The 144,179-nt window shown below is 42.2% G+C and overlaps 1 protein-coding gene across 1 annotated transcript; it reads right to left on the reverse strand.

Moving 5' to 3' along the window:
• Positions 1-24,568: 24,568 nt before the first annotated feature.
• Positions 24,569-82,852, reverse strand: CTDSP2 (CTD small phosphatase 2). Its single transcript, XM_082244646.1, has 8 exons — positions 82,332-82,852; positions 40,309-40,457; positions 38,826-38,864; positions 37,005-37,106; positions 34,142-34,198; positions 32,465-32,557; positions 29,441-29,626; positions 24,569-25,615 (listed from the first exon to the last, which is right to left on the reverse strand). Exons 1-8 carry the CDS (start codon positions 82,393-82,395, stop codon positions 25,490-25,492), a joined length of 816 nt encoding a protein of 271 aa, XP_082100772.1. The 5' UTR covers positions 82,396-82,852; the 3' UTR covers positions 24,569-25,489.
• Positions 82,853-144,179: the final 61,327 nt, after the last annotated feature.

Consider the following 144,179-nt stretch of genomic DNA (forward strand, 5'->3'; position numbering starts at 1 on the left):
TCCAGCCCTATGCGAGTGTTTTTAACCTTTTTTTTAATAAATGTCTTTAGTTACTGCACTTGGAGGCGCTTTTTTGGCATATGCTTTAGGGCAGATGTGTCAAACACAAGGCCCGCGGGCTGAATCTGGCCCTCCAGGCCATTTCGTACCTCTCCTGCTGCACCTTCCTCATCTCCGCCCCCACATGTCTCAGCAGTCGGAAGCATTGAGGAGGACAGAACTCATTCTACAGATCATGTATCTCTCTGCAGCCTGGGCATCCACTCATCTCCACCCCCTCTGGTCTCAGCATTCAGCACACTCCTGCAGCTGACTCCAGCCCTCCTTTGGTCCTCCTCCAGACCCTGCACTTACTACTTCCAAGCTACTTTAGGGAGGTTGGGGGACTCTTGAATTTTAATAGTGGGGGATTACAGATAGAACCGGCCCTTTGAGGGCAACCATAATGCCGATGCGGCCCGAGATGAAATTGAGTTGGACAACCCTACTTTAGAGCCTCATGCACACTGGAAGTTATAAAAACATGAGTTTTTTTAACGTTTGCATTTTTTAGCAAAACTATACTCCCACAAAAGCTTATGGCTCAAAAAAACTCAACAATGCAGAAAAGCCACGTTATCCAGCTTTTTTCAGCGTTTTTACAGCTTAAAAACTCCTCTTCAAACCCACTAGCTCTGGGTTCTTTTTAATCCAGAAAACGTCCCTGACAAAAAATACTGATAACAGCCTGTGTGTGCATGGATAACATGCTGGGGAGTTTACTGGCTTCAGAAAAAAACGTCTGACGCTAAAAACAGTCGCTGTAAAAACGTCCAGTGTGCATGAGGCCTAAAGAACAAGTACACTTGCAAATGATAAAGCTCCATATTTCCCCCTATGAAGCCCTCTTTAACAAAAATGGTAGCATTTCAGATTCTACCCCCGATCTACCCCCTTTGTGAACACTTTCGCTGTCCCATAGCTGAGCAGAACTCCTATCTATAATACCGCGCTTCCTAACATGCAGTATAAGAAAATGCCCATCTTCCTACAGGCAGACATTCTATTCCCAGTGCCTTTCTCCTTGTACAGATTTGCAAATCTCTACAGTCCATTAACAAAAAAATATGCCTGAAGGCTTTTAAAAAAGGTAACGCTGTACTAAAAATGTAATTACAGTTTTTTTTTCAAATAGAGAAAAAATTGTACCATTACCTGGAGATGTACAGACATTGGATAAAAGCTTGAGCAACAGTGCCATCTAGTGGCTGTGATGTTACTAAATCCTCTTTTATGTCTGGTTTCCAAGCATTTGGTACTTGTAACAGCATAAGGTCCAAAGTTGATAGGCTTTTTTTTGTTCACACTAAAACTTCTTTCTTTATACAAGTGTAGCATCCTCCTAGGTAGGTGCTAGTGAGAGAGTATAGTTTTGAGCTCTGTCTGCTTACCAGAGGGGCTGCAGGTAAATCTATATTGCTTTCTGCCTACCAGAGAGCGGGAACTGTTATTGAGGTCTGCTCGTTGTGCTCAGTATGCGATTCATTCAGTCTAGAGAGTGTTTCACATTAGTCCAATAGGGAGGCATGTTGGACAGTGAGAGGAAACCTGATGAATGGGTGTAGGCTTTTGATACAGTCCTGGTGATTGGCAGAAGGCAAGTCGCCTTGGTGCATTCTGGGATACTGTATAAAAGCCAGGAGTACATGTGCTGTGGGGTCTTTGGCTGGAGAGCAGAGTCCCGGAGGGCGGCTGCCTCATCCTCTGAAGAGGTGCCATGCGGCCGCAAGAGGTCGTCCTGAGGGCCTGAGGAATGGATGAGAGGAGCTGAACCCAGAGGTCCAAGAGAGCTGACTGAGAGGGGAAACATTGGAGACCCTGGGACCACAGTATCATGAGTACAGGGACTCGTGTCAAAGGGCCTGACCTGAAGGGGGCCACCCCTAAGTGTAGAATAGTCAGTGGACGGGTGTCAGCAGTGGAGGAGAAAGAAGATGCTGGTGAGAGCATCCTGAAGATAATTATCAGTTCACCAAGTCGTCTTAAGGAAAGAGACTTAATCCAAGTTCAACCATAGTGGCAGGGTGAATCAACAGCCTGGCTGTATCCAAAGATAGGAGTCCTCAAACATTGTCTATAGTTCAAATTGGAGTATCCCACTAAACCTTTCTCCTAGCCCCCTATTTAAAATAAAACAAAAACAACAACCAAATACCCCACAGACTGATTATTGGAGCGAGCCAAGAAAGGAGAAAGTAAGAACTTGAAACTGTCATTTTTGTATGCTGGTAACTCGGGAGGACCCGTGGAGTGAAATTTAGCAGTCCTTACGGGGCAGTGCTGCACAAGATAATGGAAACACATAGGTAACTGAACTGAATGACCTCAGAAGCATCTCAAACTAATGTCAAACGCAAACGGAATGCATTTGAAAACAATCTGCCCACTGACAATGGCCCTAAATGGTGTACTGCTTTATTTCACAAAGCAGGTCTGTAAAAATATATAGCTTAGCTAAACCAGTAACAGATTATTAGATTATTAGGATCTGTGTCAATAGTATTTTGGCTGTTTGCTTACAGTTGCATTCAATTTGCATTTCAGATTAGTTTGAGACACTACTGGGATCATCTAGAATTAAAGTCTAACTTTATGTTTACTTTCAAGCTGGCCCAAACAAACTATTTCCTTAACGAATTGATGCGGCTGCTGTCAGTGCTGTATATACTAGGGATAGACTGATATGTTTTTTTCAGGGCCGATACCGATACCAATATTTTGGTCACAACGTATCGGCCGATATTTTGTACATTTAAAGTTTTGAAAGATAAAGACAATTTTTGACACAAATCTGGTACTGAACATGTTAATCTTTGTTTAATTTGTAATGGCTGGCTTGCTGGCACTCTGTGGTAGGTGGGTGGCTGGCTGGCTGGCTGTCTGGCACCCTGTGGTGGGTAGCTGGCCTGCTGGCACCCTGTGGTGGATGGCTGGCACCCTGTGGTGGGTGGGTGGCTGGCTGGCACCCTGTGGTAGGTGGGTGGCTGGCTGTCTGGCATCCTGTGGTGGGTGGCTGGCACCCTGTGGTAGGTGGGTGGCTGGCACAGGGGCTGTGGGTGGCTGGTTGGTACAGGGCCTGTGGGCGGCTGGCTGGTAAGGTGCCTGTGGCTGGCTGGTACAGGGCCTGTGGGTGGCTGGCTGTCTGGCACCCTGTCTGTTGGTGGCTGGCTGTCTGGCACCCTTTGTTGGGTTGGTGTGTGGTTTGGCTGGCACCCTGTGGTGTGTGGGTGGCCGGCTGGCTGTCTGGCACCCTGTCTGTGGGTGACTGGCTGTCTGGCACCCTGTAGAGGGTGGGTGGCTGGCACAGGGGCTGTGGGTGGCTGGCAGGTACAGGGCCTGTGGGCGGCTGGCTGGCTGGCTGCTACAGGGCCTGTGGGTGGGTGGCTGGCTCGCTGGTACAGTGCCTGTGGCTGGCTGGCTGGTACAGGGCCTGTGGATGTGGGTGGCTGGCTGGCACCGGGCTGCTGTGGGTGGGTGTATGGCTGTTTTACATTCCCACGAGACTGGTCCCAACTCCAGATGAGGCTGTCCAAGGCGAGGGAGGAGGCCTAAGAAGGCAGAATGATGTCACAAAAATTTCGGCAATATCAGCCAGTATCAGGGCCGATACCGCTATATCGGGGAAAGTGCATATCGGCCCCTGATATATCAGCCTTGCCGATAATCGGTCTATCCCTAGAATATACATGTACATACAGTGCTGTGTCATGGCAGCAGGATTTTCCTTCGCAAGAAGATGTTTAGTTTTATCAATAAATACAAGGCTTCCTCTGATTGGATGAGGTGGCAATCGTGATGTATCTGCTCACCTCTCCATCTAAGCCAATCAAAGAAAGCCTTGTATTCACTGATAAAACTACAAGACTTCCTGCAAATGGCTGAGAAGCACTCAACCCAACTCGATTGTGTATCGGCAGGAGATGGGAATTCCCGAACTGCTGCCGATACACATCACTCTATACTGTATGTAACTAATACTAACTATACAACACTGACAGCAGGTGCATCAATTGGTAAAGGAAATAGTACACTATGTAAATGTTTTTTTTTAAAACGATGCCTGTAAATACTTTTTCTTCAATCTTTTATGGGCAGTCACATGACCTCCGGCTGCTCTATTCCTCCGATCTACGGGCTACAGCAGGAGAGGCCAAGATTCCCTCTGGCGTCAGTCAGGGAGGTCATGTGACCACAGTCCTGGCCACTCAGCCCTTCCCGCTGTAGCCCTTAGAAAGGGGAAGAGATTGAAGATAAGGTATTTACAGGCATCTTTTAAAAAAAAACATTGGTGAGATGTAGGTGAGATTAATAGAACAGAGGCGCTGGCTGTAATTGCTTTTTACTTTTAAAAACATTGGCAGGAGGGGGGGGGGGTGACGAGGGGGGAGAGACAAACACAGTAGCTGGCAGGCAGGGGGAACACAGGAGAGCGGCGGGTTGATGGAGATAGGTAAACTGACCACGGTAATCAGGGATCAGCAGCCATGATTAACGTGGTCATCTCACAGAGGGGACACAGGAACTGGCAGGATCAGCCAGATTTTTTTACAGCTTAGAGAGGTGAAGATTAGATAGCACAAGCACTGTTTTTGTACTTTTTTTAGGGTTACTACTACTTAAAAGTGATTATGAAGGTAAATTAAAAAAATAAATAACGACCATGTCTATACTCACCTCCTCTGTGCAATGGAACTGCACAGAGCAGCTGCGAACCTCCTCTTCTTGGGTCCCCCGCTGGCGCCCCTGGCACCTCCCCTCTGTTCAGTGCCCCTAGAGGAAGCCACTTCCCATGGGTGCATTTGTATTTGTATTTAAAAAAAAAACATTAGCCTTTACAACCACTTTATTAGACACAAACATCAATTATTCAGAGAACATTGGGTTATACTGCCACCTTCAGGAGGAATTGGATACTGCCAAAAAAATAAAGATGTTATCTAGCCAAAGTATAACTCCTCCCACTGCCATTATGCTTTAGGTTTTTGGTAGTGTCCTAGAGTAAATTGATGTATTTTCTCTATTAAATAGAAAGTTCAGTCTGTAAAAAAAAGAAATGAAGTCAGCATCTACAAAATCTGGAGCTGCAGACTTTTAATAAATTGGACACTTGCCTGTCTAGGGATCCAGCACTCTCCTTACCTGGGATAGTTCTTCACTAGCCTAAGGGGTTCCGGCATCCTAACTGTGGGCAGCTGACTGTGTGGCTTACCGCTTTACAGCCTTCAAACCTTTTGCTGCTGAGGCTCTATATGATGAAGAAGCTCACAAACCCTTAATTGATGACCTTATTGCTGATGAGCTGCCGCAAACTGCTGTAGCCCCCAGGCTTAGAAATGCTATTTTGTTTTTATTAATGCAGTGCACACCACTAAAAAATAAACAACACCCTGTAGATTCTACTTGTGCTGTTACTAATCTGGGATTCTTGGAAAGCTCTGTGGCTATCAAAACTTTTCCGTTACACACTACTTTATTTTTTCTGACTAGAAATCTTTTCACTGCTCCTAAATGCTTAATAGACCAATACCCTTTAGATATTTATCAAAAAGTGTGTTGCCCTAACTTTGGATCTGGTCATTTCCTGTCTAAACAAAACAATGATCATGCTGTACCTGTTAAGGATACTCAGGTATCACAAAATCTCATTACCAAACCTTTGGGAAATTTTTATAACGTATTGTTTTTGCTAGCGGGTTCCGCAATACAACCTGCCTACCAAAACCTAGAGAAATGGACTAAAAAAGATGTAAAGGGATACAGCTACTATCCTTACTGATCTACATTGTTTGCCTTATTGGAAAGACCCCTTTACCCTCTGAAGCCGAGAGTTCCATTAATTGCTCTCAGGGTTTAACCTTCAAGGCCAGGCCAAAGCCAGGTGTTCAGTTTAATCACAATACGTGGGCCTTCAAACAAGTTCTCATCAGCACAAAGGGAAACCCTCACTTTCCAGAGTTTAGAGGACACCTATTGGCTTTTGAAGACACCTGGTCAGAAATCATCTCAGATGTCTGGGTAAGAGAAGTGGTTTCCACTTCCAGATGTCATGGCCAAGAAGTTATTGTCATTGGGCAGAAAGATTTCAGGATTGCTACTCCAACCTTTTCACAGATTCAAAACCAAGAGGGGGCCTCTGCCTCTCTTTGATCTGGGGTCTTTAAATGTCTTCATTTGAGTCTAAAAATTTCATATGGAATTCACTGGGTCTGTCACAGCCTCCTTCCCTCGGGGAGTTTTTCTAGCCTCAAGGATGCTTACTTGCATGTCTGCGTACTTCCAAAGCATTACTGCTACCCCTGCTTTGCTGTAGGAAAACAACACTAGTTTGTAGCCCTTGCATTTTGTATTTCTTCCACACCTTATGTGTGTACTAAGATATTTGCACCCATGCTGGCATTATTACTCTCAGAGGGTATTTCTATGTTGGGATACATGGATGACCTCCTGTTGCGTAAACTATGCAAATACTGACCAACAATGTGATGCGGACAGTCTAGAACTTAAAAAGGTTTGGTTAGATCCTGAACCTTCAGAAGTCAGCTGTGGAACCAACTCATCGCGTAAGGTATCTGGGTCTCATCCTAGACACATCTCAAGCCAGTTTTTCCTCCCCAAGAAAAACTGCTAACTCTCCACTCCCAGACACAAACATTGTCCAGGAGCTGTCCCACTCGGCGGTTCTGCATGAGAGTTCTGGGCCTGATTGTAGTCCCCTTTGAGGCAATACCATTTTCTCAAATTTCACTCAAGACTCCAACATCACAACATTCTGCTGTGTGACAAATCAGTCACTATACAAACTGACTCTCCTGATCCTAAAGATTAGATTATCTTTGGCCTAGTGGCTTAGGAATTCAGCTCTGGATTGGGAGTAATCTGTCCTCCCACTGTCATGGAAAAACCTGAAAAGGGGATGCCAGCCTAAAATAGTAGGAAGGAGTTCTACACACCTTCGTGGTAGACAGAGGGCTCATCTACTGAGCAACATTCTGGAGCTCTGGTCACATTGGCTGTCCCTGCGTCACTTGACACCTACTGAAAGGATATTTGATCAGGTTCATACATGTATGTAATTTTGTGCAGGGGGTTTTGGGAACACATATGCGCATGCGGAGCTCCGCTTCAGCTGTGATTGGACACAGCGGGAGCCAATCAGCTAGTCCGGCAGCCCCAATGGCCACGGGGACCCACCGATCATTTGGCGGAATGACAGAACGGCAAGCTGCCTAAGTAAACAAGGCAGATGGCTGTTCTGTCACAGAGGAAGAAAAAGATTTTGTGTTTCAGCTAAACTGAAACACAGATCTCGATTTTCTTCTAGTAAATCCAGCCCCCCCTACAGTTAGAAAGCACTCCCCCTAGGAGCACACTTAACCCCTTGATCACCCCTAGCATTAACCGCTTCCCTGTTAGTGTCATTTATATAGTAACACTGCATATTTTTAGCACTGATCACTGTATTGGTGTCACTGGTCCCCAAAATGTGTCACTTAGTGTCAGATTTGTCCGTCGCAATGTTGTCGCAGTCCCGCTAAAAAACGCTGATCATCACCAATACTAGGAAAAAAAATTAAAAAAAGTCCATAAGTGTACCCATAGTTTGTAGATGCTATAACTTTTGCGCAAACCAATCAATATACACTTATTACTATTTTTTTAACCAGAAATATGTAGCAGAATACATATTGGCCTAAATTGATGAAAAAATTAGATTTTTTTAATTGGGAATGTTTTATAGCAGAAAGAAAAATATTGTTTTTTTTTTTTTTAAATTGTGGTTTATTTTTTTGTTTGTAGCGCATAAAAATAAGATTTTTGTAAGATCTTACCATAAAAACTTTTTCTCTGAAGTCCATTGACAGATGCAGCCTCATCTTTGACAGACGCAGCCTCATCTTTATCAGCTGAATGGGTTATGTTGCCCCCTGCAGGAGTAGTCTAGGCAGGAAAAATGTACATGTACACAGGCATAACCCACACACACTCAGCTCAGCAAACCAGTTTAGTTGCAAGCAGTGAAGAAAAAAAACATCCCCCAAATCAGAGGGGCCGTTGCTGCGTCTGTCGATGGACTTCAGAGAAAAAGATTTTATGGTAAGATCTTACAAAAATCTTATTTTCTCTATCGACCATTGACAGATGCTGCCTCATCTTCATCAGCTGAATGGGACATCCCAAAGCAGTGTAGGCATGAGGGGCGGGAAGAACGCAACCAGAAGTAATGTAAACTCTAAAGGCTAAACTTAGCCAACTAGGTAACATGAAGCTCAAACAACAGGAGCTCACCCAATAAAAGACCCCTAAGAGAAACAAAAGACATTCTCTTCCGTAACAACAGCCTGCAAAACCTTGCCGCCAAAAGAGACATCCGAAGATGCCAACAAATCCACCTTGTAGAACTTGGTAAAAGTGTGCACAGACGACCAAGTCGCTGCCTTACAAACTTGTACAACAGAGGCCTGATGGCAAAAAAGCCCAAGAGGCACTTAGCGCTCTAGTAGAATGCGCCTTCACAGGGAAAGGAAGAACCTGACCCTTGATCGAATAAGCCTGAACAACAATCTGCCTGATCCATCTAGATATGGTCGCAGCAGACGCAGCCAAACCTTTTCGAGGACTGTCCGTATGGACAAAGAGAAAACTTACCGTTAGTTCACCGGTAACGGTCTTTTCTTCCGAGCCTTTCCAGGACGGCCCAACAGTGAGAGTTGAGAGACTCCCCCCTACCGGAAACACAATCAATTAAGATTAGTTAAAAGGCCCCACCTTTCCCTCTAGCCCTCAGTTGTAATAGAGTATTTTCCACAACCAATTTTTCGAGGGAAGAGTTGTAATAATTTTAATAGGTATATATCACCTACATTTATCCATATTTTTCACCCTTTTAACAAGGGCGGGTAGGCGGGCCGTCCTGGAAAGGCTTGGAAGAAAAGACCGTTACCGGTGAATTAACAGTAAGTTTTCTCTCCTCACCTTTCCAGGACGGCCCAACAGTGAGAGGGTAATAGAGATCCTTTTTGCCTACCTTAGGGTGGGACCACTGCCTGCAAGACCTTTTGGCCAAAGGCTAGGTCTTGTTGAGACAGTATGTCAATACGGTAATGCTTCAGGAAGGTGTTATGACTAGACCAGGTGGCTGCAGTGTGAATTTGTTCCCATGAAGCTCCGGCCTTCTCAGCCCAGGATGTGGCAATGGCTCTTGTTGAGTGCGCTTTTACCTTAGTTGGAGCAGGAAGTCCTAATGTCTCATAAGAGGTGGTAATTGCTTGTCTAATCCACCTGGCCAATGAAGGCTTAGAAGCCTGCAATCCCTTCCTAGGCCCAAAATGAAGGACTATAAGGTGGTTTGCTCTCCTGAAGGTTTCTGTTCTCTCTAAATAGGTGAGAAGAGCTCTTCTCACATCAATACAGTGGAATTCCCCTTCTTTCTTATTTTTTGGTTTGTCACAAAAAGAATGTAGATTTATCTCCTGAGTTCTATGGAACGAGGATGCTACCTTGGGTAGATACAGAGGATCTGGTTTTAGAGCAATCCTATCTGGGAATACCACCATAAAAGGTTCTTTAATAGAAAGATCACCGATTCTTCTTGCTGTAGTGATGGCTAACAGGAAAGCTACTTTTAAAGACAAAAATGTAAATGATATTTCCTTTATAGGTTCAAAGGGATCCTTAGATAACGCCTCTAAGACCCTGTTCAGGTCCCAAGGAGGGAACCTGACTTTAGTAATAGGGGAAATCCTATTCCTAGCCAACAAAAATCTTAACTAACGGCTCTTTTGCCAGACTAGTGTCCAAAAATACCGAAAGAGCCGCTATCTGTACCCTAAGGGTGTTAACCACCACACCCTTATCTACTCCATCTTGTTCCAGAATAATGGGAGTAGAGGTAGAAGCAAAACCCTTTTGCCTCTGCCAGGCATAGAATGTTTTCCATATTTTCAAATAAATTTTCCTAGTGACTGGTTTTCTGCTCAGTAAGAGGGTATCTACCACTCTATCCGAGCATCCCTTTTCTTTAAGCAATTGGCGTTCAGTAACCAGGCTGTCAATTGGAAGAAGCCTGGATCCTGACACTGAACAGGTCCCTGAGACAGAAGGTCTGGGGAAACTGGGAGATACCAAGGACAAGCCACAGACATGGCTTTTAGGAATGGGAATCATGGTCTTTTGGGCCACCATGGAGCAATTAGTTTTAGACCCTGAGACCTGCTCAACTTCTGGAGGACTCTGGGAATTAGCATCAGAGGGGAGAAAGGCATAGGCCAGATCGAACTGCCATGGCTGGGCTAGAGCATCCAGTCCAGCCATCTCTTGTGCCCTGGTTATGGAGAAGAATTTCTTCACCTTTTTGTTCTTGGCTGAGGCAAATAGATCTATCTCTGATTGTCCAAACCTTTCTACTACTGACTGGAAGATTCTGGGATTCAGTTCCCACTCTCCCTCTTTTATGCAATGGCGGCTGAGGAAATCTGCCTGCAGATTGTCCTTCCCCTTGATGTGTACCGCTACTAGGGAAATTACCCTCCCTTCGGTCCACCCCAAGATGTCTTGGGTCAGGGTAAGAAGTGACCTTGATCTGGTTCCTCCTTGTCGATTCAAGTAGGCCACAGTTGTGGTGTTGTCTGAGAATACCAAAACTTCTCTGTTTGATATGAATTTCCTGAATGCTTTCAACGCTTTCCCGACCGCCTTCAGTTCTCTGAAGTTGGACGAGGCCTGAGCGGTCTTCTTGCCCCAAATCCCCTGGGCCTGTACCCCTTCTAGGTGTGCTCCCCAGCCTCTGGTACTGGCGTCTGTGGTAACCTTTACTGGGTCCCATTGACCCCAAGGTCTGCCCTCTGCTAGGTTGTCCTGATTGGTCCACCACTCTGGACCTGAGGAGAGAGGGTGACCATTTCGTCTAGGGATTCTATTCTTTTGTCCCAGGAGGACAGATGGAAGAACAGTAGTTCTTTTGCGTGGAGTTGAGCCCACACAATGGCTGGGATGCTGGCTGACATGATGCCTAAGACCTTTAGAATTTTTCTCCTGGTACAGGATTGAGCATTCTTTAGGTCTAAGACTGTTGAAACTATTTGTTCCCTCCTGTCTTTGGGAAGAAAACATTTCTGTGACACAGAGTCCACTTGAAATCCTAGGAAGGTTTGTACTTGAGTCGGCACCAGGGAGGATTTTTCCCAATTTATAAGCCAACCTAGCTTCTGTAGGTAGGTTATTACTTGCTGGGTGTCTATCTTTGTTTGCGCCTCTGATCTTGCAAAGATCAGCAAGTCGTTCAGGTAAGGGATCAGGGCTATTCCCTGGTTGTGCAAGTGAGCAACTGGCTCTGCTAGGATCTTGGTAAAGATTCTTGGACTGGACGATAGGCCAAACGGTAGTGCTCTGAACTGCCAATGAGAAGTCCCTGCCTTCGTCACTATTGCAAACCTCAGAAATGGTTGATGGTCCTGGTGAATAGGGACATGCAGGTATGCATCCTTGAGGTCCAAAGTGGTCATGAACACATCTTTCAGTAGATTCTTTCTTACTGAGTAGATGGTTTCCATAGTGAATTTTTTGTAGAGAAGGAACTTGTTGAGATTTCTCAGGTTGTTTATCAGGCGATGTTTTCCTGAGGGTTTTGGTACCACGAAGACGTGAGAATAAAACCCCTGGAAAACCTGACCCTTTGGCACTGGGATGATTACTTGCTGTTCTGCCAGCTCCTGAATCCCTAATAATAAGGCTTGCTCTTTTGCAGTTTTCTCGGGGACGTGTGTAAGGATCATTGTTGGAGGGGGTATTGATACAAATTCTAGTTTGTAGCCCTCCTTCAAGGTACTGAGGATGTATGGGGAGACGGTCATTTCATCCCAACTTGGAAAAAATTGACTTAGTCTGGCCCCCACTTTGAGTCATTTCTTATTCCTTGTAGTTGAGGCGGAAGGGAAGGAGAAATTGTTCCTTGATCTTTCCTTCCTAAAGTTCCAGTTTTTTGTGGGTTCCTTTTTCTTCTTTGCTGCTTGTTATCCCGGGGGCCACGAAAAAATGTCCTACTAGTCTCCTTAGGCTTAGTGGGAAATTGAATTCCTTTTTCTGACGATCTGGAAAGGACTTTGTCTAACCCTGCACCAAACAAGAGGGTCCCCTCAAATGGAAGACCACAAAGTTTGGTTTTGAAAGTGAGGTCTCCGTCCCACTCCTTAAGCCAAATGGCTCTTCTGGAAGCCCCTGTTTTAGCAGAGGCTTCCACTGACTCTAGTGCAGCATCCGCTAGATATGCCACTGTCTTGGATATCACCAATAGGGAATCTTGGCTATACTGGGTTTTTGTCTGCAAAAGGTTTTTACTTAGTTTATCTATCCAGGAAAAAGCATTTCTTGCCACACTAGAGGCAGTTAGGCCTGCAGCCATAGTAACTGCATTGGCATCCCAGGCTTTCCCCAATAATGTCTCAGCTTTTCGGTTCATAGCATCCTTGATGCTACCTGCATCCAAAAAGGAAAGATCTGACTTTTTAGAGACCTGTGCGAGGGGGCATCTAGTTTTGGCCTTTTCAGGAATTTTTCTGAATCCTCTTCCTTAAAGGGGAATCTCCTTTTCCAAGAATTTCCTTTATTTAACCTGTTTTCAGGTAATTGCCATTGTTGAAGAATCAAGGTCTTCAGTGAATGGTGAATATGAAAAACTCTAGAAGGGTTTTTTCCTATCCCTTTAGAGTTTATCTTGTGCCGTGGTTTCCTTAGGCAAATCAGGTATCTCTTCCGAGGTATAGATGGCCTGAAGAAGAGTCTGCAAATTTTCCAATCTAAAAAGGTTTCTGCCTGACTCTACCTCTCCTGAGGAATCTGAGTCCCTATCCCCTTCAGCTTCTGAACCAGATGGGGAATCTGAGCGGCTATCTTCTATTCTATTTTCTTTTAAGACTTGGCTTGGCGGAAGACTTTGTGTAGCTGTTGCTGAAGGTTCAGTTCTAGACAGAGAGCTTTCTTGGGACGAGGTCCCCTCCATTGAAGAAAGACCTATAGGTTCCCTACTACCAGATATTCCTAGGGTAGACCGAACTGACATCATAGTAGAAAGCATTTCCTCTCTGAAGTTTCTTTTCCCGATAACTTATAAATGCATTTATAACAAAAGGGCTTGGTGTTGGAACTGGACCACGTATCTGAGCAATTACCACACTTCTTATGGACAACTTTCCCTTGTAATGCCGGGATAGATGTAGCTTCTTGTAAACCGCTCAGGGACTCTGGAAGACAGGACACAGGATAGTATAAGTATCACTCTTCCTTAAATAACATATAGCATGGAGACCATAGAAAGAACATAATTTCGACTAGGGGAAATGTTACAACCACCAGGCATATTTAAAGTCAGTAACCAGCAGACTTTAAGGATGCATAGTCCCCATAAAGGATACTTTGTTCAGCACTTACCCTGCTCCGACCTGGGTTTGGGTGCCGACACCTGGCCTTGTCTCTCCTCCTCCTTCCCCGGAGGATGAGTCGTGGAGGACTTCATTTCCCCAGCAGGAATCCAAGCTCCGATAGCCTTGGATCCTGCTTTACAGCTATGCAGCGGTTCCGGCGTCTCCTCCACGTTCTTCTTCCCCTTCATGTCGCGCGCGTCTGACGTTGCGCCGGAAGTTCCGGTTTTGAAGATGAGGCTTGGAACTCCCATCTGGCGGGAAATTCAAATTTCCGTGGAGGAGAGCTGCTGGCGCCGGAGACAAGACCTGGACACACCAACACGGGTGACCGAGGGCTTGTTGTGTGGGCGACCTGTGAGTTCCCCAGCGGGGAGGGCAGGGACTGCTCCGCTTGTAGGGTCCACCAAGGGGAACCCGTGGCCTTCTGCTGAACCTGGCTCACAGGGTACCTTTCGACTCTAGGAGTCTGCAGGTGAGTAACACGAACTAACGTTTCTTGTAGGAAGAAACACAATCTAAACTGAGGGCTAGAGGGAAAGGTGGGGCCTTTTAACTAATCTTAATTGATTGTGTTTCCGGTAGAGAGGAGCCTCTCATCTCTCACTTTTGGGCCGTCCTGGAAAGGTGAGGAGAGAAAGTCCACTTTTGTAAAGGACTCAGTAACCATCAGATAAACTCTTATCGCCTGAACCACATCCAAAGAATGCAAATCAATTTTCTTGGGATGCTTAGGCTTAGGACATAAAGGAAGGCAATACGATGTCTTCATTAAGATGAAAATCCGACACCACCTTAGGAAAAAAGAAGGATTAGGTCGAAGGACCACTTTATCTCTGTGGACCACCATATAAGGCGAACGACAGGACAGCGCCGCCAACTCAGATGCTCTGTGAGCAGAAGTAATAGCCACTAGAAAGGCAACTTTCTGCGACAAGGAAGTCAGAGAAATCTCCCTAATATTCTCAAAAGGAGGCTTTTGAAGAACAGACAAAACCAGATTGAGATCCCACGGAGGCAACGGGGATCTCCTCAGAGGAGCCAGATGACACACCCCTTGAATAGAATTGTGAATAAAGCTATTAGTAGCCAGCGGACTTGGAAGTAAATAGCCAAGGCCGACACCTGGCCCTTGATACTGCCCAAAGCCAATCGCTGCTCAACTCCTTTTTGTAAAAAGGCCAAAACCCTAGCCATTGAAAACAAGTGAGGGTGCAGCTGCAGCGATTCACCCAGGAAATGTACGATTTCCACGTACAATGATAGATCTTCCTTGACGTCGATTTCCTAGCCTTCAAAAGAGTTCTAGGAATCACTGAGTCATAAAGGCCTCTATCCCTCAATACCTTGCTTTCAACAGCCAAGCTGTTAAAGCCAGTGACCATAAAGCAAGATGGAGGATCAGTCCTTGAGACAGCAGATCTTCCCGCAGAGGAAGTCTCCATGGAGGATCTACAACCTTTTTTACCAGGTCTGCATACCAAAGACCGCCGGGGCCAGTCTAGTGCCACCAGAATGCCTTTCACCGCCCCCCGGGCAGAAACCTCGGCAGGAGTACGAGCGGAGGGAAGGCATACATCAGCCAATACTGGCTCCAAGGAGCCACCAGGGTGTCTGTGGCGTCAGCCAGAGGATCCCGAGACCTGGCCACAAAACGCTGGACTTTCCTGTTGAGGCGAGATTCAAACAGATCCACATCCGGAGTACCCCAATGGACACACAGGAGATGAAACACCTCCAGGTGAAGGGACCATTCCCCTTGATCCAGCACTTGACTACTCAGGTAATCCGCTTGCCAATTTTCCACACTCAGAACATTGTATTCCACCCAAACAAGAATCTCGGCCACCTCCTTGGCCACCAGGACACTCTTGGTGCCCCCTTGATGATTGATGTAAGCCACAGCCGTGGAATTGACCGACTTCATCAGAACCGGGGACCCGCGTAACTGACTCGTCCTGTGGAACAAGCAAAGCTCCAGAATATTGATCGGCAAGGACAACTCTTCTGTCGCACAAGTCCCTTGGGCACAGAGCTTCCCCAACACGCCACTCCAGCCTGACAGGCTGGCGTCCGTGGTGACCACCGTCCAGAACAGCGGCAGGAAGGACTTGCCCTGACACGAAGCCGGTGACCGGATCCACCAGAATAGAGCCGACTTTGTGAGATAGCTCAAAAGAATCTTCTGGTCCAATGACCGAGGATCCCTGTTCAGTTTGCCAGAATCTCTTTCTGCAGAGGCCTTGAGTGAGCCTGAGTAAACGGGACAGCTTGGTAGGTAAACACCATCAGGCCCAGGGCCCTCATGCAAGCCCGCAAGGAGGACTGATCGATTTCCATCAGCAACCTGTTTGCCCATTGCAACTTCTGAAGCTTTTCCAAGGGAAGAAAGACCCTCGCCAGAACAGAGTCGAGAGTCAGCCCCAGATAAGTGACCCGCACGGATGGCGTCGTCAGATTTCTTGAAATTGATCATCCACCCAAATTCCTGAAGGGTCTGAACTGTAATAGAAATGTTGGTCAACAGATCCAAATGAGAGTCTGCTCGCAACAGGAGATCGTCCAGATATCCCAAAATTGAGATGCCTCTCTGACGTAATAAGGCCTGCACAGAGGCCAGGACCTTGGTAAAAACTCTGGGAGCGGAGGGGAGACAAAAGGGTAACGCCACAAATTGAAAGTGCTCCTCTGCCAACGCAAAGCAGAGGGATCGCTGATGTCCCTCGAATATGGGGACGTGGAGAAACGCATCTTTGATATCGATGGGAGGCCAAAAAATCCCACCGATTCAGGGATGCCACCACCGACCGAATGGACTCCTCATTGGCAACTGCTGCACCCGCACAAAGCGGTTCAGAGCCTTGAGGTCCAGGATTGGGACGCACCTTGCCCTCTTTTCTGGGCACTGTGAACAGGTTTGAATAGAAACCTTGAGAGCATTCCTGCGGGGGAACCAGCACAATCACGCCTTGAGCCTGGAGATCCTGCACAGCTTCCCGAAGATCTTTCAAAAGCTCTGGAGACAGGTGAAGATTCGACTGAAAAAAAACCTGTCCCCTGGCCAGGACCAAAATTAGATTTTGTACCCTGAACAAATCAGTGCGCGAACCCATTTGTCTTGAACGAAGGAAGTCCAAGGTTTCTGAAACGCAGACGCCCCCCAGTGAGTCGTCAAATTAACGCTCTCCCAGAAAAGGGAGATCAGTCAGGCATTTCTTGGAAGCTTGGTCACTTGATCAGCTATTCAGCCAAACCATGCGCCGCAGGGCAATCCCCACCGCCGAAACTCTGGCTACCAGGAGAGCCGCACCCAAGGAAGCATCACACAGGAACATCAGGGCCTGGGCCATCTGGTCCAAAAGATCCATCAGTTCTGGGGGAACCACATCAGGGTCCAAGTTCCCTTTCAGAACCTTAATCCATTCTTTAACCATCTGTGATACCAAAACAGACACAAAAACGGTTTTAGAGTAGAACACGTGAAGATGGTAGGAAAGGGATTCCACCCGCCTGTCCCCTGGATCCGCGAAAACCAGGGAATCTTCCACGGGCACAATAGATTTGTTCAACCTGGAAACAGGGTGATCCACCTTTGGTGGCACCGTCCAACGGTTGGAGACTGTATCAGCTAAAGGATACCGGCGTTTAAAGCATTTCGGCACTACTACTATGTGCTTAACCCGCCGCCATCGGTCATTCACAATATCATGAAAAGTCTCAGGACAGGGGAAATCCTTGCCAGACTTTTGGGTCTTGTGGGAGCCTAAAGGCCACCCAAGTCCCTGCTGGAGTGGGCTCATCAGTCATTTTTAAAGTTTCCCTCACTGAGACAATCAGCACTTCCACTAAACACGTTCCCGCGCTGCAGCGGAAGAAGACAGGCCCTCTTCACCATCTGACTGCGAGTTAATGAGGAAAACCTGCGCATTGCCCACACTTAAGATGGCGGCGCCCACAGCGAGCTATGCGGCCAAGGACCCCCCCATAATGAAGGCCTCAAGGATCAACAACCAGACCCAGCAAGAGACAAGGTACTACTGCTACCCCCTCAGGACACCAGGCGCCCCAGTTACATAGCCCTCTGTGGGGACGGGAGAGGGAGACCGGGCACAAGGGCTGTGTACCTGACAGGCCAGGAGGATCTTTTAGGAGGTACAGGTCCTATTATCCCCAGGAGAGGGCCCACATCCCCCCAAGGCCACCAGGGGCAAGGAAAATAAAAAGATGGGAAAGCGCCTCTTGAGTGCGGTAAAAGTGATTTTTATTACAGCAATAATATAGTAACTTACATATGAGTAAGGACTTTTGCGAGTCTGACGTAGCGTCCGAAGAGCGGCTGGTGGTGTTCAGCAGATTCCAAGCATTCAGGCAATCCCTGGGTTCCGGAGGGCTGGGGAGACCTGCTCTTTTCCTCCGGATCTCCACGAGCAGCCATGAAGAGGCTGGTGCTGCGGCCGGCGGCTTGCGGCGGCGTCTGACGTCACAGGAGTGTGGGCAGGAAGTGTGGGCTACATTACATTATTGCTACATTATTGCTGTAATAAAAATCACTTTTACCACACTCAAGAGGCGCTTTCCCATCTTTTTACTTTCCTGCACAGAGTTGACTTCACTCCCTCGGTCAGCAGCCCTGAGTGCCCTTCGATCCATCCATCCACTCCTGGATCCATCACGGACTTATTTATCCCTCATTGGATTCCAGGTTGATTAATTCCCCTTGTTTCATTCAGGGACTTGCACATGGACTGCAAATTTTTGCTAATTTTCTCTTCCTTGTGCATACCCACCCAATATCAAGCCACCCAGGATACACGTCCCAACCCTGTATTGCAGCCAACCCCATACAGCACCACCTAGGAGCGCCATACTGCCTATCCTTTTGTACCAGGGGCAAGGGGGTTCACATTTACTCACCATACCATGGAGCAGGTGGGTTCTGCTTTGGGCAGACCTCCTCATACCCAAAGTGGGGGTGCTGCCAGCCGAGGGGTACGCTGCGACTCAGGGCGTTCCAGGGCGTCGCGTCCCAGCAAGGCATCCGCTCGCAGGCTCGTCCCCATCTGGAAAAGGGCAACGTTGTGGCGAGGCCTAGTGCAGGACTATAACCTGCTCACGCACGTAGGCCAGGCTGGGGGGACCATAAGGGGCAACATAACCCAGTCAGCTGATGAAGATGAAGCTGCGTCTGTCAAAGGACGATAGAGAAATAAAAACCGCAAAGGTGATAAAAAAAAAGACTTTAACCTATTTGGGTACAGCATCGCATGACCGTGCAATTGTCGGGTAAAGCAACGCAGTGCCGTATCGCAAAAAAATGGCTTGGACGTTAAGAGGGTAAAACCTTCCGGATCTGAAGTGGTTTAAAAAACTGAAGCATGATGAGTGTGGGAGGGGTATTTCTGGTTGGCTAACGGCTTTTTTGTTTGCCAGCGTCCAATTCCTGCTAAAGGCAGCAGTATAACTCAGTTGTTTTCTGAATAACTGATTCCTGTATTCTAATGTCTCCAAGAAACAGTTTTTTTTTTAATCCTGTTATTCATACATGCATACTGTACATACATAGGTCTGCCTGTTTTCAGTTACCACGAGTCTCCAGTGCTTTTGGGTTTTAATCATGTTAATTAGAATGAGAACTGTTTTGTTATTGGGAAAATAATGTAATCTGTGTTGTTGATGTATATTTAGAATACCTTCTTTATTTCTTTCACTTTCCTTGTACTTTTTTAATTCGTGCTTCTGTGGTTAGCAGGTCAGGTACCAATTGTGGTGCAGGTCTAAGCTTTAAACTGCTCTTGCAACTGTATTCTCAAGACCTTTAGCCAGCATTAAAAAGAAAAAACAAGAAGTTTGATGCTAAGGGACTGGAAATTACAAGAGTTGCACTTCTGTTCATTTGTATGGTAAGCAATGTAATAAACAAAAAAGAGGGAACTCTGCGCTTCAGTATAAAAATAGCTGTTAGCACTGAAGGTCTTGATAACCCAAATAGCAATCGGTATAGTAAAATGTGATGTAAGCAATGGACTGTCAGCTTTGTTAGATTTACATCACCATTACACCTTACGGTGGGCTACTGGATGTTCTTCCAGTCTACTTGCATATCTGTTGTCAGAAAAGGAAGAAGCGAGGAGCTGACACTAAAGCACCATGCAGTACTATACTGTCTAGCTGCCCACACAGTTGTGCAGACAGTAAATTTGTATGTTCAGCCTAAATGACATTATGGCTGGCTACACACCAGTTAGATTACCAACAACTCTAGGTGTGTGTAAGGAGAAAAAGCCGCACTCCGAGTTGAAGATGAAGATGAATAAAAATCTGTTTATTTGTATCAAAAAAATTACAAAAAACATCTCAAAGTACATCCATAATAGCCAGAGACACAGGGGGGGAGGTGCACAGCGGTTGACGCGTTTCACAGAAAACGTCCGCTTAGTCGTAACCATGCACATACATGAACAGACATTGCTTAAATAGTGACTAGCACTTCCCGGGCCCATCCAGGATCAACGCTGATTGAACACACAGCTGCAAGTTGTCCACACTTAATTCACAAATGGAGACCGCCCAGCAAGAATTTCATGTATGAAAACCTCACCCAAGGCAAAATAATTGGGTGAGGTTACCAACAACTCTAAACTGCAGGGACTTGCCTGATTGGATATAAATTGATTGGACTGCTTACATAGGCTCTCACATTACTTTCCTTTTGGTATGCTTGAAGGTTATTGTGCAAACATGCAATTAGTAGTTGTATGCATTTGCATATCCAAAGCCTTTTCTGCAAAATCAGCATTATTGCTAATATACATGATGGTGTGAGACTTGAAATTACTATGCATCTCGATTGTGTAAGATATCTCACAGCTATCCTCAGCTCTGTCTGTCTCGGAAGTCAACACACATTGAAATACTGGTTTTATGTGAAAATTACCTTTAAATTTGGTTAAATAAATTTAGTGACAAAATGTAACTTTAATGACTGTAATGATGACCAAAACATTTAAAAAATGAAAATAAAAAATTGGAGGACACCACCACAAATTATGCTTATTTGCAGATGACATTCTCCTATTCCACAAGTCCCCACTCACCTCTACTCCCAACCTTCTTGCTGTCCTAAACCAATTCGCCAAGATTTCCGGACTAGTTGTTAACCCCCAAAAATCCTCTCGCAATTACAATCGGTACTTCCCTTCTCTTGGGCTACCCACCATATTCCCTACTTGGGAATTAAACTCACAGCAGACCCGCTAGAACTCTTTGCAGCCAACTACCCTCCTATGCTACAACATCTTACTAAACTTATGGACACTTGGGCTCCTTTACTCCATGCCTGGTTAGCTCGCATCACAGTAACCAAAATGGCTATATTGCCTATAATTCTATACTTGTTTAGAGTCCTACCTGTCTGTGTTCCCTCATATTACTTGCGCCAACTTCAGTGCCTCACCTTCTCGTATGTATGGGGTAGATCACTTCCTCCCACCAAATTTTGATAATTCTCGCCTGTTACCCTGAAACACTTCCTTGTGCCATCCCAAACTAATCACTGAGAACCTGTGCCCCCTCCCCCCCACCCAGTGACACACCTACCCCCCCTCTTTAATCCTTTTTTTTTTCCTTCTTTTCTCCCTTCTTTCATGTGTATACATGCTATAATACATACAACGTCCCCGACCTGATAGACCCTTGTTGCTTTGGTTACAACATTAAATTCACTGAGATATGTGATCCTTCTCTCTACCGCCACCGTAACCCCTGGTTTCCACTGACATGGTCCTTGACCTTACCATTTTTTCTTATGCATTTCTTGAAGAGTTTTACTAACCTTGGGTGATACTCTTTCCCATGAAACGGTTGGCCGATGGCTGCGCCTCCTCACACAGTCACAGTGAGTTCCCTTTTTGGGGTACCTGGGTGTTGGCTGCAACCGACCTGTCTCCTTTCGTGATCACCTATTTTGTTATCCCTCATGTTTATCAGCTTGTATGGTCTATCTGATGTTACAGTTGTCTGTTACACACTGTTATTGTTGTAATGACTATTGCTTTCATTGTTCATTATACATTGGACGTTGGATTTCAATTATATTCCCCAATAATATTGTTTGAACAAGAAGAAAAGAAAAAACAAAGAAAATGGACAAATAGGGCATAAAAATAGATTTTATTACATGCTCTTTTAAAGGGTTTACATAGTTTGATGATCAGTCCATCCAGTCCGGTAGAAACGTAAATACAGCAATGTGCTGAAAGTCACTCCAACAGCTGATTGTTCTAAAAAGAATAAAACCTAATACTTGTCACAGACCCTCAAAGAAGAAGGTCAGAACCCAAGCACACATCCAGCCACAACAGAAAGCCACACACACAGAGGAATGTACATGCTCTGCCTGATTTATGTGCAGCATTGACATCTCTAAAATGTACAAGAAATGGTGGACACATCATTGGTCATGCCATTCTCTTCATTATCTGTGTGTGAGATTCCCCTGAGGTCCAATTAGTAACAGTCCTACTCAACCCTGTTAAATGGAGAAACAGTAGAAGACAGGCCATGAAATGAGGGCTACCCTTTATGATACAAAATGGAGGAGAAGTAACATAGCCTGCCCTCTACAAGTTTTACTTTTTAAGCTTTTTCATGTTGTTTCTAAGAAGCCAAAAAGGCACTACATGGTCAAAGCTGTTCACATTTAAAAGCAATCATATGGTACCAGATAATACCATTAGTTTTACATGTCCCTCTCAATAAAACCATACACGGGAACGCTAATAGGTTGTTCAGGCAATGGACTTTGGGGGAGAAGATGGAGTGTCTATGCATCCACAACCAGAAAACTGGTATTTCATTAGGCATTTTAGCATAATCTCTTGGCATCCTGTGTGGGTCATCATGTAAAACTAAAAGTATGATCTGGAACCTTGTGGTGTCTCTACCTCCACTGAAAAATCATTTAGTTAAATAAAATTTAACACGGGTTTAGGGGGTTTTGCAGGCTAAACTAAAAATTGACCACCCCTCACTTGTGAAGAGCTTCTTTACCCTGCAACTTCTTGTTCATGAAGATTAAAAGGCTCTCTTAGTGCCACTATATTTAAAGGTCTGTTTGACATATGCAAGTGTGATGCAGTGTCACTGAAGCTTGCAATGTTACTGCTTTGGTTGAGCTGAGGGTTTTATCTTATAGGAAATCTCATAAAAAGAAGATAGCTTGGCTACCATGCTGTCCTCTTCTGTAAATGCTGACCGGGTGGCAGGGTAATCTCTAGGATTGTAATACTTTCTGAATCAATGACCTAAACCTGAATCAATGACCTAAACCTGCTAATTAGATAAGTCCAACGTCACTTGCTAGTGCTACATACTTGTTCTGGGTTAATCACTCAAAAATTCTGATGCCAGACAGCCAAGCAACTAAGCCTTTCACAAGTAGGTCAGTAACAGTAGCCCACAAAGTTTTTGTGACAGGTGTGTTTAACACAGGGTATATGGTATACTTAAATCAAACACCATGGTCAAAATGTAATTTAGTCTGGAAAACCTTTAGAAATAAACCAGCTCAGAACATTGTTAAGTCTGCCTGTCTATCCAAACCAACCCCAACTACCATGCCCAAGTACAATAACTATAAAAACATACCATACCCTTTCCAGTTCAGAAGCGCTAAAGACTTGAGGAAATTGGGCCAGCTGAGATGTGTGCATGGTTTATCATGTAGCATGATCTCCACTGCTCAGTGATACCGGCACAAACCAGTAAGCCAATATGCCAACTTTAAAATGATACCAAACATTGCTAGTATAAGGCACTGCCTATGTAGTGTATGCCAACGACTGGCTTCATCTGGTAAGCACCAACCACTCTCCACAGTTTTTAAAATACAAAAATTCAATACTGACCTCAGTGTAAAGCTATTTGGATTCTCATAGAAGTCAGTGGACAATTATCTTTGCTTCAAGTCTACTATCAAAACAGCATAGTGAACTTTATATATCCATATATATAAAAAATCTCAAAGCAGCTTAACATTATAAATCCCTTTGGTTTTTACATGTTTGGACTAATTAAATCATTCTATTTTGGAGTATAAATAAAGGTAATAAAAAGGGATACTGCTACACAAGGGTGTATGACTTTACCAGTGATAAGTAAGCCCTTTTCCCGCTCTCATTTTTATCAGCAACACAACTGTTTACTGCTATATCTGTATGACATCAGGGTAACAGCAACGTGTATAAGTGCCTTTATCAACTAGGCACTTTCTACCAGTGATGCATCCAGTGTAAAAAATCCAAACCAAAATAAAACAACGCTGCCGTCTGTTCCTGGCACAATAATTTCAGATGTGTACCTCGGCTGGGTTTCTCTGAAACACTAGCTAGTCTTTGTGCTTGGGATGACCCAAACCTAAAAGGGCCTATCATCTCGTCATGAAAAATAAAATATTGCAGAATCGGTTACTTTAACAAGGGACCAATTTTGCTGGCAGTTGCAATATTTAAGGGTAGGTAAGTAAACGGATTGCTAAAGGTTAATGAAATTTAGCAGAATGGTATTGGTGGACGAGTGTTAATTGTGTTACTACAGTCACCCATGCAGTTACTGTACTCATTTTCGATCATTCCTGCGGTCACCAGACATGATGCACAATTGACATGAGAAGGAAAACTTTGTACAGTAAGCACCTAAAGGGTACTGGCTGGCCAATGAACACTCATTAGTATATAAATGACAGCAATGTTTTTCCCTGTATTGCTTTCAGATATTGCTCATTTTTCTGCTGTCCTGAAAGAATTATGGTGACTGGTAAAAAAAAAAAAAAATAAAAACAAAAGTTGGATACAAAAGTAAAAATGGCTTTCAGAACAGCATTATCAGTGCAGCTATAATACAGATACTGCCAGTTAATATACAATGTTAAAGTCAAAACCTCTGATTTTACTAGTAAACAGACAGGCTGCATCCTCATCACTCTTGTTCAGGCTACAGAATGACGGTCTATAAAAGCAACAGGTACTCACGAACTTTTAACATGTCTGTAACAAAACACAAGTGTTTTAACATTACAGAATGTTGAGATAATGTTTATTTCCACCCATCTTAATGCCAAACCTACTTGGACTTCTACTTCCCCTTTAGGTCCCTGAACACCTGTATGTATCAAGTTATTGAAGCTGAACTCTAGCCAAAGTCTATGTGGACAAATCTGAAAAATAAAATAAAGAGACACTTAATGCAGTCTTTACCATATCCGGGTGCTGCTTCATTGTTTAACTTTACTTATATTACCTCCCCCCCCACAGAACTGTAAGCTTACAGTCCCACTGGGAGTACAGAGGTTATTGTGGGTTGCTCCCTCTACATCCCTGTCATTCAAAATCTCCCCTCCTCCAATCACAGAGCACCTTGCATTCACTGAAAAGAATGCAAGATGTTTTGCGAATGTCGGGAATGCCGAGAGACTCGTAGTGATTTCAGTACTCCCAGCGGCACTGAAGATTTGTGCAGCATTAATAAAAGTAAACATTTTAAGCAATGAAACATTGGACAGGCTGCACTAAGGATCTTTCTTTTTTTTTCTTTTTTTAATGTGTAAATACAGGTTTTGGCTGGGGTTTAGCTTTAGGCTGTTTAAGTACCGGCATGTATCCTGTAACTTCTCAGTATTGTAGCCTTCCTTTGTACAGTTTGATTAAAGATATGAAAACGAAACAGCAGTACATAACTAGAAAAGGGAGGTACATGGTACCATTATTAAAAAAGGACACTTTCTCCTACTAGTGCACCAAAGTAATGGCATGTATAGATCCCTGCATTCACCACCAACGTGCCACTAAGCACGCAGGCCATAAGGAGTGTGAACTGTACGCAGCTTGCTTGGAAAAGGCCCCATTATCAATATCCACTTTTGTTCCTTGTCTTCTAAGGCCAAAGGCACTGCGTGTGTGAGAGATTAAACAGAAACAAATAAAAGAATATTAAAAAGATATAAAAATGTCCCCTGAAAAAAACTCAAGGCAACAGGAGAAAACTCAAGGGGCCCTCAGTTGGCCAAGACTGGTATAAATGTCCTCGGAGTCACTGAGCTCCTCGAAGATTGGGATGAGGCTTAAAAGCTCTGTGTCCTCCATATCATCGAACCAAGACTGCACAGGCACCTGAAAAACAAAACAGAGGAGAATCAGTTGGAATGTTAGAAATTGTTTATTTTCATTATAAAAAAAATAAAAAAATTATGAGACACAATTGTAATCCGCCATCTTGATATGAATACTGTATTTCCACACCACTTACAGGGGTGTGAAAAGTTAGGGAAATGTGCAGTTAGGAAGTATGGAGGCTGCCATTGCTGTCCTCTCTTAATACATGAACTTCATTACTTTCCAAGTCTCTAACTCTACACATATAGTAGGACTGTACAAAATTGAAATGTGTTTGGGTCAATGTCTATTAATTGTTATACACTGTATTAGGCAGGGGAATTTGCAAAAATACATAAGAGACCCTTCCTAATTTATGGGTTGAAGCTTGCACAAAACACCCATGAAAATGTAACACTTTTATCATTACAGCGGCTAAACACACACTGGAAAAAGCTTGGTGGTCCACTCAACCTACCATAGTCCAAGTCAAGAATAAAATAACTTGGTATCTGAGGGAAAAAAAAAAATGGTAGCCATACTAGACTCAATAAATAAAAGTGTCTAAAAAGTTTGTGACTCCATGACTTAAAAAATGACTCAATTTCCCCATCCACACCCACGATTTGGATCAGAGAAACCTCTCTGCTAAACTATTGTATTCTGACAGCGGTGAGACTGTGCCTGCCATCAGAATACACTTATCAAAGCTGATGGCTATAGCCTACAGTGATGATTAAGGGGAGAAAAACTGACAGGGAGGTTGTACAGACATCAACTGGTAGATCAACTCGAGTACAACCTCACTGAACATACATGGATTGAAATTCATCTGGTCCCTGCTGAAGCGGCTGAATTGAGATCCATGCCGGCTTAAAAAGGTTGTAAACTCGTTTGAGTTTTTTTTTTTTTTTTTTACACCCTGCAAAAGAAAGACATAATGAGCTAGTATGCATCGCATATTAGCTCATTATGCAATACTTACCTCAGAACGAGCCCCCGCCGTGCCGCTCACTCACCTCTATGACGGGCGACATGTCTAGTCGCCCGTCTTCCGGGATCGCGGCATCCAGCCATCTGATTGGCCGGAGCCGCGGTGACGTCACTCCCGCGCACGCGCGCGGGAGCCGACAGTCACGGCACGGGGCTCTGAAGGAACGGCACGATCGGCCGTTCCTTCAGAGCGCATGCGCCAGTGACGTCACTGGCGACATGTAAGGTAAATATCTCCTAAACGGTACATGTTTAGGAGATATTTACAGTACCTATAGGTAAGCCTTATCATAGGCTTGCCTATAGGTACAAGTTGTAGAGGAGGGTTTACTTCCTCTTTAACTCACCATCTCCTTTACGAGTTACTTTGATTTTTAGTTTATTTGACACTATACAGCTGAGTTAACCCCTGGACGTTACAGAACGGGGGGGGGGGTGGGGTTCTTTTGGACATGAGGTTCTCCCTTCCCCTCTGTACCCTTTCTCACCCTGGTATTTATAGCTGCTTTTTTTTTTTTTTCAGACCGAAGAACCTCTTTAGGCTCTTCGTGAGCTCATTTATAAGTACATTCTGGTTCCAAAATGCACCTGCAGTTAGCTGCATTGTTCGTTTAGACACATCTCAGGACCACTTTAATGTTCTGTGACTTGCTGCCGCTGCTACTTGTTTACAATCTCACTCATCAATTAGGAATGCACAAACAATAAAAAGGAGAGGCAATTTGTAAGTTGCCCTACAATGACAATTATCCAGAGGGAACCTGAAACGGTTTAAAGTGACAAATTCGCAAAATGAAGTAGAAGTCTTTTGTGACATGCACTTGGCCCATAAATTTTGGTGTCTTTTATGATTGTTTTTCAGCTGTCAGATTATTGCATAATAGCAATGTAATGGCTTGTATCATGGGCACCCTTAGAAGAGTAATTTAACAAGCTCAGCAGCTGTGTTAAAAGAAACCTCTCTTCTTCCACTAGAGAGAACATGAAATGCACCAATATTTATGAAGCTGAAAGAACCTTTAATCAATGCTCCTTACAGCTCTCGACATCTGGTATTGTTAATGGTTTCCAAGCAACCAGCCCTTCGATACAATCTGTCAGCAATACTATTGCAATAATTAAAAAGGCAATGCTTGGAAAATCAGAAGGGATGTTGCTCTTCTAAATGACCTGTTCTTTGAAAGTGGAAAACCTCTGCATCTGCAATGCTGACAATTATGCTGTATGCTAGTACATTCAAGATTAAAAGGAGAGAATGAAACAGATATAAAGTAGGAAAATCAATAGTCTGGATACAGACTGAGTGTTCCATTTTATAATAGCAGCAATTTAGCAGAGATCTAATGTACGGCTTTTATAGGATCCAACAAGGGTTCCTCTTCCAAGAAGCAGCATAAATACTTGTCTATGCAAACTGTCTGCTAACTGTAGAGCTAGAGATGCAGGAAAGTTCATTCTGTGAAAGGTTTGATGCTGTGGCACACCCAAGAGATTAATAAAAAGATACAACTGACACCAGTTAGGTGGCTTTCCCAACTTATGACAGGAGGAATCAAAATGTTGATACTTCTCCTTCAAGTCATGGAAGGACAAGTCTTTGCATGCACCTCCATAAAAAGGGTTAAAACATCACTCAACTCAAACGTATAACGTAAGGTTTGGATTCACAACAATGAGTGGTCTTTGTAAAAATTCTATTACCCTCACTTTAAATTTGGTACAGACTCGCCATGTGTGTGTATGTAGCCATATCAGTTAAAAATGCAGATGGCCAACTATTGCATTCAGTTAGAACACAGGTGTCAAACTCAAGGCTCGCGGGCCAAATGCGGCCCCCCAGGCCATCTCATGTGGCGCTCGCACCTCTCATGCAGCTGCGGCACCCCCTTGTCTCTGCCCCCACCTTGTCTCTGTAGTTGGCAGCAGAGAGGACAGAACTCCTTTGCCAGATCCTGCACTGTGCAGCAGCAGAAAGGCTTGTCTTTGCCCAACCCCCCATTCTCAGTAGTCCGCAGCAGAGAGGAGGGCAGATCTCTTCCTACAGATCCTGCACCCCTCTACGCAGCCGCAACACCACCTTGCCTTTGCCTCCTCTGGTCTCAGCATTCAGCAGACTCTGGAAGCTGACGCCAGCCCTCCTCTGGTTCTCCTCCAGACCTTGCACTTTTTCCCAGATCCACCCGCATCTTCTTCCTGGCAGCAGCACAAGTTAAGGGGGGTGGATTGTGATGTAAGGAAAGGTGGGTGACTTTTGACTTCATGGTCGGGGGGCTCTTGATTGACATCTCATGTAAGGGTGTAAGGGGGCGTGGGGTGCTCTGGACATCTAATCCTACAGATATAACCGGCCCTTTGAGGGCAACCATAATGCTGATGCGGCCCCGCAATGAAATTGAGTTTGACACCCCTGAGTTAGAAGATGTCAAGAAATGTATGCTCCTTTAGAACTCTATCCTGGAGAACACGGTGACACCTTTAAATGATAGGCTAAAATACTGTGTCCTTTTAAGCTGCATAATTCTAATGTGGATGCAAAGGAAACCGTAAAAATGTTATTCACTGAGCTGTACATTTTGCTTCTTTCTAAACAAATCTGTTAAAACAGGTGCAAGATCCCCCTGGATACTCATTCTCTACTCTTTCCACAATAGAAAGCATCTCCTCCTCATTGTTTTTGATTAGTTTGCTCAGCTGACAGGTAACTGGGACAATCAGCAAGATACATTAACTGCATTATTAATGAAGTGAAAAGAAAATCGACATGTACCTGCTCCAATGTGCAATTAAATGGAGAATGAGTTTCTTCATGGAAAGGTAAATGAGTAAGCATACACTGGTATTGGTACTTACTGCATTTTCTGGATGAAAGATGTACGATGCTGGAGAATTGTCCAAGATAATGGTTTTCTTCAGGTCTCTACCTAGACGACTCAAGTCTTTGACATAGCAACCCTGGTGGAAGACACAAGCTTCTCTGAAGAGCCGGGAACAGAAGACCCCTTCTTTGTCCAAAAGGTCTGTCACTGGATCAGCATACTATGGAGGAGAGTTGGAGATTCAGACATTACCTCCTATTTATGACATCAATAGTATACCAGGCTGATACAAGAAATCTGAGTAGGTAATGGTGTGCAGTAGCCCACAACAACCATGGATTATATGATCAGACCTGTTATTTACCCCATCATATATGGTGTAGACAACATAAAGGGAATAGTTAAAAGGATAACCTTTACAAAATAAATAAATGCACACTTTTTTTGCAGATAAAAAAAAAAATGCATTTATTATTTTTTTTAGTTAGGAGCCTGTAAAGCAATGCACCCACAATCAGCAGATCACAGGTGTAATGCCACGCTCTTGCAGACTGTCTGTGTAGCTGTTTGCCCGGATCTCTGATACGGCCAGGCAATTACACCCTGACAGGAAGCTCAATGAACTACCCAGCGGCCTGGTAGTATTGAGAACTACTAGCTAACAGCTGCACAGGCCATCGGAACTTGTAGTTTATCGATTCACAGGGATCTGCATGGCCGCACTCTCTTTGAATTGTGACAGCGAGTGCGGGATAAGATCCCATTCGTGCTGTCGCAACGGGGAAGGGGTGGTCAGCTGCCAAACATGCTACACCCAAATGTAGGTGTAACATGTTCAAAAAGGTGAACTTATCCTTGAATACCTAGATGTTTTATACATGTCACATTTCAGTCTTCCTTTACACTGGTAGAGTCCCATTAACTTGCATTTACAAAAACTAGATACTTATCCACCTGGCAGTTGTCACAATCAGAGTTTTTAGAGATTCATGAACAACTTGAACCTATGTAGCCCTTAGCCTACATTAATAGTGAGAGCACATTTTTAATGTGAACCAGCTTTAATACCATCATGATGTTCATGTGCCCCTTGTCCAATCACAGGAAAGAATACAATACGTTTTATGAATGGAGGAGGCCACAGAGCAAGCAACTCACTGTGATCGTTGTGTTCCAGCCTGGAAGTTTAAGCAATGGAAAATCAGCACCTCCATCACTGTCAGGGGGTGCATAAATCTAACAGTTTTCAGGAATGAAGCAGGACCCACAAGTGGGACACATCATTAGAGGTACATTACTGGTACCTAGATAATGCCCCAATATTGTTTTCGCCCTGAGTTCAACTTTAAGCATCTGACAAGGGCAGACAAAAAAGTACAACGTGCAAATTAGAATATTCTAGGAGTTATATAAGGCTTGCTTAAACTTGAACTCCAAGCAGATCTAACGAATACATCAATGAATGCTTTTTTCTCTTAAAAAAACAGGTATATTGCATTTATTATTGCAGCTAGTGTAAGTACTTATATTTGTAATACCCCTGTACAGTTCAATTCAAACTGAAATAGGGGTACCAACAGGCTAATCAATGATATTCATGTGCTCAGGTGAGAAAAGAGAGAGGAGCTTGTCAGTCTGCTGCAGTCCATCATTTAATCACAATATGGGTGCATGGAGGTGACCGAATTGTATTCATTTATTTTTCAGCAGCAAAAAAGCCTGTTAAAAAAAACAGCTCAACTGTCTGTGTAAATATCAGGACTGGATAAACAAAAATGGCTTAGCTTCACACAAATCCTTCAACAAGTAAAACACTTCCATATATACATATTTAAAGTGGTTGTAAAGCCTGGATGGATAGTGTTCTATGCATGTGTGCTGCTCCCCCCACAGCACCCCTAATACTCCCCTGAGCCCCCTCTCAATCCAGTAATAAGCATGAGAGCCTTGGCTGTGCCGGGACTTCCTCTCCTCATTGGCTGCGACAGCAGCGGGAGCCATTGGTGTCAATCACAGCCAATGAGGAGAGAGCAGGGGGCCACAGGTGTGTGGAACCGAGCCACGACCGTGTGTGTCTTATAGACGCATAGAGCAGAGCTCGGGAGCGAGTATGCACCAGTGTCCCCATAGCAAGCGGCATGCTACTAGAGACACTGGTCACAGGGGTGGAGCCTAAATCACTGGCGAGGGACCCGAGAAGAGGCTGCTCTGTGCAAAAGCATTACACAGAGCAGGTAAGTAGAACATGTTTGTTATTTTTTTTATAAAAGCCGAAGCTTTAATACCACTTTAACTAGATGTATGATATTATAATATTTTTATCCTGAAATTCATCTTTATTTCCTTGTGCTGTAGGGGAATTTTTCTCTGAAGAATATTTGACATACACTACACAAGTACATAGCAGCATTACTGATCAGTATGACTATTTCATACAAGTGGATTTAGATTTCCCCTCCGTCTGGCTAGTGTATGCCATGTATCCCATGTATATAAGTTCAACTTTGGAACATGTTACATGGTCGCCCATTTTTAAGGTTGGAACATGTAACATATTTCAGCACCTGACACCCCCTCACATGCTTATTATAATAGCTGTCACAATTTGAAAACAACGTGGCCGTACGGGGCTCTGTCCACACAGCCACATCATTCATTTAGTTTCCCGTGAATGAATAAACAGCAAGTACCGTCACAGCCTATGTGGCTGGCTGCTTATTTGTCTCAATTAATTACCAGGGCGCTGGAGATCTTCCTACTCTCAGGTAGCTGACTAACCGTATCGGAGGTACAGGCAGACAGCTATCCTGAGAGTCTGCAGGAGCTGGACATTGCACCCACAATTTGCTGATCATCAGTGTAATCCTCTGCAGGATCATTAGAAGAAAAATATAAATGCACTTTTTTTAACCTGCAAAAAAGGTTATTCTTTTTTTATTGTAGTAAATTTAACATTTACCCCAATATAAAGCAGAAGATGCCTCTAAGAATGGCCAACAAAATGTATAAAAGTGAAGAAAGGAGCTAGAACATAGGACACAGCTTGCTTGTTCCTTACCTTGGCAAGACTAGCAGTAAATAGCACACACTCATAGAGTTGACCCATTCTTTCCAGAAACTCGTCAACATAAGGCCTTTTCAGAACATATACCTGAAGTGGGTAAAAGATACAGAGGGGGCTCTTAGGTAGCTTCAAAACAGTGTATCATAACAAATAGACGAGAGATCACACATCACAAAATATAAGGCTACTGTATCCTGTTAGTCTGTTGTCCCCTGGGATACGATTTAGGATAACTTACCTTAGCATACTGCTGCTCATATCTGTGAAATGTATTACAGATGAAAGGTATCCGCTACTAGGAGCTAGTGTCCGTAGATGGCATTCCTATCTCAATAATTAGGGAATTGGAGAGGGCCCATCAAGAAACAGTAGAAACATGGAAATTTGGTTGTAAAGGTTTTGAGGAAAGAAATGTAACGCTGACTTGTTTTGTGCCAGATCCTCATCCTGACTTAACTACTTGGGTGAGTAACTGACCCAAAGCATGCATGAGCATATTAGGAATCAGGACACCTAAAAAACACATGCTTACTTGGGATCAGTAACTCCCTACATAGGAAAGCTAGGACAATGACAGCCCCAGAACTTGCACTCCCAAAGGGCTTCTGTAGACAGGACTTGGAGGTGCACATCACACGTGTCAGCATTCCCAGTTGCTTTACTGGTGCAATCTAAATGACAATTCTCAAGGTATATATATTGACCTGCTTTATTACATTGTTTCTTTGGATGCAGCAGGCCCTGTTACATTGCAGGCAAACCAGATTAAAATCATTGTGTGTTCCGTGTTTGAGCAGTGCTGTATTTTGAATGTAAAAGGCAGATTGTGACAACAACTCACATTTACAAAAGCCCAAATACAAGTCAGCATTAGATACTCCCATGTCTCTGTGCTGGTGAATTCCTTTTTAAAATGCATTTCCTTATAGAGGTTGTAAACCCTCGAAACTTTTTTTTTTTTTTGCTGTAATCAGAAAGAGAAACCCATAATGAGCTAGTATGCATCGCATACTAGCGCATTATGAAATACTTACCTAAGAACGAGCCCCCGCCATGCCGCCCGCTCACCTGTATGACAGGCGACATGTCCAGTCGCCCGTCTTCCCGGATCGCGGCATCCGGCCATCTGAATGGCCGGAGCCGCGGTGACATCACTCACGCGCACGGGAGCCGACGGTCATGGCACTGGGCTCTGAAGAAACGGCACCAGCGGCTGTTCCTTCAGAGCGCATGCGCCAGTGATGTCACTGGCTGCATGTAAGGTAAATATCTCCTAAACGGTACATGTTTAGGAGATATTTACAGTACCTATAGGTAAGCCTAAGGCTTACCTATAGGTAAAAGTGTCAGAGGAGGGTTTACTTCCTCTTTATGCGCAAAACAGCAAACACATCCATTACAACATAGCATCTTACAACACATCTTCAGGTATTCCATTCTTCTCCCTTGAGCGATGCCTCAATTATTCCAACCAGCTGGGAAGATGGAGCTCAGATGAAATAGGAGCGGCTTCCTGAAACAAGTAATCAAGAGTAGGCCGCGCGTGAGGAAACAGCCTATCCTGGATTACTTGAACCAGGTAGCAGCCATGTCTTTCCACTCAATCTGTTCCTGAAACAAAAGCATTCATTTTTTGATTTTATTTTTTTTAAGAAAACCGTGTCCTCTTACCTGATGAGTGGTCCCCTCAATCTCTACTGGTACTATGAAATCTGCATTGTTGATGGGCTAAAATAAAATAAATGTAAGGAATCATTACATTCAATTTAAATTAAGAAATAGGAACATTTTTCCCTCGATGATAACCTAACAAATAAATAATTCAGCTAATTGTTTCTACAATGGGGACCACAAACTACTATATGCATTGACCGGACTGTCATTGAGCTCCAGAAGATAACAGATGCTTGTACGGGACTGCTCTGTAGTACATAATGCAGTATGATCATACATTCTATAAATTATAAATTCATTTAGAACAAATTATTTGCAGATTATGCTAGCATACTTCTAAAAAATAACTCAAATATTCAATTGTACTAAATTTATCAGTAAAAACATTTTAAGTAAAACTGAACACAGCAACACAAATGTATTCGAAAAATTAACAGTTTAAAGTGGTAGTAAACAACTTAAAAAAAAAATAGGCACTGGACAGTTTAGGTCAAAATGTGCCAGTATGCATTGTATACTAACACATTATGACTGACTTACCTGAAAATGAAGCCCTCCAGCAGCGCACTGTCACCACTGACAGGGCTTCCATCTTCAACAGGCCTTCATTCCAGGTTTGCGGGCGTTAGCGATATGAATGGCCAAGCCGGCGATGATGTCACTTTTGCACAGTTCACAGCATGGCTCCGAAGGAATGGCACAGGTATGCTGTTTCTTTAGAGGGTATGCGCCGGTGACGTCACTGGCTGCATTCAATGTAAATCTCTCCTAAACGGTGCATGTTTAGGGGATATTTACTGTATCTATAGGTAACTAACGCACAGCTGTACAGTGTGACATCACCATCAGGGCATTAAAGCAGCATTAAACGCAAAACTTTTCTTTAATTTTTGGATAGAGTATGAAAGGGTTTTTGTTTTTTTTGCCATCTATGTCCCATTGGGGAGATTTCCCCTCACTTCCTTTCCCATAGCCAAACACTAAGTGAGAGGAAATCCCTCCAAAGTGAGGGAATCCTTGATTGTCACCAAAACGAGTGTCCTTATTGGAAGATTTCCACTCTATTATAATTCAGAGGACAACCCAAAATCTGGGATTTTTTTTTTGATGAGAATTGTAAACATGATAAATAGAAAGGGAGAATCTTCCAAATGTATGCACACACAGCAATTAAAACTTTACAGGTGTTCTAATCCCTCTCCACTCTGTCAAAACCCCTCCAAAAACATTTGCCTTTAGTTATACTTTAAATTCAGATGTGAAAAAGAAAGCTGGCCTAATAATTCTACCAACTGGTGGTCTGATGACTGCAGCTGGCATGGAAGGTATTTTGGGCAGGTAACTAGCTTTGCGCAGTAGGTGGCCAGTGCTAGAGACTAGCTTTGGCATCCCTGATCTCATCTCTAACCCCAAACCTGCTCTTTTTTTACTCCAATGAACCATTGTCATTCCCCATCAGCTGCACTGCTCTCTGGAGTACAAAAAAGTGTGAATTTCGGAAGATGCCCAAACTCATCTCTAGGCAGCTTTGTTGGTATTAGAATTATGTCACCAATGTCAAATTTACGCCAGATTAGTTTGTGTTACTAAACTGGTGCAAATAAGAAAAGGACGCCTGTAACAATCATCTGCCACTACAAGAGTATGACATTCTGGGGTTAATCTACTAAAATTGGAGAGTGCGAAATCTGGTGAAGCTCTGCGAATAAACCAATCAGCTTTTTATGTCAAAGCTTAAAGTGTAACTCCAGTTTTTTGAGAAAAAAAAAAAAAAACATTCCCCTCTGGGTGATCTCTGTACATTGCAAGGATTTTAACAACATTTGCTGCAGATTCCTACCTTTTGTTATTCTGAAGAAATCACTTGCTTGTGCCCCTGTGCTAAGTGAGTCTAATGGGAGCAGTTTCATAATTATCAAATCAGCTGCAGGGCAATAGTGAGGGAAATTGCAGGGTCTGCATCCTTTTAGACTTATTGGGAGTATCTCACCAAAAATGACATTTTTGTTACAGGGGATGCCTGAAATCTGACCTGTATCTTAGTGCAGACATCTGAGAAAACCAGTAAGCCAATCACAGAAGCAGGAAATTTTTCTGGAGTTGTCTGTGTACAGAACACCTCCAGGTTGCCATATTGCATTGCATTTTCAGAAAATGACAGAGGATGCAGATTGAAAGGGAAAGGTATTTTTTAATAACATTCAATTATAATAGGACTTGTGTCGCAATTGTATACGCTATATTATTTTTTCTTTATTTGCTATTTTTTCCCCCCACGAAAGTATACCGCTTTTTGACACTTTTACCTACAAGTAAGCCTATAATAAGGCTTACCTGTAGGTACAATTAATATCTCCTAAACTGGCACGGTTTAGGAGATATTTGCAGTGCATGCAGCCGCTCACGCGAGCGGCGCATGCGCTCTGAAGGTCCGGGGGGACCTTCAGTTTTCGTTGCCGGGAGCTTGCCGGAAAATCACTCCCGCGCGCATGTGCAGGAGTGACGTCATCGCGGCTCCGGCCAATCACAGCGCCGGAGCCGCCGAACCCGGAAGAGACGCCGAGGGATCATGTCAGCGCCTGCAGCAATGTCCGGGGGTCCGTGTTGGGACTTCGTTCTAAGGTAAGTAAAACATAATGAGCTAGTATGCGATGCATACTAGCTCATTATGCCTTTGTCTTGCAGGTTTTTTTTTTTTTTTTTTACATTTTCGGGTGTACAACCGCTTTAATTGAACAAGCTGAAGTTAGAAGCTGATGGGATACCATACACAGCTGCACCAGATTTTGCACTCCTCAGTTTTAGTAAATAAACCCCTCTATGTTCACATGTTGCCATTTTAGCCTGAAAGACTCCTTACCTTAAAAGAACTATGAACTAGTGTTTCGTCCAAATCAATCACCATACATATCTTCCCCTTATCCTTAGGCGCTACCTCAGGGAGCAAGGAGGTACCTGGAATCTGAAATAAAAGACACAAGGTATAAATATTCTATTTCAGTTGGCAGTATTTCATGGAAAAAAACACACTAAACGACTTGGCACAACCAGACACCAGACTAAAGTAAATGACAAGAAAGGGAGGATGGACAACACTGGCACTAGCTGTACTAAGAAGACCTAATACTTCTTGGGAACCTGGCCCACTTGCATGAAACATACATCAAACTGGGTTCATACGAGTGTTGCGTTCATCTTTTTTTTAAAAAAACGCACGCAATTCAGGGAACTATAGCAACAGAATCATCACTTTATGTTTTTTTTTTTTAACATTATAGAGGGCTGTACCAGATTCTAATAAAATAAAATGCAATTTATTTTTACGCACAGTGATTTCATCTGACGATATGGCCCATTTTGTGCATGTTTCAGTGAAGAGGTATTTTAGTACTAAGAAAACTAAAGACATCTTCAGAAATCTGAAGGAGATTCAGTAGGAAGGGATTTCTTTATATAAAGTATGCTCACTCTATGTCACACAAGGGGAAATCTATTAGACATTCCTAATTTTTCCTGAAGGATAAAAAAAAAAAAAAAATGGTATTTACAAATACAGAAAAGACAGCACTTCAATGATCATTGCTCTTCATGTTATCTACCTGGAAAAGATGAAAGAGTGAGCAGAGCTAGCCGGGATTAGAACCTGCGACCTGCAGGTCACACAGATGCTTCCAGGCAGCAGTCTCAGCTGGCTGAGCCACCTCTTCGGTCCCGCTGGCTGAAGCATTAAAAGTGCAGGTGGAAGAAGCTTATTGGTGAAGGAGCATTTCACAAATTAGTTTCTTGAGATTTACAAACTATGCACAGAACATGAAATATGAGAAGAGAGAAAAACACTCGGGGACAGGATTGGAGGGATAAGAAAATAAAAGTGGAATATGCTTTAAATAAAAGCCACTTTTATGAGCGTCAGTGTTATAACGTGGAAATGCATGATAACAAAACATTAATATTTAACAACACAGAATAAATGGGACTATTACAAGTCTTGTGAACCATCAGCAACTGTCCTAGGAGAGCCTGTCTAAGTCTAAAGATTTACTGCAAAATGGACTCAATATATCAGACCTATAGACACTCAAAACGAAGAATCTGACTCCGGAATCTTCCTAAGGGCTTGAATACACTAGCGGCTGTCATAACCAACCCGCTCGTTTTTCAGAGGGCATCTGACAGGAGGCGATCTGTCATCCCCTCACCACTTGCTTCGACCCTTGGAAGCCTGCATCACCATGCCGCAGCCATGGACTTTACACACGGTTGAAGAGGAGTTGGGACACTGCCAAAGTCTCTTGAAGAATGTGTGATTTCAGCTGTCATGTTAGGTTAAGGTGGGTGGCCAAGGAGCAAAAAAACTGCAGCTCAACCACCTAACTTTACCACCCACACCCGCAAATGTAATAAGGCCTAAGGGTCACAAATTTCCTAGTAGACCAAAATGTCTGTCACATGGCTTAATTCTTTCCCAAAACAATGGCTACAATAAGCCAAATACGACACTCAACTTTTTTTTTCTAAACTGACAGCACAGCCTCAACTGGCTTTTCATATTAATTCATTTTAAAGCTTTTAACGCTACAAAAGGAAAGGTATATCTAAGCATTGTGTACTTTGGGTTTTTGTCTATTAGGAGCATGAGTATTCCTGCTAGCATGATCATGACACATGAAACGGCAAGTACCTGGTAGAACTGGTACTGAAGACATTGTAACAGATCCGCCTGAAAAAAGAAAGAAAAAATTACTGTTAGTAATTTACTTAGAATATTATACATACATAAAATGTGTGTGTGTGTATATATATATATATATATATATACATACATATATACACACATACATACACCCAATATATATATATATATATATATATATATATATATATATATATATATATATATATATATATATATATACACACACATACACACACGCACACATATGCACACTATATGTATATATATATATATATATCTCCCCAAAACAGGTGAGTAGAACCACAACCACACCAGGAGCTGGCAAAAGACACATGACGAAAGTGAATAAGGCTCCATTCACACTAGTACGACTCCAAAATTGCACAGCTTTGAAATTTTGGTACAACTTTGATGTAACTTTAAAGCAGCTTGGGATGGGTGCGACTTGAATGTGACTTCTTGTCCCTCTGCAACGTTAGACTCACTGTTGCATGAAAAACATTCAGGTATGACTTTCATGCAACTTTTGAGGGTTAACATAAAAGTCTATGGCCCTCAAGTCTGTCCATAGTCGTGCGTGAACTACTTTGAAGCCACTGTGCCTTTAAGTCACACATAGTTAAATGGTTGTTATTGGAAAACGCAATGTACCACTTGTCATGCGACTTCGAAGAAGTCGCACAAGTTTGATTGTGAAGTAAGGATGGGCATATGCAACATAAAAAAACAAAAAAGAGGTTTAAAACTAACCAGCCCCTTTATTCAGCCTCCCAAAATGCCTCTTCTCTGTGTACAATGTGGTTCATTTCCACATAGGCCATGTTTATGCGCCTAGGTGGCACGGTGTTCCATTTAACCATGGGAAGCACCCTACTAAAAATCAATGATAGGCTGACAGCACAGCAGCAGTACGGAACTTCCTATAGATCCGAGCGTTTACTTCCATAACGAGATGAATCCATGGCCAGACAGACCGACTGTACCCAGGGTCGTGCATTGATCCCTGTATGGAGGTAAACGTTCAGGTGTGAAATAATATCGGTACAGCTGTTGTATCTGTCAGTGATTTGTCAGGCCCCGTGAACATCTGGCACTCCTGGCTGCATAAACACACGCAATTCTGCGCACTTTCGGGCCGCTGTGCCTGTGTGAATGAGCTTTAATCTACTGATAGACTGAATAAAGTGCTCAGATCAGTCTCTCCCGACCCTTTACACTTGTGACTGGAGTTTGTAGAGATTACAAGAAAGATCGGAGAGAGTGGGGAGCATTCACAATCATGGCTTAAGTTGAATGTAAACTGCCCACTCCATATTTAGGGCATATTATTCTAAAAGATAATAATGCTTTCCTGGCACCTCCCAACACGCACTTACAAGAAAACAGAGCAAATCAAAGGAAGAAAGTGGGGACTCATTCTCTTCAAAAGTTTTTCTTATACTATAAAGAGTGTCAATATTAAGATTACCTTTGGAGTGGACTGTGCTTCCTCCTTTTGGGTGGGAGCCTCACAGGGGCCCCCTGGCCGGCTGACATTCTGTGCACTAAGGCAACAGAAGAGAGCTTTGAAGATACTCCGACTTCTAGGCTTCTTTGGTGAAGATCTGGACACTAGTCCTTAAAGGGAAAAAAAAAATAAAGCCATGAATATATTACTCAGTTAATGAGTTTACAGTAAGTTATATAGTATAAGAACTCTCACATTGCTGTCTCTTAGAAAGAGACCACCACCCAGTGCCAGAAAACCATTGGTTTATCAGCTCCTTCCAAACTAAGCACCTATTAGAAAGCTAGAACAAACGGGTATATACAGTATGTGTAGCTGTCACCTATTAACAACGGGGGCAGTCATAAAGGGGAGCTACAGCAGTATTTCACATTCTGTTACTACAATACGTAAAAGATCATCTTCACTATAGGCTGCAAAAAGAAAACGCCTGACGCTACTTACAGCGGCGTTAAAAACGTCCCGTGTGCATGGGGCCTAATAAGCAATTTGCACTAATTTACAATAAAGCAATGGAATAAATAATGGGTCAGCAAAGGAAAGAACTACTTCCACCATGAAATCCCAGGACATCTAAATACAGCAGTATGACCGATCTTATCTGCCCAAATAATTTACTATCCTGTCACTTTTCCGACTCATACACAAAAGTGGTAGACAGAAGAGCCAGTGGGGGTGACACCATTTACTCCAGAGTGAAGGAATATAGTGGGGTCAGCATCCTGTCTGCAGCTTGCTGATTGGGCACTGAAGGAGTAGCAGCACACTGATAAGTAATTATGTGTTCTTCTCACGCAGCAGAGCCCAATTGGCTCCCAGTACTGCCCGTCCCTCTCAGTCTGAGTGTTGTTGTACAAGAGGATGACATTAGGATGCGATCAATACAGATTGAGAAATACATACTAGGACTACTCCAAATATATTTTATTGAAATACAGAAAATATTTTATGGTGTTCTTATATCTACTTGGAGTTCAGCTTTAATTCAATAAAAATATGTATATTTTACCAGTATATGTATATAAAATGCAGACATTACATTATACAAATATACTTTGAAGGAAAGCAATGAAGAAATAGAAGAGGTAATAATAAAAGAGTAAAAGTCACCCTTACATAACAAATGTAATATATATTATATATATATACACACACACACATACATATTATATATATATATATATATATGTATATGTATATATATATACATACATTATATATATATATATATATATATATATATATATATATATATATATATATATACACACACACATACACACACACACATATATACACACACACACATACATACATACACACACACACACATGTACCAAACAGCAATTTAAACTTTTTGAATCCCTGCCTAAAAGCTAGAGACACAAGGTGATAATGGATTGCTTTTTTTTAGCCAGAAAATGATCATCTGTGCACCCTTCTGAAATTGGTTTCACTTTCTTATTAAAGGCTTGACTTCCTGGACTTCAAGGTTTAATCCTTTCCAGCCACGATCCCCTTGTTGAATCTAAAAAGCCCGCGCTAACCACTCTTTGTAGACCCAGGGATGGAAGGTAAAGGTGCTTAATCAAAGTTCGGTAGAGTTCAGTCAGAGGGATTTCAGAGGGAGCCTTTGTGGTGAACAGTGGTAATAGCGTACCAGCTCTTATGTAAGGCTTCCACGAGCTTTACAGCAAAGTGACGCAAGAAAGGTGACATCAGCTACTATTACCTGGACATAGAGCAGCACGATTCTGAATAAAGTGAGAATCATGATTTTTTTTTTTTTGTTAGAATAAAGATCACGATTCTCTCACGATTCTCAGCGTAACATCATCTTTTACACTATCCAAAAATTTGGGCTAATTTTTTACAGGTTTTTTTTTTTTTTAATTTAATATAATTAAAGTGTCATTTTTGCCAAAAAAACTGCATTTGAAAGACTTCTATGAAAGATTGCAACGATCACCATTTTATTCTCTAGGGTCTCTGTTAAAAAAAAAAAAATATATATATATATATATATATATATATATATATATATATAGGGTTCTAAGTAATCTTCTAGCAAAAAAATACTGATTTTTAACTTGTAAACAAGTGTCAGAAAAAGGCGTTTTTAGGCGGACCTGATCGGATCCTCCATGCGTTCCTATGGGGCAGCGGATGTCAATGGAGACCTCTCCGCTAACACCCGCTGCTATCCGATCTGATCCTGTCTGTAAAAAATCCGAATGGATGGAAACCCCTATTTTCCATCCGTCCAGCGGATCGGATGGGATGAGAATGGACAGGCGGTCCGTTCTCATCCGATTCCCCCATAGAGGACAGCGGGGATATGACAGCTCCATCTCCACACACAGAGCGGAGACGGAGCTGCCATCCGCCTGTTCAGCGGGGATCGGCGGATCAATCTGAGCAAAATGGAGTCCGCCGGCGGATGCGGACTGTGTGAAAGGACCCTAAGAGGTTAAACTTCCCTCCTTTACATACGGAAATTCTTTCCTTTGATCTAAAAGAACAAAATGATACAATGTTTTACAATGTGTTTATAGTTATCTAGCAGCCTTAACAATGTTAATAAACATTTGCCAAGGCTCTTTTTTTTTTTTTTTGACAGCTGTGAGTGAGCAGAGAACAGCTCTGTAAGAATAGAGGACATGCTGTTTTAAGATCTTGAGGAGGGAATGAATCGAGATCCTGACTTAACGATTAATCGTGCAGCTCTACTTGGACACAGGGCCATTTCCAGGGCAAGCACATTACCATGTATGCATTAGCACTTCTTTCAACAGTTTTGGCAATAGCAGATGCCAGCCATGGACTGGGTACCTTGACAGGCTCCCTTTAATAGAAACCAGTAATAAAAAAAAAAAAAATGCAGGCTGCCACTACTTACTTGAAAAGTGCTAGGTGGCTGCATGTTGTGCTGATCCTAGGACTGACCTCAGCAAGATAGAAGACAGTCTGACTTTTTTTCTTTTTTGCATAAAAGTTTAGAGTCTCTGGCTTACAAAACATTACATTCAAAAGAGAAGCATGACAGCTAGGTGTCCGGTCTGTAAGAAGGTGGTTAGCAATGGCAGTCTATATATTTCTCCAACAACAGGAGGCAATGCACTTATTAAAGGGCATAAATAACATGCAATGCCATGGTACACCACAGGGAGGTACTCTAAGCACTAAGATTCTACATTTGCCTGAATAAGAGTGATCCTTCCATACAATTCTGAATATATTAACCCCACGCCAATAACCAGCTTTCACAGATCCAAAATGTACAGCTTATGGCAGATCTACAGTAGATTTGATTCAAAAAAGCTAAAATAAATGCTTAAAACTATATAAATGTGGGATTCCATATTTTGCACTGGTTACATTTGATACCAGCAACAACAAAATCATACTGTACTTATAAAAACAAAGCCCCCCCCCCCCCCAGGAGTGAATTTTTTTTACAGCCCTTCTGCTGAACTGCCGTTTATTTGTGATTTTACGTTAACCCGAAATCTAACAAGCTGAAATTCTTTTTTAAAAATACACACTTTTTTATATTTATGAAGGTGTGGAATAACTACTGCGTTTTACCTCAGTTCTTTCCTAAACCGTTCACTGAAGCTTTTATTTAAGAAAAACACAAAGTAGTATCCCCTCACCGGTGGAGCCTGAGTGATTCTCCTGATCCCGGTGTTGCCATTACCAGCACTGGCTGCATCTGCATGCGGTCACGTAGGCCGAGGGTGTGCCTCAGGATGACCATCATTCTGTGCGAGTGACATTATGAGGACACAGCCAAGAGGATAACAATGTGTACAGGCCTTGTGGTGGGCCGCTACTCCTCCTGCTTCCAGGAAGTCCTTATTTACCGATTGCAAGGCAATCTGCTGCTGCCTGCTTAGTCTGAAGCTTTATAGTTTCCAAATAAAGCCACAGCAAAACTTTAAACAAGATTCTCACTGGATGCTTTATGTGGCTTTCTGGTTGAATTTAAAATTCCCCTGAATGTGCCACCTGAAAAAGGATATGAGAAAAAATGTACCCAACAAAAAACACAGAAAACCCCACCACCATCCATTCTGAAGAAGTACTAGAAAGCAACATGCTATACTTATCTTTTTTACATTGTAAGTCAAGACTTTGTAGGCAAAATAAAGGAGTCCATGCATCAAGTAGACAGAAGCTTTGCTGTCATCACTAACTGTGGAAGTGGGCAAAGATCAGGGTATATCAAAAGTGTCAAAAAAGCATCAGAACACAAGTTCTGTCATATTAAGGCTAAGTTCACATGTAGGCGTTATGGGGCGTTTTTGGGGAGTTTTTTCTGCTCTAGGATGAGCTCAAAAAACGCCCAACAAGACAAATCCTATTCATTTCAATGGCCCCTGTTCACATCTGAGCGTTTTGACGTTTTAAGCAAAACGCTCAAAAAATTACATGAGCTTCTTTTTGGGCAGCTTACAGGCGTTTTTTATTTTTTTCCATTGGTTACTAGTCAACCTAAAAACGCCTGTAAAACACCAGAAAAAACGCCTTAAAAAACGCCTGTAAATAGCAACGCTAAGATGTGAACGTAGCCTTAAAAGAAAAATACACAACTGCATCGAAGAAATCACATTGGACTCTTGTGTCGGACCATATCAGAGGAGTTGATGGAATGACTGTCCCATCTTATCAATAGGTAGATTTATATGAAAATAGGTGCTAGATGTATATTTATTGATATTCCTCCTAAGGACCACAATTCTAACGTACGACCCCTATATTCTGCTGCGGCATTCAACATCTTCTTCACACGTTTGGTTATACTCATCACCCAAGACCGCGCCATCTACCACCAAGTACAATCTGCCTGAGCAGATGTAGGGTTCACATTCTTTCCTTCTGCTATTTACAGAAGAGCCAACTAATGAAAACCTTTCAAGTGAGGAATGGATGTTACCATGTATAAATCTCAAAATATCGAAGCAAACGTGTTGAAAATGTCACCAGGATCCCCTATTTGAGCCATATTGGGCGCTCAGCTTCTACACATATTGCTTCTGGCACATGCTAGCAGAATTATAACCATAAAATTCCTCTAATTCAATGAGTGGAAAATGACATTGTCCCATGCTCGTTCTGAGGCAGAGTGTACCCATACAGTATCATGCACAGTGACGTACCCCAGATCTTGCAATACCATCAAAAGTCAGGCAATGGAAGCCTCCAGGGTTGGATGGGAACCTTGGCGTTGATAGCGATCATGTTGTGTTGAGTGAAAAACAGGGGGCTGCCATTGCTGAACTCTAGAATTATAGGCCCAGCTAATAGCAAGGCATGTGAAGTTGCTTCCTGAAGCAGGCCTTTGCATATTAAAGTGCCTTGGGTTTTGAAACTCCCAAGAAGTAACTGAAAAAATGGTGCACTTTATAAAACATGAGCAAGACTGTGATGGTCTACAACACGTGTCAAACACAAGGCCTGCAGGCTGAATCCAGCCCCCAGGTCATTTCATGTGGCCCTCACACCCAGGGCTTTTTTCAGCTGGAACGTAAGACAAGTATTTAGCCCAGGATTCTGACTTTATTTTACTTTATTTTCTAATACTTAAGTATTTAGAAGAGTAAAAGGAAAGTGTGGGGTGCTGGATCTCCTATAACAGAGGGTATTTCCAGTCAGGTCTCCAGTGTGGTAAAGGGATTGGTTACCCTTAGGCGAGTCTCCCAGGAGTGGTTCACATTCATTTTATTCAGAATCTTCTATCCTAAAAAGCTTTTTACATTACATGGTTCTGAAAAAAAAAATGTATTTCGACTTCATACACTCTGCTTTTGGCATGTTCCTCCTTGCATGCCTAGTCAAAGTATAGTCAGTATGTATTTTATGATTATACAATCTTAGGAATTTAAAGCAGAACTCTAGGAAGATATAAACAAAAACATAATCCAGTTACAGTATGTATTCATTAAAAAGTCACACAACAGCTCAACCGGTCCTGATATTAGCCACTTGTAACCTCGGCAGAGAGAGAACGAAGGGCAGGATCCCAGCCAATCCGGTCTCCTTTGTGGTGCTATCTGCCAAGCTATATGTACATGTTTACAGCAGAGGATAGTACAGGGATGACCAGATCAGCATCTTGCTGTTCCTTTATTGTCCAATAACAGGCCAGACAAAGTCATGACCAGGCAAAAAGTGCAAATCCAGGCAAAATGTTTTTGCAGTTCTGAATAAAGAGAAAGAAATAGTTAGAACCTCTGTCAGGAATGTCATGCTGTCTTTGTTCCTATTACAGAGATGTATCCCATTTGTCCATGTCCAGTTTGTTGGTACAGCGATCTCCCCTGCTGTGCTATTGTGTTTTGACAGGGAAGACAGCTGAGAGCGCCAGGAGCCAATCGGCAAACCTTTTTGAGCCATGCCCTTTCAACAGAAGCCAGCCTAATTGCCAGCTTCTGTCGGAACAGCTGCTGTACACACACTGCCGACATTGGGCCCGCGGGTACTAGGCCTAAAGCATACATATCTAATTCCTCGTGCCAGCAGACTTCCTCCAAGGTGTGCTACTGGTTCCCCTGAAGCCTCTTTTCTAAGACTCTCTTGCCTGCAAGCACACGCTGATGTCATCAATTATGACACAGGACCATTAGTACTGCATTGTACGGGAGGACAGCAAGGGCCCACCCACAGCCTGGCACATCAGACCGTGTACAGGAGGACAGCAAGGGCCCACTCACAGCCTGGCACATCGGACAGTGTACGGGAGGACAGCAAGGGCCCACTCACAGCCTGGCACATCGGACAGTGTACGGGAGGACAGCAAGGGCCCACTCACAGCCTGGCACATCGGACAGTGTACAGGAGGACAGCAAGGGCCCACTCACAGCCTGGCACATCGGACAGTGTACAGGAGGACAGCAAGGGCCCACCCATAGCCTGGCAAATTGGACAGTGTATGGGAGGACAGCAAGGGCCCACCCACAGCCTGGCAAATCGGACAGTGTACGGGAGAACAGCAAGGGCCCACAGACAGCCTGGCACATCGGACAGTGTACGGGAGAACAGCAAGGGCCCACCCACAGCCTGGCAAATTGGACAGTGTACAAGAGGACAGCAAGGGCCCACCCATAGCCTGGCAAAATCGGACAGTGTACGGGAGGACAGCAAGGGCCCACCCACAGCCTGGCACATCGGACAGTGTATGGGAGAACAGCAAGGGCCCACCCACAGCCTGGCACATCTGACAGTGTATAGGACGACAGCAAGGGCCCACCAACAGCCTGGCACATCCGACAGTGTATAGGACAGCAAGGGCCCACCCACAGCCTGGAAAATTGGACAGTGTACAGGAGGACAGAAAGGGCCCACCCACAGCCTGGCACATCGGACAGTGTACGGGAGGATAACAAGGGCCCACCCACAGCCTGGCACATCGGACAGTGTATGGGAGAACAGCAAGGGCCCACCCACAGCCTGGCACATCGGACAGTGTACGGGAGGATAGCAAGGGCCCACCCACAGCCTGGCACATCGGACAGTGTATGGGAGAACAGCAAGGGCCCACCCACAGCCTGGCACATCGGACAGTGTACGGGAGGACAGCAAAAGCCCACCCACAGCCTGGCGCATCGGACAGTGTACGGGAGGACAGCAAGGGCCCACCCACAGCCTGGCACATCGGACAGTGTATGGGAGGACAGCAAGGGCCCACCCACAGCCTGGCAAATCGGACAGAAGAGGTGAGTGTCTGAAGGCTGTCAGAGTGATTAACAAAGCAAGTATTACAGCCTATCCCTAGGCTTAAGAAGCAAGGGTGATTTTTTGTTTAATTTCTGGAGTTCCACTTTAACGCAAACTGGCCCCATTGTGCTCTGGAATACCTAGTGGTACTAAAGTTCAATATTTTTATCATGTCCCTGTAAGGTGGGGTTGGATTAGCGCAATCCTACACTACAGTCCTACAGCAGCATTAGGCCCTTCCACATAATAGTCTTTTACATTCCATAAACCAACATAGCAATTATTAAACAGAAGAGTAAAGAGGAGGCTGAATATTCTTCATGGTGAGAATCATATCCCTGAAGGCAGACAAGACTCTTCAAGCAGGTATGGAATGTTCTCTACACACACTTGTTCTTGTCAATACAGCCCTGTGTATAGACAGCAGCTGAGAGACAGAACGTCCTATTCAATCTCAATTACTGATCCGCCGAGCTCGGCAACAGCAGGTCAGCTCCACCATGCACATCTGTTTAACACCTTGGCAGAAAGACTTGCTAAACGGAGCAGCCCCTTCTCCATATGGAGGCAAACCTAATAGAGCATCTGTGCACAGCAAACAAGTGCTCTTACTACATTGCGAAAAAAAAAAAAAGCTCATCTTATTTCTGTTTTCTAAATGATTCTATTTAAGAAACCTTCAACTGAGCGGCTGCAAAGTCAGTCTACCCAAAATTTCAGTAAGGAATGGCTGGCTTCTTGTATTTCTCAACACCCCGGGCAGCTACATTTCTCCATACTCATGTCACCCACAGTAAAGGATTGTTTACATGCACAATGAAAAGCGATCCACGGTAGAAGGGCCCAACAGGCATTCAAAAGACAATGCTGCTGCAGGAATTGGGAATGCCACACCACAACCGTAAGTCTAGCATATGCCTTGCAGTTGTGGTGCGGCCCCCATCTACTTGATTAGGTTGTGACCAGTAAATGTACTGCCTGCCAAAGTGACAGGAGGTAGAATTGTTGCCGCAGCATGTGATCAACTTCATCCAGCTGCCTTGTAATTTGAAAATGGGCAGCCAGGGGCCAGTAAAAACACATCTCAACCACCTATTTTTACTGCAATACTGCTCTACTTAAAGAGGTTGTAAACCTCAGAGAAAAAAATTTAAAAAAGAAAAACCTGAAAGACAAAAGACATAAAGGAGCTAGTATGCATCGCATACAAGCTCATTATGAAATATTTACCTTAGATCGAAGCCCCCGCAGTGCCACCCGCTCACCATAACACGGCAGACATTTTCGGCCGTCCTGCTTCCTGGTTCGCATCCTCCGGCCATCTGATTGGCCGGAGGCATGATGACGTTCACAGCACAGGGCTCTGAAGGAACGGCACGCGTGGCTGTTTCTTCAGAGCGCATGCGCCATGACATCATCGGCTGCATGCAATGTAAATATCTCCTAAACGCTGCAAGTTTAGGAGATATTTACAGTACCTATAGGTAAGCCTTATTATAGGCAAAAGTCATAAGAGGGGGGGGGGGGGGGGGTTTACAACCTTTTCAATGCATGTTTTTGATTTGTTTCTGGTGCATTTTCTGGTTATCTGACTCCCAGCATGCACCTGTGAAACATGGACATGTGACTCAAAACGTGGCAAAAACGTTACCACAGTGCAATTTAATGTTTTTTTTAATTCATTTTTGGGGAGTTGTGTTTTTGTTGAGTTTTTGAACCCCTTACAACCAACAATAATTATGGCTTCCACAGACTGGTTACAATATGTGCTCATGTGGTACACATATTCGTCCTGTCAATTTAAAAAGGTTTGTAAACCCTAATTTTTAAAAAAAAAAATAAAATAACAAACATGGCTATACTTACCTGCTCTGTGCAATAGTTTTGCACAGAGCAACACCAATCCTCTTTTTCTGGGGTCCCCCACCAGCGCTCCAAGCCCCTTCTCTTCATCGGGTGCCCCCAAAGAAAGCTGCCTAGCCAGTCTCCAGACCTTAATCCTATAGAAAATTTATTAGAGGTTTTAGGGTTTAAATACACAAACCACTTATAACATACAGCAAACTGTCATAATATATTATAACTGGCAAACCCGTCAAACAAACTGAAAAATAAATCTTTTATTTTTAAAAGGTAGTAACATGGGTTGGCACAGAAGATTGCAGCAACATTTTTCCAAAAAAGAAAAAATCAGCCGGACTTCATATAATGAATGTCAATGCAAGTCGCTCTGATGTCGCCCCGAAGTAGTACAGGAACTATTTTCTAAGTTGGAGCGACTTGAGTCGCTCCTATTAGAATGGTTCCCGTAGCACTGCATGGACCGCGACTTGTCAGGCTGGCCAGTCGCCTGACAAGTCGCGGTAGTGTGAATGGGCACTTACTTTTACTTGCAAGAACAGTTACATTTTCAGGTCAAACTTTTAGGGATCTATTCCCTTCTATTAAGGTCCACACAGTACCTTAGATGAATAGGGGTAGGCCCTGAAAGCTTGTCCTGAAAATTTAACTGTCTGGACTTGCTCACAGCATGTTTGTTTTTTTTCTGCGATTTTCTGCACTGGGTAAACGCAGGTCACTGCAAGGGTACATAGATAATTTAAAAGCTTTCTGCCAATATGCATTTTCAGTTATTGACAATGCTGATCAAGAAGCATATAATGCTTTAGCAAGAGCTTGATGAATGGTCTCCTGATTTTCAGGTGTCATTTTATCTATAAATGAAGGCATTGTGTAGTTGGGAGGCCGTGGTTTGTTACCGGGTAAACAATCGTCCGGTTTCCCTCAATGTTTAACAGCAAGTTGTAACCATGAAGAGAAAAAATGTACAAAAATTCTAATACGACAAAGGCGTTTTATTTATTGTGGTTGTCCTTTGTGGTTTCTGATTATGCACAATTTTTTTGGATTTGATTTTCCTTGTATGAAAACAGTACACAACAACAAAAATTGTTAGTTCTGTTCATGTTCGGAAACACTTTTGGAGTTTGTCCCTTCGGAAATTTTAATTTGGAAAGTCTGAAGCGGATGTCAAAAGCTGTGTACACACTTAACGAAAATCGAACGATTGTGCCTCATAGGGAATTTTTATCCAATTTTCCTGGTTTCTGTGTACCCAGCTTTACTTGAAGGTGCTGCTAGTGAAGAAACACTTAATGATGATCCAGAAGCAGCAGAAAGAATGTTTCTGGAATGTGAACTTTGGAGGGAAAAGCTACTTGCACTGTTATTATGGGCCCCATCATTTCAGTCTTTAAAGCATTTGTTAAAGTCTTTAGGGCACCTCTGGCATGCCAGGATGTGTTTTGTCATCCTTGTAGCATTTGGAAAAGAATATTTCTTCTCACAAATAGGGGAGACTTACTAAAATTGGAGCGTGCAAAATCGAGTCCAGCTTTGCATAGAAACCAATCAGCTTTCAGGTTTGAGCCCCCGTTCACATTGGGGCAATTTGACATGCGACTTGACATGTCAAATAGCATGCCAAAATAGCTGCCCATTACCGCCACAGGCACCATTCGAATCAGTGCGACGCTGACTTTGCAGCACCGCAAGGTGCAAAAGGTTTCCAAACTGTAGATGTTGGTTTCACCATTTTACTGAAAGGAAAAATGTATTTACTGACCAGACTATAGGGAAACACTGGCTGTGATGGTGGAGAATATTAATAGGAATTATTTAATTGCGTCAGCGGCTGCATGCAGGGCAAATATCTCCTAAACCGTGCCGGTTTAGGAGATATCAATTGTACTTACAGGTAAGCCTTATTATAGGCTTACCTGTAGGTAAAAGTAAAAAAATTGAGTATACTACCGCTTTAAGTCTTCAGTTCACAGAACTCAGAATGGATGACACAGCTTTGCAGGTGGAACCACACACAGCCATGGCAAATTCAAAAGATAATAGAATGCTGTGGGCAGAAGAATTCTGCAATTCAGGTAAAAGGAGGGGCAATTTGAGAGTGGGGGCTAGGAAACCCAACCATGTTTGGTGCTGCACTGCAAATATGGGTGTAACAAGAAACATGGTTACAAATGGTGGACTAAGCCTTTAAAGGCTCGATCCTTGCTATACTAAAATGTTGTTCTACTACAGAAAACAGCTTTACTTTCATCAAAAACCTTAAATTATTTAATAATAAGAAAGGGAAAAAAGATACGGTCCCGAGTCTGTTGTCAGTGCTTACACAAAGTATACATAATTTATTGAGGAAGATGGAAAGGGAGCGGACAGAGCTTTTATGTAGCATTAAGGAGGCAGATGGCTCTTCAATCTGTCTTTCAGCTCTGGTGTCAAAGAGCAGGGAGGCTTCTTAGAAGCTGTAGAGCAGAGAGGCCACAGAAGGGAGACCCCTCCACTTCAAGATATAGAAGCCAGAGAGCAATCACAGGTGAAACCAAATATATTCCCTGCGAGATTAAACACGTAGGCATCAGTACGTTTGGGTTGTATTAAAAAAAAAAAAAAAAAATGCCATTAGCGGCTTTTTACAGATGGGATAAAGAACAAGCAAATCTTTGTACAAGGTTTACACAACATTAGGAAACTATTACAGCATCTGATGGAAAGCATTGATAATTTAGATCTGTATTCCAACCTGATATATAAAACACATTAATACAGTACTGTACTTGATTTTTAAAATAAGAGTACCTGAAATGTGTGTAATGCAGTCCGCTATACAGCAGCACTAAGACTGGGAGACAAATCTTTAACAAACATTGCACCAAGACAGAAGCTTGAAGATCCTACAGACCCCCAACACCCAAACACAAGCTAAGTAAATTGGTATACTAAATGCAGTGCAGGGTGGAATGCAAAAACTTTTGCAGTGGAAAGACTAAGCAAACTCGAGTCCCAACAAATAAAATGCCCAACATAGGAGGGCAGATTTTAAAAAACCCTGACTCAGTGGCCTTCACCACTTTAAGACCATGCTTTTTCTGGCACTTTTTGTTTAAATCAGTATTTTTTGGTAGAAAATTATTTAAAAACGCCCAAATATTATACTTTTCTTTTAAGCAGACACTAGGGAATAAAATGGAGATTACTGCAGTTTTTTATGTCACAGTTTTTTATGTCATATGGAAAAAATACACTTTAATGAATTAAAAAACAAAACAATATATACTCCAAATTTATTTGTAAGATATGAAAGATACCTAACATGTCAAATTTTAAAAAATTGTGCATGGTCATGGCATAGCGTCAAACTACGATACTTAAAAATCTCCATAGGCAAAGCTTAAACAAATTTACAGGTTACCTGTTTATAGAGTTACAGAGGAGATCTATTGCTAGAATTATTGCCCTTGCTCTAACGTTTGCTGTGATACCTCACGTGTGGTGCAAATACTGTTTACATATCGTTTACATATGAGTGTGCTACTTGCGTATGCGTTAGCTTCTGCGCACAAGCACGGAGGGATAGAGGCGCTTTACCTTTTTTTTTAATCATTTATTTAACTTTTTATTTTTACACTGTCCCTTTAATTATTTTTGATTACTTTATTACAAGGAATGTAAACAGGTCCTCTTAAAGAAAAGATCTGGGGTCAAAGACCCCAAATCTCTTCTTTACCTTTAAAAGCAAAAGATCAAGAAAAAAAAATATGTTTTTGAATCTGTTGCTTTAGAAAAAAAAAAAATTGTTTACTTCCAGCCTGGACCGGAAGTGAATTAATGACATTGCTCCGGTCCTCCAAGGCCATAGAGGCGATCAAAGAGGATCTACTCTTTAATCGCCTCTGGAAACTAGCCTGCCACACTGTCAGACCGTTTCTCGGGCGAACCGGCAAAACCAGTAAGTCCAAGAAACACCGGCAAGTAGCGTGGGGGGGAGTTTTACGCTTCTGAAAGCATTCCAGCGGCTCATGACTTGCTTGGAACATTTTCATGAGAAAGCCAGCGGCCAGCTGTAAAAATGTAAATAAACAATACCATGGTAATGGCTGATATCTTCAACCATAATCCCAGTAAGCAACAAATTTTGTGTATATATATATATATATATATATATATATATATATATATATATATACACACATATGTATATGTATATGTATATGTGTGTATTGTGGTCTTGAAGTCGTTGAAATTGTTTTAAAAAAAAAAGGTAAAAAAATATTTACCATAATGCATTCCCCCTATTAAAGTAGTATCACCAATCTTTTGGGCATACTTCTCCTGTGGGTCACAGGAGGGCACTTAGTTCTACACTCTTGTGACCCAGATTCAGTTGGGTAAATCCCACTGTTGCCTAATGTCATAGAGCCAGTCCAGGCTCTGCAGGGATTCTGCCAGGATCCTGAACCAGCAGCTCCCACCTCTTTCACAGTCCAGTGTTCCATTGAGCACTGGAGGGGCTAAGCACAGATCGGTGACTGACAGTCCTCAGAGCAAACCCAAGAGCTGAGCGATTACTAGTCACTGAAGGGGGGCGCTGGACAGATCATGTGACCATTATAAAGCATAGGTAAGTTTAGATATCTTTTCTTTCACAGGGTAGTTAGAATAGGCTTAGAATGGAGGTGGGAGCCGGTTTTAACTATAGTTAGGATTTGATTGAACTTCTACTTTAAGGTGAATGGTTTGCTATCAAATCCGGGGCGAAAATATTAAAGAGGCACTTTATGTGGAAGAGAGATGGTGATGACCCCCACCCCTGTTGGAAAGGTTCTGGAAGCCCTATTTTCACTATTTAAAAAAGGTGGTGATGAGCCACCTCGAGTGCCAGCCAATTGGGGCACACCACTGGTGAGCTCCCCTCCTACCACAACTGATGTAAAGTATTCAAAAACACTGTGTGAATTGTCGTAACTATATAAATAGCTGTAATAAATTAATTTGTGCATCTAATAAAATTTATGGGACTTTTAAACTTGGTTTATGACTGCAGATTACAGAAAAAAAGGAAGTAAACTTCCATCTTTAAGTTTTACCTTTCGGTAAGCCTATATTAAGGCTTATCTATATATAGTGTAAACATCTCCTATACATGCACTGTTTAGGAGAGATTTACTTACCTAGCAGCCAGTTACGTCACTGGCGCATGCGCTCTTAAGAAACGGCCGCCTGTGCGGTTTCTTCAGAGCAGTGTGCCGTGACGTCATCGAGGCTCTGGCCAGTCACAGAGCCGGAGCCATGAACTCAGAAGGAAAACTGGGTAAAGAAGGACGCTGCCTCCGTTTTCAGTAAGTTTAACATAATGTGGTAGTATGTGATGTATACTAGCACATTATGCCTTTGCCTTGCAGGTAAGTAAAAAAAAAAAAAAAAAAAAACAAAGTGCAGCGGTTTACAACCACTTTTATTTTTTTTAGGCTAGATATCCACTACTACCATTCTTATAATCATTTTCTATTCCCATCCAGAGATTACTAGAAAGCTAAGTATTCCTGCCAGACATAACTGGGTCTTGTTCCCGCAGACCTCTGCCAAACTTTACAACATGCCCTTTTGTAGCTAAGAGAGCAGGGAAAGCATGCCGAGAGTGCAGTCTCCACCAGCAGAAGACACTGCATCAACACCGGAATAACCGGGCCCCGTACTCGCTCCTTACTGCACATATAAGAAGGGAACATTCATGAGGCTCAATTTATAATGCCCGATTCTTCATGTTACTCCATATCGTTCATGAATAGTTTGATTCACAAAAGGTGCATAACACATTTTATATATTTTAGCCTGCTCTGTAAGTTGTGTTATTTTACCACCACTATTACTACTACTAGCAGCTTTTATGCTATTATTATTATGAGCTATTATGAAGTAAGGCCTCATCTATACAGTCACATCGGCCATGGTGCAGCAAGTATACTGTGGATATCTGTGGGTGCAGCCAGGAAGCCTGTAAAAGTCAATGACAGGCTGACAGAAGCCGCAGATGTCTGCATTTATCTGCACACCTAGCAGATGATTGGATCTGGATGCAAATGGACAGCATCCACAGCCAATCATCTGTCCCGAACCCAAAATAGCAAATCAATGTGCGGACATATGTGAATGCATGTCTACAGCAGATAGTCACAGTTCCTGTCATTGACTTGTTGATAAAGGAAAAAGTGACCGCACTCCAAAGTAGAAGTAAAAAAAGGAGTGATTTATTCCACATCAAATGAACATCAAAAATACAAACTGTGAGACATGGGACAAAAGGTAGACGCGTTTCACGACTGGAGATGTCGCTTACTCATTACCAAGTCCTGTCATTGACTTGTTTATGGTGGTCCATCCGGGTTCCTTGTCACCGATATCAGACGGATACAACCCCTATTCCAAAAAAGTTGGGACACTGCGTAAAATCTACATAATACAATGATTTGCAAACCTCAAAAATCAAGATTTTATTCCCAACAGAAAAAAGAAAACATATCAAATGTTTTAACTGGGAAAAAGTAGGGAAAAAAAAGGTAATTTTGAAATTGATGGCAGCAACAAGTATCAAGTTTTTTTTTTTTTGATGAATTGAGGCTGTATGGCACATCATGGACAACTCGGGGCCTAAAAATCACTTCACAAAGATTACTACACAACATATTGCACCTTAAAAACAGCACTGGCTTCAGACTGGTGACCATTTTAAGTCGCAATACGTGTATATTCAAGAAAGTGTAAGATGGTGATCGGACTTTACAAAACATTTTACTCAGTATCTTTCTGTCAACAGGATCCCGAGTGTAAACTTCAGGAAATCATTACGCCCGTGTGCAACTGGTCTTATGGATTTTAACAGTTAAAAGTGAAGCATGGCCAAAACTTTTTTGGCAATAATTTTTTTTAAATTTTATTCTATTTGTTAACACTTTTTCACTTAAAATGATCACTAAAGGCCCCCCACGTGATACTACATTTCTTTTGCTAGCTCTTCTTTATATAGACATTAGAGGTTAATTAGTCCCTTAATGCCTCCTTTGTAATACGCCTAAAAATATTCAGTAAAGACTGCATTCAATCTGTTGGTGTCCTGGACAAAATGGCAGGGATTGGACAGCTCTAAACCTGGAAGTGCTCCATCCTGAATGGTGCAATGGATGTCCCGGCTGCCACAAGATCAAGGTCATGGTGCAATGGATGTCCCGGCTGCCACAAGATCAAGGTAATGGTGCAATGGATGTCCGGGCTGCCACAAGATCAAGGTAATGGTTCAATGGATGTCCCGGCTGCCACAAGTTTAAGGTAACGGTGCAATGGATGTCCAGGCTGCCACAAGATCAAGGTAATGGTGCAATGGATGTCCCGGCTGCCACAAGATCAAGATAAGCCTGGGACACGTATGGGGGGGGGGGGGGATTTTGCTTACATGTAAAAGTTATGGGGTGACCGTCAATTCAGTTGGGGAACCCAAAAAAGGTAAAGAGCAGCTATTCCGTGTACATACTGATATAGCCATCTTGAAATACATATGGTGGTGGCAACAAAAGGGTTAAAGGACGCATTTTTCTCTGCAAGATCTAAGCTTTCTACACCTTTTCCACTTAGAGGGCAGTTTAGGAATAAATTGTGTAAAAGGTATGATCATCTTTTACGGTTGACAAAATCCATTTAACCTCTTGTTGACAGCAACCTCATTTGCGGCATACAGAAACCAATGAACTGCAAATGACAAGATTGCCAACAACGAGTTAAACCACCCATGTAGTTGAGCCTTACTGTGAACAGTTTGATCGTCTGCAGAGTATTTCTAGACCTTTCATTGGTGAAGATAGCAAAAAGATGCCGAATTCCACACTGGCCTGAACACGGGACGTCTGCCATGCCAGGTTGTTTATTTCTAGCAGAACCAACCTTGGTTACCGAACATCGCACTATACTACTGAGAGTAAATACTACAGCCGGCTACGGACGGCGAAGATATGCTGTTCTATGGAGCCACTGTCACACTGCTCTATTTATACCCTCCGAGTCAGACCAAAAATAACATCGCTGTCATCTTCAAAGGAAACTGGGCGGGAATAAACAAACACAATTTCCGTTGTCATAAAAGGAACACAAAGGATGACAAGGCCGGGAGGGACGCTTTTGTTAGCATGATCACAATAATAATAGCCGAGGCTATTAAAGGTCACTGAATTTGTATACCAACATTCCCAAGCTTCTGGCAGAAGGAAATTTCTGTGCACATGGCATTAAAGAAAAACTAAACTGGCTTTGGGTCAATTTTGTTTACACTGTTAAAGTAGAACTTTAGGCAAAACTTTTGTTTTTCATTTTGGATAGAGCAAGGGAGGATTATAACCCGATTTTTTTTCTGCCATCTGTGTCCCATTGGGGAGATTTCGCTTCACTTCCTGTCCCAAAGCCAAACAGGAAGTGAGAGGAAATCCCTGTAAATTAAAGAAATTCCTTGGTGATCCCATTTTAATATTTCCCCTCTGTTACTTTTCTGGGAGAAACCCCAAAATTTGGGGATTTTCTTCTACTTTCACTTATAATAACGGTAACCAGGACAAATAGGAAGGGGGAATCTCTTTATGGGGGCACAGACAGCAATAAAAATCTGGTGTTCAAATCTATCTCCACCCTATCCAAAATTTTATAAAAGGTTTTGCCTTTAGTTATACTTTAAGTTTTGGTAAACTGATCCTTTTTTCTAATATATAGCTAGCTTCCATTGAAACCTTGGACAAAATAGTCTTATAAAAGTCGGTTCACACTATGGCGACACGACTTCGGGGCGACTTGAACAAGTCGCCGTGCACCGCGACTTTGGCGCGACTTGCACGGACTTCACATAATGGAAGTCAATGCAAGTCGCTCTGACTTCGGACAAAAGTAGTGCAGGAACCTTTTTCTAAGTCGGAGCGACTTGATTTGCTCCTATTAGAACGGCTCCCATAGCACAGAATGGAGCACGACTTGTCAGGCGACCAAGTCACCTGACAAGTTGGAGTACTGTGAACCGGCACTAAAGGGATGAGTAAAGCTGGTCATACACACAAAGTGAATCCCTCATAGTGAATCTCTTGCTGATAGCCATTGTATTTTGTCAGTCGGTGCCCACAGCTGTCAGAATACATGAACAGTGGTTACTGTCACTGTTCGGCTGCCTTTTCTCCCCCGGTTCCTTCAGTTTTTTCAGTTGAAGTTTGTGGAGACGACTGGTGTCGATGCAGCCAACTATGGATACATTTTATCTTTAATTCACAGGAATCTGACAAAAGTCAAGTCATGTATGGCCAGCTTAATTCTTCTGACCTATTAATTTGTGTGCAGAATTTCAGCTTGAGCTATTAAGCTTTGTAAACACTGAGCTTTTCTCAACAAATTAGCTCTACCTGCTAGCTGCATAGAAGACATAATATTTAGGTGCAATAAATTGTTCATATTTACTTGACAAATATATAAATTTGAATATTGGACTTTAATTAGCCTCAACATGGGATAACACATTAATCTCATGCCTATGGTGGCAGTGCCTATAGACAAAGGGTTTGCCTGGGTGAGCAAGTCAGGAAGGAAGCCCTACTTAATATCCCAAGATAGTTGGGTCTGTCTTTTTTTCACCATACGCCAAAACAATTATATTTTTACAATGATCTTTTGTTAGTAAAATTTTTGGTGGCAGGATTGTGCATGAATAGCTGGCAGCCAATTGATAGTTGTTGGCACCCTTTGGAGTGCTAAGCAGGGAGATTTCAGGTAATGCTTCCTGGGAAATACATAGTAATTTTACTAAGCCTCTGCGAACACCCAATAGCAGTGTAATCTCTATGGCTATAAAAACATAGAATAAAAGATATATAGAGATTTTGACGGAACTTTTAGGCTCCATTCACACCTGAGCGTATCGTTTTCAGGCATTTTTCAAGCGTTTTTTGCAGGTGTTTGGCAGGCATTGACATCTAACAAAAACGCTTGTAACCTGCCAAGAAAAAAAAGCTCATGTACTTTTTTGAGCTGCAGGCGTTTTGTTTCAGATGACAAAATGCTCCTTTGTGAACAGGGGCCATTGAAATTAATGAGATTTTGCTTGTTGGGCGTTTTGAGACTTCGGAGACGAGCGTTTTACGAGCTGAAATACGCTCAGGTGTGAACAGGGTCTTAACCTGTCTTACAGGGGCCCAGCAAAGGGTGAACTCTTCCAATGCTGTGCTGGCACCCATCATTGTATTGTGCCAGTCCAGTTTATTTTACAACCATCAATGCTGGAGATAGTGCATTTAAGGCTCCATTCACACCTGAGCTTATCATTTCAGGCGTTTTTTGCAGGCATTTGAAGGCAGGCATTGACATCTAACGAAAACACTTGTAATCTGCCAAAAAAAAAAGCTCAAGTTCTTTTTTGAGCTTCAGGCGTTTTGCTTCAGATGACAAAACGCTCAGATGTGAGCAGGGGCCATTACAATGAATTTGCTTGTTGGGCATTTTGAGACTTCAGAGATGAGTGTTTTACGAGCTGAAAAACACTCAGGTATGAACAGGGCCCTAAACACCATAAGGGTTTTTCCTGCCCCAAATCAAATCTGCCACAAACGTGTGCTATAAGGTTGATTTTCCTGTTGTTAAATACTCAGGCTCATATCTGCTCACAAGGCATGCTGCATACAACCCCATATAGATATGCCACAAGACACATACTTCTAAAAGGTCTACTAGGGGGTGGCGTGCTTAAAGTGGAGTTCTACCTAAAAGTGGAACTTCCGCTCATTTGCTTCCTCCCCCCCTCCGGTGCCACATTTGGCTCCTTTCAGGGGGGAGGGGGTTACGGGTACCTGTTTTTGACAGGTACCCTTCCCCACTTTTGGGAGACGGCGCCGCGGCGCTGTCCCTCGGAAGTTTGGCCTTCCCCCAGCGCCGAGCCAATCCGAATGCGCAGGCTTCACTGCTGGGTTCCCTCACCGGCAATGGCAGCGGCATCACCCGACAGCTGATGGAAACATTGGCTGCAGTGCCGAAATCGCTGGACTCCAGGACAAGTAAGTGTCCTAATACTGTGTAACTGCTGACTTTTAATTTTTGGAGGGGGGAGAGGGGAGGCTGGAACACAGCTTTAACATGAATTACATGATTGAGTTTGCTTTATTATCAAGGTGCAGATCACCACTTTAAATTCTCCCTATTCTATATAAGCTAAACAATGAACAACAATATGACTGATCCTTCTTGAGAAAGTATATCACTTAGCATGAAGCAACGTACAGGATGTTAAAAGCACAAGTAGGAGTTTATTTTCTTTAGCATACGATTCATTAGAAGAATTCTGTTGGTATATCTTCTATTACTGCCTATATGGGGAAAAGAAGCACTGTATAGAAATAACAGCTCAGCACACAAACATTTGCATACTTCCCAACCTTCTAAGATGGGACACAAGGACACCTTATGGCCCAGAACTTTTAGGAATGGCCACATCAGCCAATCCAGCCAGGCAGAGCTGTATTTTTTTTCTTTTACCTCCACCCCCGCCGATATTTTGGCCTAGGGAAAACGACATATGCCTGGTTCTGCAACCTCTTATATATGACATCTCCCAGAAAGGTGTAGGATCAGGCACACAGAACAGCCAGAGGGGGAGGGACGGAGGGCAGGCTCGGTGTATCATCTGTAGCTGGCTGCCTACTCCAAAAATCTGTAGCCAGCTGAAGATGACCATGCAGGGCTTGGTGGGTCACCCGAACTGTGGATTGCAGCAGTTGTTGTATTCGCTGTGAGGGCAGCAAGTATGTGTTGAGAATGAGAACACAGATAAGGGGGGGGGGGGGATGAAAGAAAAAAAGAATGATCATTCACACCGGGTGTGTTGAGCTGCATTGATGAAGAAAAAACTAAATACAAACACTGCCATACACTGTAACTATCCATTGGGCGAACCCTACAAAATGCCCACCATGTATGGACCACAATGTGTGCCCACTGGTACAAATGGGCCCTAAATCCTCTAATTTTCCCCTATATATTGGTGAATAAAAATAATTATGCAATAATCTGCAGGATAAATAAAATGTTTATTACAACAAAAACAAATCTGACAGTTAAAGTGTTATTAAACCCAATGGTAAAAAAATATAACAATTACACAAAAAGGTTTGGTACTGTGGTCACATTAGCTGCTTCTATTCCTCAAATCTGCTCAAATCTTTTCCTGCCAGGAGAAAAGGCATTCAGAGGATAGTGTTAGGAGCCAACACATCCCTCGCTGTGTTGGCTCCTAACACTAGCGCTGTCCTTAAGGAGTGACTGCAATGTGTCCTAACTAAATACTACAGATCTGCGTCCTATCTCTCTATGTGCTGACATGTGCAGAGTGCTATAAAGGGGCTGGAATTGAAGCTTGTGACTGACAGCAAAGAATGTCACAGAACTACTTCTGCAAACCACAAGAATCCCAATCATGAACTTCTAAAAATATGCCCCAAAGTTCATATTATGAAAAAAAAAAAATTAAAAAAAGAAAGTCATTGCATTGAAAAAACAAAAAACAAAAAAATAAAAAAAAAACTGGTCCTCCGTTGCGTTGGTATAAGGGCAGAGAGACCAGCAGAAACTCTGTAAACTAAACGCATGCGCAGTATTGAGGAGACCGCAAGGGATCATGGTACTTGGTAGTCCTGCAGGGAACACAGAGAAATAGAGTGTGTGCTCCCCAACAGCAAGTAAGGGAATGAGCTGCACTTGGAAGAGTAAGGGTCGTGAGTTTAATGTAAGTTAAAAAAAAAAAAAATACTTAAAAATCAAAAAGTAAGCCCTTTTTAATTTCATAGAAGATATTGTATGCTTTAAAATACGGAGCAAGAAGAGTGTTTGGATATTACTTTAAGGCGTCATGCACACTGGGCATTTTCCCAGCTCCTCTGAATGCCTTTTCTCCTGGCAGGAAAAAAGCAGCTGAAAAACTGCACCCACATACAGGCACGTCAGGTGTTTGGGCATTCATTCTGAGTAGATACATATTCGCCAGCACACCAAGGATCTTGCAAAAGCAGTCCAAAAACGTAATTCCAAAGAAGATCACATCAAAAAAATATATAGTGCAACGTTTCGGAGCCGCGCAGGACCCCTTCGTCAGGCATGCGATGAAGGGGTACTGCGTGGCTCCGAAACGTTGCACTATATCTTTTTTTGATGTGATCTTCTTTGAAATAAAGTTTTTGGACTGCTTTTGCAAGATCCTTGGTGTGCTGGCGAATATGTATCTACTTGTAACCGATCCAGTGGACAGCTGGTGATCGCTTCAGCACCCAGTACACAAGTGCCTACAAACCAGGAAGGTGTGCGATAGGAATATGAACTATATGGGCATTCATTCATTCCACTGGCCAGCAAATAAATGTATTCTGCCCGTTGGAATTAATGGATGCTTAAGCACTATAAGAGGTTAGCATTTAGAGCCGGTTCACACTGAGGCGACACGACTCCTTACTACTTCGGGGGCGACTTGTGCATTACCGTGCACCACGACTTCGGAGCGACTTGCATGGCCTTAACATAATGGAAGTCTATGCAAGTCGCTCCGAGGTCGCCCCGAAGTAGTACAGGACCCTTTTTCTAAGTCGGAGCTACTTGTGTCGCTCCTATTAGAACGGGTCCTGTAGCGGTCAATGGACCGCGAGGGAGCGCAACTTGTCAGGCTGACAAGTCGCCTGACAAGTCGCGGTAGTGTGGATCGAGACTTTAGACGAGATCAGTGTTTATTTTTCTGCTCAAATGCTCCTCTCCGAAACGCACAAGTGTTTTTTTTTTCAGCCTCTATAAAAAATGTTCTAATACGTCTGTAAATGCCTATGTGAGGAAGGTCACACAGGCTAACAGAGGTGCGTTTAGAGGCTGGAAAAGTCAAATGCCTGTAAAAGTGATGTTTTTTACATTTTGTGTACATGAGGCCTTAATAGTACATTCACATATACAGCTCACAACCTCAGAGATAAAGAATCCTAAAAGAGGTTTAAGGGGGGAAGAGGGACAAATGAGGGACATATGGCAAGCCCCACTCCCCGGAGTGTGAGGATTTCCACACTTCACAAGGAGTAAGAGGAGCGCTTCGGGAAAAAATGGGAGCCTTAACAGAACCAGTTTCTTTGTGCTGTTAAGTCTGACCCCTTAATGACAAATGTCTCATTTAAATTATTGGGGGGGTCGCTCAGTTCACCCCTGGGTGTTAATTGCCAGTGTGTAAAGAACAGAAAATATATATACTGTAAATGGAATTATCACATGACAAAGGAGGGATATTTTATGTAGATTTTCAGCATTTGATAAATTTACTCTAACTGGCAAAAGCACTTATTATCCCCCCAATGAACGAGGCTGCCACTGCTGTCCTCTCATATAAAAAAATGCTACTTCTCTGGCTGCTGCACTGATGGTTTAGTTTAGAGACTGGGAATTCTGTCTTTTCCCTAACGTTTATTTTCTGTATGTTTGTTCTGGGTTAATGATTAAGACTTGTCATTTGGGGTGTAGTTTTGCCAGAAACGTGGGATTGATGTGAATAAAACACCCACTTCATGTGACAAAATAAGAACTGTGCTCCAATGGGATATTCATGTATGTGAGCAAATCATCATGTGATAATGTTGACTCAATATTCTGCACAGGAGAATACTGTCAACAAGGAGAAGCACGAGCTGGGAGCCATTACAGAATCACCGTGTGGTTTAGGCTGTAGAGTCGACGGAAGACAAAAACTATAAAAAGTAACTAAAAACATTCCTTTAAGACATAAAATACAAATTCTAAAATCCTCATAAAGTTCATTAACCAAGTGTTTATTTTTTTAACTTATTTAACATCATAAAAATGAAAACCAAAAAAATCATATCCCTTTAAAGCCCAACTTCAGGAAATCTAAATATTCTTCTCTGCAGTGGGGCTGCATTCACACGGCAAGGGTCAACTGGGGCGGAAAATGGTTCACCAAAATGAAAATTCTGGACTGAAACCAAAAATTCAGAATGCACTTGGCTGAAAACCGAACGATAGTTATACATTTTTTACGTTTTTTTAATATTATATATATTTTTTTTTTTTTTTCATTTATAGTAGTATATTTGACTTTTTAATTAATATCATGAATTAAAATAAATATGAATACCTATTTTCAGCTGATAATTTTTTGGCGGCCATCATCAGCACTTTTTATACTATCCTATTTTCGGCGTCCGATATATTGGTGTATCCCTAAAAATCACCCTTATCTACCAGATCCTCCCTTCGCTTCCCCGGGAGACAACGCTCCCCCATGCTCCAGTGGTAAACTGTCCTTAGGCATTCCGTCTATGGCTATGGGGCATGCAACGGTCTTGATGACACCAGAAGATCCTACACCACCAGGGCATAGGGTACAAGAGGCTGCAGGAACCCATCTAGCAGCCTGAAAGAAGGGAGGATCAGGTAAGTAAATCTGCCTTTCTGGACCCCCTAAACAGAAACATGCAGGTAACACTGGCAGTGCAGGCAAATGCAAGGGAGAATTAGTAGGTTTTTCTGGAGTTTAACTTTTAAGATGGAGGAAACCAAATGTATCAAATGTTGAACGGAGAAAAAAAAAAAAAAAGTTCAAATTCCCCCATTGAAACATTTAAGGTGGATAGGGGAATCACTCTCACTGTGCTATTGTGTTCAGAATACAACGATCAGTGCTGCCAGCTATAGCCAGAAGCACTGATTGTTTGGGAAAACCCCGATAGACTGATTGTACAGAAGTCGATCAGTAGATAAACTTCTGTACAACCAGGCTGCCCATACATGGATCAAAATTTGGCCAGTCCCTGCTGAACCATACAAATGTTGATCCATGTATGTTGTAAACAACTCGCTTTTCCAGTGGGAAGAATACTCTCCCTCTAAATTGAATTAGTCAGATCATTCCCAGCAACAAGGACCCAGTCCTACGCACATTTCTTATAAATGATGTTTATCCTGACAGGGGAAAATCCGAGTTATAAACTCAACTTAGCTGCAATATTTCAAACCAATTTAGGCCAGTTTAGCAGTGTTTTGAGTTTGGGCGTTTATTTCATCGGCCAGAATTATAAATTATTCTGGCCATTGAAATCAATGCTGAAGTGCTAAACACACCTAAAGTTTATGCGAGTTTAAAGCGGAGTTCCGGGCACAGATCTCATTTTTTGATGAACATACCCCCGGGACAGTCAGGGCTAGCACATTCCACAATGGCTAACCTCTGATCTGTCCCGGTTCGCACTTACCTGCAAGAAGAAATACTTACTTTGAAAATTTCTTCCACAGCGTTTCCATCTCTCTTGTGGGCAGCTGAAGCCGGCGCGGTCCTCTTCGGTGTCTTCTTCCGCGTCTTCTTCTCCCAGAATGCGCCGCACCGGCCCCTCTCGTCACTTCCGGTGCGGCGCCCGGAAGTGATGTGCGGGGCCGGTGCCGTCGCATTGATTCCTGGGAGCGATGACGTTCAGCTCCCAGGAATCATCGTGAGGCAGGAAGTGACGGGGTGAGCCTCGGCGCTGGAGGAGGAAGTACCCTGACGTGAGTATTTACGATCTTCGATTACAAGGTGAGTGTACAAAAAAAAAAAAAAAATATAACTATCCAATTCCTTTTCAGGTTATGTGTAGCTAGCGGAGGGGCACAAAAAAAAAAATACCGATTTGGTGCCCGGAACTCCGCTTTAACAGCGTTTACACACATTTAACAGCAGTCAGCGTTTTTTGTGGTCCAAATTCCCTCACCTGAATGCCATTTTAGGATGTTCAGAAAACATCTTCTAAACTCCCCTGCTAATAAACTGCTAAAAACAACATCCATGCGTGCATGGGCACATAGGATTACATTGGGCGAGTTCAAGGACAGAAAAAAAAAAAAAAAAAACGGCTAAACTCACAAGAACGTGAGTTTAACAGCGGGAGTGTGCATGCCGCCTTATTCTAAAGGCCACCATACACCACTTGAATTTCTCTCATTTAGCCCACAAGCAGCACTGGTAAACTTCAAGTGCTTGGTTAAGAATCTTAAAGAGGAAGTAAACTCTGCATTCCGTTTCCCGTTTTTCATGTACAGCCCTTATCAAACATATTTTCAATCATTGCACAGTGTAATGGATGTAAAAACGCCTCTTACTTGCTATTTTTTAGTAGTCTTCGGGGATTAGGCTGCGCCATCTTGAGTAATGTTGTCTGCCTCCCCTGTGGACGTAACTTCCGCCCTTCCTTGTTTCCCCTGCCGAAATCTCATCACACAGTCACTTGGGGAGCAGCAGGGATCGGGGAATGACTGCCAGAATCGCTAGAGTTCTAAGCCGTGCCGCTGAGAGCGGAACTCACATACACGGCATGATGTCAAGTGGGAGACGTCACACAGAGCGTGCCGCGAATCTAAGGATGGAAAGCGCATGCACCGCCGACATAATCAAACATTGCAAGACGGATTGCAAGAAGATTAAACAAGTAGGGAGATTATGACAGGCAGTGATCAATAGCTTTAAAAATTAGGATTGCAATGAGCAGAAGTTTTTATGGCGAGTTTACAACCTCTTTAACAAATAGTTTACTAGGGAATAGTTATTTGATGGTGCTCAATGTGTTAGGCTAAAAACGCTGAGGGTTTAAGAAAATTGACTGGCTGCATTAGGCAACACTTGCAGTTCCTATTTTAGAGATTTCTACGGTCACTTACAGTAGTGACTGCATTAAGGCTCCATTCACACCTGAGCGTATCGTGTTGAGGCATTTTCTTTGGGCTTTTTTAATGTGTTTTTTTCTGACTTTTTTCAGGCGTTTTGTGCAGGTTTTTGGAGGCAGGCATTGACATCTAACAAAAACACCTGTAATCTGTCACAAAAAAAGCTCATGTACTTTTTTGAGCTTCAGGCGTTTTGCTTCAGACGACAAAATGCTCATATGTGAACAGGGGCCATAAAAAAGGATTGGATTTTGCTTGTTGGGCGTTTTGAGACTTCAGAGATGAGCGTTTTACGAGCTGAAATACGCTCATATGTGAACAGGGCCTAAAACATCCACGGAAAAAGCTCCATCAAGACAGTCTCAAAAAATAATTGGCAAATACTTTTAAAACTACCACATATTAATATAGATCCTCCACAGTGATGACCAACCAACGTAGCAGCCTTTACAAGTCCTCCAAGATTAATGTGACACATGGAAATGAACAGCAGTACTTGTAATTAACAGGTACGTAGGAAGGAATTAAAGTTGACAATTGACCCTGATTAAGATATTTAAATGGCGAGCCTCATAAGTAAAGCTTGCGCATAGCCATCCTCTTTCTGCTCATCAATCTTTTTCAGAAGCATCTGAATCTATTCTTTGTCATGTGGAAATCTAGTCTTCTAAAGTGTTCCAGAATGTATTCATGAGGAAAGATGAAGCAACATCAGCGCAATATTATTCTACAAACCGCAAAATAGGACAAGGTGTTAACAAGCAGTAAAGAATTTGTTATAGCCGACTTATCTAAGGATACTAAAAAGCATCAATCGAGGTCTGTAATGAACGACACTAATTTATGGAGCACATAGGATGCCAACGTGGGTATATCAATGGCCAAAACCACAAAAAATAAAAGTTTACCTTTAAAAAAACGAAAACCGTAAAAACAAGAAACCAGATGAGTATTTGCACTGATAGGCACGAAGCTGCTTTCTAGAAACAGTTGTATGGCGTAGCGAGAACTGAGACGCCAGTGAGCCTTATACACAGCATCAAATGTCTTTAACGCCACCAAGAGACTAGCGTGATTGTGAAATGAAACCTGCTACGCACCAGCATAGAATAATATACTACAAATGAGACACAGAGGTGTTTACAACCTTTAAAGCAAGATTTAAAAAAATCAAGTTTTGTTATCAATTACATATTATTTATTATTTATTTTCTGAAGACATTCTATTAATTAGTGTGTACTTCTAAAAACTGGTATAAGAACCAAGTTCCAATGTCTAGTGGGTAAATGCTGGGTTATTATTCATCACTGCATTTGGATTCCTGTTAAAGAGGAAGTAAAGTCTTCTGTTTCTTTTCTTCCCTTTGCATAATGCATCACATACTAGCACATTATGTGACACTTACCTGCAAACGAAGCCCGCGTTGTCCCCGCTGGCGGCCGTATCCATCTTCCTCCTGGGTCTGCAGCTGTATTACTGGCTGGAGCCGCATGACGTCACTCCCGCGCATGCGCACGGGAGCCGCCGGTCAGGGCACAGGGCTCTGAAGAAACGGCACGGGCGGGCATTTCTTCAGACGCATGCGCCGATGATGTATTCGGGTGCATGCAATGTAAATATCTCCTAAACTATGCAAGTTTAGGAGATATTTATAGTACTTATAGGTAAGCCTTGCTATAGGCTTACCTATAGGTACAAGTTATATTATAAAGGTGGGTTTACAACCACTTTAAGGTCCAACTACTTCCAGTATTTTATTGACAGACCTCTGAAATGATGATCGTCCAGGTAAAGCTGGTGATACACTGTACAATTTGAAGAACAATCTCTGATTCTTAGAAAGCGTGTTATACCGGTACAGTTTTCAAACGCTTTATGCCTAAACACGCATGCAATATGCAGCTTTCGGCATGTTTTTTAAGCAGCTTTTTAAAGTAGTTTTTAAATACAGAAGCAAGCAAAACGAACACTTTGCAATGCCTGCGCAATCTATGAATAAAAAATATATTCAAAAGAAGTCTCTAAGTTATTGCTACCTGCAGGATTGAATCTGACCAGTTTTTTCACTTTGCAGGAGACATTCTAAAGTGTTAAAATTTCATTTAGCGCCCAGAAGTATTGAATTTATAGTCGAAAACTTTATCTCTTTCAGGATATGGCAATTCAGATAAAATTGCACAGAAGACGTACTGGTGTGCCACTGCTCGTTCATTACCCAATGAGCAGGCTACAGGTAGAAAATGGCCCAGGAAGCCACAATAGTGATTAGCGCCATCACACTGCTGGCTATTAAGTGTGGCAGGGATGTGTGAATCACTAGAGTGGCTGAAACAAATTACTAATATACTGAGTTGTTTCACAAGCTGAAATATGTATTCTGAGAATTTATTATGCTAAGTGGCTACAGTTTTGCCTGAATTACCAAGTTGATTAAAAGGCAATTAGATGTACGCGTAGAAACCGCCTTTCTGAGATTTTTTTTTGTCACTTAAAGTGTAATTCCAATTTACTTGTGACTTTAGGGCCTCACGCACACTAGGCGTTTGCTTTTCTCCTCCAAACGCCAGAACTCCTTGCAGGGGAAAAGCTGCTTACAAACCGTGCCTAAGGCTGCGTATTGCACCAAAATTTAGATGTGTCAAGCATTTGGGTGTTAATGGATTCCATTGGTCAGAATATTCATTTATTCTGGCCATTAAAATGCATTAACGCTCAAACATGCCTAAACACGTCCAGCGTTTTAATGTGTCTACACGCACACAAGCATATTTTCTGCTCAAAAGCCCCTTTTTTTCCAGCCTGTAAATGCTCCTCTTGCAATACGCCTGTACATACTTATAGATGTGCTTTTACAGGCTAAAAAAAAAAAAAAAAAAAAAAAATGGCCAAACGCCTGTAAAAGCTGAGGCATAAATAGTTCACTTGACCCAAGTTGGTCCAAACAAACTATTTGTTTGATCAACTGATGCACCCGCTGTCAGTTCTGTATATACTGGTTGTAGAATCAGCTACATACTGTCACGCTCCTGGAACAAAATTGAGTCGGGCTGGCCAGCTGCTCAGTCATCCTCAGGAAACCGAGGAATACAAGGTTTCCCTTGATTGGCCGAGGTGGAGACCATGGCGCCATCTGCCCACCTCTCCAATTCGAGGAAGCAGTGCTCAGCCCAACTCAATTTTGTTCAGGGAGCAGGAAGTCCCTATACCACTGCGGCCACAATACATACAGCGCTCATAATGAGCGCATCTCTTAGTGAAGGCAATAATTCCTTTCAAACCACCCTACTCCAACTGAACTATTTAAAGTCACAAGAAGCCTAGAATTAGGCTTTAAAGTGGCCCTACAACAGTAGAATTTAACTGAAATATTTGGGTGGGAATTATGAAAAAATCATTCATCCATCAATGTTGCCACTGAGTCAATTAAAAGTGGTTCCAAAGCTTTTTTGTATTAATATAAAAAACATATCTAATACTAACCTGCTCTGTGCAAGGCTTTTGCACAGAGTAGCCCGATCCTCTTCTTCTATGGTCCCCCGCTGGTGTTCTAGGCTCCTTTTCTTCATCAGGTGCCCCTACAAAAAGCTGCTTTCCATGGGGGCTCCAAAGCATGCTCACTCCCAAGCCCCGCTGCTGCGTCTAATGATACAGAGACAGCCAGACTCAGCCATGTCCCCCGAGCCCATGTCACAAGATTTGATTGACAGCAGCAGGAGCAAATGGCTATCAATCTGCCAATGGGGAGCGAGAAAGCTGAGGGAACTGTTGCTGGAACAGATCAGGCTCAGGTGAGAAAAAGGTGGCACTGCAACACAGAAGGTTTTTCCCCTTAATGCATAGAATGCATCAAGGTGAAAAACTTTAAGCATATGTGCGGCTGTGGTTCCCAGCATGTGGTCCGGTATGCCCCTGTGCATTGGTTCAGGTTCAGGTGCGAATCAGGTCTATATTTTTGCTTGAATTCCCACCTGAACCAGACCCAAAGACGCACAGGACCCTTTTGGAATGCAGATCATGACCTATCCGCCCCCCCAAACCTGTGCGAACCGGCTCCATTGTGAGCTGGGCACACTCGCATGTCATGGGATTTGGATGCGGGAAACCCACATCCAGTTTGCACATATGTGAACCCGACTTAAGGCTTTAGAACTACTATCTGTCCTTAAAAATGGAATCCCAAACATATTAAACACTTTTCATTACAAAATATAGAATAAGTTTTTCCAAACTAAAACCACAACTAGAATTTTTGTTTACGAGAAAATTTCAGCCCTGTGCCTTTAAATTTTCTCATCACTACGTCAATTTGATCTCACCAACCATCAGGCCCCGTTCACACTGGGGCGATCCGACTTCCCGGGGCGACCTCACAGGGCGCGGCGCGCTGCTCGCACCGCGACCTCGGAGCGGCCGGCACGGACTTCATAACATTAAAGTCAATGCAGGTCGCTCCAAAGAAGCTCCGGACCCTTTTTCTAAGTCGGAGCGACTCGTGTCGCTCCTATTAGAACGGGTCCACAGCTTCTCTATGCCAGGTGACCTACGGCGACCTGTCAGGCGACCAGGTCGCCTGACAGGTCGCCCCAGTGTGAACGGGGGCTTAGAAAACCAAACTTTCTGAAAACAAACATTTGCAGACCAACAGCTACCAGTATAGCGTTGTAATTGTAACAAATGTGGTTCATTCTATTCTGGAGGCAGAAAACATGTCTTGTATGTCGCTTACTGGAACACTATTAGCTTGCACACCTCTGTGAATATCTCAAACCCAATTATTTTAACATTTGCAATATAAATGCTGAAAATCACTTCAATAAAACACGAAAACATAAACCAAGAGCCACAGTGGTAAGCCTGAGAACTGTAAATCCCATGGCAGAGATGGTCATACACAACATGAACTCCTATAGTATCAGAGGGCACCCTCCAAACCTACAGCTGCACCACCACTTCCATTCTCAGGAAGAAAACATCCAGGCCAGGTGTGATCTGTAAATGAAGACCACTTTATACAACGCACGCTTATCATATATAAATAGGAGATTCTACGTCACAGCGAATGGCACACGGAAATCCCTGTTCTTCCATGGTTCATTTTATTTTCATTCGGTGGTGTCTGCCAACTCTGTGGCACATCTTTTAAAGAGGACCGATCAATAAAATTCATATTTCACCTGGATCAATAGGACATATCAGTATTGCTATATCACATGTTATTTAGATGAAAAAGTACCCCTTTCTTACGATGAATTAAAGCTGAACTCCATGGAAAAAAAAAACAACGCAAGGGTTAAATGCTTGGAAAGTCTAGAAGAAAAGGATGTAATACCTACCTGTTTATCGCTCCCCTGGTGCTCTTCTCTTCAACACTCCCAGTTGTAAGAGGGCCCTTGCTGTCCTCATGTACAATGCAGAACTCTTGGTCCTGCATTGTATATGATGGCTTCAGAGAGTGATCGTCAGTCAGAGTATCGAAGCGAGGCGGCTTTGGGGGACTGATCGCATGGGGGGGGGGGGTCTGCAGTAGCAAAGAGAAGAGGCTTCAGGGAAATGGTCCCACAGGAGGAAGGCTGCTGGTGCAAGGAATAAGGTATTACAGCTTATTTCTTTATCCCTAGACCTAATGAGCATTTAAAGTGGTTGCAAAGGCGGGATGATTTTTACCCTAATGCATTCCCTGCATTAAAGTGGTTGTAAAGGCACAAGGTGTTTTACCTCCATGCATTATATGCCCCCCCCTCACCCCAATACCTACCTGAGCCCCCTCTGATCCAGTGATGTCTATGAGAACCTTGGCTCTCCAGGGACTTGCACTCCTGACTGGCTCACTGCCTGTAACTGACCAAAAGGAGATGGAGGAGGCAGGGCTGAGCCTCAGATCTATGTGTGAATGGACACAGAGCAGCGGCCTGGGAGCACGCCTGTTTGGGTGCCCCCACAGCAAGCTGCTTGCTGTGGGGGCACCCTGTAGGAAGGAGGAGCCAGGACCCAAGAAGAGGAGGACTGAGGCTGCCCTGTGCAAAAACCATTGCACAGAGCTGGTAAGTATAACATTTATTCTTGTAATGTAAAAAACAAAAAATAAAATAAAACAAGAGTTAAGCCCTGGTTTACACCAGTGCGGTTTTAAAGTTGCGTGATTTCAAGTGCAGCTTGCTGATATCTGTGCAACTTAATTTAACAGATGTCAATGCAAGTCACACTAACATTGCACAGCAATAGTGCAAGAACTTTTTTCAAAGTAGCTGCAAACTGAGTTGCAGCAAAGTAAACAGTTCCATTGCCACAAATGGGGTGTGACTGCATTCTTGCTGGTTTCTCCTGCAAGACAACAGGCACCTCCCAAAATACAACATGCATCAGAAATGCATTAAAAATGTGTCAAAAAGGCATGTGGAAAAAAACAAAATGTACCAACTACAAGCTGCATAGGGGTAAAACAGCCCTAAATACTTACCCGAGTCCTATTTCAATCCAGCGCTGTTCCCCTCTGCAGTGGTGCTCACCTCTCTCTAAACAGGACATGGAGGCAGTGGCAGAAGCCATTGGCCATATGTTGCGGGGGGGGGGGGGGTCGAAGAGCGAAGCCACAGGTATGCCTCCATAGGGAGCAGCTTCCTATGGTGGCGCATCGAAAAGGAGGGTAGAGCAACAGAGGGGGACCCCAGAAGAGGAGGTTTGGGGCTGCACAGAGCAGGTAAGTAGCACATGCTTATTGTTTTTAGAAATATATAGTTTACAACTGCTCTAGCCTTTGCAATGCAACGAGGGGCTTTTAAAAAGCCACTGAACTGGAGCCCGGGAAGCTTAGATCACATGATCTCTGGCTACCAATGATTGCTGCAGATTGTCTGTTGCTTTCAACTGACAGATATGATAATCAAAAGGGTTGCCCCAATGACAATAAATAATGACACACTATAGGCCCACATTACAAGCTAGCACACCAGAAAAAAAGTTCCTTATTTATAAAAAAAAAAAAAAAAAAAGGAAGTTTTGAAAATTGAAGTTACTTAGCTAAAATGAAAAACCTTATCCTTGCATTAAAAGTTGTGTGAAATGAAGCTTATTAAACAGAAACAAGGATTTTTCTACATTAAAAACATGAGAAAGAAAGAAAAAAAAAAAAAAAGGTAAACAGTCATTTTTTTGGTTAAAAAAATAAATCTACAGTTCCCTTTTTGTTAGGTTATCTAAATGGAGTTACTCAAGTCATCATGTTTGCAGCTATAAGTTTTCGGGGTCAGTTCAGACCACCAATGCTGTCCTTCCTTTGAAGTAATGTTTATCCAGCTTACTCATTAAAAAGTCATCCTATTTTGGGGTCAAAGAGAAGGATGCAACACGTCATAAAGCTCAGTATGTTTACCAATCTTTGCGTTTTTACACTATACATATTACTACGCGTTTCTTCACTATAACCCGGGTTCTTTTGATGCACTACATGGATCACTGATAGGAGGTTTTAGCAAGGAGAGACTCTCACAATGAAACATCTCCACAGAGCTAATATGAAGGCTCTGAGTCAACATATATTTACAAATCGGATATTACATTGGCCATATGATAGAATCCAGTTTATTAATATGCACAAAAACACATTGAATGTACAGATTATTCATACAACATATTTCATACGTTTCATCGTATTGACTCAGTATAACAAAAAACGAGCCCACCCTTAAACATTCCTGTGGCTCCCCCCTTAGGCCCACCTAAGAACAACAGCCATACGTCACTCCCTTTCATATAGGAGTGTGAATACATTGACGACATTTATCCCTTAATTCCCACACAGAGGTATACCCATGGTCCCAATACTTCTCCAGAAGCAGTAAGTCAGTCTAAGACAACATTTTTACTACGGAGCAACCCTTAAAATAGTTTTCAGGTCTCAGGGAGCACCCGCAAAAAATGATTTCTGCAGCTCGCAGAACATTAGCATGATCAGTAGGCTGCCTGGTGTTACAAATAGAAGGATAAAGAATGAGATGTACATCACTGCAGGCAAGAGATTGGGCTTTCACTGCTTCTCATCAAGGGGTCCCTATAACCTCTGGAGGAGCCCTGGTTGAGAAAGACTACTCTGTACATATATTCAGTTTTGCTAGTAGAACAGAATAACAAAATGTAGATTTATTGATGCAAAAGCTTCCTGCATTACTTTTTACCACTTTCATTGCGACTTGCGTATACTTCTAATAAATGAATTTGCAAGCCACAATCAAATCAGCAGTGCAATTAGCTTTGAGATCGTGCTGAAATAGCGGGATTTCAAAGCCACACCGGTGTGAACCAGGGCTTATTAATGAAACGTGGGCGATTATGGTGACATTGGTTAAGCTTGTCCCACACAAGAATTAATACATAATTCTGCTATATGAGGATGGGTGTCCTATAAATACAATGTGATATTGGAAGCTCTCTCAAGGAAACGTGATTTACAGACCATTAAAGCAGAACTTCACTCGCTCAATCAATCAACATTGACTATTTTTTATCCCAGTGCTGTTAGCATTAGTAAATAGATAGGAAAGTATATATTTACTGGTTTTAAAAACTTTTTTTTTACATTTATTCTGTTACTTCCTAATTTCTGGCAAATTATGTCGTAAATCCCAGGAGTCTTCAGGAGGGAAGGAGTGGTTTTCCCAGCTAAGCACACCCACCTGGTTGCATGCCGGAGATAAGGGCAGATGGATTCCAGGAAGTAAATACTTCATGAATCTTCTGCCTTTACTCAAGATGGTGACAGCCATAAATGCTGAGGGTGTTTTTCAAAGTGATTTATTAGCAAATTATAGCATGGAGACATGGATGGATGGGAAAATTTGCTTTCAATATTAAAAATGAATTAAAAATTGAAAAATTAAAAATGAATTAGGGTTTTGGTGCACAGATGCAGTGTAGTTCCGCTTTAACGAACTGCTGCCCATAGTAAATCTGGTCTTTACAGAGATAGAAGTACATCCACAGGGATATTCTGGATATAACTAAGAAGGATAGCAAATGTAAGGCTGGGTGTCATATAAATAAGATCTGATATTTGAAGCTTTTCTCAAGGAAACATGGTTTACAGACCATCAAAGAATTACTGTCCATAGAGAATCTGGTCTACACGGGGATATCTTGGATAGATCTAGAAATGACATAAAATATAGAGATGGATGTCCTATATAAGAGGAGATGCTTGAAGCTACCCCCCAGAAAAACATGGATGACAGATCAGATATCTGGGAAGTCATGGGAATTTCTGGGATATATCTAGTAATAAAAGTAAATACATGGATAGGGGTCAATCATGTGTTATTAGTAGCTCCTCTTCGGGAAAATGGTTTACAGACCATTAAAGAACTATTGACTATAGAGAATCTGGTCTTCACTTAGAAACGTAGATCTGGGAACAATCAAAGGGATATCTGGGATATATCTAGGAATAACAGTAAATATAGGGGCAGGTATCAGATTAATGTAATGTGTTATTAGAAGCTCCTCTTAGGGAAACTTGGTTTACAGACCATTAAAAAACTATTGACTAGTGTAGAGAGAATATGGTCTACACCATGGGTGTCCAACCTTTTGGCTTCTCTGGGCCACATTGAGTGTAGAGAAATTTTCTCAGGCCGCATATAAAATATATACTATAGTTAAAGTATATAAGTAATAAAACGCTGCTGCGCCCTTCCCGCGCTGCTGCGCCCCCCCTTCCCCAGCACTAATTTAACACAACTAGTGGATGATCCCCTCCGAGGCAGCCACTGCCTACAGTTAGTTGGAAACCTCTGTGGCCATGCCCCCGACCTGCCTTCCTTCCTCCCCAGCAAAAAGAAAAAATTGTCAGGGGGCAGTGGGCCGCATTGCCTGTGGTTCTGGGCCGCATGTGGCCCCCCGGCCGCAGGTTGGACATGCCTGGTCTACACTGAGAAACGTAGATCTGGGAACAATCACAGGGATATCGGGGATATATCTAGGAATAACAGTAAATTAATATGATACCTACCCCTATATTTAATGTCTTAATAGAAGCTCCTCTTAGGGAAACTTGGTTTACAGACCATTAACAAACGATTGACTATTGTATAGAGAATCTGGTCTACACTACGAAACGTAGGTCTGGGAACAATCACAGGGATATATCTAGGAATAACAGTAGATATAGGGGCAAGTATCATATTAATGTAATGAGTTATTAGAAGCTCCTCTTAGGGAAACTTGGTTTACAGACCATTAAAAAACTATTGACTATTGTATAGAGAATCTGGTCTACACTAAGAAACGTAGATCTGGGAACAGTCGCAGGGATATCTGGGCTATATCTATAATATAATAGCAAACATAAAGCAGTAGGCGAGGAGTGGGAGTGACCAGTAATAGTAGCACAAATGGTTCACAGTAGCCATTAAAGAACAAACAGTAACAGCGGAATCGAGAACATCAAAGGGATCATTAAATAACACCGACATTTCGACACAAATATGTTACTTATTTACATATAAACCTTCTATTTTTAGATGGCAGGCAAATACACATGAACACACAAACCAGATTTCATGGAACGCTGCTAAAAAAGACGAATATCCAACGCAATGCAGTGTAGTGTAGAAGGGAAAACGGCACGCGACACAATAAACAAACTTTAGCAAAGGATCCATTTTGTGCATACCAGTCTGTCATTTCAAAGAATCAGGCAGACTAAGGAAGGAATGAGGATAAAAGGGATCCCAGAGCAAACAAATGATCTGTCTTTAACCTGATCACTAGAGAATCGAATCAGACTGGAGCTCTGGGTGTCTACATAGGGTAAATCAGGAAATAAAATCATAATAGCTCTTCTATCATTAGACATCAGTCACGTTATCAAAACGTCTAACAGAGCAAATGCAGGAACAAAGTCAACGTCTGATTCTGAGAAATTCTTGTTTGTATTAGCTAAAGAATAATAGAGAGCTGGTGAGGACCTAAGAAGAAATCAGCTTCGTCCTCGTAGTTATTGTTCCATAAGTAAGATACTTCTAGCCTGAAGTTCATGCTTTTCAGGTTACTCGAAAACAGCCTGTCTGAATATTCCCACAACAGGTAAGCCAACGTGACAGTAGTAGAGACATTAGATCTCAACTAGGGTTCTGTGAAACCTTAGGGTTTTACCAGAGTTCTTGGGGGTTCCTTGAGCTGTGGTTAATTGAACTCCCATCTCATGGTGTCTTCATGGTTCTGGGGCCAACAGTATGACACCAATGATCTTTTTAGCTGTCTGTAAGGGGGGGCCATTCTGACCACCAGGGTAAAGGGGGCCATTCTGACCACCAGGGTAAGGGGGGCCATTCTGACCACCACGGTAAGGGGGGCCATTCTGACCACCACGGTAAGGGGGGCCATTCTGACCACCACAGTAAGGGGGGCCATTCTGACCTAAGGGTAAGGGGGGCCATTCTGACCACCAGGGTAAGGGGGGGCCATTCTGACCACCAGGGTAAGGGGGGGCAATTCTGACCACCACAGTAAGGGGGGCCATTCTGACCACCACAGTAAGGGGGGCCATTCTGACCACCACGGTAAGGGGGGCCATTCTGACCACCACGGTAAGGGGGGCATTTATTTCACTGTACGGGGGGCTTTCTTTTTACAGACCACCAATGTAAGGTGCATTTTTACCACTGACCCCTGTTAATTTCTTTTTCCAAGGGTTGCCTCTAGACCTGAAAATTATTTCAAGGGTACCTCTGGAGTAAAAAGGTTAAGAAAGGCTGCATTAAACTATAAACTACTCCAGAGGTGTCAATGATCACTGCAGCTTCTTCTTTGAAAGAACGAAAGAAAAAAAAAACACCCCTTACAATACAGAGGGTACAATTAGATAATGCTTTTATATGGTAATCAAATACACAAGACCCCCTTCTACTGTCTATTAATAAACTTAACAAAAATTCAATGGATTAGGGAGGTGGTGTGAAAGCGCTGGCAACAAGTAATCATCTTTCCAAAATACTCCTTATCAGGTCAGTAGCACTTTGTCTTGAGATGTCATACACACCCGGGTAACCTAACCGTTTTACTACACCATGTGACCTACATTTAGAATCAGATCAACATATTACTGTAACTGATTGCCACAAAGGAAACCAGAAAACAAACATAGACGCAATCTTTGAAGAAGCAACCAAACAGAACAGGTTGCTCCCAACGAGTCGCCACCCTGAAAGCAACAGCACACTGCTTGCTTGTCACCGTCCTAGTCCAACCATAACCTACGCACCATAAATAATGTATACAAGATGGGCTATTCTAGGCATCACAGTAAAAAGAGTGACAGGACAGCCATAAAAACATTGGCAGGCTGATGTTTCCCATGAAATCCCTCATTAGGAGGCAGCTTGTGTGAAGAGCATTATTTAAAATGTGTAGTGAACACACCCCTACATAACAAGGAAGAGGAGAGGGGAGGGGGGAGAGATGTTTTTCTTCTCTGGTTGAACGATGCAGACATTGTTGATAAAATGATTTGAATGTGAAGCATTACCAGGTGATGGGAGAGGAGGCACATGCCCAGTGCATTATAAAGCATGTCGGGGGGGTGGCATGGGTTAATGCATAAGAAGATGCGTGAGTTGGGGGGGGGGGGTCCAGGATGGTATGGTCAGAGCAGGCAGCAGAAGAATGAACAATGTCAGGACATTGTTGACAAAATAAAGATTTTAATGTGAACAGCTGACAGGTGATGGGAGAGAAGGCACATGCACAGTGTATTATGAAGCATGGGGGATGGCATAGGTTAATCAGCAGATGGTGGGGGGGGGGTAAAATTGGGAAGAGTTGATCTATTAATGAAATGGTCTGAGCAGGCAGCAGAGCCATGATCGATGAGGACGTTGTGGATAAAATGTTTTGAATGTGAAGAATTGGCAGGTGATGGGAGAGGAGGCACACGCACAGTGCATTACAAAGCATGTCAGGGGGTGAATTTGGAAAAATGGATCCAGGATTGAATGGTCGGAGCAGGCAGCAGAGGAATGAACGATGAGGCATTGTTGATAATGTAAATATTCAAATGTGGAGCAATTACAGGTGATAGGAGAGGAGGCACATGCCCAGTGCATTAGAAGGCTTGTCAGAGGGATGGCATGGGTTGATCAGATCAGGAGGCGATTTTGGGAAAAGTGGATCGAGGATGGAATGGTCAGAGCAGGCAGCAGATGAACTAACGATGAGGATGTTGTTGATAATTTATTTGAATGTGAAGCATTGACAAGTGATGGGAGAGGAGGTACATGCACAGTGCATTATAAGACATGTTGGGGGATGGCATGGTATGATCAGCAGATCAGGGGGCAAAATTGGAAAGAGTGGATCCAGGATGGAATGGTCGGAGCAGGCAGCAGAGGAAGAAAGAATGAGGACACTGTTGCTATATATTTGAATGTGAAGCGCTGACAGGTGATGGTTTAGGAGGTACATGCACAATGCATTATAAAAGGCATGTCGGGGGGGTGGCACTGGTTGATCAGCAGATGGGTGGGTGGGTGAGTGTGGGAAGAGTAGATCCAGGATGGTCGGTGCAGGCAGCAGAGGAATGAAGAATGAGGACACTGTTGCTATATATTTGAATGTGAAGCACTGACAGGTGATGGTTTAGGAGGTACATGCACAGTGCATTATAAAGGCATGTCAAGGGGTGGCATTGGTCGATCAGCAGATGGGGGGGGGGGGTGAGTGTGGGAAGAGTAGATCCAGGATGGTCAGTGCAGGCAGCAAAGGAATGAAGGATGAAGACATTGTTGATAGTATATCTGAATGTGAAGCATTGACAGGTGATAGGAGTGGAGGTACATGCACAATGCATTATAAGGCAAGTCGGGGGGGGGGGGGTGGCACTGGTTGATCAGCAGATGGGTGGGAAGAGTGGATCCAGGATGGTCAGTGCAGGCAGCAAAGGAATGAAGGATGAGGACACTGTTGATATATATTTGAATGTGAGGCATTGACAGGTGATGGGCGAGGAGGTACATGCACAGTGCATTATGAGGCATGTCTAGGGGTGGTATTGGTTGATCAGCAGATCGGGGGTAAATTTGTGGGAAGAGTGGATCCAGGATGGTCAGTGCAGGCAGCAAAGGAATGAAAGATGAGGACATTGTTGATAATATATTTGAATGTAAAGCATTGACAGGTGATGGGGGCGAGGAGGTACATGCACAGTGCATTATAAGGCATGTCGAGGGGTGGCATTGGTTGATCAGCAGATGGGTGGGGGAGTGTGGGAAGAGGGGATCCAGGATGGTCGTTGCAGGCAGCAAAGGAATGAAGGATGAGGACACTGTTGATATATATTTGAATGTGAAGCATTGACAGGTGATGGGCGAGGAGGTGCATGCACAGTGCATTATAAGGCATGTCTAGGGGTGGCATTGGTTGATCAGCAGATCGGGGGTAAATTTGTGGGAAGAGTAGATCCAGGATGGTCAGTGCAGGCAGCAAAGGAATGAAAGATGAGGACACTGTTGATATATATTTGAATGTAAAGCACTGACAGGTGATGGGAGAGGAGGTACATGCCCAATGCATTATAAAGGATGGCATGGGTTGATTGGGGGGGGGGGGGGTTGTGGATGGTCGGTGCAGGCAGCAGAGGAATGAAAACAAGGCATAGGTTTATGGGGTGCATCCCCCCATTCCTTACCTGGCTTGGGGTGCACAAGCGCCTCGTCTCTGTGCACTTGGGCGATGATACAGCTGCTTTCCATCTAACACTTGCACGGATCCAGTGCTGATCTCGCCTCTCCAGATCCGATCTGCAGCCGATCCCTCTCCTCTCCCAGATCCCCGATCCTTTCCCTTTACGATCCGGGGAGACGGCAGTGGTCGCTGGGAAGAGAAGCACAGACATACACGTAGATCGGCGGGTCCCAGCCCCAAATCTCAGAATTGGTTCAACATGGAGAATCCAGACTAAAGAGAAGCAAAACAACAGAGGAAATGGGACATCGGCTGTTTCAAGGTCCCCCCAATACTATAGATAAACAACCTCCCTAGATCGGCCTCTTCTGCGCCCGGATCCTCATTAGAGTTGCACCCCGGGGCTTAAGCTTGGCCGGCAATTAAAAGCTGTGATCTTCAGAGGCGGGAAAATAAAAGATTTCGTGGAAATTAAGCTTTGTTTTCCTAGAGCAGGGCAGTGTGATGGGGGAGCCTTGAAACCGACGCGAGGCTGTGATTGGCTGGCAGCTCTGTGGGCAGTATAAAAAGGGAGGTATTTTACTATGCAGTGTTTATCTAACTACATTCCAGTGCATAAGCTGTGTGCATGGATGGGGCTGGGTGCTTGTGAACAGTCAATGTGAATGTGTGCACAAACACTGGCAGGCATCTTCCCTCCTCATACAGGCTTACCTTCTACCCAGGAGGCACTGCTTCCCTCTCTATCTTCTCTCATCTTCAATAAATTACCTCACGTTTGTTTTCCCTAAAACCCCACACCACTCCCTGTCACATAAACATATTCATTTCCATTCAGCGCTATATCTTAAGCTGCGTTCCACCACGTAATGCTGTATGAACGTTAGTTTTTCTAATCATTATCCGGGTCGAAGAGACATTCGCTTTCAAACGCGAGAAAATTTGAAGGAGCAGGATAGAAAACTGTTCTCGAATATACGTATTTCTAACAGCCAATGTGGTTTTTGTTTGCTAACGTCTATTCATTCCAAAATAAGATGTTAATCGCAAACAAAAACGACATTCGAACGTTCTGATCATTTTCTTTCAACATTTTACATGTGTAAACCCGGCTTTAGTCAGCATTGCGAATGGTAGGCGATGCCGCGGGCCACTTAAAGCATTTTCTAGGAGAGGTTGCGTTCCCCTATGTTATGAGGAAAGCGGTTTAAATGAATCCCTTAGTGCCACCTGCACACAAATATGCGGCCTCGCCTGCGTTCTGAATGTTCAGAGAAACCTACCTCTGTCCTTTATTCACATCTTCTGTTGGGTCTCCTCCCCTGAGCTATCTACGCTTCGTCAGCGCTGGTCTCATGATGTTCCAGAGCTTGACTCTGAGGACTGGGAGGATATATGGGATTTCCCATTTAAAATTCTTGTCTCCCTAAGAGACCGCCTCATTACAGTATAAGAGTGTTCACAAAGCATATCCATAGTTCTCAACAGTCCTGACAGCGCATTGGGCCACTCTGATTCCCCATAAAAAGGCTGCAGCTTCCGGCTGTAAAAACATGGGCGCAGGCCGACTTTAGAACTGCATATGCGCTGTTCGGGAAAGCTCGGCCATTCGGGCTTGGGGAGCATGCACAATGACATCATGGTGCTGCCCTAAATGAAGAGGGCACGCCCCCGGAGACATCGGTGAATGGAATGGCCAGACTGTGGGCGGAGCAGTCCAGGGACCGACCGGGACATGACAGGACTGAAGGTAATTATAATCCTCATCTACTATGTACACAAGTCCTCCTCATCTCTCTGTGCTGTCAGCTGTGTCGTTAATCTCTGACCATCTCTATCATGTCCACAATCTCTGACCCACATCTTTTGTAATAGGTCGCAGTTTCTTGTAGCATGTCCTCACACTCTCTGACCATCTCCTGTATCATGTCTGCACAGTCTCTGACCATCTTCTGTATCATGTCCGCACAGTCTCGGACCATTTCTTGTATCATGTCCCCACAGGCCACACTCTATGACCATCTCTTGTAGCATGTCTTCACAGTTTCTGACCATCACCTATATCATGTCCGCACAGTCTCTGAACAACCTCTGTATCATTTCCGCACAGTCTCTGACCATCTCTTGTATCATGTCCGCATACTCTCTGACCATGTCCTGTATCATGTCCGCACACTCTCTGACCAACTCTTGTATCATGTCTGCACAGTCTCTGGCCATCTCCTGTATCATGTCCGCACAGTCTCTGACCATCTCCTGTAACATGTCCGCACACTCTCTGACCATCTCTTGTATCATGTCTGCAGTCTCTGACCGTTTTTTGTATCTGTTTGATGGGATCTTCCTGGGGGGGATGGTGTTCAGGATATCTTTATCTGCTGACTGTTAAACTTTCTGGCATACACATATTGCTATTGTGGTGTAGGATCTGGGCCTGCTGACCCTCCATCCCACTTTCTTTCCTTATTTCTTTCCTTCCTTCTCTCTCCCTCCCTCCCTATCTCTCCATTTTTTTCTTTCTCTCCCCCTCTCTCTTTCTTTCTTTCTTCCTCTCTCTCTTCCTTTCTCTCTCTTTCTTTCTTTCTCTCTCTCTTCCTTTCTCTCTCTTTCTTTCTCTCCCCCTCTCTCTTTCTTTCTTTCTTCCTCTCTCTCTTCCTTTCTCTCTCTTTCTTTCTCTCTCCCTCCCTCGCTATTTCTTTACCTTTCTTTCTTTCTTTCTTTCTTTCTTTCTTTCTTTCTTTCTTTCTTTCTTTCTTTCTTTCTTTCTTTCTTTCTTTCTTTCTTTCTTTCTTTCTTTCTTTCTTTCTTTCTTTCTTTCTTTCTTTCTTTCTTTCTTTCTTTCTTTCTTTCTTTCTTTCTTTCTTTCTTTCTCCCTCCCTTCCTTCTCCCTCCATCCCTCTTTCTTCTCAGACTCTATTAAACCACACCCTCTTTCAGTCATGCCAGATATTTAGCATTGTTTAAACCACACTGCATTTTTCTACTACAATTAGGCCACGCCTACAAAAAAATGCCCTGCCCCTAATTAAAATAATACTCCGCCTACAGACAAAAAAGGTTTGAGAGTGTTGGCAACTATGCATATCTTACTCCTTACCGTTTGCACAGCTGGCGCTGTGACCATGTTCCGGAAGATTTTATTCATATATTTTGGTCCTGTCCCGTAATCAGTACCTATTGAACACAAGTACTCTCTGTGGTAAATGAGACTGTAGGTGTCACTATTGTTCTGTCTCCAAAAATCTGCCTGCTGGAGTTGGTGGAGGAGCTGGTGCCTAGGGTTGCCGAAAGGACTCTGATTGGCATCCTTCTATTCTACGCTAGGAAAATTATCACCCTATGTTGGAAAAAGGCGTGGGCTAAATGGCCAGTGGACCTATCCACTGCAACAGCTGGCTAAGAGATCCCCCATACATTTCATGAACTCTCTTCCAGGTCAACTTTAGATTAACCTTCATTATGTTATAGTCTAACTGTCACGGAGTTATGTTATAGTCTAACTGTCCCGGAGTTATGTTATACCCTAACTGCCCGGAGTTATTTTATACTCTAACTGTCCTGGAGTTATGTTAGTCCCTAACTTTACCGGAGTTATGTTATACCCTAACTGTCCCAGAGTTATGTTATACCCTAACTGTCCCGGAGTAATGTTATACCCTAATTGTCCTGGAGTTATGTTATACCCTAACTGCCAGGAGTTATGTTATACCCTAACTGCCAGGAGTTATGTTATACTCTAACTGTCCCGGAGTTATGTTATACCCTAACTGACCGGAGTTATGTTATACTCTAACTGTCCCGGAGTTATGTTAGTCCCTAACTTTACCGGAGTTATGTTATACCCTAACTGTCCCGGAGTTATGTTATACCCAAACTGTCCTAGGGTTATGTTATACCCTAGCTTTCCCAGGGTTATGTTATACTCTAACTGTCCCGGAGTTATGTTATACCCAAACTGTCCCGGAGTTATGTTATACCCTATACAAAACACACAAAGGGTGCCCCGACCTTGTGTATTATCCCGAGACAAATTAATTTATTGTATAAAAACACAGCAAGTATTATACTCACAAAGACAACAGTAAAATGTGCATCACAGATCTCAGTAAGTTCCATCCATTGTATCAACACATATAGATATAACAGTCACTGAAGAACCCTTGGGCTGACATGTTTTGAGGAATTCCTCTTCTTCTGCCACCACCTCTTAAGAAGAGGAATTCCTCAATACGCATCAGCCGACAGGGTCTTCAGTGATGGTTATATCTAGACGTGTTGATACATTGGATGGAACTTACTGAGATCTGTGATGCACATTTTACTGTTGCCTTTGTGAGGATAATACTTACCATGTTTTTATAAAATTATTTGTCTCGGGATAATGCACTAGGTCAGTGCGCCCTCTGTGTTTTTTGTATAGTTGCAGTGTTAGACTTCCCTAAGTCTTTGAGGGCAGCAAGACCGTGGTCACCTACTTCCAAAAGCAATGAAGATATAAGCATATCCATCTGGAGGGGCCATTTTCCTAAGCGCAGGAGGTATTGTGTGTGTTATGTTATACCCTAACTGAGGGCTGTCGCATCGACTGGTTCTCTCTTGAGCACAAGCCATACTAGTCATCAGTTTCACCTTGCCACAGCACCTGGGTAATCCCTGCTGTTTATTACATTGTAATGCCTGCGTGGGCCTATTGTCTGGAGCTGTGTCAGGACGATCATGGAGTCAATGTACATTTGTGTACCTTCATTTGTTATTATACACAAATAAAAAGATTCCTGAAAAAAATTAAAAAATATGTGGCCTCTAGGCAGGTGGGCCTTGGCACCAAGCAGCCGCATAATTGCGTGAATTGGTGTAGATACAGCTGTGCCGTGAGGGCGTGCTTTGTGCGCTCCTGGCACAGTTACCAGCGGCTAACAGAAAGCTCGTGATCACTACTTGTGATCGGAGGTTTTCCTATCATGTAACTGCCGTGACAGCCAATCACATCAGTCACATGATCATAAACCCCATCCCGCCTCCCGGTATCCTAAACCCCTTAAAGGGCTGGCAGGTGGGAGTGGGTACCTAACAAAATCAGGTCCCCGCCCCTTAAAAGTGACAATTGGTAAAGAGGAACGGGGAATGGGTCCTTAAGAACCAGGCCTATTTCTGACACTTGTTGTTTACAAGTTAAAATCAGTCATTTTTGCTAGAAAATACTTAGAACCCCCTAAAAATTGTAAAAACATGTTTAGTAAAGACTCTGGAGAATAAAATGGCGGTCGTTGCAATATTTTTTGTTACGCGGTATTTGCGCAGCGGTCTTTCAAACGCATTTATTTGGAAAAAATACATTTCACTGCATCATTTAAAAAAAACTAAACAGTAAAGTTAGCCCAATTGTTTTCTATAATGTGAAAGATAATGTTACACAGGGTAAATAGATACCTAACATGTCATGTTTCAAAATTGCGCACGCTGGTGGAATGGCCACAAACATTGGTACTTAAAAATCTCCAAAGGTGACGCTTTAAACCTTTCTACAGGTTACCAGTTTAGAGTTACAGAGGAGGTCTAGGGCTAGAATTTTTGCTCTCACTCTAAGGATTGCGGCAATACCTCACATGTGTGGTTTGAACATAGTTTACACATGTGGGCGCGACTTGCGTATGTGTTCGCTTCTGCGAGTGAGCTCAGAGGGATGGGGCGCTTTACATTTTTTTTTCTTATTTATTTTACCTTTTATTTTCTATTTTTACACTGTCCCTTTAAAAAAATTTTCTTGATCACTTTTATTCCTATTACAAGGAATGTAAACATCTCTTGTAATAGAAATAAGAATGACAGGACCTCTTTAATGTAAGATCTGGGGTCAAAAAGACCTCAGATCTCACATCTACACTAAAAAGCAAAAAAAAAAAAAAGGGCCCTTCAAGGCTGTGAGGAAGTGACGTATGACGTCGCTCTGGTCTTCCAAGGCCATAGAGTTGAGTGGGGGCCAGCTTGCCCTCACTCGACTTCCTGCCTTGGAGGGGAAGGGAGCAGATTGTTTTCCCTGCTACCGACAGCTCCGGTAAGCGGGAAAAACCACCGGGAAGTGGCGGGAGGGGGAGAGTCACCTCTCCCGCCGCCCATAAAAGTGATTCCACAATGAATTGGCCGCTGGGACCACTTTTATGAGAAAGAGAAGCGCCCGCTCAGTAAAAAAATACCTGGGTTATGGCGGCTATCTGCTGCCATAACCCCGGCATTTAACAGCAAGGTAGTGACGTATTACTGCGGCGGTCCGGAAGTGGTTAAAAAAAAAAATGGCAATATGCTAAAATACTGACAACACACAAGGCGGGTTTTGACACTTTCCTTCAGCTTGAAAAATAACCACTTGCGGACTGCCCCATATACAGTAAATGGTGACAGGGCTCTGCGTCGGATCACTTACATGTACCTGATCCAGCATTTCAAGGTAGGGGGCAGGTGCACGTGCAGGCCGCCCCATCTGTGTTGTGATTCCGAACAGCACACGTCGGTCAGCAGGTCCCGGCCAATGATTTATGGCCAGGACCTGCTGATCGGCTTAGCGAATCACAGTACAGAGCCCTGTGTTTACTAATAACCCAGGCCTCTGTACACAGAGCAGTGATGTGGCTGATTTTTCAGCCACTTCGATTAGTAAAAGCAGCACATATTGCACACAGTTAAAGTGATATTAAAGTCTCGTCTTTTTTTTTTCTTTAAAAATAACAAACACGTTATACCTTCCTGCTCTGTGCAGTGGTTTTGCAAAGAGCAGCCCAGATATTACTCATCTCTGGTCCCTCGCCGGAGGTTCTGGCCACTCCCTCCTGCCGAGAGCCCCCACAGCAAGCAGCTTGCTATGGGGGCACATAAGTCGATCCACTGCTCTGTATATCCATTCAGACACAGAGCCGCTGTTCAACCCCGTCCCCTCTCTCTCCTCATTGGCTCGCTGATTGACAACATTGATTGACAACAGCAGGGGGCAATGGTACATAGGTTACTTTAAACTTTTCGCCCACGAGCCAGAACCAAATATTATAACCTTTAACAAAGGCCCCCCTGACTCCAGGGTGTCAGCACCACATAAAGTGCGCACAACGGGCGGGAAGGAGGGAGCTCCTTTTCCACGTGAAGAGTCCTTATATAGCCTTCTAGCAGTCTTCCAGCAAAATACCTGGATTCTGATTGGCACACCCTGGAAAACCTTCTCCACACAATAAACGGGGCCATTGCACTGCATACCCGGGCATAAATATAACAATACACCCCCTAAATTATGCTAGCCTAGGGGGAGGGGGGGTGATCACAATCCCAAGAAGGTGAGCCCAAATGCTTGTGCTCACCTTAGCCATGGGATTGCAGGACACACCTCAACCCTTCCAACAACAGTCCCCAAATACAACCAACTGATAAGAAAGAGCTATCTTTAGGAAATGAAAGGTGGTGGATCAGACTAAACAAGTTCAGCTCCTTCTTGGGGACCACCCCCAAAGGAGAAATACCAAAGTTATGAAATGGCGGGACTGGAAAAGGTCCCGCCACCCGACCCTTGGCAATCTCCTTCCCAATCTTCTCATGCACCACCTGCAGAAATTTATGTACTGATTTCAAGTTCTCTACCACCACGCACCCATCTCCCAAAAAGGAAGGCAAAGGAAAACCCTGAAGAAAGCCATTAAGAAGAAATTGGGCCTTCTACTTGTCTGGATACTGCTCCAGCCAAGGGCGCATATTTTCCAGTGTCGCCGGCATGCAGGTTTTTTTGAAAAATATCACACTGTGCCACAGAAGGCCCGTCAGCCTTCTTCACATATTTTAGCAACAGATGGGGACCCCGGCAAAAAGAGCACCCGTGTTGATACTTGCAGGCCACATTCCACCAGGACTGCGATCCATTAAATGCAAAGCAAAATCCCCACCTGTAAGCAGGTTTCTGTGGCAAAATTAAAATGAGCCACAGCCCCACATACTTTATCCCCCAATGAAGTGTGGAATGCACCGACTGCTTTTGGGGGAAGGATTTGTCGTATAAATACCACCCCATGCACCCAAAATTCCTATATGCCTCGAAGACGTGATCCAGATGTTGAAAGAGGCCGCCACAAAACTCCGGTCAATTTCCGCCATGACACCTGAAAAAATACAACAAGCCTGCAACCAATTATAAATGGATCTAGGCATCGGCCTACGCCTATCCTTCTCTCTCCTCTCCTCCCCTTTCCTATCTGATCTAACAGCAAATTCTTTAATGGTAGGGAGGAGAGATAGCATATCTACAAACTCCCGCCCTCCAATTTCTTTCCTTAACAGTCAAGCTGAGGTAAAAACCCAGGGCGGGGAGACCTCGCAGGGGAGAGCTTCCCTAAAGCAAGCCTCAGGAACATAGGGCATGGCAGGCGCAACTACATTGGAGAGGGCACTGGACTGGGAGGGAAGATCCCCAGGACTGACAGAAAAGCAAGAAGAAAAAGGAATAGCAGGATTAGTAGGAGCTGAGACAGAATTCAGACAGGCAATTAACAATTAAACCAGAGCAGAGCAGATAGAACCCTCCAAGGAGGGTTTTCAGCAGCAGCAGGAGGGACGGCAGGCAACTGAGCATCCACAGGAGGGACAGCAGGCAGCTGGGCATCCGCAGGTAGCACTCTTGCTGGGAACCCTAAGGCCAGAAAAAGCTCCTGAGCTGACTGTAACGGAACAGGGCACCCCTGAGCGGGTACCTCCGTTGACAGATGCTCCTAGTGCTTCCCGAGGGCTCCAAGCACTCCACCAGACACCGTAAGCACTTCAGACTCCATGAACCGCCGCAGCTTGGTTAGGGTCTTGGCATCTCCTACCCACCCTGGACATATGACAAGGCTCCAGGTTCCTGTGGGTGAACCTCTCTTTCCCCAGAGAGTGCAGCACGAACAAGCTCTTACACAAGCTCTTACAAGAGCTCAGTGATTATCCAAGGGAGTATGGAGGACATAGCAATCCCTTGCAGCAGATTCCCCCAATAAGAGACAGAACTCTAGATTGAGGTGAAGGAACTCTAAAACAACTTTATTGAACAAGACTTATATACAGAATTTGGAACATCCCGCCCCCAACAACCGCTTTCCCATTGGTCAATTGCAAAGTACATGCCGTTCTCCTTCAGGTCCTCCTTAGCCATGCAAATGAGGACTTGAAAATGAGTCAGCAGGGATTGGTCCAATAGCTTGACCAGAAGGACTGTTATGTGTAATGAGACAGAAGCCCCCAAGGGCAATCAATGTACACAATAGCCAGACACAGAACAATGGGAGGTCATTAGCACTTACAATGAGACAGGGCAATCCACATTCCTTCCCAATACACAAACAAAAGGAAAACCTTGCTGACATTGAAAGATATGTAATATACACAGCATTTAGGAATTACAGATTTCATGGCAAATGGGAATAAATCTTAATATTTCTATATGGAGATATTGCTGGCAAATATAAAGCAATCCAAACCATTACTTATCTGTCTTTAAATTCCAGTGACGGTGAATACTGTCACATATCTTCCCCCCAAAGGTAGACTAATCCAGGTACCAGACCTCCAATCGGTCTGTGCCTGAGTTAGTCGGGTAACAATTCCCAAAGAGTCCATCCATCATGGCAGCTTCCTTGAAAAAGTTCCACATAGTTTTTAAGTTTGTCTTGGCAAGGCGCATGGAGCTCTCATAGCCAATTAGTCTGTGAAAGTCTGGTTTGGGCAGGTCAGACTGGGCTTCTTGGGCACCCTGTGTCCCTAAAAGACACAGGGTGATTTAGACATAAGAGCAGCCTAGTAGGCTGAGAGAAGAACTTTCCAACCTCTCTAAGGTAGGCTGTGTTCCACGGGCCCTCCCAATGTCTGCACCCACCAAGTACCCCAAACAAATTGTCGGGAAAACAGTGTTACTCACCCAGCCAACCTCTGCCTCTCTCGCAGAACATACCCACTGCTGTGGATAAGTGTGGACTGGCTCTTCTCCTGGGAGTCCTTTCAGCCGCTGGAGAGAAGACAGGGTGGTGGGGCTCACTTCGTCCAGCTGTTGGGGATCTGGGCTGACTGTCCAGCATCCCTGAGGTGTACAAATGAGGACTGTAGCTTTTGCAGGTGCTGGGCAGAGGTTGGTAGCACTCTGCCCTGTTGCCAGCTCTTCTGCTGGGTTGGGGTTGGCGAATACTACCCCCAGAACCTGGTTGGGGGTCCGCTGTAGAGAGGAGGGATCGCTTACCTCCTCCCCCTGGTATTCCTGCGGGGTAGGTTGGGGATCTGGACCGGCCGCCCAGCATCCCTGTAGGTCTGGTGCAGAGACCGCGGTCCCATCTGCACCATTGGGGTCAGGGCTGTTGTCTCCCTGTGGTTGGGGAGAAGGATTAGTTGTCTCCTCTCCCTGGAAGGTACACTGCTGCTTGGAAGGAAGGACGACACCTTCGGCTCCCTGTAACTCCTGCTGTAGCTGGGGACCTGGGCCGGCTGCCCAGCCTCCCTGTAGGGCCGGTAGAGAGACCTCGGTCCCATCTCCACCTGCCATCGGTGGGTCTTCATAGTACCCCCAGTCTGTACTGTCTTTCCAACTGAAGGGTTGTGGGTCTGGATCTGCCACCCAGGACTCTGCTTGCAGGGTAGATTGGGGTGGAACGGAGCAGAGCAGGCGTAGGTAGTCCTGCTCCAGTTCCCACTCCATTGTGACCAGATGAATCAGGTCTGACCCCAGGTCATCCGCTTTGGGGAGACCCAGTAGGGCTTCCCTGGTGTCCTGGATTTCCCAGCGCCGAAACTCTGCTGGACATCCAAAGTCCCTCTCATCAAAGGCCTCCCACAGCAAGTCCGGGCCACTATAGTCCTCACCTTCCGGCATATTGTCATCAGTCATCCAATGGTCGTGCCCGGTGGCGTACCACTTTTGTGCCCGGTAAGCTTCATTCAGCCACAACTCCTTACAAATCAGGTTCCACAGCTCCGTCACCCACTCATCCAGGGGTTGTTCTCCTAGGAAAGGTAACCGTAGGGCAACGTATACCTGGAAAACCTTGCTGACATTGAAAGATATGTAATATACACAGCATTTAGGAATTACAGATTTCATGGCAAATGGGAATAAATCTTAATATTTCTATATGGAGATATTGCTGGCAAATATGAAGCAATCCAAACCATTACTTATCTGTCTTTAAATTCCAGTGACGGTGAATACTGTCACACTGACAGTCCGTCCACAGCCATAGGCCGATGTGGCTCTGTCTCCGCTGGTCACTCGGCAACAGATAAGGCTCCAACTCCCATCACCTCCATCTAAATCCTGCCCCGCCTCACGCAGGCAGCGATTGGGAGCAGCATGTATGCCCTCCTCTTCTTCCTAGCCCGACCGCTGCCACCCACAGGGCACCTCCTGTAGTAGCTGCCGCTCCGGTGCCCAACTCCTCCAATGGCCTCCCTGCCGGGCAGGACCCTTGACCTTCGTCCGCGGCAGACTCCACGTCTCCTCCATTCCCAAAAGCTCCTGCTCACCCTGATCCTCTTCTTCAGCTAGAGACAGGCAGCCGCATAGCCATTCCTCTCCACCTGCACTCTCCATACAGCTGGACCAGGGACTCCATGCTGGCATGTAGCTCCTTTTCCACGCAAAGAGGCCAGCTGACGCTGCCGGAGACCTTATATAGCCTTCCAGCGGTCTTCCAGCAAAATCCCTGGATTCTGATTGGCCCAACCTGGAAAACCTTCTACACACAATTAAAGGGGCCATTACCCTGGATACCTGAGCATTAATAAAACAATACACCTAAATTATGCTAGCCTAGGGGGAGGGGGGTGACCGCAATCCCAAGGAGGTGAGCCCAAATGCTTGTGCCCACCTTAGCCATTTTGGCTGAATTCACAACTAAATAGTTCCCAGTGGAATAACATAGTCAGCTGCAGCAGGGAAACACAGAACTGTCATACAAATGAATGAAGCCTATTCATATTTCTGCAGGGTAGTGCGTAATGAAAAATACAGCCTACATGAATTTTACTGTGACTGCATTAACATGCATTTTGAGGCCCACAGAAATGAAAGTGCACATATACATAATTAAAGGAATAGAGAATGTTTATCTAGTTTATTGCTTAATAGTAAAGTGTGTTAATCCTGTTCTTTTGGTTATTTACTCATTATCACAATATTCTAAGCCAGGTTGACCAGGAACAAAAGAACATTTTCTTAGTAAAAAGGCAACAAACATTATGTGGCTACAGGCTCTTGTAAATTGTCCCTATGACACTGCCACTCTAGAAACCCAACAATTCATGAAAAAACTCCCTAATGTTTATGGGTTCGGCATGCAGCTCACAATTAGCAACATACAGATTTATTCTTAAATGACAATCTTTATGTTGTCACTGTGCATGTCACAGTGGAGCAGGTCTGAGCATGCAAAATAAGATTAGCCCCGTCTTGCAGTCATATCTTCCCCTATTCTGCTCTCTACTGTCTGCTTACTTTGTCAGCATGAAGGAGATGAGGGTATTGGACAAGCACAACTTTTTTCAAGGTGTCTGACACTGGACTACATATCTGCTGTTCACACGCTGCAAGGTAAGTAAAAGCACCACTTATTTCCACCACTTCTGGATTTGTAACAAAATTATAATTTTTTTTATAAACTTATACAAAATGTTTAAGAAAATGTAATGTGTAAGGCTGCATATACGCAGGTATTTAAAGAGATTCTAATGAATGCCTAAGCATCCCAGATGCCTACCTTTACAATCTCCTATAGTTATATCTGCTTGAGATAGAATGATATAAACTAAATTCTTTCATCGCTCTAATTACACTCTCTACATTCTATGTAAGATGGGTAGACTCCTCTCTCTCAATTGTACCAAATGCTCTGTATCAGTAGGCTAATTTTACGCTATTTACCTATTCATGCTTATTGGTCCGAGTTAACTAATTTTATCAGTACGACTCTTCAGATTCCCAATATATGCAACCCTATATAATGCTTATTAGGTTATATTGAGGATGATACTCTCCCTAACGGAATGAATACTCCTCTATGTTTATTGTTTTCTTATGCCAAAAAAGAAATACTGATACATTGGAAAATGAATGTTCTTCCCTCTCCAACTTGGCTTAATCTTGTTATTCAAGTTGTCCCTGTGTATGAGTTGACATATGAAGCCCAGGGCCAGTGTTGCCAACCATCACTATTTTTACTGGCAGCCAGTAAAACAGGCATTTTTTTCCCCTGCCAGTAAATGCCAGTGACAGGGAAAGGCTGCCAGTAAAAAAATATGGCTGTAACATCCGGTTTGGATATGTACGTGTGCAGTTTCAGTCTGGAGCCAGCCGAGACCATCAGAATGCATGTTTCGGGAGGCGCAGTTGAGTGGCAGGTACAGCGGAGCGGGTGCCTGAGCCTGAGCGTGTTGTGTGATGTCATGGTGCAAGGGAGCCAAGCAGAGTGGCCAGAACCTCGAGTGCGGGTCTGCGGGTTGGGAGCAAGGCAAGCCAGGAGCGGGACTGTCAGTGCTGTTTGGACTGGAGTGGACTGAAGTAACCACCTGGCATGGGGAGAGACTGTCATTGTGATTCTGGAGGGGACTTGTTTATAGCCTAAATACTGAGATTTGCACTTAAAACTATGTAATTTGTAACTTTTCGAAATGCCAGTCAAAATTTGGCTGTGCCAGTAAATTTTGGGTGTCGTCTCAGTAAACATCACTGCCTAGGGCTGCCCCAAGAAATTTGACAATGTCTGGTCTCCCCGGTTAAGTTCACAAGATACGGTTGCTTCAAGGTAGTTTTGTATACTCACATGCTTATGAATGTGTACCATCAATGGCTGTGAGGTAGTTGGGGAATTTACATTTTTCTGTCTCCTGTTACACAGAACTTATTATGTTATGATCTGACCTGGGACCCTGATCAATGGTCCCTTTCTGTTATCCATGTAGTACTATGTATGGACATATTTATATTCATTCTTGCTCTGTACTTTTCCAAGCTGCGTCTCGGTGTTGTGCCTATGTTTGGCGCTGTATTTATTTATTTATTTTTCTCTTGCTGTCTTATTTCTTTGTATGTTGATAACCAGTGAAAACCTTTCTATCCTTTAAAATAGAAAGTATCCCAGATGCCTAACTTCACAGACTGTATTATACCAAATTGATCAATACACATGAGTACCAATGTGTACTTCATTTTGCGCTCTGACTAATTAAAATGAACACATCTGTTCATCCATTCAGCATATGTGTGCACATCTTCATTATTATCTTAGCGGATCAGGCCTAATTCCATCAGGGTGTGTGCTGGAATGCCTGTCAAACAAGGAAAGTGAAATATGAATTCTCTGTAAGATGTTTTAGTGGCACTTTAGTAAGAGGTTCAGTTATATACCACTTTACACAGGTTTTTATGCTGCAGAGTCTGTCCCTGGCACTGCAATAGTAGTTAGGGGCATCAGGTCAGGGTGGAGGCTTCATGCATTACTAGATGAGAGCTGAGCTCTTGCCCCAGCCTGGTACATTGCCAATCCTGCACATCTCCTAGCTGGAGTCAGCAGGTTGCCCAGCCAGGTGTTCCTACAGGAGCAAAAACAACTATGCCTATATGAACACTAAGCACTACAGAAAAGGTCAGCAATGGAAGCCCATATATTTTACTCCGTACAGATTTCCTTTACACAAAAAAACATTTATTGGATGATTACACAATTATCAACTATACTTGTAAATTATATTATATTATTTTACATTGCATTTTATTTAATTGAATACATTCTACAATTTAGAGAAAATATTTAATACTTTGTTTTAACATTCTACGGTATTTGAAGACCATACTAGGCGTTCTGGCCCTGACCCATCTGCTGTTTCGGGGTCCTCGAGCCCCTCATGGTCTCACTACCTCCATGAAAACGACGCTCCGGGCCTGGCGGCAGGGACTATCCGGCCTCCGCGGTCTCCCCCAGCGCTCCTCTGTGGCTTAACCCCTCTCTGCCTCACTTTTATTGGCTGCCTGACCCCATCCTTTGGACTAAACGCGGCATTAAGAGGATTTCGGATCTTACTGTTGACCTCTCCCTTCCTTCCTTTGCACAGTTGGCTTCTGATCACAACATCCCGTCCTCCTATTTTTTTCACTACCTGCAATTGTCCCATGCCTTTGGAGCTCAGTTCCCTGGCCCGGACTCCCAGCTGGTGCAGTCTGATCTGGAGAGGGTGTTGCGTCACGACTGCTCTGCACGTGCTATGTCGGTGTTGCATGCCCATCTCCTCCGTGTCTCGTCTCCGTTGCTTTCTGGCCTTCACGCTCGTTGGGCTCAAGATGTCCTGGACCTAGACTCGGTGGACTGGTTGCACATCTGGGACTCTCCCTTTAACATTCTGGTCTCCCTTAGGGACCGGTTGGTACAATAGGGCCTACCTTACCCCGCATCGTATGCATAGGATTCATGCCTCTCACTCCCCGGTGTGCTGGCGTTGCGGTCACACCCCGGGAGACTTTATACACATCTTTTGGCAGTGTCCCGAGCTCTTGTCGTACTGGTCCAGGGTGTTTGAGGTGTCCTCCGCTGTCTTGCAGGTCCCGGTGACCCCGTCTCCTAGACTGGGTCTTTTGGGTCTCCTGGACGACATCGTTCCGAGGGTGGCAGACCGTACTCTGCTGGGTCTTTTGCTCTTTTATGCTAGGAAGAATATCGCCCTCCACTGGAGACAGCGATCTCCCCCCACGCTTCTTCAGTGGAGGAGCCTGGTGGACGCGGCCATCCCGCTGTATCGAGATACTTACTGCCATAGAGGATGTCCCAAGAAATACGATAGGGTGTGGTCGCGTTGGCTCGAGGAGTCTTCCTCCGCTCTGTTGACCTAACTGCTCATGGGCCCCTGTCTCACGGTCTCTCTGGCTGGCCGCCCTGGCCTAAACGGCTCTGATATGTATTTTTGTTTTTTTATTGATGTGCATTGGCTGTAGCACTGTTTAGTTGCAAGTTATATACTGTATAATCATGCTCGCTTCTTGTGCAGGACCTGCCCTGGGTGGGCAGCACGACAGTACTTGTTATCCCACAGCACCTCCTTGCTGTGTATTTCTCGCACCTTGTTTTGTTTTGCCTCTGTTTTGTTGAGTTGTTCTTGTGTATTTCAATAAAAAGATTTAAAAAAAAAAAAATTCATTTCCATGCAATAAAATCCATAGGTTATAAGCGTGATATAGAAAATATATCCAAAAACATTTGTTATGTGGATAGCTATATCTCTTACAAAACTTGCTTTTTTGGTAGTACGTTTTAAAAGAAATAGCTGAATGTTTGCTGCATTTAATGTATTCTGTTACATTAATTTATAAGACAATAGTGTTGGAGAACATTATGAGGTCCCATTTACATTTTGTGTGCATATTTGCAGAGCAGTAATCTAAAGTGGGAAGCAGTTGTGAAGGTGTTTAGCACCTTGTATTTTACATAGCTGAAAGCTACTCTCAGCGTTGCTGTGAATTTGGTCACCAGAGAAAATTGTTCAAAATGGCCACATTCACACTGAATTTAGCAGCTAATTACATAATTTCAACATGTTCCGAGCTGTTTGACAGCTCTTTAATACTTTCTGTACAGCTGGCTACTTTTTAATGGTCTTTATTTTCATCAGCATCGTTAAGCCTGTTAACACTGGCGGATGTAAAAACAGGTAGTCGATAGGCGTTTTTACCACCACCACCCACCTAAACTGTGCAATGTAGACTAGAGGGGGTAGGACAAATGATTGTGCCTGAAATGCTTTGTGGTGCAGCAAAAATTAAACAGTATGTCAGGCTCCACAGGCAGTACAACTGAGGTATTTCAATACAAACTTCCTGATAGGCTTCATAAAAGGGCATTCAGGGGGCAATCCTGATGCCTGGCAGCCACTACTCCACCACACTCTGAAAACGATCCACGCTGGATTGTTTTTCAGAGGGACGGTAGAGAGTGCTGCCCAAGTGAACGAGGTCTAAAAGAGGCTATCTGGAGTGTCTTCCAGAGTATGTATCCGTTTACTTATGTGTCAACTAATTATATAGATTTTCAAGATGTTTGACAGCTCTCTTATACTTTCTCTACAGCTGACTACTTGTTAATATTTTTTCATTTTCAGGAACTTTTGGCTAACAGTGGTAAAGAGGATTACACTAAAATTTGGTTCTGTCAAGTTTATTCATTAGCAGTGGTTATCTGGAGTGTCTTCCAGTTTACTGAATATGTATCAATATATCCATGTGGTCACTGGGGGCTTCAGTAGAAAAGAAACAGATTTATAATATAAAATACCTGTATGGCATGTAAGAGTGTTGGGGCAATGTGAGATGAACCTATCCTGCAGACATTACATCCCCACACCGTAGTAGCACCTGCTGGGCAACACAAGATCTTGAGCCTCTGCTAAGTGTAGGCTTTACCATCTAGTGTCCTGTATTTCTGAAGTCTTTAGCGCCTACACCTAGATAAGCTTAACTTGTAAAGGAACTCCTTCCCATGAATACCTTGTCTCAAGGGTAGATCACTTACATACTCTTAGGTACATGCTCCACCTGCATTCCTTTCGTAGAGTATACTCATATTCTATAAAGGAATGCAGGTGGAGAATTGAATGCAGTTTTAAATGCTTAATTTGAACTTGGTAGGTAGGACGTGAACACAAAAAGATGGAATACCCAAAGCCCACACCGAGTTTATACAACTCTTTAGTTAGCAGTGGTGTGATAGGTCGCAGCATTAGGAAGAATCATGATAAACTTTTGGTGGACATAGCCCTACAAAACTGGAGGATCATGTGTAACTCTGTCTCAATGATAACTCTAGCAGCAAATATCTTAGCCTTAAAGCAGCTGATGCCCTGTAGGCTGATGATCCAGCAACACAACTTGCTATTGCAAACATCTGTAGTATCCCTCCTCTTGGGGAAGTGCAAAATGATCCCCAAGCACTGAGGCAGGCTAAAATTTCAATCCAAGGGTCTAGTCCTTTTTGTATGGTGGGGTGAAAATAAAGTTGGGTGCCAGTCAGTTTAGGCTGCTTACCTTTTTATTGCTGAATTCAATTCTAGGAGAAAGGGTTTAGGGGCGCAGAATACCCGCAAAAAAGCACAAAAAGAGGAAAGGTACTCAGGAATATTATTAGTAGTAACAGTGCGTCCTTTAAGGGCAGTGAGAGGAGCCTCTTAGTAATTGCTGGACCTGTGAGAGCAAATACTCTGTATGTATGACCCTATAAGAGCTATCACAGTCATTCCTAAAGGATAAGTACAGACAAAGCTATTTTGCTATACTTTTCCTATGGATTAAGGAGTACAGTTCGTTCCCTAAAGCCTGCTGTTGGATGACGTCACTCAGCCAGTCCAGGCTCGAAAGTGATCCTAACCTTTAAGTCAGGATCCACCCAGATGCCTGGACCAGCAGTTGGCTCAGCCTCTCAGCATGCCACTGAGAGCCTGAGCAAGCCTCTCCCACCCCCTCCACAGCCCAGCACTCCAGTGAGTGCTGGAAGGGCAGAACAGAGAGCCAGTGACTGACAGTCACTGCTGTCTGCTCAGAGCCAAGGGGAGAACTAAGTTATTAGTGGTGTTGGAGTGCTCAGTTCTCAGAGTAGAGCCAGCGGGAGACAGTTGCAACTGGGATCAATTCTGCAGCCATTTCTCAAACATCTCTTTTAAGTTGCATTGGACCTCTGTATAATAAATCAATCTCTTACCCTTATGACTACAGTCAAATGTACCCTGTTGTATGGGCAATGAATCCTTCTGTCCATATGGCAGCTTCAATCAGCTCCCCTGAGACAACTTTTAGCAAAAGATCCTTTTCCAGCACAACTTTCTCCAGTGATCCACTCCAGCAGATAACATAAGACCCTGGTCAGCTGTCACATGTCCCAGTCCTAGTCCCAGACTGAGGCAAGACCCAAGCAAAGAGAAACTCTAAAAAGCTATCTGTCCAGGAGCAGACAGGAAACCCTCTGGAAAGGTGACCAAACTATTTATCATCTTCTGAGCCATATCTTTGATCAGGTACTTCAGGGATTGGTTGGGTTAGATACATATTCATAACTCAGGGACTGACCTTACCACACTGCTTACTTGAGCCTCCTTCACACAGGTTGGGCAAGGTCACTCTTCCTAGCAGGCAGGGCTTCCTAATGAAAACTACCAAGAAGGCATGAGAGAAAAGGGACTCTTCCAGAACATTGCATCTCTACCTTGTTTACTAGGTTAGCCCACTGATGACAAGCTCACCAAAGGCATTTTAATTTGCTATCTGTGTATTAGCTTAGTAATTTCACCCTCTCTTTTTGTGGCAATTGTAAAACAGAAAGTGATGGGGAACAGAAAGATGATATTGTGAAACAGAAAGTGATGGGGAAATGTACAATTTTAGAGTTACCAGAACAAGTGGTGAGGAGAATCTACTGCTGGGGACACTTTTTCTAGTGACAACTGTCTAAGAGGGAATCTCCCCTCACTCTGTGAAGGCTATCTGTCACTTCTGTTGCATCTCTTGGTAAGGGAAGTAAAGGGAAATCTCCCAAATGGTATGCAGACAGCAAAAGATAAACTGACAGGGGCTTTACCTGTTTCCTACTCTGTATAGAGCAAATTATGGAACTGAGGCACTTAGGACTTTCGATGTACGGTATGAACCACAATACAAAAAGTAAAAAAAAAAAAAAAGAATTAATATACATACGTTTATTATACAAAATACAGCTTAAAAACCACCCCTTAGTACATAGGGGATACATTTTTGGACAGTACATCAAAGAGCGCTCATAGGGGCAAAACAGTTTGAAGAAAATCACACTTTCTCAATGAGAAATTGGATAATGAGTGGGGTATCCTTCAAGGTGGGGGCCCTCAATCAATAGATTTCCAATCTCATATCTTACACTCGACATGTTTTGTGGATTAACCGCTTCTTTAGGAGTAGTATTGATGAGAGGTGTGATCTATGAAGAAAATATAAAGCAAAAGATAATATACAGATAGGAACAAACATGATAGAATGATAAAACATAGCAATTGCTTATAGGTTGTTGCCACAGAAGAGTCCAGAAGGTTTTACCAAAAACCTTGGCAAAATTCCCAGACTATATACCCCTTCTCATGAACAGGTTGGGGCCGCATCCACCATAAGTCAAATCATCTGCAAAATGGAGCCACAACGCCAGATGGCGGTCTCCTAGGCGAGTGTGGGAACTAGTTGGATGGTAACCAATAATACACTTTATGTATATTGATAGGAGGCAAATGTAGTTAAATTTAAAGTTGAATTATGGGGAGGCTCTAAAGGAGTCAACGCGATGGTAGAAAAGAGCAGCTATATTGCCAAATAAGCCAATATACATATTACCATATAGTACACATCTGATACAATCTGTTCACAAAATTGATAGTGGACAGTCATGGAAGTGATGAAGGTACCCTGCGCACCAAAGGATAAAATTTAATGTGTGGTATGTATGTATGTATGGAAACTGAACCTGAGAGATTTAAATGCCATAAGTAAATGAAACTTAGGTCACTGTATATATTGATAATCAAATTCCTATAAAAACAGCCCTCACTTTCTTGTTGATTCAAAATAGCACAAGCTAATCCCCACCATGCATGCAAAATAGCCAATGGGTAGGTAACGGTATTAACCTTCTTAGCGGTATTCCTGTGCGTGGCTCGGGGTTAAATTTCAGAGCCAAAAGCGGTAACCCCGAGCCACACTCGGGGTACCGCCAGAAGCATCGCTGGATCCTGTAAGCAGGGTTACTTACCTTGTTACCGGGATCCAGCGATGTGTCCCGTCGGTGTCTAGCGGCGGTTCTTCCTCCCGATCGTCTCCATGCCCCGACTTCCGTCTCCTGCGACGTGACGTTCGCAGGGGGGTGGAGCCGGTGGCACATTCAAATAGTAAAACACACCAAACACATTGATACTATTCAAAATAAAAAAAAAAAATCACATTCCTTTGCCCCCCAGTGCCCTTTCCTGCAGTTTTACTGTACTTTTTATGTATATATATATATATATATATATATAGATACACACGTATATCTATATATATATATCTATATATATATATATATATATATATATATATATATATATATATATATGTGTGTGTGTGTGTGTGTATATATATATATATATATATATAATATATGTATATATATATAATAAATGTATACAGTTGGTTTGGGCTGCTCATTCACAAGAATTACATGCAAAATAATGGTACCGTTTTCAGCACCTAAAATCCAAAAGAATCATACCGCCAGGGAGGTTAAAGAGGTTCTAAAGGAGGGATGGACAAATGTATCAATATTAATCTATATGTTTAAAAATTTCTAAATTCTCAAACATTCACCAACAAAGAAATAATAGAGGCCTCTTGTAATGTTGCTGTTTTTCCATCAGCCAGTTACTACTTTTGGACTTTTGAATGTCACTATCCTACAAAGTTTTTTCTGCTGACTGTCTTGATACAGGTGGATGCTGATAATAATCCCACTGGCCTCCCAATGGTTTAAGGTGAAATATTAATTATTTCTTTGTTGGTGTATGTTTGAGTATTTAGAAATTTTTGAAAATATAGAATATTATACATAATTTACTCATCCCTCCTTTAGAACCTCTTTAATACCGTTACCTACCAATTGGCTATTTTGCATGCATGGTGGGGATTAGTCCGTGCTATTTTGAAATAACAAGAAGGTTAGGGCCGTTTTCTAGGAATTCGATTTTTAATACATACAGTGATCTAAGTTTCATTTACGTATGGCATTTAAATCTCTCAGGTTCAGTTTCCATATATACCACTCACTAAATGTTGTGCTTTGGTGCACGGGGTACCTCCATCAGTTCATGACTGTCCACTATCAATTTTGTGATAAGATTGCGTCAGGTGCATACTATATAGTAATATGTATATTGGCCCTTTTTAGGCAATATAGCTGTTTTTTCTACCATCACGTTGACTCCTTTAGAGCCTCCCCATAATTCAACTTTAATTTTTACTACATACGCCTCCCAATTAATATACATAAAGTGTATTATTGGTTACCTTCCACCTGGTTCCCACACTCGCCTGGGAAACCGCCATCTGGCGTTGCGGCCCCATTTTGCAGATGATTTGGCCTTATGGTGGATGCGGCCCCAACCTGTTCATGAGAAGGGGTATATAATCTGGGAATTTTGCCAAGGTTTTTGGTAAAACCTTCTTGACTTTTCTGTGGCAACAACCTATAAGCTATTGCTTTGTTTTATCATTCTAACATGTTTATACCTATCTGTATATTATCTTTTGCTTTATATTTTCTTCATAGATCACACCTCTCAACAATACTACTCCCGAAGAAGCAGTTATCCCGCAAAACATGAACAGTGTATGAGATTGAAAATCTATTGATTGATCCAATTTCTCATTGAGGAAGTGTGATTTTCTTCAAACTGTTATGCCCCTATGGGCTCTCTTTGATGTACTATCCTAAGATGTATCCCCTATGTACAAAGGGGTGATTTTTAAGCTGTATTTGGTATAATACCATACCATACCATGAAAATCCTAAGTGCCTCAATCCAATGTTTTGCTCTATACCTGTTATTATAGGGACGTAGGTACAATCATCCTTTTTTATGCATGTAGAACACACTCTGTACTGTTTCCTACTCTGTCCAAAACTAAAACAAAAGTGTTGGCTATACACTTTAAGTCATATATAGAATCCTATCATGACTGACTGCAGTAAGGTCTCACTTATTGTCATACCACTGTGTCTATTTGAGCATTACGCAAACTCAATGTATCTTTATATCCTTTTTTATGTTTTATCTGTCTTCATACCTAAATGACAGGTCTTAACCAATTCACAGCTTGGCTACCCTATTTTTATTGTTTTATGGCTACCCTGATGTAAGAAAGTGTTCCTGGGCTGCATAAGGGAGAAAGACACCAAGGTAGGTTTATCAAGTCTCTCAAACAGCAGGACAGTAAAAATGTTTATTAGACAGATTTACTATGTAATTTCAATTGGATTCCCACTCTGCTGCTCAAAAGTAAAACATGGCCCTGTGTTCATGTATTTTGATTGGATAACATTACAAATTTTATCAAAGATTCTTGCAAAACTGTTGCAGTTGGCTGCACAAAACTGCAAGTGCAATATTTGCAAATACACACAAAACTGAAATGTTTTGCTAAATGAGTGGTCATGTGATTAGCACTAATTATGCTCCTGATTCTGTTGGTAACTTGCTTGATAAACCTCCTTCACTGGGAAAGTTTCACTAAAGGAGATGTATAAGAGCAGAGGTTAATCAACATGGCATGCTTGCATTGTGGGCTTGAAAGGGTGCACATATGCACGTGTTCAAAACAAAGATAGTCCCTCAACCTAATTAGCAAATTGCACACTGATGTCCATTGCATATAGTGTGCACCTAGTTTTCCATACATGTTGCACAAATACTGCTGCTTTTCTGCCTTTTGTTCTGATAAGGTGCACTAAGAAATGGACATGTCAACAATATACCTCTAAAAAACAACAAGCACAGAAATTTTTCTGCAATAAAGTACACATTTGTCAAGCAAAGCATCAAATCACAAAAAACAAATGAGGTATTAGTATTTATAATTGAAATCACCATTCCAAGCAGCAGCACATAAAATTGTATGAATGTGCTAAATATAGCAGTAGGTACAATCATATAAATATACAATATTTGTACTGTTTATATTTTACATTTTCCAATTTTCTTTCCAAAATTTTCTCTTCTAGCAATGCAATACTTATTTGGGATGGAAACTCATTCAATGTGTTTAAAGCTGAACTCTGGCAATTCAACCACTTTGTACAATGTGCTGGCATACTATGAGTTAAGTCTAAAGACATGTATGCCACCTCTGGACTTATCTCTTTTAGATACATCTGACAGTTCCATGGAGCTCTAAACCCCCCCCCCCACGCCCCTCCCTTCTCCTGTTCATTCACAGAAGCCTTTGTATTTTGTGAATAAGTTCACATAATATAAAGCGCTCTGTGGTTGGACAGGAGGAGGGGATGGGCAGGCACAGTAGTTGAATGTGTCTCTCCAGTAGCTGAGAAAATGAGGTCTAGTGTTGGAGCACCAGAAGTATACCAATAGCTATTTTCCTGATGCTCATTATGAAATACAAATTGTAAATTAAATAGATAAGTCCATGAAGTGGCATGCATCTCGTTGGACTGGTAATCTAGCATATTGTACAAAGTGACTAAATTCCTAGAGACCTTCTATAAAAAAAAATGTTTATTTGCAGCTGTTGACGCTTATTAAGCATCTCATACAAATCTGGATAATCTGAATCTATTACTAAACTCTTTAGGTTGGCAAAGCCAGACGGGGACAGCTATTGTATTTTAAAATGTAACAAAGGATATTGTAGGCTTGGTAACCTTTTTAGGGGAAAACCCCTTTAACTGTTTTTTCCCCATGTGTCAGACATTGTAGGTTATACCTCTTGTTTTGTTCAATTTTGTGACTATATGAACCAAATTTCCATAGCAGATTTTGATTAGTCATACAGTAGTATGGGTGTTTGAATGGCTTCATCCTTCATTGTATATTCTAGCAAATGTATCCCAGTGGTAAAATGTTGGAAATAGAAAACATTGCCCTTCATACTGAAAAGATATGAATTCCATCTTGTTGGATTAAATCATGATAAAGCAGAGTAGTTATATGTGTCTCTATATCACTAAATATTTCCTCATTTGTTTATAGAATGCATTTATTTGCATTATGAATATTCACTGAGCAAAGTATAGCAGCCACATTTAATTTAAATATCCAATCATGAGCTAGAAAAATAAAAAAACATGATTTTTAGCTTTCATTCGAAGTGAACACAGTTTCCCCTTATTTGCAAAACTATTTTATTATTTCTACCCCAGAGCTTCTGTAATGTATGCTTTATTCTTATGTGTTTTAGTTATTTAATAGGCTTCGCTATGGATTTATATATTACAACCAATGCTAGGTCATTAAAGGTTTGTGTGCAGAGGTTTACACCTTGATGCCATTTTTTCCACTCATTTCTAATATTTAGTGGTTGGTGTCACATCTACCCCTGACCCTTTCTTACAAATAAGTCATAAGGTTGCAGGTTTAAGTAACATATTTTTGTTATTGCAGTGACAATCTTTTATTACATTATATACCTATCATTCCCAGCAGCTGAAATTTTAGATTAGACATACAATGCAAGAGCCTGCACTTGCTTCAGTAATGAGAAAAAAGCGGGGATGAATTATTTAATATAAATAATGTCATATATGTGCTGGTAAAATTGTACGATATTACATACACTGGCAGATGTTTACCAGCTTTATAGAGTTCAGAGTTGTCAGGAGGTAGACTTGAGTTTCCTTAGAAGGGTCATTAAAGAGTAACTCCACTTTTGTTGAGAAAGAAACATTCCCCTACGGGTGATCTATGTACATTACAAGGATTTTTACAAACTTTGTTGCAGATTCCTACCCTTTGTTATTCTGAAGAAATCCCTGTGTGTTTGTCTGGGTCCATGTGAGAAAGGGAGTCTAATGGGAGGGGTTTCATAATTATCAATCAGCTGCTGTACCTGCAGGGCTCTAATGAGGAAAGCTGCTGGATCCCTTTAGATGTGATTTCCTATTGGGAGTATCTCACCAAAAATGAAATTTTTGTTCCAGGGGATGCCTGAAATCTGACTTGTATCTAAGTGCAGACTTCTGGGAACATCAGTAAGCCAATCACATAAGAAGAAAATTATGTTTCTGGGGGGCGTTCTGTACACATTCTGTGTACAGAACATCTCCAGGTAGCCATATTGCATTGCATTTTACAGAAAATTACAGAGCTGCAGATTGAAAAGCAAAGGTAACTTTTAATAGCATTTAGTTACAATATGACAATTGTATACGCTATATTATTATTATTTTTTTTTAAAATATCATTTTTTTCCCACTTAAGTGGAGTGACCCTCTTGAAATCTCATTCTTCCAGGTAACGCAGCCAAATTGCACAGTGGATAATTATGGGACTATTTGCTGACTGCACAGAAAAGGCATTTTACAGATAGGTATTGACCCCTATAACTGCTCTAAAATATATTTTTCTTCTTTTTTTCTTAGAGTTGTTTGTTTCAGATATTTTTGATTTGATGCAACCCAAACCTATAGTGCTTTCAAACATAGGCTGGTCATACATACAATTTTCTTGTACAACTTTCCTTTGGATTTACCAAAACCATATAATTTGAGGTCAAACGTAAACACCTCTAATTCGTATGAAATCAGGTAGGCCCTTGCACTACATAGTTGAAGGTAAATCTAAAGAAAATTTATATAAGAAAATTGTATAATGTATGGTCAGCCATCGAGAACCAGTGAAAATTCCCTTCAATAACAAACACCAAAATGTCTATAAACTTATCCCAGAAATACCAAGTAGGGACATCAAACCATAAGGTAAGGCGAACCTTCTGTTACAAACTCCCTCCAGAAGATAGTAAAAAAAGATGTGCAGCAAGGGGTCTCTAATGGTTCAACTTTTTCCAAGTTTCCCAGCTTTCCAAGGTAGTAAGAACATTCTGCAATGAACAGTGGCAAACAGTCACCAATGACTCAACTTACTATTTCTTCCAAACCATTTTAAGGGAATGGTACGAATATATCATGTAGTGAAAAGTGGTAGGGAGTTACTAATTCTTATTAACTGATTCTCCCAACTTCTTCCAGGACCTTGTAAGAACACATGTATAGGCACCAGGGTTAATTTACTAAAAGAATAGAGAATGTTTACTTTGTACAGTGTGTGTTCACAAATTGTGACTAAAGCCTAGTACACACGGGCCAATTGTCAGGTGGGTGGCATATGTGGGTTCAATAGAAACCAGCTTACATTCAACTCGTGTGTACTACAGTCAGTTCAATGGAAGCCGGCCAGCTTCTGTCTAAGGGGCATGACCGAAAAAGGTTTACGAATTGGCTGCAGATCAGCACTCTCAGCCAATAGCTGAGAGCACTGATTGAAGCATTCTGGTAGAGGGGCCGCCCCCCTGTCAGAACACAATAGAACAGCAGGGGAGATCGCAGATAGTTAGTACAGTGGCTCCTCCTGAGCAGTCGTTTTTTTTTTTTCGTTAAGCCCTGCTGGGTTGAACGAAAAAATACTGCTAGTGTGTACAAGGCTTTAGTGAATAGGTTGGAACTGTGTTTACTTCAATCATCCAATCATGTGGCAACAAAAACTTTTATTTCCCTTGCACATGTTTGAGAACGCAGTGCATTTACTAAGCACACAGCATGGAAACATACACTTTGCTAAATGAACAGCTTCTATACTTTTAGTAGTTAATATGGAATAAATCCCTACTTATTCAATATGATGCTTCCTTCAGTCTCTTTCCAGGTGCTGATAATAATACACATGCAGTAAATGGTGGCAATGTGACAAGGAGTCAATACTGACTTCATTTGCTACCCAACCCAAGTTCCTTGCTGAAGGTAGTAAGAGGACATGTGCAGTGATCGGTGGCAAGGAGTCACTACTGATTCCACTTGTTCCTTCTTTCCAGGTGCTGATAATAATACACATGAAGTAAATGGTGGCAATGTGACAAGGAGTCAATGCTGACTTCACTTGCTACCCAACCCAAGATCCTTGCTGAAGGTAGTATGAGGACATGTTCAGCGATCGGTGGCAAGGAGTCACTTACTTACTGATTCCACTTGTTTCTTCTTGTACTCTGTCTACATACTGCTTGGCGGGTGTGTTGAGTAAACATGGAAAATAGTAGGTGAACAATGTATAATAGGTGGTAGTGACCAGCAATCTGGCATTTTCCCCAACAGTTGATATATCTGAGAGTTTACTGCATGTGGTGAATATACGCTATAATGAGCTGCTCACTCAAGAACAGTCTCATTAGTAAAACAGCACAATGTACTGCGGTCCTGACACATTTTCCTTTTGATTCACATTGGTTTCCTGAGTCACCATAAGTGACATCACATAATACTGCATTAGTGGGCTTGAAATACATCATTCTGGTAAGCAGATGTCAAGTTATATGCTTTATGTAAAACAGTATGTGAGATACAATCAGCGATACCCTTCACTATCCACATACTGTGTCCATATTTTAGTATACTCATTAATTATATAAAATTGCTGTGGTTCAGCCACACTACAAATAAAATAATAAAAATATAATAAATATATATATATATATATATATATATATATATATATATATATATATATATTTATGGACTTTGTTTTTTTTGAGGGGTAGTTTTATGTATTGTTGATTTAAAAGGACTTTGATTGAAAACTTACACATTTTTATAATTTATTATATTTTTATTCTATTACTTTTTATGGTGATTTTTGGTTGCGCTGCACTGTAAGAATATTTATGTCTGCTTTATGTGCCAGCCTGCTTTTCAACCACTGATGTGTACAATATATTCTTTGTATCCAAAATGGACCAGGAGATGGTTAAAGAACATTTATGTTTATAGGAAATTCTTTTTGTCTTGTGAGTTTTTTGAGGTGAGTGCATATTATTAACACATACAAAATTAGGCTTGCCATAGACATCAGACAACAGCCTAGCAAGCAAGCTCCATCTCTTCCAGTCTGCAGATATAGTTTTTCATTTAAACCACCACTCAACTGACCTAATATATTTATACAACACATCCTTGTTTGCTGATTTATTTCAAGCGTAACTCCACTTTTGTTGAGAAAAAAACATTCCTCTCTGGATGATCTATGTACATTGCAAGGATTATAACAACCTTTGTTGCCAATTCCTACCTTTTGTTATTCTGAAGAAATCACTGTTTGTTCCTCTGTATCTGAGTGCTGAGTGGGTCTAATGGGAGTGGTTTCATAATTATCAATCTGCTGTGCACCTGCAGAGCTCTAATGAAGAAACCTGCAGGGTCTGCATCCCTTTAGATGTGTTCCTATTGGGAGTATCTAACCAAAACTGACACTTTTGTTCCAGGGGATGCCTGAAATCTGACTTGTATCTTCTGGGAAAGTCGGGCAGCCAATCACACAAGCAGGAAATTATGTTTCTGGAAGTGTTCAGTTCAAAGTCTGTGTGCAGAACATCTCCAGGTAGCCATATTGCATTGCATTTTCAGAAAATTATGGTGGCTGCAGATTGAAAATGAAAGGTCATTTTGAATGCCATTCAATTACAATATGATTTGTGTCGCAATTGTATGCGCTATATAATTTTTTCTTTATTTGCTAATTTTTTTCCCCACGAAAGTGGATTTACCCTTTAAATATTTTTTCATCTGTGGATGCAATTTGCCCTGGGTGCAGAATGCAAATTTATAATGTGAGATATGATGGTCCTCAGTGCACCACTAGACAGAGCCTAATCTACATTTTAAAGGTTATTTTTGGAAGTCTGGGTGGTGACAGGTGTATTTTAAAACACTCTTTCTTTTTGGGTTTAGGAAAGGCTAAAGAGAAATCTTATTCATAATCATTTAAGGAAATAAAGGCATAAAGACCTAAAGTCCTGCTGTATTTTTTTCATTGTTATTTTATTTTTTCCCCCTGATTATTCATTTACCTTGAAATTTAATATTGTAATTACTATTTGCTATTAATCACGCCAGAGGACTGAAAAACCTCAGGTTGCGGAACGCCTACATACAATAAAGTGATCCTTACTGGAGAAGAGACACTTAAGAGGGGATATGATTGCAATATAAAATATCTACATGGTGAATCAAACACAGGGAAAAGACTATTCAGTCACTTAACCACTTGCCGACTGCCTAACGCCGATCTACGTCGGCAGTCAGCCCCTCACAGGCAAAGTGACGTAGGGCTACGTCACTAGCTTGTGAGGGTCTAGGGAGCGAGCGCGCGCCCCCGGAGGCGCGCTCCCGCTCCCGCGTGGTCACGGACCCCCCCGCGCGTGTGACCGGCGGACCCGATGTCCGCCGGTCACTCGGCGATCGGCGGGGGAGAGGGAGAATGTCAGGCAGCTTGTGTAAACAAGCTGCCTGTCATTCTCCTTGCTGTTAGGATACTGATCACTCAGATCTAGTATGTAGATCCGTTGATCAGTGTCCATACAGCTCAAGCCCCAGCCAATCACAGTAGAAAGCCCCTAGGGATACACACAGCCCCTCCCTCCCAAATAAAGTTAACCCCTTCACTACCAGTGTATTTTTACAGTAACAGTGCATATATATAGCACTGATTACTGTAGAAATGTCACTGGTAACCCCAAAAGTGTCAAAAATGTCAGTCAAGGGTCCGATCTGTCCGCCCCAATGTCGCAGTACCGCAAAAAAAATCGCAGATCGCCGCCATTACGCGTTAAAAAAAAAAACAACAAAAATGACAGAAATCTTTCCCTTTGTTAGTAAACGCGATAACTTTTGCGCAAACCAATCAAAATACGCTTTTTGCGATTTTTTTTACCAAACATAGGTAGCATAAAACAAATTGGCCGAAAAAGTAAAAAAATTTTGATTTTTAAATTTTTTTTTGGGGGAATTTCATATAAAAAAATGTGAAAAATATTGCTATTTTTGCAAAATTGACGCTCTTTTTTTGTTTATAGCGCGTGATCAAAAAATCGCACAGGTGATCAAATACCACCAAAAGAAAGCTCTGTTTGTGGGAAAAAAAGGACGCCAAATTCGTTTAGGTACAGCGTCGCACGACCGCGCAATTGTCCGTTAAAGTCACGCAGTGCCGAATCGCAAAATACCCCCTGGTCGGAATGGGGGTAAAATCTTCCGGGGCTTAAGTGGTTAAGAAGACACAGAGCCATTCACTGAAGTTGTACAAGAAGCGATTTAATCACAAACTGGGTAGAGGATTCTTTACTGTTAGAGCAGTAGAGATGTTGAACTCCCTTCCATAATTGGTCAGCAGAGAGTGTTTTTAAGTTCAAAAGCTCTTAGATGGGCATCTCCGCAACTGCAATCTACAGGAATATGGGAATTGGTAGAGACATAAATACACCAACACAGGTTGAACTGGATGGTCTTTATTCAACCTTACCAACCATGAAGCTATGAAACCATCCCTTGTTTTAACAAGCTATGACTGAATACAGAAGATTTTTTTTTTTTTTCACAAAGATTGTAATCATGAAAAGGTGGACCTGAGGATAAACATTCATTCTGGTACAAGTTTTGTGCAATTGTTGCTTCTTCAGGATTAAGTTAATGAAACAGAACGTTGAATATATTCCTCATGTATAAAAATTTTAAATGCCAACATTTTTAAATTGTTTTTATTTGAAGACCAAAGCAATAATTTGTTATGTATGTATGGCAAACATACTTAGCCATCAAGGATATACTAATTCCTGCTTTACCGTACTTATGTGCTATTAACATAAGATATTTCATTAAAAAAAAAAAAATGTCAATCTTCCACATCAATACTCAGTGTTAAAGCAAAAGACATACCTAATGTGCCAAACACAAGCCTACCAGTGATTTCAGAGGAAGACTTACTTTTCCCCACGAGCCATGCATTCCCCTGAGATACCTGCAGAATACAAGACAGACTTGTTCTTAATGGCTGTTCTTTAGGAAAATCTAGAACATGATACAAGGTATGTGTTACATTTTATGAAGAGGAGATGTCTGTGTATAGTTACATACTGAGAAACAGGTCAAACCTCTCCTTAATTTACTAGCAAATAAACTCATATTACATCTTTGATGATTTCCAAGTAATAAGATTCCCCCCAAATTTAAAAACACATACATTAGAAATCATTTATTTATATGTTTGAATTGCACATATATGCTGTATGTAGACATATATATGATTAACCATTTATAAGACATTGTCACATGCAAGGGGCTTAATTCACAAAGCTAACATACCAGGATAAAGATCCTTAGATAATAATAATTATTATAATATGATAGTAATTTTCAGTTGAATCCAATGAGATTTGAAAATTACAGTCACATGGATAGAATAAAAGTAGCTATCATTGTGCTAAAGCTTTGTGAATTGAGCTTATACAATGAACTTCATGTCCTAAATATATTACTGCTAGAAGGTGATACTGGTAAATAATAACAATGTATATTTACAGTATTGCTCACATGAATTATATTAAATATAAGTGTAACGTTTTCGGAAATGTTAAGTCATACGAATTGTGTTTCTTTTATTTTGTTCATTTTTTTCTTTATTCTTATGTGTATTTACTCTATTTGTTTGCAATAATGTAAGTTGTTTGAATGAAAGAGAATCCACATGCCTTTAAGAATGAAATCCAGAATGGAATTTTGATTTAAAAAAGATGTTTTGCAATAATGTTGTCATGCAGTAGAGTGAGAATTGGTAAACTGTCTGCTTATCCTTCTTAAGAAGTCTTGGGAATGTGGTATCAAAAATACTAAAATACAACATTAGATATTTCTTCCAAAAAGTTAGAACATTAGATATTTCTATCTACTGAACTTTTTTTTCTTCATAAAAAAATGATGAAAGGCAGCTACATAGTAAAGTTGAAAAGGACACAAGTCAATCAAGTTCAGCTTGTTCATAAAAATGTCAAAACTATCGATCCAGAAGAGGACAACAAATCCAGGTAACAGCTACCAATTCTCACAGTGAGAAAATACCTTTTCATAATCCCACCTGGGGCAAATTATGGGCAACAGCTAAATATTTTAGGATCATCACAACCAGTGACCATTGCTGAGATTTTGACAGTGCTCATTGATCGTTTTTATGTTACCTGACCACAAGATAAAAAAATTACCAATAAAGAAATAACAGTTAAAAAGAAAATACTTCAGAAGGAAAAGATAAGCTTTTATTAAATGGAAGCTACCAAAATTGTTAGTACTTATTAAGATAAAAAACAGGAATTGGAAGAGGGAAAAATTATAATTTTGGCCTCTTTGGTAATTACTCTGCTGTGTTGCACATAACTGACAGCAGTTTTTTTTTTTCTAGCTTGTCAGTGAACAATATGTGTGCTGGTGCTAGAGAAGTATACACCTTGAAACCTTGTAAATTTATAACTATATAAAGATAAATGTATAAAATTCACATTGCTCTGTTAAAACAAAATCAGAGAATATTTAAACGTAGAATACACATTTCTCTTTAATGAAATAACTTGGAATAATTTTATTCTTACAATCTATATTTATAGACATTTAATTGCAGAATATGCCTGTTTTTACCAAAGAAAATCATATTTTTAAAAAGTAATAAAAGCTAGCCACACACTGCTGACATTTTGAACCACCTAATAATGTAACAATGTTTATTGTATACATACAAGCCACCCATAAGAAATATTTTGAAAATTACAGTTTAAAAATAGGTTACATTTTTTTATATATTTATTTTTTCAGCCAATTAGTGCATGTTCCATTTGCCAACAAAACAAAAAAATGGAAATATAATAATAATTGCATTTTATTTAATGAAACACATTTTAGTATTGTTAGAGTTACTGCTTAATTTTAAGATATACTGCTATAAGGGTCTAGAGAATTATATGTTTGTCTCACCTAAAAACATATTTAAAACTAAGCATATAAAATGCGTAGACCTAAAATAATTATGGGGTGGTAAATTATTCACAACTGCATACACATTTCCATAATAAAAGGAAAAGGAAACTGCAGTGTTTTTTGGTCACTTATTTTTTTTAACATTTATATGCTTCTAAATAGATGTTTTATAGATGTTCATACTATTTATGTAAACTTGTTAGTTTAGTAATTATTAATTGCAGAATGTACCCATGACTCAAGATTTGCAAAGCTTGATGTGTGTTTAAAAAAGAGCACAGCAATAGCTGTTTCCTTTCATGCTTTGTACAGCAGGAAGGAGGGAGGAGGCAGAAGAGAAGTCACTCCTCTCATTTATTCAGCTGTGTGTGATTTTTAACTATTGAACTCTGTGAAAAAAAACAGGCTTTCTCTACAAAGCAGCTAAGATTATCCCTGCACATTTGTAAAAAGAATAACAGAGCTTTGCTCCCTGGATGGAAATAATAAACATGACAAATGCATATGTATTACTTAATATTTACCTCCTGAATGCAATAAATATATATATTTATATGAATTTTCAGAAGCGTTTTAAATTAGAAAATTATGTTTTTAACCATCATCAGTTTGTATAGGGTATAATTATAAAGTAGTTACTGTGATATTCATCGTAGGTGTATCCTCCTGGTGCATGTGTTTTAAATGGCAAATAATAATTCACATGCAGTGAATGTTCGTTGAATGGCAAATTTACTGCTTTCTAAATATTTCGTAATGATAATGATACTTGTAGTTGACTTATCTTTCTGTCATGCCCTCTACACCTTGACCCATATGTACTGCTTTGATTTGATCACTTGGCTGTTTATCCTTGTTATACTTGTCAAAACTCAATAAAAACTACTGAAACTAAATATTTCGTAATGTTTTTACATAATTTGACACCAAGAAAACCACACTTTTAGATATGCAACAGTTTACTCATTTGTAACATATTTCCACCAAGTCTCTGGGGTGTCCAGAGCAATGTTACAGCTGAACTCCAAGCAGATTTAACACAAATACAAATTCATTGAGTTATATGTCTATTTAAAAAAAATAAAACTTAAAAAAAAAAACAATCAATGTAAGTATCTGAATTTGTCGTGATATCAGCCCCTAGTATTTCAGCACTAAAAACTGATCATGCGGGGTTGGCAGTAGGAGTCAGCATACATATGCAAACAGGGAGCAGAGTGTTAACTTTATCATTGTACTGCTGCTCCTTCTTTGTCCAATCAGCAGGATGTGATGTTTTATTAACAAATCTGTACTTCTGTTGCAGTGGAGCTTGATAAATTGGCTATGCTACCTATCTGGACTACAAAACTTACTAAGCAGAATTACACATTTTTGGACAAGTAAAACATATCACGTATTTTACACGCATTTTTACTGTGGATAATATTATCTGCAGTACAGCCCAGGGAACAGCAAAAGGAATTATCTCCCAGCATTTATTGATTGTATATGTGTGCCTGGAGTTCAAACTGAAAATGTAATACACAATTCACTGAGGCTACCTTCACATCTAGGTGTTACTATTTTTACAGGTGGTTTTCAGGCGGTTTTACAGGCGTTTTTGTGCATGCGTTTTAGGTTAACAAGTGACCAAAAAAAAAAAACCCCTGTAATTTGCCAAAAAAGAAGCTCATGTACTTTTTTGAGCAACAGGCATTTTGCTTAAGGTGACAGAACGCTCAGATGTGAATAGGGGCCATTAAAATTAATGGGATTTGTCTTGTTGGGCATTTTTTAGAGCTGAGGCTTAGAAAATCCCTCAAAAACACCTAGATGAGAACAGAGCCTACAGCCACACTGAGTGCTTCTCTGCAGTTAGGAGCTTATGAGCATATGCAGAGTTCCAATATTGCTGGAGATTTTAAAAGGTATCTACACACATTTTTTGGTTTTGGATAAGAAACAATTGGAAACCCTGTAAGATTTTTATTGCTGTCTGTATCCCTGATTGGTAGATCCATTTGTAGACTTTCCATTTGTCCTGGTGACCAAGTGATGGAAAATCCAGAATGTTACCCGTACAGGAATAGGGAGGAAAAGCTTTCAATGCAGGACCTAGTGAGAACTTTCTAAAAGATGATTACCTTGCTTTGGAAAGATTTTCTATGAATTTTTGCTGTGACCCCAGGACAGCAAAGGAAAAAAAATGTTGGTTTAAAAAAAAAATGTCATTTTATCCAGCCCCTACAATATTCAAAAGGTAAAAAAAAAGTTGTGACTTTAGATATACTTTAAATTAAATACACCCAAATGACTTCCTCTGCTGGGTACATAGTGGTGGCAGTGTGAACTTAACATTGCTTCAAACTGCTGTATAACATTTGATTTATATATGACATATTTACTTTAATGGTTATTGATATTGCTTTTATAGGCAGTGAATCTAGTGATTGGTTTCAAAATGACTACCCCTTCAGTCCTCTTTTCCATTTTTCTGCCAAATAATCTATAGCTGATGATAGTTTAAAATATTGGTACAGCCTTTTCAATCTTAATTTTGCTCTAAAATGCTATAAATGTACTTCATGGGTGATAGATGCAATTCAAAAGGCAATATGAAAGCTAAAACAGAACTATTACGGAAAATGTAGTGGTCTAAGAGGTGTAAGACATGTATAAATTATTTTTCTAAATAAATCAGCACTTTTATTTTAAATGGATAATATTTTCTACGTAAGAAAGGACATGGTCTGCCTTTCTTCAGTGTCAGATATTGTAAAACAATAGCTATACAATACAGTACAGAAAATATTATAGTGTACATATCTTAAATCAAATCTGCTCATGCCAGGCAGGATCAAAATTCTGCCTAAAAAAATTTAGGCATACCTTTTGTAATTTTAAATGTAGCTGCCATTAATGAAAAGTCAGTAGTGGAAAAACAGCAGTTTTAGCACAGTTTACATACATTTCTAAAACTTTAACAGAAAGATGCGTCAATTCTGGAGCTCTAGACATTACTTTATGCATAAACAGTAGATTAATTATTTTAAATAGTTGTGTCCACTGTAATTGTATAAATAATTTTGGCAAACCTCGACAGCTTTGTTGACAGTATCAATATATTGTTTTTTAGCTAGTGAATTGCTGTGTGTCCAGAAGCTGTTTTTCTATTTCAGTATTAGCTTCAAACAATGCTGTTCCCTGTAGCATGAGGCTCTGTTCACATCTAGGCGTTGTTATTTTTACAGGCAATTTGGTAGCGTTTGTGCAGTGTTTTTGTGCAGGCATTTTGAGTTGACAAGTGACCAATGAAAAGCAGTAAAATGCCGGTAATCTGCCAAAAAAAAGCTCATGTACTTTTTTGAGCAACAGGCGTTTTGCTTAAGGCGACAGGGCGCTCAGATGTGAACAGAGGCCATTGAAATGAATAGGATTTGTCTTGTTGAGCATTTTTAGAGCTGAGGCTTAGAGCAGAAAATCACCCAAAAACGCCTAGATGTGAACAGAGCCTTAGAGGTGAAAATAGGCAATTTTTATAAAACATTTATCTTGTAACAATTTTACGGCAAAGGTATGTACAAATGTAAATATTGGGGAATTTTATTTTTATGTTAACTGGTTTGATTTAAGATCTATAAAGATACAAGAAGATACAGGATACAAGAAACCAGAAAAATCAATAAATCCAACTCCAGTTCTACAGGCTGATATTAGTTGTGGAATTAGCAACGGGTCTCTTTAAGGGGTATGAATCCTTATAGGGATAGATTATAGGCCACTCAGGTCAGACCCCCTGATTTAATGAGGGTGTACATAGGGGTACATTATAGCCAACCCACCCCTGACCAGCATTCTTTAAGGTGTGGAAGCAGGGGTGCATTTTAAAGCATCTACCACTGACTAGGGACCCAAACGATATCTAGTAATTGCACCTATTTATAGATGTCTATTCATTATGCCAAAGACGGACAATGATAGGATTTGCAGTTTTTCCAGAAATGGGACAGTGGGAGCTATGCAGTTTTGGTATTTTATTTTTTTAGAATTAGCTGCAATACAGTTAAGGTAACAACTAATGAGACAAACCACAGCTCTATATTATTTTATATTAATAACAACTGCATAGTTTATCACAGTTTTTGTAGAGTAACACTCCTACCCTACTGATGACTTCAGTTAAAAATTGCTGTTTAAAAGTTGTTTAGTCTTATTTTAATTTAAAGTAACAGAACTTATAATGTTTTTTTCTTTCATATGCTTTTCATATATTGTTTTTTTACTCTGTATTTTTAATGTGCGCAGTGCACCAGTGCAGCTTAGATGGCAGGTAAACATATGATCATTTTTTACATAAATGACAATTATATGATATGACAAGTTATGCTTTGGAAAGTCTGTTAAATAAATAAATAAAACATTTAAAAAAAGCTGAAAATAAAATCAGGTCAGTCTAATTTACAAAATAGAAAGCACAACGTGGTTCTATAGACAAGAATCAAAAGCTTTAAAGCAAACCTGATAGCTATTTGGAATATTCAAAAGTAAAGACCTTGCGAAACAGACAATACCTACAAGTTTCCTACTTTCACTAGTGGTCTGAATTTCCTAGCATGTAGGCAGAGCCCTGCTCAGCTGTCATTCTTTTGTCCAATGACAACACATCAGTGGCCATTAGGGCCACTGTTTTTGGACAGAGTGCTGGTAAGAGCACAAGTCTTAGCCCAGAAGTCATGTCCCCAGTAATAAAATGAAACAAAATCAGATAGCCACCCAGGTGAGACTTTTTTGGCCAAAAATGTAATACTACACAACTTATTGTACCTGTTCAGACTTTCAGGTTTAGAAGATTTACTTTAAGTTCTGGAAGACCCCCTTTGTCATACTGGAAATTCTTGACTAATGCTGGTTTAAGGCTTTGTTCATATGCGTGTCTGTGGCAGAAGATTATCCAGTGCCTGTGTTATTGGTGAGGTAATCACCTCCGTCACCACCTGAACTTTCAGAACCTGTGTTCTGAACCAGCAGAAGTGATTATACACTGTTTGGGCCACCATGTCAAGAACCAACTGCCCACCACCAACATGTCAATTAGTACTGAGCCTTTGGAAGCACTTGGAGGAGATCAGAACTGTCTGCCATTGTTCCAGTCAATAACCACCCAAACCTATCTTTTTGTGCCTGGATTCTATCGCTTTCACCTCTATTAATGGAAATTTGAAATATATATTTTTTTGTGTGCTGCGTGCAGGAGGCAATTAACAGTTTGTGCAAATAAAGACTTTAGGCTAAAATCCTCCTAAATGACAGAATGGGATTAAGCGTGTCCGGTTTCCATAGGTAATCTCTGGGAAAAAAAAACAAATCTACCATTTGAAAACAGAATAAGTTTAACCACTTTACCACCGGAGGATTTTGCTGTCTTACGTCCAGGCCACTTTTTGCGATTCGGCGCTGTGCGACTTTAACTGACAATTGCGCGGTCGTGCGACGCCGTACCCAAACAAAATTTACGTCCTTTTTTCCCCACAAACAGAGCTTTCTTTTGGTGGTATTTGATCACCTGTGCGATTTTTACTTTTTGCGCTATAAACAAAAAAATAGCGTTTATTTTGAAAAAATAACAATATTTTTAACATTTTTTTATATGTAAAAATCAAAATTTTTTTAAAATTTTTGGCCAATTTGTTTTCTGCTACCTATGTTTGGTAAAAAAAAATCACAATAAGCGCATTTTGATTGGTTTGCGCAAAAGTTATTGCGTTTACTAACTAAGGGAAAGATTTCTGTCATTTTTGGTGTTTTTTTTTTAACGAGTAATGGCGGCGATCTGCGTTTTTTTTTGCGGGACTGCGACATTGCAGTGGACAGATCGGACCCTTGACTGACATTTTTGACACTTTTGGGGTTACCAGTGACATTACTGCAGTAATCAGTGCTATATATATATATGCACTGTTACTGTAAAAATGACACTGGCAGTGAAGGGGTTAATTTTATTGGAGAGGGAGGGGTTAATGTATGCCTGGTGCTTACTGACGTGTGTGGGGGGAGGTGACTGAGTGAGTCAGGGACAGATCGCATGTTCAGCTATGCTGAACCCTGCAATCTGTCACTCCCTGTCACTTAGGAGATCCGCCCGCTCTGTTTACACAGGCAGGCGGATCTCCAAACTAGATTCCCCGACGATCGGGGAAGAGCAGCGGCGATCGCCGCCACTCCTACCCTGGCCCGACTCCCGCTGTGAATGAAAACAGAGGGAGCGCGCCTCCGGCGGTGCGCGAGCGCCGCCTACAGGGGGAGGAGTCCAGCGACGTAGTACTACGTTGCTGGACGATAACTAACCACTTTGCCGCAGTATGGTCAACGTGACCGGTCGCCAAGTGGTTAAAATCACTTGAAACCAGTAAAAATAACATTGGCTTTAATATAACATTGGCAACAGGGTGGACCAAATTATAGTCTATACAAGTAATAGTGAACCTTGGCACCCCAGATGTTTTGGAACTACATTTCCCATGATGCTCAGCTACACTGCAGAGTGCATGAGCATCATGGGAAATGTAGGTTCAAAACATCTGGGGTGCCAAAGTTCGCTGGTCTATACAATCTTCTTTTGATTTTTTCACAACTTTGTAGTGTGAGGGTCTGTTCAATGTATATTTGATCTTGTAGTCCCTCACATTAAATAGTTATCTGAATATAGTTCCTTAATCAGTTCCTAAATATGCTCCTTAGAAGGTTGAAGAAAACCTTGCCAAGGTTACAGTTAAGAAGCCACCTTTTCACATCCTTTTGGAAGATCACATAGAATAAAGGTAAATATTGTAAACAAAAAGAGCCCATTGTAAAATATCTGCCATTTCTGTAATATTAGATTACTATTCAACAATGACTGAGGTATCTTGAATGGCCTCAGGTAACTGAAGTCTGAACAATGATGAATCATTCAGGTTGGAAATTTTCATCTGATCAGCACTGCTCTTTAACAAAAAATGGTCTAATTAAAATGTACATGGATGGATTTCAGTAATATGATTTCTAATACCTCACCAGCAAGGACACAGCAATAAACACTGGGTTTCTAACCCTTCTCCACTGTAAAATGAAGAAAAAATTGGCTGAAGTAGGGCTTTAATATAGCTGTCACTATAGTTTCACATTGTGATCGAAAACTCTAGATCAGTGATGAGCCCCAAACATATATTACCTTGTGTCTACAGGTGAGAAACACCATTGCCTAGCCATGCCAGTAACAGAATTACTTATAGTGCAACCGGAAAGTATTCACAGCACTTCACTTTTTCCACATTTTATGTTACAGTCTTATTCCAAAATTAATTAAATGTATTATTTTCCTCAAAATTCTACAAACAATACCCCATGATGATAACGTGAAAGAAATTTGTTTGAAATCTTTGCAAATTTATTCAAAATAAAAAATGAAAAAAAATCACATGTACATAAGTATTCACAGCCTTTGCCATGACAAAATTGAGCTCAGGTGCATCCTGTTTCCACTGACCATCCTTGAGATGTTTCTACAACTTGATTGGAGTATACCTTTGGTAAATTCAGACAGGATTGTATCGAGGCACAGATTTGGGGAAGGGTACAGATAAATTTCTGCAGCATTGAAGGCCCCAATGGGCACAGTGGCCTCCATTATCTGTAAATGGAAGAAGTTTGGAACCACCAGGACTCTTCCTAGAGCGGGCCGCCAAGCCAAACTGAGCGATCGGGGGAGAAGGACCTTAGTCAGGGAGGTGACCAAGAACCCGATGGTCACTCTGACAGGGCTCCAGCGTTTCTCTGTTGCAAGAGGAGAGTCTTCAAGAAGAACAACCTTCTCTTCAGCACTCTACCAATCAAACCTGTATGGTAGAGTGGCCAGACGGAAGCCAATCCTCAGTACAAGGCACATAACAGCCCACCTGGAGTTTGCTAAATGGAACCTGAAGGACTCTCAGACCATGAGAAACAAAATTCTCTGGTCTGATGAAACAAAGATTGAACTCTTTGACCTGAATCACAAGCATCATGTCTGGAGGAAACCAGGCACCGCTTATCACCTGGCCAGTACCATCCCTACAGTGAAGCATGGTGGTGGCAGCATCATGCTGTGGGGATGTTTTTCAGTGGCAGGAACTAGGATACTAGTCGGGATCGAGGGAAAGATGAATGCAGCAATGTACAGAGACATCCTTGATGAAAGCCTGCTTCAGAGTGCTCTGGACCTCAAACTGAGGCGAAGGTTCATCCAACAGGACAACGACCCTAAACACGCAGCCAAGATAACAAAATATTGGCTACAGGACAACTCTGTGAATGTCCTTGAGTGACCCAGCCAGAGCTCAGACTTGAACCCGATTGAACATCTTTCAATTGCTGTATCTGGCTGTGCACTGACGCTCCCCATCTGACTAGATGGAACTTGAGAGGTCCTGCAAAGAAGAATGGGAGAAACTGCCCAAAAATGGGTCCTTGTAGCATCATACTCAAAAAGACTTGAGGCTGTAATTGGTGCCAAAGGCACTTCAACAAAGTATTGAGCAAAGGCTGTGCATACTTATGTACATGTGATTGTTTTTGTTTAAATTAATTTTTAATAAATTTGCAAAGATTTCAAACAAACGTTTTTCACATTGTCATTATGGGGGTATTGTTTGTAGAATTTTGAGGAAAATAAAGAATTTAGTTTTGGAAAAAGTTTGTAGCATAACAAAATGTGGAAAAAATGAAGCGCTGTGAACACTTTCCGGATGCTCTGTCAACTATACATTACCTTGAAAAAAGAGACATAATAAGCCCTAAATTTCCAAGAAACAGCATTTCTCCTTAACTTTACATTATTGTTCATGTTATTTAAGTTTATTATCTATTATATATTTATCAGGAATTATAGGAACAATTCAGACTACAAAGATATACATTGTTAAAATTGGTATACCATGAATGCTTTTTAGCTTTTAAAAGGAAGATTGTTTTTTTTTTTTTTTAATTCCTAGGTTTATTTATTTTTTTATTTTGAGGTTATTCATTGATAATGAGGTATTACACTGCCTATAAAGCACTTAGCACTTTTTTGATCTTGGCTTAGGCTACAGTGAATCTGTTATTTTTATTAAGACTTTTGATTTTATTATAATGGTAAACATCAGCTTTTTTGAGCTGCATATATGTTGGGTAAATTATTTAATTGCTTGTATTTTGTTATTGTTTCTATTCAAATAAGTTTTTTGATCGTTGCAGTATATTAGACTTTTCAGTTGGTTTTCCTTACTGCATGATACCTCTTTTATCATTCTGTAATGTAAACCTAATTTAAACAGACCTGGATCTATTTCAATTGTTTGAAGTCTTAACAACTTGAGTCCCAGGTGCTATTTTAAGATGGTTATGGTATTACACTTATTTGTCCCAGTGTTATTTCAAAATACTGTCAGGTTTCTGTGGTTCTGGTAGTTTATATTGGGGCTTAATGTTTGATTCATCAGCTATCAGTCAATCTCTAAAATGTTAAAGTAGTCACCAAGACAGAAGATGAAAGGAAATCTTCCTATATGGACATCAGTTTGTGGTGGTGTCAGCTCTCCCTTTCCACTCACATCTGTGGTGCCTCCATGATAGGAAATTAGGGAAATCACCAGCAGAAGACAGACAGAGAAAGAAAACCTGATATGATTTAACCCTCCTTCATTCTATCCAAATTCTTAAGAAAAAAAAATGGTTTTAGATGTATTTTAAGAGGACCTGAATTCTGGAAGCTGTGCCCAAAAAGGCAGCCAGAGGACAAAGGACAAGTCACCAGTGTTGCCTGTAGGTTCCCCACAGCTGGCCCCCCCCCCCTCCTTCATTAATTACCTACATACCTTGTTACACAATGGTTTTCTGTGATGGGCCTTCAATCTTGATAGAAAGCAGGAATTATGTAGTGTGAAGGCCTTTCTAAATAATCCTTTTAATATATATCAATTCAGGATGACCCTTAACTACATAGCTGTTGGTAAATCCTAAGGACTTTGTATAATCGGATTGGAACATGTATGTCCAGCTTTACACTTTTAGCAAGTCAGATAGACAATACTTGGATTTGGATTGCCTATAAACAAACCCATGTGTGTTATTTTGTTAGTGTGTGTGCTGGACCACTAACTTATCTTTATATCTCTATTTATTTACCCAGAAACTTGTATTAAAAACGTATGGTATTTTTGGACTATAATTTTGTATATCATTTTTTAATGTGGAAGAAGTAGAGAAGAAGCAGAGAAGAAACGTAGACATAAAGCAGTGGGTGTGGATGTAACATGTTTTGCATTGCATGGAATTCAGAAGGTTATTTTTCTTGTGAATACTGTTGACATGTACACAGTGTGAGTTAAAACTCAACTGGGCTGACCTTACAGTGTTCTACAGAATGCTAGTGAGTGCGGTTGTATCCTGTACATACAGTTACTCACCCTCTGATGTCAATATGCAGCTTGAGCGCGTTACTGTCTATGTATTACTATTGCCTAATCTTATGTCCTTATATTTCCTTTCTACTGTAATTAAGAGGATAACTGAGGTTGTGATGTTACAAACAGTTTGAACTATCTCACATTAAGTCGAGGATATAGTCCTTTCATTTTTGTAGATTTAAAGAATTCAGCTTGAAGAGACACTACTAAGCTGGTCATACACTATCGGATTTTCAAATTAACATTTATACAAAAATTCTGATCAGTACATTTGATCGCATATTTCAAAAAAGTTTGCTTTTAACATTCGGTTTTGCAGTGAATGGACTTTTTACTGTTAGACATATGTTCCTTCGAGAAAAAATTTCTATCCTACTCCTTCAAATGTTCTTATGACTGCGTTTAAATACGAACCCTGTTTTGATCCTACTAACAATTAGAAAGTTGAACATTCTTGAGAGCTTTTAAAAGAAATTCATCTAGTGCGTAGTCAGTGTCTGGACATAATCCAACCTTTCAGCCACACTCTATTGCTGCCTCCTAAGGCTGGCCATACACAGAGTGGGTTGCAGGAAAGAAATGTGCTCAATTCCCCCATCAACACAGATAGCATTGAGGCGGGAATCCCTCCTACCGGGCCATTGTCTTCTCCTAGCGGAGGGGGCGGGAGGGCAGTGGAAGCCATCCCCGCTGGGAGAAGACAGTGATTATTGCTAGCGGCTATAGCAGCCACTAGCGATAATCACAGGTAAAATCGGGCATGCTGGTTGTACCCAAGTTGATTTGATTAATCAACTTGGTACATTCAGCCTGCCCATACATGGTTCAGTTCCTACTGATTCTAACTGTGTATGGCCTGCCTAACTGTAGCATCCCAGCCTGTCTGAACTTTAATTTGGACTGGTGTCAGAGCTTATACACCCATTATGTGACAGTGTTCAAGCTTGGTGATTGGCTGCACAAGCCTGAGCACTGTTACACAGGAGAAGTCCTGTTCTCCCCCATAGCCGTAAGCCCGCTCTTGTAACAGAGTGCAGAGAGGTATTGGGAAAAAGTGGCTGGGCAAGTATGCATACCTGAGGGGTAGGCTATGTGCAGACATTGTCACTTGCCCTGAATGAGCAAAATGACATAGTTTCTTTTAATGGACATGATCTTTTTAATGATGACCATTCTTATTTAGACTTTCGGAACAGAGCTGGGAAGATGCATTTTGCCGGCTTATAACAGGGACTATAACACTGATGGGAAAAGGTATTCTAATGTATCCATTTATTACATAAGAGGAGGCTTGGTCAGTGAGTCTGCAGGTAGGTCATAAACAATACAATAATTACCCATACATGCTGTTTTCAGGCAACTGTCATCTAATGTCTATAGGTAACTACAAATTACTTATGTACTGTATGTGAACACATAGATTTGATCCCCTTTTCTCTTTGTTAACAGAAAACAATACATTTTCTGTGGTAATGACACCAATGAATGGTGGTATATATTTATTAAATTTCTTGCCGACCACCCTATAGCAGTTTTACTGCTACAGGGCAGCAGCTGTGCACAGGATCCCGTATATATACGTTATCCTGCACTTCCAGGTAGCGGGCATAAATGCACACCACCGGCGGATCACTCCTACTGTGATTACACACAGTGAGAGCCGATCAGCGGGTATAGCAGACTCGTTATCTGCCGTCACCCGCCGATCATCCTGCAGAGACGGCAGTTTGCCTATGTAAACAAGGCAGATTGCTGTTCTGACAGGAGGAAAGGCATGAATCTTGTGTCTCTCCAAAGCAGGGACAAGCATCCATGTCTTCCCCTAGTAAAAACACTTCCCACACTGTACAAAAACACTGGCTAGGCACACAGCTAACCCTTTGGTTGCCCCTAATGTTAACCCCTTCCCAGCCAGTTTCATTAGTACAGTGATAGTGCATATTTTTTAGCACTGATCACTGTATTAGTGTCACTGGTCCCCAAAAAGTGTCAAAAGTATCAGTGTCCAATTTGTCTGCCGCAATATCGCAGTCCCGCTATAAGTCGCTGATCGCCACCATTACTAGTAAAAAAATAAAAATAAAATAAAAATAAATAAAAATATCCCATAGTTTGTAGATGCTATAACTTTTGCACAAACCAATCAATATACACTTATTGGGATTTTTTTTAACCAAAAATATGTAGCAAAATACATATTGGCCTAAATTGATAAAGACATTTTTTAAATGTTTTATAGCAGAAAGTAAAAACTGTTGTTTTCTTTTTTTTTTCAAAATTGTCGGTCCTTTTTTGTTTACATCGCAAAAAAAAAACAAAAAAAAAAACGCAGAGGTGATCAAATATATAGTTACATAGTTTGTGAGGTTGAAAAAAGACATCAGTCCATCCAGTTCAACCTATGATGTGTGTGTGTATGTTGTGGTCTTTAAGGTGCCCATCTAATAGTTTTTTGAAACTATCGATGCTCCCTGCTGATGCTTGTGGAAGCGAATTCCACATCCTTACTGCTCTGACAGTGAAGAACCCCTTACGTATTTTAAGGTTAAACCGTTTTTCCTTTAGTTTTAGTGAGTGGCCACGTGTCCTATTGTATTCCCTTTCTCTAAAAAGTTTGTTCCTTATGCTAGGGTCCTCACCAGTACAGTATTTGTACATTGATAACATATCCCCCCTCAAGCGTCTCTTCTCCAGAGAGAATAAGTTCAATGCTTGTAGTCTATCCTCATAGCCGATGCCCTCCATTCCCCTAATTATTTTTGTTGCCCTTCTCTGGACTCTCTCTATTTCCAGCACATCCTTCCTGAGGACCGGTGCCCAGAACTGGACAGCATACTCCAGATGTGGCCGGACCAGAGTCTTGTAGAGTGGGAGAATAATCTCTTTATTTCTGGAGTGAATCCCCTTTTTTATACATGCCAGTATTCTGTTGGCTTTGCTTGCAGCGGCTTGGCATTGCATGGCTCTGCCAAGCCTGTTGTCCACTAGGACCCCCAGGTCCTTTTCCATCTTAGATTCACCCAGAGGTTTCCCCCCTAGTGAGTAGCTTGCTTCTGTGTTTCTGACGCCCAAGTGCATTACTTTACATTTTTCAACATTAAACCTCATCTGCCATGTAGTTGCCCACCCCATTATTTTGTTCAGGTCCGCTTGCAAGATTTCCACATCCTGCATAGAAGATATTGGCATGCTTAGTTTAGTATCATCCACAAATACCGAGATTGTGCTAGATATCCCCTCCTCTAGATCATTTATGAATAAATTAAACAAGATTGGTCCCAGGACAGAACCTTGGGGGACCCCACTTTCCACACCCGCCCAATCCGAGTACTCCCCATTTATCACCACCCTCTGCACTCTCCCCTGGAGCCAGTTCTCTATCCAGGTACTCACCCTATGGTCCATACCTACATTCCTTAGTTTGTACAGTAAGCGTTTGTGGGGAACGGTGACAAAGGCCTTTGCAAAGTCCAGATACACCACATCCACAGGCTTACCTTTATCTAGGTGGCAGCTCACTTCATCATAGAAGGTTAATAGATTGGTTTGGCAAGAATGATTTTTCATGAATCCATGCTGATTACTACTAATAATACAGTTTTCATTACTAAAGTCTTGTATATGGTCCCTTAACATTCCCTCCAAAATCTTGCAGACTACTGATGTTAGGCTGACCAGCCTATAGTTACCCGGGATATATCTTGGCCCATTTTTTAAATATTGGTACCAAGTTGGCTTTTTTCCAATCAGCTGGCACCATACCCGTCTGTAGACTATCCTTAAAGATCAGGAATAATGGTCTGGCAATCACCTGGCTGAGCTCTTCAAGAACCCTCGGGTGCAAGCCATCCGGTCACGGTGATTTATGTTAAGTTTCTCTAGTTTAGTTCTAAGTCTATCTTCTGTTAGCCATGGCGGTACTTCCTGAGGTGTATTATTTAGTTTAGCCTTACAAGCTGGGTTAGTGTAGCCCCCCGATTCTTTTGTGCAGACTGAAGGGAAGAAATTATTTAACACTTCCGCCTTTTCTCTGTCCTCTGTGGCCATATTTCCCTTGTCATCTTTTATGGGGCCAATGTGTTCTGGCCTCACTTTCTTACTGTTTATATACTTAAAGAATTTCTTGGGGTTCTTTTTACTCACTTCCGCTATATGTCTCTCGTGTTCTATTTTAGCCGCCTTGATTTCGTCTTTGCATATCTTATTACATTCTTTGTAATGCTTGAATGCTGCCAATGACCCCTCGGTTTTTTGAAGGCCTTTTCTTTAGTATTAATATGCATTTTTATGTTGGAGTTTAGCCACCCAGGGTTTAGTTTTGCTCTTTTAAATGTATTTCCCTTTGGAATGCACTGGCCAGTCCCTTTGTTTAGTATGCTCTTAAAGCACTCCCATTTTTCCTCTGTGTTCTTTGTTCCCAGGGTTCTATCCCATTTGATATTTTCTAGCAGAGAGCGCAGTTTTGGGAAATTGGCTCTTTTGAAATTCAGTGTCCTTATATTACCCTTGTGTTTCCTATTACTATGATAAATACTGAATCTAATTGACCTATGGTCACTGTTTCCTAAGTTTCCCCGTATTTCTATATCCGTGAGCAGGTCTGTATTGTTGGTAATCAGTAGGTCAAGTACCACATTGTTTCTTGTCGGTGCATTCACCATCTGACCCATAAAATTGTCCTGCAAAACATTTAGGAACTGCCGAGCCTTGGCTGAATGCGCGGTTCCTTCTGCCCAGTCTATATCTGGATAATTAAAGTCCCCCATTATAAAGACATTTCCCATCCTTGCTGCCAATCCTATCTGTAAAAGGAGGTCCACCTCCCTCTGTTTGGGGGGCCTATAGCATACGCCCAATATTATCTTCCCTTTAGTGCCTTCCCTTTTAAGTTCTACCCATAGGCATTCTGCCTCGTCCATAGCTCCATTATTAATATCATCCCTCATATTTACCTGTACACTGTTCCTAATATACAGACATACTCCTCCCCCTTTTTTACCTTCTCTATCCCTGCGATAAAGGGAATACCCCTGAATGGTCGCCATCCAATCATGAGAGCTGTCGAACCAAGTCTCTGTTATCCCCACAAAATCTAGTCCTCCTCAAACATCAGCGGTTCCAGCTCTCCCATCTTGTTGGCCAGACTTCTGGCATTGGTAAACAAACCTCGGAATTTTGACCAGTTGTATATATCCTTGTTTGAGGTTGTTTTTAGGCTGCTCTTGTGATTTTTCCCCATACCCACCTTGGTTTTAGGGGCTCTGAACACCCTACCGCTAATGTCCTCATTTGTGCCCTCTGAACCTTGTTCCCCACTGGCTAATTCTACATCTGTACCCTCCCCCTATCACCTAGCATAAAAGCCCCTCTAACTTTATGGCCATCCTCTCACCCCTCTGCACCCTCCCCATTTAGGTGCAATCTGTCCCTACCAAAGAGCCGGTGGCCGACTGAGAAGTCGACCCAGTTCTCCAGGAACCCAAAACCCTCCTTACTACACCAGCTCCTCAGCCACTTGTTAACTTCCCTAATCTCCCGCTACCTCTCTGGTGTGGCTCGAGGTACAGGTAGTATTTCTGAAAATACTACCTTGGGGGTCCTATTCCTCAACTTAGCGCCTAAGTCCCTGAAATTGTTTAGGACTCTCCATCTTCCTCTGCCTATGTCATTGGTACCCACGTGTAACATGACAGCTTGGTCTTCCCCAGCCCCGCCCAGTAATCTGTCCACCCAATCTGTGCCGAACCCGAACGCCTGGTAAACAACAGACTGTTTGGCGCTCACGTTCTTTGTGACAGATTGCACTGTCTGTCCTAATGATTGAGTCCCCTACCACCAGCACCTGTCTTTCCTTTCCCTTTCTCCCGGCCTCACTGGAGGAGTTCTTCCTCTAGCAGCTAGGGGCGTCGCTCTGCTCCAGCAATGCTGGTACCACCAAAAGAAAGCCCTATTTGTAGGGAAAAAAGGACATACATTTTATTTGGGTGCAGCATTGCATGAGCAATTATCAGTTAAAGAAACGCAGTGCCGTATTGCAAAAAATGGCCTGGTCAGGAAGGGGGTAAATCTTCTGGAGGTCAAGTGGTTAACAAAGCAGTAAATGTATTTCAGATCCAACTAATTAAAGAAAAAAAAAACAGAATTTGACTTTAATCTCTTGTAAAGCACTGCGCAACAGCACTCTGGGAGAAGAAGAGACGTTACTAGGAGCCAATCCTGTGTGCTGTATGAACAAGAGGAGAGAGCGGACAAATTACCTTTTTAGTCTGTCGTTGTTCCTTCATTGTCCGAACACAAGCAGGATTAAGTAGGTGATCTAACTACATTGCTTTAACTAGATATCCAGTCTGAGCCCCCGTTTACATCAGCGCGATTTGAAATGTGATTTGACATTTCAAATTGCATGCCAAACCGCACCCTTTTGCCGGCAACGGCACTGTCCCAATCGTTGTAACACTGACTTTGCGGCACTGCATTGATTTTCAAAAGTAGTTTGTGCACTACTTTTGGCAACTTTGGGGGTGATTTCAATAGACATCTGTGCATGTCTATGCATGTCTGTGCATTTCTTTCAAATTGCCCCTGAACTTGCACTGAACTCACACTGAAAATGCGGGTTTGAAAAGCGAGTTCAGCTAAACTTTTTTCAAACCCGCGTTCAGTGTGAACGTGCTCTAATACTGTACATCTACACATGTATACAAAAATTAACTATCACTGTGTAATTGCTCTGCAAATACTGTATAGGCAACTTTCAGGCTTCATGTGGAAGTGACACGATTTTTCTAAATTTGAAGTAGTGGTCATGTGATCACTATCTTTCCTTCTGTACTGGGGGCTTAAACAAAGGTTGAGTATTCCCCACTGGGGGGGGATTCCCAATGCTCCCTGTCCCAGTGATTGGGTTTCACAGGGCAGGAAGTGATTGAAAGTCACTGAAAATGGGACAGAGACACCAACAAAAAATACAAGCTCTTTAGTAGAGTGCAGGGAGGATCAGAACCTCTTTTATGTTTTTATTGTACAGTATGTCTCCTGTTACCTCCTTATTTCTTGTCCTGATTTCACAGGCACAAAAAGTTATGAAAAATGTCCTCATGTACTCAGAGAATCACAGACAGCATTCTAAGTAGAGTTTAAATAAAGACTAAAGCAACAGGGCCATTTTTATTTTCTTCCCATTGAGATAGTTGTTGGTAGTCAGCTTATGTGAAGCACACTGAAATAGATGTACTGCCGATAAGATTGTCAACAACTGGATACATTTCTTGGAAGCAAGCTCCTGTAGCCATAGCTCTTCTGCACCCTATCCAAATCCAAATCCAAAGAGAAAAATAAAATAATTTGGGTTTTGTGGTTTTCACTTCACCTTATCTAGTGCTACTAAGAATTCTGGGAAGTAATATACTAGTTGGATACATTGTCTTACATATTTTTTGGACCTTTATTACAACCAGAGCTGGATGTGTCAAAGGCCGCTTATGATTTCCCTACCACTACTCGCGACTCTTTAACCAGAGCTGCTAGGAGGGGCAGAAAACTACAGGAAGGGGAGGAGACAAGACCAGGCATCTTGCACAAGGAGAGAGCAGTGGTGACCGGTCTTTATTACAGGAAACTCCTGCACAGAGGCAAAGTTTCATGCTGGATTTCTGCACAGGTTTAGAAAAAATGCACAAAGCACACCAAGATTTAAGTAGAAAGTCTTTCTCCTCTTGTATTTATACAGAATTTGCTTATCCTGGAGTTCAGCATCAACTGAATAGTTTTGAGTAGACATTGATTAAATAATAAGGTACAGTGTTTAATTCATTGATATACCATCAAATGCCAGTGTATACTCACTGGGTACAGTGAAAAAAAATAACTTATATTTCAATATATATATATATATATATATATATATATATAAAAATATCAATATATTTTTTACTTTGCAGTGGTAAGCACAGTCGGTATAGCTGCTGTATCGCACTTTATTTTTATTTATAGTTTGCGCTGATTTATCACCTTTTTCACATTGATTAAATAATGTTACCATCTGTTTAAAGATTGGAGCAACTATAATTAACCTTTTAGCTTTGACCAACTGACTTGGTTCTTTTTATATGTGCTTGAAGTTCGACTTTAAAGTGATATTAAACCATCACATTTTTAAAGTGAAGCTCCACCCAAAAGGGGAAGCTCCGCTTATCTGCCTCCCCCCCCATCCGGTGCCATATTTGGCACCATTTGGGTGGGAGGGGGGAGCGGGTACCTGGTTTTGACAGGTACCTGATCCCACTTCTGGGTGATCTCGCCATGGCCAGATTGCCCGGAAGTTCAGCCCCCTCCTCCTTCCCCCACTGCTGGGCCAATCACAAAGTGCAGTATGCTTCATGCATGCACAGTAGGGAACCAGCTGGGAGGCCACAAGGCTTTACTGCCGGTTTCCCTTACAAGGAATGGTGGCGACAGCACCAGAGAGCCGATGGAAAAATCGGCTGGGGTGGACACCGCTGGATTTCTGGGTAGGTAATTGTCTTAATATTAAAAGTCAGCAGCTACAGTATTTGTAGCTACTGACTTTTAATTTTTTTTCTGAAGGAGCCTGGAGCTCCGCTTTAACCTCCTTAGCGGTATTCCCGAGCGTGGCTCGGGGTTAAATTTCAGAGCCAAAATCGGTAACCCCGAGCCACACTCGGGGTACTGCCAGAAGCATCGCTGGATCCTGTAAGCAGGGTTACTTACCTTGTCACCGGGATCCAGCGATGTGCCCGGCGGTGTCTAGTGGCGGTTCTTCCTCCTGATCGTCTCCGATCCCCGGCTTCCGTCTCCTGCGACGTGACGTTCGCAAGGGGTGGAACTGGCGGCAAATTCAAATGTAAAACACACCAAACACACTGATACCATTCAAAATAAAATAAATTCACATTACATTGCCCCCCAGTGCCCTTTCCTGCAGTTTTACTGTACTTTTTATGTATATATATATATATATATATATATATATATATATATATATATACACATACATACATACATACATATATATATATATATATATATATATATATATATATATATATATATATATATATATATATATATATATAATAAATGTATACAGTTAGTTTGGGCTGCTCATTCACAAGAATTACATGCAAAATAATGGTACCGCTTTCAGCACCTAAAATCCAAAAGAATCATACCGCCAGGGAGGTTAAGCAAGATCAGCAGCTGATTTATTCACTTAGAAAGTATGCAGCTTCTTTATCTTTTAATCCTTGCCCAAGTTCCAGTTTAAGCTGATTCTATGACCGGTGAGCCAGGTTTTCTGTTTCAGGGTGGCTCCTTTCTCTTCCATCATCCTCTGGAGCCACCCTTGCATGCAGGGAATAGAGTTGTGTCTCCCTACACTGTGTAGATCAATAGAAACACACAACCCTGTATCCTAGGATGGCAATGTACTCCTCTGCTCCTTCCCTTCTATCTCCAGGCTAGCAGACTTACTAAAAACTGGACTGTCCACCGGTAACCCTTTCCTGTGAAGACTGGAAGCTCATGGAAGCAGCACTGACAAAACAGAAGCCAGCAACTGTGTGGGTTGTAAACTGTGAGTGCAGAGTAAAGATTTTAATAAATAGTTTACCGAGAAAGATTTATTATGTTCACCGTGTTAAAGTGGTTGTAAAGCCTCAAGGTTTTTCACCTTAATACACTCTAAGCATTAAGATGAAAAACCTTCTGTGCTGCAGCTCCTCCCAGACCCCCCCCCCCCCCATTTTTTGGTTAAAAAATCCTAATAAAAGTGTATTTTGATTGGTGTGCGGAAACGGCATTTTCATTTTTTTATTGTTTTTACTAGTAATAGCGGCGATCAGCGATTTTTAGCAGGACTGCGACATTGTGGCGGACAAATCTGACACTAAGTGACACTTTTTGGGGACCAGTGACACCAATAGTGATCAGTGCTAAATAAAATGCACTGTTACTGTATAAATGACACGGGCAGGGAAGGGGTTAACACTAGGGGTGATCAAGGGGTTAAGAGTGCTCCTAGGGAATGCTTTCTAACTGTGTCTTGGATGGATGTGCTAGCTAGAGGAAAAGAGAGCTCTGTAGCTTAGCTGAAACATAGGATGTCACCCTTCCTCTGTGACAGAACAGCTGACCTTTTTAAATAGGCAGACGGCCGTTTGCACAATTGCAGATGGCCATCGCGGCCGCCGGACCCGCTGATTAGCTACTGTCTAATCATAGTGGTAGCAGCGGTCTGGCGGCGCGCGCCCCTGAGAACCCCTGCACAAAATCACGTACCAATACGTGATTTTGTGCTGCTGGGCCGCCCTGCCGCAGTATATATGCGGTGGGTGGTCCGGGAAGTGATTAAGGTGTATGTACAGCAAATGTTTACATCAGATGCTATACAAACAAATCAGCATTTTCCTCTTTTTATCATACTGTTATCTGTCTTAGGCCTCTTGAAAACTGCAGCTTGAAGAAGCTCAGTACAGCTTTTTTTTTTTTCTTACTGAGCTGAAATGTAGCCCAATATTCACAATGTGCCTGTATTCCTCAGCAAAAAAACCCCAAATATTGGAAAATCTGCATTCCCAGTGAGTATTTTGCACCAGTGCGTACAAATACACGCATATGCACACAAATACGCGCATATGAGCATAAATATGAATGAACTTTCCCTAGGAAGGTATTGTGCATGCAAATGCACAAAAGCGCAAATACGTGCATAAATACGCACAAATTTGCGCAAAACAAACACCTAAAATTATATCCAAAAAAACAGAAGCTCAAACATCAGTACCGTGTGCAAGAGGCCTACAGTAGATATATTGAAAAAAGCTAAATCATGTTTTATTTACAGCATGCACAATGAACAGGCCTGCCTCTGTTTTTTTCTGGGATATATGAACGGCTACAATGTTTAAAATCACCAATGGCTTTTCTTATTAATGGATAGCTGAGGAAGACACTCAGGACTGAATAAAACCTGTAGATTAACAGGATCGATGTTACCAAATATGTGTTATTGCCATGCATATTCCTGTAATGCAGACCACCACAGACGTGTGTCATATAGCAGAGCGCTCAGAGTCTAAAAATGTCATTCTTGTTTTCTTGCACAGCTCTTTCATTCAGCAGTATACATTGTGGCGCCTCAGAGCAGAGGTTGCTATGCAACAGTCATGTGACATGCCAGGGCACTGTTCCCATTACACAACACGAGAAAGTGAGATGGACGCCAAGAACAGAATTTGGTGTCTGTCCTTGGGGAGACAGCGAGCTTGAACACAAATTAAGCTATGGATGGTCAGAACCTGCAAATAAAACCCCTCTGTTTTCAAACTCACCTAAATGTAAAACCGAGATTCCATGTTAACTGACTTAATGGAAGACACCAACTGAATACTTCAAATATTGATGACCTGCTTTCCTTCACAAAACATCCAAGGTTGGAAAATGCAAATCAACCACAATCTTATTAAATGGAACAAGTCACATTGTTTGAAAGGTGAACTCCAGGCAAACAGCTAAATACACAATACATACTGCATGTAAGAGCAGTTTTACCTGCTGAAGGATTTGTATTTCTGTTTATCCAGTTCTGAGATTGACAAAGCACTGCCACACAGTACAGTTCTGCCTGGCGGGGAAGGAGACCTGACCTTTCTCTCCCGCCAGTTCACTTTCCCTTACAGGTCTCCTCCCCACCATCGCACTTTGACTGGACAGTGAAAAGAGGAGCAGCACACTAATTATGCTCTCTCCTCCTATCAGCATGCTCCAACTACTCCCCATTATTCTGTATAGTGGACTTACACTGCTTGGACTACATTTACAAAATACAGTCAGGTCCATAAATATTGGGACATCGACACAATTCTAATCTGTTTGGCTCTATACACCACCACAATGGATTTGAAATAAAACAAACAAGATGTGCTTTAACTGCAGACTTTCGGCTTTAATTTGAGGGTATTTACATCCAAATCAGATGAACAGTGTAGGAATTACAACAGTTTGTATATGTGCCTCCCACTTTTTAAGGGACCAAAAGTAATGGGACAGATTAACAATCATAAATCAAACTTTCACTTTTTAATACTTGGTTGCAAATCCTTTGCAGTCAATTACAGCCTGAAGTCTGGAATGCATAGACATCACCAGACGCTGGGTTTCATCCCTGGTGATGCTCTGCCAGGCCTCTACTGCAACTGTCTTCAGTTCCTGCTTGTTCTTGGGGCATTTTCCCTTCAGTTTTGTCTTCAGCAAGTGAAATGCATCAGATTCAGGTCAGGTGATTGACTTGGCCATTGCATAACATTCCACTTCTTTCCCTTAAAAAACTCTTTGGTTGCTTTCACAGTATGCTTCGGGTCATTGTCCATCTGCACTGTGAAGCGCCGTCCAATGAGTTCTGAAGCATTAGGCTGAATATGAGCAGATAATATTGCCCGAAACACTTCAGAATTAATCCTGCTGCTTTTGTCAGCAGTCACATCATCAATAAATACAAGAGAATCAGTTCCATTGGCAGCCATACATGCCCACGCCATGACACTACCACCACCATGCTTCACTGATGAGGTGGTATGCTTTGGATCATAAGCAGTTCCTTTCCTTCTCCATACTCTTCCCTTCCCATCACTCTGGTACACGTTTATCTTGGTCTCATCTGTCCATAGGATGTTGTTCCAGAACTGTGAAGGCTTTTTTAGATGTTGTTTGGCAAACTCTAATCTGGCCTTCCTGTTTTTGAGGCTCACCAATGGTTTACATCTTGTGGTGAACCCTCTGTATTCACTCTGGTGAAGTCTTCTCTTGATTGTTGACTTTGACACACATACACCTACCTCCTGGAGAGTGTTCTTGATCTGGCCAACTGTTGTGAAGGGTGTTTTCTTCACCAGGGAAAGAATTCTTCGGTCATCCACCACAGTTGTTTTCTGTGGTCTTCCAGGTCTTGTGGTGTTGCTGAGCTCACCGGTGCATTCTTTCTTTTTAAGGATGTTCCAAACAATTGATTTGGCCACACCTAATATTTTTGCTATCTCTCTGATGGGTTTGTTTTGTTTTTTCAGCCTAATGATGGCTTGCTTCACTGATAGTGACAGCTCTTCGGATCTCATATTGAGAGTTGACAGCAACAGATTCCAAATGCAAATATCACACTTGAAATTAACTCTGGACCTATTATCTGCTCCTTGTAAATGGGATAATGAGGGAATAACACACACCTGGCTATGGAACAGCTGAGCAGCCAACTGTCCCATTACTTTTGGTCCCTTAAAAAGTGGGAGGCACATATACAAACTGTTGTAATTCCTACACCTTTCACCTGATTTGGATGTAAATACCCTCAAATTAAATCTGAAAGTCTGCAGTTAAAGCACACCTTGTTTGCTTCATTTCAAATCCATTGTGGAGGTGTATAGAGCCAAAAAAATTAGAATTGTGTCAATGTCCCAATATTTATGGACCTGACTGTACATTCAGTGATGTATTGATGAAGGCAGATCTTCATTCATTGTACCTTTCATATCGCCTGAAGTTAAACTTTCACTTAAACTTTCACTTTAACTTAAGTGGTTAAGGGCCTGTTTATACACGTGTCACCTTCTGAATAGTGCTTTTTAGAGGGGTTTGACTGACCCTGAGGATGCATTATGTCACCTCCTCAAACAAAAACACAAAGAAAGGGCGCACCAGCCTAGTGCATTATCCTCAATAAGGTCTTTATTATTCTTAAAATAAAAGATGTCAACTCAAAAACAGGTGATGTAAACCAGCATGACAAATTCAAACAGCGAAGTCCAACATTACAGAGTCCACAGTTTCAGTATATGTTGTTGGCTCTGTTTGTGAGTAGACATCTTTTATTTTAAGAATAATAAAGACCTTATTGAGGATAATGCGCTAGGCTGGTGCGCCCTTTCTTTGTGTTTTCGTTTGCAGTGTTATGTTGACCACCCTCGTAGAGGGCAGTAAGGTCTAGCCATTGGAGATGCCAAGTATGAGTTCCGTGACAGGAGTGGTTTGGGAGCCCGGTTTCTGAGCGCAGGAGTAAAGTGCGAAGCACCACTAATTTCTTTTGGTGTCACCTCCTCACTGCCTGTTTTAAACCCTAAAAACCCACACCAGTGCTCTGCAACTGAGTGCATTGCACACAGTTGCTTGGCGGTGCAGCCAAATTCATTTGAATGGATTGCGTTCATTGGGTGGTACTGCCTGTCCAATGGGACATTGTGAACCAATTGTACCAATTTTTGCCACTCGGTGATATGGTATGTGTATACCCCTTAAAGCTGCCTTTGTAGCATGTGTGTACCCCCTGTATGGCTGCCTTTGTAGTATGTGTAAAGCCCTGCGTGGCTTTGCTTGTGGTATATGTATATCCCTGTATGGTCGGCCCTGCACTGCTTTCAGGCCACTTGGGCCGTGGAGGGGGAGCCCACAACTGCAGGGATGCCTGTCTGCCTCCACGGGAACAGTCACACACAGCACAGTGGAGTCTGACTCCCCTTCCGTGTGTGTGTTCACCGGACCCAGCCGCCGAACTTGGAAGCTGTCATTAGCCTGGCACTGCTGTACCAATAATAATCGCCTTATTCACAATTCGCATTTTTATTCTCGTGGGTGATTGTGTAGGCGGGGCCCCAGTGCACTGCATTGCCTGGGGTCCTATAATGCTCTTAAGATGGCACTGAGGTATGTGTATACCCCTGTATGGCTGCCTTTGCAGTATGTGTATACCCCTGTATGGCAGCCTTTGCAATATGTGTATACCCCTGTATGGCTGCCTTTGTGGTATGTGTATACCCCTGTATGGCTGTCTTTGTGGTATGTGTATACCTCTGTACGGCTGCCTTTGCTCTATGTGTATACCCCTGTATGGCTGCCTTTGCAGTATGTGTATACCCCTGTATGGCTCCCTTTGCTGTATGCGTATACCCCTGTATGGCTGCCTTTGCAGTATGTGTATACCCCTGTATGGCTGCCTTTGCAGTATGTGTATACCCCTGTATGGCTCCCTTTGCTGTATGCGTATACCCCTGTATGGCTGCCTTTGCAGTATGTGTATACCCCTGTACGGGCTGCCTTTGCAGTATGTGTATACCCCTGTATGGCTCCCTTTGCTGTATGCGTATACCCCTGTAAGGCTGCCTTTGCTGTATGCCTATACCCCTGTATGGCTGCTTTTGCTGTATGCGTATACCCCTGTATACTAGTAGACTACAAGCTCAGCAATATGCAAGCAAAGCCAACAGAATACTGTCATGTATAAAAATAGGGGATTCACTCCAGAGATAAAAGATAATTCTCCCACTCTACAAGACTCTGGTCCAGCCGCATCTGGGGTATGCCATCCAGTTCTGGGCACTGGTCCTCAGGAAGGATGTACTGGAAATGGAAAGAGTCCAGAGAAGGGCAACAACGCTAATAATGGGACTGGAGGACATCAGCTATGAGGAAAGACTACAAGCATTGAACTTATTCTCTCTGGAGAGGAGACGTTTGAGAGGGGATATGATATCAATGTACAAATACCGTACTGGCGACCCATAACATAGGGAACAAACTTTTCAGCGAAAGGGAATATAAAAGGACATGCAGCCATTCACTAAAATTAGAAGAGAAGCAGTTTAACCTTAAGCTGCATAAAGGGTTTGTGATGTGATCAGAGTGGTAAGGATGTGGAATTCTCTTCCACAATCAGTGGTATCAGCAGGGAGTATCAATAGTCAAAAAACTATTAGTCCTAATGACCACAACATACGGGGTTATACGATGTACTATTGACAGCAAACCCATACACACACTTATCATAGGTTGAACTGGATGGACTGGTGTCTTTTTTCAACCTCACTAACAATGTAACCATATATACCCCTGTATGGCTGCCTTTGCGGTATGTGTATACCCCTGTATGGCTGCCTTTTCTGTATGTGTATACCCCTGTATGGCTGCCTTTGAGGTTTGTGTTTACCCCTGTATGGCTGCCTTTGCTGTATGCGTATACCCCTGTATGGCTGTCTTTGGAGTATGTGTATAGCCCTGCACAGCTTTGTTTGTGGTATGTGTATACCCCTGTATGGCTGCCTTTGCAGTATTTGTATAGCCCTGTATGGCTGCCTTTGCAGTATGTGTATAGCCCTGTATGGCTGCCTTTGTAGTATGTGTATACCCCTGTATGGCTGTCTTTGCTGTATGTGTATTTATACCCCTGTATGGCTGCCTTTGCGGTATGTGTATACCCCTGTATGGCTGCCTTTGCTGTATGTGTATACCCCTGTATGGCTGTCTTTGGAGTATGTGTATAGCCCTGCACGGCCTCGTTTGCGGTATGTGTATACCCCTGCATGGCTGCCTTTGCAGTATGTGTATACCCCTCTATGGCTGTCTTTGCAGTATGTGTATACCCCTGTACAGCTGCCTTTGTAGTATGTGTATACCCCTGTATGGCTGCCTTTGCAGTATGTGTATACCCCTCTATGGCTGCCTTTGAGGTATGTGTATACCCCTGTATGGCTGCCTTTGCGGTATTTGTATAGCCCTGTATGGCTGCCTTTGCAGTATGTATATACTCCTGTATGGCTGCCTTTGTAGTATGTGTATACCCCTGTATGGCTGTCTTTGCTGCATGTGTATTTATACCCCTGTATGGCTGCCTTTGCTGTATGTGTATACCCCTGTATGGCTGCCTTTGCAGTATGTGTATACTCCTCTATGGCTGCCTCTGAGGTATGTGTATACCCCTGTATGGCTGCCTTTGCGGTATGTGTATACCCCTGTATAGCTGCTTTTGCTGTATGCGTATAGCCCTAAATGGCTGTCTTTGCAGTATGTGTATACCCCTGTATGGGTGTCTTTGCAGTATATGTATAGCCCTGTATGGCTGCATTTGCGGTATGTGTATACCCCCCATATGGCTTCCCTCGCAGCATGTGTATAACCCTATACTGCTGCCTTTGCAGTATGTGTATACCCTCTTCGGCTGCCTTGCAGATTAGTAGGCTTTTGCAGCTTATCATAAATTAAGCCTAAGTGGCACCAAAGGATGTGTACATGGAACATATTAAACAAGATCAATATTAAATTCTTTATCTTGAGGGCAATCTATAACTGAGGCCTAGATGGAAGAATTGTTGGATGATGAGGCACACTTGCTGGCTGGTAGGATGTTGGGGTCAATTAAAGCTGAAAAGACTTTATAGACAGAGTATATCCTGGGTTGGGGAGATTACTGATGAAACAGATTTGTTAAGTAACAAGGGGCCTGCAGGCGGCTTGATGTACCTACTTTTAATCTCCAGCTAGCAAAATTTTACCTGTTCACTGAATAGTGCTTTTAAACAAAACAAAACAAAATCGTTAAACTTTTTCTTTATTACCTTTAATCTTCTCTGTGTTCTGTATTCAGCACTTCATATCCGGTCCCTGTGCTCCCTGACTCAGAAGCATGTTTACCTGGAAATTTCTGTGTTCTCAATCCCCAACTCATCTGCACACTGCACCTAAAAATGTCAGTGCCCTTCATTCCTGACTAAGCAGTACCCTTTCACTGCCACTGCCTACCCCACTATGCACAATTTAGCTTCAATCCTAGAAATATAACTCTACCCAATGCAATGTTCCTAGAAATATCAGCCTCATCCCTCAATCCCTCGTTAGCGCCCCTACAATTACAGCCAATACACCATCTCCAACTGGGTGGAAATATTCCTTTTCTCTCATTCCCCAGCTTAGTGGCACATTGTATATAAAAAATTACTTGCACCCCAAAACTTTTTCATCATTGCTGTGTCTCTGGAAATATCATTCTCC

The sequence above is a fragment of the Pelophylax lessonae genome, assembly GCF_965119305.1.
Source record: "Pelophylax lessonae genome assembly, chromosome: 2".
NCBI classification, from domain to species: Eukaryota; Metazoa; Chordata; class Amphibia; order Anura; family Ranidae; genus Pelophylax; species Pelophylax lessonae.

Bases quoted from the DNA above. Each gene is read 5' to 3' on its own strand.
- CTDSP2 (XM_082244646.1), bottom strand. From the start codon at position 82,395: ATGGAAAGCAGCTGTATCATCGCCCAAGTGCACAGAGACGAGGCGCTT. The intron at 40,458-82,331 runs GTAAGGAATGGG...TTTCCCTTTAAG, and splicing joins GCTTGTGCACCCCAAGCCAG to GACTAGTGTCCAGATCTTCA. The intron at 38,865-40,308 runs GTAATCTTAATA...TTCTTTTTTCAG, and splicing joins AAGCACAGTCCACTCCAAAG to GCGGATCTGTTACAATGTCT.